Source organism: Vanellus vanellus (genome assembly GCF_965231255.1).
Source record: "Vanellus vanellus genome assembly, chromosome: 21".
Taxonomy (NCBI): domain Eukaryota; kingdom Metazoa; phylum Chordata; class Aves; order Charadriiformes; family Charadriidae; genus Vanellus; species Vanellus vanellus.
Window position 1 is genome coordinate 6246272 of NC_138926.1, and position 142364 is coordinate 6388635.

At 50.4% G+C, this 142364-nt stretch overlaps 1 protein-coding gene across 2 annotated transcripts; it reads left to right on the plus strand.

The window, feature by feature from the left end:
• Positions 1-16652: 16652 nt before the first annotated feature.
• NECTIN1 (nectin cell adhesion molecule 1) lies at positions 16653-119542 on the plus strand (the record flags this gene model as incomplete). 2 transcript variants are annotated; one of them, XM_082493938.1, is made up of 9 exons in its annotated part: positions 16653-16734; positions 63631-63981; positions 64688-64990; positions 65411-65528; positions 69643-69794; positions 103272-103419; positions 105464-105551; positions 106050-106160; positions 119324-119542. In XM_082493938.1, the coding sequence occupies 9 exons, from the start codon at positions 16653-16655 to the stop codon at positions 119540-119542; spliced, it is 1572 nt and encodes a 523-aa protein (XP_082350064.1). The 2 variants fall into 2 exon arrangements, 1 of the variants encoding a protein (XP_082350064.1); XR_014269927.1 differs by lacking the exons at positions 16653-16734; positions 63631-63981; positions 64688-64990; ... (3 more) ...; positions 106050-106160; positions 119324-119542 and adding an exon at positions 79619-79644 and having other exon boundaries at positions 69677-69794.
• Between the last annotated feature and the right edge of the window lie 22822 nt (positions 119543-142364).

Consider the following 142364-nt stretch of genomic DNA (forward strand, 5'->3'; position numbering starts at 1 on the left):
GCTCCTTGCAACCACTAGAAAGAGCTTGGTACTTTCAGAGATTCTTTTTTTTTGGGAGGGAGTTGTGCAACCCCAGATGCTTGCAGTGACACAGCCGAGCTTTCTCCGAAGAACCAGTTATTCAAAAGATTGCAGCATTTAATGTTAGCTTGGTAAGGGAAGGTCTATCAGCAAGGTTAAGTTCCCAGACCCACGTCCTTGCACTGATGCAAAAGCAAGTGGGATATGTCCATCAGAAAAGAAAAAATAGAGCCGTGTTTAAGGACATTGGAGATATCCGGATTTTATTTCTCCCATTTTACCACCATACACGCTAGCTCCACTGTCCCTTGGAAAGCAGAGCAGGGCCAGGCACAGGAATGCAAGAGCCACCAGCTGATGCCAGCACCCATGAGAGGCTTGCCCTCCCCGGCCTCCAGGAAAACCCTGCTTCAGTGTGCCATGCTGCCAGGGCTCCAGAGGAGAATCAATATTTGCAGAGCAAAGTCATCTTACTGCCTGCTGGCCCTCACCACATCCCACTCTGCAGCATTGTCCCTGTGTCTCTGGTGCTGGAGCATCAGCGTAATGTGATGTGACACCTTCCCCCACACTTTGTTATAAATATCATGTTTCACTGTAACTGTGTCTGACACCCCCTTCGAGGCATTTTCTCATGCTCCCAGCCAAGATGTGGGCACGTGCAGATCCCCCCAGTGTGCACTGCCTCTAATGGGGCTGCCCTCCATACCCTCTCCTTCCCCACCACCAGCGGAAGAGATATTAGTGGCAGTGGGATGGGGTTGTGTAGGGTGAGCTGCCTGCAGCAATTCCTTTGCGTTCAGTCTGACTCTCCAAGAAATGATGCTGTTAGATCACAGATCTCTCCCTTTCTTCTTCCGTAAGTTGGATGCCAGTGCAAGGGACAGGGGCTTACCTCTCCCCATGGCCAAAGTCTGTTATTTATTTGGAGAGCAGAACCACCTCCTTACCACCGTGCCCCACCACTTCCCCGGGGCACCCTCGTCTTGGGCATATGTGCTTGTAATTATAGTAAAATGCCACTAGATGTCTGTCAGGGTCCTACACGTTGCCTGCTAGGAATATCCCTGGTAAACAAGGGAGACAAGGCTGGGGTGCAAGCTGTGCAGAACGCTGTGTCTGTTTCTCACTTCATTACCCCAGTCGGGATTTCTGATATTTTTGGACCTGTGCAAAAATCTACATTTTCCATTTATTTCCTTCTAAGAAATGTAGGGAAGCTGAATGTTATCTCTGTGTACCATAAGCTCTTCTCTGGTTTCATTGCAGCTGTTTTTAGATAAGTTTTGAAGTTTTCCCCTCAAGACATGACCTCTAGGTAGGTACCTCTGTTGGAGCTGCTTAGAAAGTTCTTTGCCTGTACCCTACCAAGAAGATGCTGTTCCTGTATCAGCCAAGAGCAAAATAAGCTGTGCGACCATTGAATAAGCCCTTCCTTGTAGCAGGACTGGTCACCCAAAATCGATCCTACAATGACAAAACATTTATGCAGCTCAAGTTCTTTGAAGAGCTGAGGATACCTTGCATAGGTGACATCACTTTTTTGTCATCCTCATCTCAAATTAATGTGTCCTGTCCTGAACCCATCAGAGCTGAGCTGACCTCCTGAAGACATCCCTGAGCTCATCCCTCTCTCACCCCTCCAGTCTCCTTTTAACACTGCACTTCTCACCTTCCTCTTTCCCTGGCCTGTGCAGGCCTGGGGGACGTGTTCTGGTCCTGCTGGGACCACGTCCCTCCATATCAACAGGAGAGATGAATCTGGCCTCCCTCTGTTAATGCTCCAGAACATGAACCACAGTGAGAGGAGCCCTCAGTGGTCCCTCTGCCATTTACCATAAAGCCTGTTGCTTCGAGGCCTGGATGCCGCTGGGAGGGACAGCAGGCTTGGGAAGGTGGCAGCCTTTCTGGAAAGAGGGGACAGACACCTTCACACAAACACATGGGCCTATTTATTTCCCAGTCAGGTTCTCTTTCCTGCCTGTGGGGACCGCCGAGGCAGTGCCAGCCTGGGAGCGGGAGCTGCACGGTGCCGCCGTCCCAGAGGGATGGGGCAGTGATGCAGCCGCCTCTGCTCCTGGAGTCGCCCTGGGTGCTGGGAGCAGAGGGCAAGTCGTGGAGCCGCTGCCCAAGAGCCATCGCTGAGGCCTCTTCCAGCAAAAGACCAGCTGCAGCTTCATGATTTCACCTCTTGGGTAACTCTGCAGCAGATGCAATGCAATTACCGTCACTGATGTAAGCGCAATTACTGCTCGAGCTGCTTGAGAAATGCCAGTTATTTTTCAGAGGAAATTTGGGAAGGAAATCATCTCTTATTGTGTTTTGGGGAATTTTAAATTTCCACTAGCTTCTTTTTCTCTCAAAAGAAAAGTATGAGAAACATGCTTTTTTAAATACTGTTGATGTAAAAACATATTAAGGAAACAAGAAAAAAAAAAGAGACATTTGTAAGGGGGAAGCTATTGTTGAGTGGAAAAGAGAGCATTTTACATATTTTACTTTCTTTTTGAAATCGGTAACCAAAAATTTTTATTTTTCTATTCCACGGGTACTTCTATTTTATGTTCGCTTGAAAAAAATATTAGCCATCTTTACATCCATGTCTACCCTGTAGAGGTCAGGGTAGCATAGGAGCCTCTGCATTCAGAGCTGTCCCTCCCCATGACTGCTCCGCTGAGCTCCAGGCCAAGGAGATTGTGACAGTCATGGAGAAGAAAAACAAATTTCCTCCCCTTTTGCTTTCCAGCTGACAGCCCAGTATGGGACCAAAGGGGACACTGTTAAAATCTCCCAGAAAGGCAGCCGGCTGAGCGCTGGCTGGGAGAAAAAGGCAAAAGGCAGTTAAAAAATAATGAAGAGGCCAAAAGAGAGAGATGGAGATAGGTACTTGGCTCCCAAGATCTGGGGATGAAACGAGCACAAAGCATTCGGAAATGCTCAGAAGTTGTGTCTGAAAGGCTCCCCTGGCTGATGTGTCAAGGAGCTTCCAATCGCCTTTCAAAAGCTTCCCTGCTCTATGCTGCCGCTTGCTCCCTTTGTAATGGGTGGCTGTTTCTAATTATCTGTAAATGTTAAATGTTCCCTAATTCAATCAGAACAACTTGTTCACAGATGGCAAACCCTTCATCTGCTCAGCTTTCAGCAGTCTCTGACTCAAGAGCCATTGATCCCTTTTTTCCCAGAAAGGCTGGCCTGAGACGTGCAAGGGGTGCGGGGAAGAAAGGCGCGTGTAGTGTACAGGAACAATTCCGGGTCTTTCCCTGTTCTCTTGACAGCGCTCGCACCATCCTCGGCTCCTGTGTAACCCAGTACTCTCTCCTGAGCAGGACTCTGGCAGATGCATGGCTTGGGCTCAGTCCCTCCTCCTCTCCTCACTGCCGTATTACTGCTCCTTGTCTCCTCCGAGCGAGCAGTCCTGTTCAGTGCCACCTCATCCCACCTTGCAATAGGTACGCAGTGTGGTGTCTTGGATCCTGATGCAGTTATGGCACGGGCCTGTGGTTTATCCCACCCTGCATCCCAGCTCCTGTCACCGCTGCGCTAGCTCATGTCAAGCTCAAGCCCGGCTGATGCTGATCCCATCGGACTCTGCATCTCTTGTCTCATTGCCTGCTGGTGAATGGCACATGCCGACACTCTGTGTCCTTTCTCATTCCCTGCACATGCACTCACTCACATCTATCCCCCTCAGCTATAGCACTTTTTCCCTTGCTGCTGTCCAGACTTGTTGATTAGGGCAGAAAACTACTGCCCAGTGCCCAGGAATAGCTGTAACAGGGATCCTAAATCAGGTATCCCCATTCATGTCAATTAAATCTGCAATTTCCACTACGCAAGCCAGGGGGCATGGGGGACAAAGGAGGGCGGTGGTGAGGTTTCCTCATTAAACCTAAGGGAAACTCTCTTTACTGCCGATTCCTAATGATTTATTGAAGCATCTAGTCTTCCCCTCAGACCTAGAAAGGGTCTTGCCTTTGATCAACCAGTGACTCACCATCTGCAGCCGAGGTGATTTACGACAAGCGCGAGCTATTTCTGCACATGGAAGGGGAGAAAAATAGGCCTCATCATCACTGAGAGGGTGGGAAGGATGAAAAAACAAGCCGCCCACAGGGTAATGCTGGCTGGGCTGCTCCTCGCAGCTTTGCTGCTCCCCCAGCACCTCAGCGGAGCGCCTGGCTCCCCACGGCAAAAACACTGCTGCGAGGGGTTGTGTGGGGGAGACTCTTACGTCTCGAACAAATGGCTCCACGCCAGGATAGGAATAGAACAGCTTAAATTATGCTCTTCACGTTGCATGGTGGGGCTGGGCGTGGGGCTCCGTCAGCCGTGCCGACAGAGCGGGGCTGCAGGCACAGCCCACGGGGCGGTGAGCATCGACGGCCGCTGCTGAGCACATATCTTGATCATGCTTCCAGGTCTGACCCTGCTCTGCCCATCCTTCCCTTCCTCATGGTGTTGCCAAAATCTAATTGTTTCCAGATCAGGAAACTGCATTTCCTGGAAGCTTTTTTGGTTTGGTTTGGTTTGGTTTGGTTTGGTTTGGTTTGGTTTGGTTTGGTTTGGTTTGGTTTGGTTTGGGTTGGGTTGGGTTGGGTTGGGTTGGGTTGGGTTTTTTTGTTTGCCAAAATCCTCCAGCCAAATCCTGGCACAAAAATGAAATCCCTAAAGACCCTAAACTCTTCCTATGACATGCCTAAACCCTGAAGTATCCCCTTCCCCTTCCCTCTAGCCTTCCCTTTCTGACTGCAAAAATGCCTTTAGCTAAAGACTGTCCCCTCTTTAGAGAAGGAAAACATTTCATCGTTCAGGACGTGAGCAGATTCACAGCTAACATCCAGCCACCCATGAGAGACTCCCGGCACAGCGAGCTTTGCAGAATCACTGCTCCATATCCTCCAACAACTGGCTAAGGAGAAGCGAAATCATTAAAGTGTGCGTGATACTCGCTGGAGCAATCCTTGGGCAGAAGCTTCATGCAGAACCCCACTGGGCAAAGTGCTCCGCTGCTCAGGAGCGGTGATTAGGGAGAGTTTGTTAATGAAGCAGATTTTAGTGACTAAAGGCAAGCAGAGAGAGAAGAGAGCGAGCAGACTCTTCATCAAATGGTATAATGTGGGCTTGCTGCGGCTGATCTTTGGTGGATATAAATCAGTTCAGTTCTCCCAGCTTTTATCAGCTGAGGATCTGACCCACGGGATGTGCGAATCATTGAAGGGCATAGCACCAATCACGTCATAATAAAACTGCTCGTCTTTGGCAACTGGCTGCTGCAGATCTCAAAGCATTTTGCAGACGGCCAAAGCTGCTTCAGAGCCATAAAGGTTTTGCTCGTATTTCCAAACTTGCCTTTTTCATACACTGCCCGAAGGTTCAGCTGCTTTAAATCAGGGCGATCCCCTCGAAGCAGAGCAGGGGGGTGTAAAGGGAACCTGAGTAAAAGCATAGTCAGCCCTGCTGTTCTGATCTCGCTGGGCCATCCGCCTCTGTAATGAAAATCAGCATCACCCTGTGGATACCAGCCGAACATGACCAATTTACTCTGTCTGGGGCTCTGTTCCCAGCTCTACGGTACGTGTTTTGCCCTGTGTGAGAGATGAAAGGGTGGATCAGAACTCTTAAAAGACCCAACACAGTTTTACCAGTGCACAGATGGTGTGTACAGGAGGATTGCACGCACAACATCCCCAAATGCAGAAAAATATGCTTCCTGTTCCCTTCTTCCCTCTTCTAATTTGTCATCCTTCTCCCCATCTTCATACCTTTCCCCTCAAGCAGAAGCAGTGGGTCTCCACAGCCACAGAGATAATTCCCTTTTCCTGCAGCAGATTGCCAAATAGCCAAGTATGATCTTCCGCCCTTTATGTCTTTTCCTCAACCACTCCAAGTACCCTTGGAATTGCGAGCCCCTGCTCATATAATGGTTCAGCACGAGGCAGGGGAACCTGTGCCCCTGTTGCAGTGCAGAAAGGCCATAGAGGAATGGAATGAGCTGGAGGTGAAGAGGCTTAGCAACGGGCAGAGAGGCAAGTGTCCCAAAGTCACTGAAAATGGAGTTCATGGAAGTTTCTTAGCCCAAGTGAAGGCAAGATCGGGACAAGCCCTTCTCCAAAATAAGTCCTTTAGATGCAGGACAGATGTTCCAAACTGCTCCAGAGCACTTCCCAGAGGACCCAGGCACCTGGTGCATGGCTTTCCAATGGCTTTCTGTTAGTGCCAGCCTTTACCCTCTGTTATTATCCATAGCGTGAGCGCTTCCAGGAGCTCTAGTCTCCCTCCCCATGCTGACTCATTTGTGACAGCAGGAAATTAGGTTTGATGGGAGCAGAGATGGGTGGGTTTGGAGAGAGATCTCTCCTTTCCCAGAGGGAAACTGGGAAGGAAGGGAAAGAAGACCCCCTATGGTGCTAGCTGGTGTACAAGCACGGAAAAGAGAAACAGAGAGATTGCAATCAGTTCTTACACAGGCTTTCCACATATCCTTCAGGCAGAAGTACCTCAGTTTGGCAAGCCCTTCTAAATCTCTGCAGTTAGTGGTAAAAATGAGGCATTTTCCCAGCCACCATCTGATCCTCTTCATCAGTCACTGTTCTGCACTGCCCACCCACCCACCCATCCCTTCTCATCCTGAGGATAAAACCCACTTAGCCAAGCCCCTTCCCATACAGCCCTTCATCACTAGGGATCGATTTCCTATATTGACTGAGCAGGGTCCAGCCATTAACGAGTTCATTTTCCATCACTTAGATGCAGATGGATTCCTTCAGGAGCCCCAGGGTCACCCAAGTTTCATTAACAGACACTGTAAAAGTATTTAAATACATTAAAAAAATCACTTGACAAATGGAGTGAGCCCATAGTCGTACTCCTCTCAGGTTATCTTAAAAGATAAAAGAAACCTTTGCTGCCTGCAGAAGAACAGAAAACCCTTAACAGCTTGTCCCTGCTATTATCCATCACACGTCACCTTTAAAGAGGTCCAATTTCCCATAATGCTCCAGAAGGGAACCATCTATTCATTTTTCCATACTCTGGCTGAGTATGTTCCAGCCACTAAGGACTTTTGGCCTCCAAGCTTTCCTGTTAGCTGTGACACATCGTCTGGTGGTAAACTGAGGCATGAAATGATGACGACTCAGACCCAGATCTGGATGCTCACATACAGTAGCAGAATAGATACGACAGACAGGCATTGGTAGCTCTGCTGCAAAGTGAATTCTCATCCCAATTGTTTCTATCAGGGCAGAAAAACCCATAACTGAACCCTATCTGGCCTTGAACACCACACAGAAGATTACATGGGAAAATATGTGGCAGAAATACAGGCTGAACTCAGGAGTCTATTTCTGCTGCTAAAAGATTTCTGTCTTCTTGCCACAAATCTCTAGAAGACATGCTAAATTTTAATACCATGAAACTCCATGTAGATGCTGGCTTAACTGTCACTCCATGAGAGGGGGTTTGGAACCTAGAAACACCACCGAATCTCCACCAAAAACATGTCTATGGAAAATTCAGCCCTGCAGACAGTTTCCATTGTAAGCTTATTTATGTCAAGAACTCAAGCTACACATTCAAAAAATTTGCAAACGAAAATTTAATGTGACATTTTTCTCCCAGCTTGGAAAGAGATGACTCATTATGCCAGTCTACAACTCTTATTGGGTGCCCAGGACAGCAGGGTCTCACAGCACTTTGAAGTATAGTCACATTATCCCCAAACACTAGGATACAAGGTAAATATATCTCACTCCCCCAAGTGAATCCTGCGTGAATCTTTCTCCTCATGGGAAGGCTGTGAAGTACCACAGATCTACAGAATTCTTCCTAGTATCTTTTTCCATCACAAAAAAAAACCCTAACCAAAGAGCTAGTAGTAATTAGCAGGCTGAGCCTGGCTCTTTGGCTGGTTGAGTGAAAGTTTGGGTTGACTTGCCATGGGGATGAATGCTCGTCCTCAGTGCCAGGCCAGCAGCTCTCCCCGGGAGATGGGCGAAGCCTCCCTATCCAGTGTCTTTGGAAAGGTCTCATGACCTCCTGGGAGCTCAGCATAAGGAAGGTGACCTCCTCCTTCCAGCATCTGCAGAAGAAAGCAGAAGCTCATGGATGGAGAACAATTGCTGCCACAATTAGACAGGAGGAGGGAACTGGCCCATAAGGAGAGGTTTGTCCTCTGAGAGAGAACAGTAACGTCATTTCACCGGCCCCTCTGCAGTTACTCCAGCCTGACAGAAACATTTCCCTTGGAGTCCCTCCAAATTCACATCGCTAACTCCTCAGACTGCAGCAAAATTCCTCTGAATAGACATCAGCCAGGCCCGGTTGGCATTTACAAAACAGGCTGCAAGGGAGGTTACTCTAGGTTCACGAAAGCACTGTTTGGAGTAAAACCCCTCGCCTTCCCTGGGATGGTGGAGCATGCACAAGAGACCTCCACTGCATACACAGCCTCGTAATAGTCTCCCCCTGCTCACCAACAGGAGATTCATTAATGCCGACAAGGTAAACTCAGGCTGTATTATTCATATCTGTATTTATCAAGTATTTATGCTGACAACCTAGAGGGCGATAAATCAGCATCACCGGGATGTGTTGATTCCTGTGGCCGATTCTGATGCTGACAAGGCTGATGCCTGCCTCGCCTGGCGGAGGGGGGCAGAGGGCCCTGCGCGCAGAGAAACAGCTCGTTTGTGACAGACGGAAATTAACGGCCTGGCTGGAAGAGGAGGAGAGAGAGAGGACAGTCTTTGCTGGATGCGCCTCAGAAGCAAATGCCAAGGATTGAATGGCGAAGCTGCTTGTGCAGCAGAAACCTTTCCCCACCTGGATGCGGATTTTAACAAAGCTCGCACCTGCGTAGCTGTGCCAGCCAGGAACGGGTCTGGGGCTGCCTTCTGTGTCCAGCCACGCCAGCACGGACAGGGAGGGGGCTGACGCACTGCACCACACGTGGAGCTGCTCCATGTTCATGGCAAAAATTGTGCTCAATACACTCCAGATTTACACCACAAAGTCCCATGCCCGGGCTGGATTTACTGCAGATCTGCTAAAACTAATGCGTTGGAGCTGCTCCAGAGGAACACCTTGACAGGAGGCAGTTGACCTGGTCCAACTCCAGGAATTCCAGCGGGGTGACAGTGGAGTTGCCCTGCTGATGACAGCGTGCCCCTCCGGAGTGACTGTGGTGGCTCCAGGGGCATTGCTCCCTGTTCACAGCAGCAGCTCTGCTGCCATAGAGTTAAATTTACACTCTCGTGCTGTTGACTTGACAGCCTGCAAATGAGACAGGCCTGCAAACCTCTTGACTTCTCACCCTGTGATCCAGAGCTCAGGTCCCAGAAGAGCTTATGCAAGAAAAGAAGCCTATTTGTCCAACTACTAAAAGCAAAGGGCTTATTTCCACTTGTAAATTTACAGCAAGCTCTGATCCTGATTCAAATCCGAAGCAGAGCGTGTCAGTGAATTTCCAGTTCAGAAGAAATCCTCTCTGTGGCTTTTGCCTCATGGATGACTGCACAGCAGCTTCTAAAGCCCTCAGTCAGAAGGCTATTCTGGGTATAGGTCTGGGACTCTGTGTCCTGCCTTCCTTGCCATGCATGGGCACTGCCAAGGCACTCAGCGAGGCAGGGCTACAGCGCTGTTCAATAATGCATGCTATTTTCTAATACAATAACCGTTGAGGCTTGTGCGCGCTCTGAATGAGCTGTGCCGGCGCTGGAGAGCGTATCGGTTCAGATGGTGGAGCTGAGAGACAAGTCTTGAAGAGAAGAGACAGAGCGTTCCCCTTGCCGGACCTCATTAGCAGTGCTGGGAACGCATGCCCTTTGAAATATTTCTGTTGGTTTCATTTTATATTTCTCCTCTATATTTTCTTTCTCTATGCCGCCGTTTCTCTGTGGATGCTGTGTTTAATCTTCTGCCTGGCACTGGCCCTTTCTGCGTGTGTGCGCGCACACGCAGTCCCCAGTGCAAGCCCGCATGTTTGTGTGCATGTAAGGCAGACCTTTTAATTCCTTCTTAGACGCCGGCTCCGCCAAGACACACGATAGCTCCTTCTACGAAGCGCCTAAGCCGCTTTGCCGAAGCCATTGCTCCGTGCTGACGCGGAACACGCTCACGTACCCCTCGACGCCTCCGGGGAGTAGACACCCTCTGCCCGGCAGCGCCTGGGCCGGGCAGAGGGACGGCTCCACGGGGCTCAAGCCGTGCCCTCCCCCGGCGCTCGCAGCCGTGCCCTCCCCGGCCCCGGCAGCCGTGCCCTCCCCCGGGCAGGGAGCCGTGCCCTCCCCGGCCCCGGCAGCCGTGCCCTCCCCCGGGCAGGGAGCCGTGCCCTCCCCGGCCCCGGCAGCCGTGCCCTCCCCCGGGCAGGGAGCCGTGCCCTCCCCGGCCCCGGCAGCCGTGCCCTCCCCCGGGCAGGGAGCCGTGCCCTCCCCGGCCCCGGCAGCCGTGCCCTCCCCCGGGCAGGGAGCCGTGCCCTCCCCGGCCCCGGCAGCCGTGCCCCCGCGGGCGGGCGCTGCGCGGCGGGGCAGGGCGGCGGAGGCGGCCCCGCTGACACTAGGTGGTGCTCGGCGGTTGCGCTTGGTGCGGCGGCGCCGGGGGCCGCCTCTCGGGCTCCCCCGGGGGGAACCGCACCGAGGCACCGGCCGGTATCGCCCGGCCTTTTGCCTTTTCCCGTGCGAGGTGGTCGGCCCGTCGGCTCCACCAGAAATGCTCCCGGGGTGCCCGTCCCGGGAAGGGGGGGATCAGCGGCACCCCCCCTCCTGCTCCGGCGCTGCCTGCACGGGGAGAGCGGACCTCTCTTCCCACAACTGTCGGCCAGGAGACACCTCAAGAGCACCCAAAAGCCTTGGCGCCCCGTTCCCAGCCTATCCTTTTGGGATCGGACAGGATTTTGGCTCCTTTTTGGAGCCTCCATCCCTTCCTCTGTTGAGCTCTGAGAGGACCCCAAATTAAAAACACCTACGGCCGATGGCTGGAGTGGAAGGTGTGTGTTGGCACAGAAAGCCAAGAAGAAAAGAGTGGAGCAAAGGGCTGCACGGTGCAGTGGTTTGAGCTAGACAGAGATGCTGCTTGCAGCAGTCTTACCCATGCGAGAGTACTCCAGCCCAAATTCACCCCCAGTTGTGGCTGGGTGGATTGAAAGGCACCAGCTGTTGTTGGGCATCTCCAAAACGTGGGTCCTCCCAAGCCCACCAGCCTTGTACTTCCAGCCACTTCGCACTGAAAGCCTGTAGCAGAACTCATACTGCATTTTGCAAGGCTGGGATTCCTAATCTCCCCGCGCTTCTTTTCTCCACGTATAATAAGGATTATGGTTTAATTCCTGCCTCACAAGGGGGTGCTGTGGGGATTGAGAGGGTTAAGGCACTCAGATAGCATTGCAGCGAGGCTATTACAAACCCTTCAACAGAGGGGGACAGAAAAAGACCACTGCTGTTTGCAGACTGCTTACAACTTGCATCAGCTTCCATTAACTGGGAGGCAATTTTCTCACCAGTTCAGATTTAATTTCTTCTCCAACTGCTGGCCCTATCCAGAGAACAGCAGGACAGGAGTGACTATCAGCACCGAATTGCCTTTTAAAAGGATGGTGCTTTCAGATCTGAAGGAGTGTCTGCTGTCTGTACAGTGTGTATGTGTGCGTATGTCTGTGTGTTCATGTAAGCATGTAGGAGGCTGTATCAGGAGAGCTCAGAAGTGAAGCCAAGCAGAGAATCGGCTCAGGAAGCCCTTTGCACCTCTGATCCCTCATTGTTGACTGCGCTGCAGACGCATTATGTGTGTTTACAGATGAAAAAGCAAAAAATAAAACTGATGCTGGCTTTAAAATTCTGTTCAGCACAGCCTTCTGCACTGATTCAAAATGTTTATAAACACAGAAGTTAATGTAATCAGCACTGCAGCAAATACACACCAGGTACACGGCGGAGACAGGAGTGTCAAATGCGCTCCCAGCTCAGAATGACAGGCCTCTGCTGTGGGCTCTTCATCAAACAAAAGCAGCTGAGAAAACCCACTGTGGAATGTTTTAAAGAGCAATTCCTCCCCCCACCCTCCTTCTTCCCTCCTTCCAGTCCCTTCTGGTAATCATAACTAAATAAGATGTCCGTGCCCACCGAGCCTGTGTGCAGGGAGCCACTGGAGAGCAGCCACTGCTCGGGAAGGGGAGCGGAGGCACAGCCCCGGACACCCATGGAGGAACTGGAGTTCACCAGTGTGGGGGAATTCCTGGGTGACATTTCTTCCTCCGTGACAGGCAGCAGCCCCGAGGATGGAAACGCAGTGGTCCCCTGAGCGCTATCCATCAGCCCAGCCCCATTGTTCCTGAGCATGTGCTGCGCTCATCCCAGAGCAGATGGGAGCTGCATTTACGAAGATTCGGCCGAGCCATTTTGCCCTAACTCCAGCCCAGCAGCCGTTCAGCCCCAGAAGGATGTGCATCAGCTTGCTAGGGAAGACCCTGTCCAAAGGAGTTGTGTCACTGCAGAACCCTTACCAAACCTATCCCGTGCCCTGCTGCACATTGCCAAAAGACCAAGCTCAACCACATTAGCCAGTAGGAAGGATTTTGGGAGGTGCGCGTGAAACGTCCTATTACAGCAGGTTGCTGCAGAGACGTTACCTCACATGTCAGCATCAGCAGAAAACTCTTCTGCTGGCTGAACAGCCAAAATGCTGGGCGGACAAAACAGCGCTCGACTACAAGCAAGCCTTTATTTTTTTTTTTCAGCCAAATGTTGTTTCATGCTTTAATTGCAATTTTCAAGAACTATATTAGCATGACAACTTATGTAAGTGTCGGCCAAGTTACTACACCATTTCTAGCATCTCTGCCTAAAACAGATTTCACATGGGGGTAGAGGAAGGGGCTCGTATAACTTTTGGATCTCTGCTTTGATGGCTAGTTGCCATCTAAAATGAGAGTGCTACTATCCCTAAAAATCAGGAAGGGGTAAATATCACTTCTGTACAGTATTAGGAATGATTTTCCTTGGGGAAGGGGGATTCCTCTCAGCCCAGTCCTTTGGACTATCTGAAGCACCAGGTTGGTTTTTTTTCTCTGTTTCTAGCGGAATATCTTTATACATTTATGAAAGGGATATCTGAGCCTCAGAGTGGTTCGTGTGTTCCTGTACTAGGAGTGGAAAGGATGGGCAACCTTTGAAACCCCTGCCCTATTACTGCAGGCACCATGGCATATTAAGTAGTTCGGGCTCCCGCTCCCACGTCTCTGGCTGGGATGCGCTGTAGAAACCTGCTGCTGCGAGGGTTAGAAACATGGAAACAATGGGCTAAACCAGCTGATACAGCAAAGCAGAAGGCAGCCCTATCAGCCCCTCAGAGGACAGGCACACAGAGACCTCCTCAAATCAAAAAAACAAGTATGATGCAATTAAATATGTTACATATTATGATCTTCCTCCCCTAGAAATAACAAAAACTGCCAAACCGAAGAATTCTACTCCTGCCTTTCCTGCTCATGCAGAAGTCCCCTTGGGCTTCACGGAAATTTTGGACTCACAAAAAGCTGCAGAGCAGAGGCCCCATGGCACTATGTAATAAATCTTAGAAGTTAACAGCCAGAACTGTGCCAAATGTGATGGGTTTTGCTTTGCACAGGATCATGAAAATAATACATTCTGGCTCAATAAGTTAGGCCTGATGCACCAGGGCTAATGGTCTACTGCTGCTGCTGCTAATGGATTTCCATTTTTGTCTCAAATGTTTGAGGTCTGTGATTTGGGAGGCCAAGGCCAAAGCCTCTATCAAATCTCCCCATATTCTTGAAGGGAAATCTTAATCGCACCCCAGACGTAGCACTGAAATGTCACCTCGCTTAGATCAAGCTATGATCAATCCCAAGTTTGTCTTTCTGCGATTGATTTCAGATTTGAGTTTGCAACATACTGGGGAGGAATGTCTTGCATTTGCCATGTCTATTCTGTGTCACCTGCTAGCCCCCAGGAACAGCGTTCCCTTTCCGAGCCCTCACAGTGAATGACTCGGGCAATTTCAGCGGTTGCCAAACCGTCACTGCTCGCCGCGGCCAAGCAGTGCACCAAGGGGCTGCTGAGGGTGAGAACAGACCCGCCTGGTATACTGCATAACCACAGCTTTGGCTATTCTCCTTCCTTTCACAGAAGAAAACCTCTAGCTGCTGGACCTGTGAAGGAAACCCTGAACGTGTGAAACGAGGGTAACTGACCCAAAATGTCCTTGCCAGGGTTTGCAGAAAGCTTAAAACGCTGGTGCCGAGGTCTGGCTTGCCCCACGCATCTCAGCAGAGGCTAGCTCAGGGGGACAGGAGAGTATCCCACTGGGAAATATGTAAGTTGGAACGTTGTGTAATGTGGGAGACTATCGCAACTTAGAGTGACCTGCCCAGGGGAGTAATGTCTTATTAGAGTTGCCTCTTTAATGGAGACAGGAAAAAAAAATAATTTATGGATTAAAGGTTCACCTTTAATCAGGCTAGTTTCAACTAGCCTGATAAACCCTCCAAGGACAGGCAAACCAACCAATAAAACAACTGTTGCAAGGATGCTGGGAGCTCTCCGTAGCTCACCTGCCCACAAGGACAGGGGCTTGCGCTCCTAAACTCCAGCCCCCGGCTTCACAGAAGAGGCAGGAGGCAGAAATCATTGGGGCAAGTTCAGCAGCCTCCGCTCCACAAGCAGGATGTCCAGAGGAATCCCAGTGGTCTTAAAGTCTATGAATCTATTAACTAAACCTCATTACTACGTAATAACTTTTGTTATTTTGGAACAAACCTCGTATCTGGCTAATCCGCTTTGTTACAGAGCTGCCCATCCTTCCCTTGAACAGGAATTAACTTCTAAAGGAATTAAAAGGAGGAGGAGACTGCTGAAGGGGTCCTTAGAGGTATCTTTTTATAGCTGCCGGTTGGCCCCCCCTTCCCTTCTCCACTATGTGTGGTATCCTTCCCCACTGATTCTGTCCTTTTCTGCTTGCCAGGCATTGATTTGTTCCTGTGTTGTTCTAATGGAGCTTGAAATCAACATGACTTTGTTGTTGGTTGTTGTCATTGTTGTTCACATCTTTGTTTGGGGTTCAGCATCCTTGTTGAGGCCAGGGCAGCTCAGGAGCTGGCATTAGCGGGCTAAATACCTCCTTAGCAAAACATCCACAAAGGCTGTGTCTGTGTCCACATAATAAGGGCTGTTACAAAGCACAGCAAACCAGTGCCTCCCTCCTCCAGTGCATCAGCCCTTGTGCTGATTCTGAATCCCCTCGCTTATCAGCGCGCACAGAATGTGTCCAGAGCAAGCTCCTTCTTTCAGTAGGCCCCATGAGAACGCTGTATATTACTTAGGATCAACGTGCAAAAGCATTTAGGAGTGTAAATCTAGATTCCATGGATAGCTATGTCTGTTTCACACGTGGTTTACCCAAGGTGTTTTTACGCGAGGTATCACCGGCCGGACAGCCGGCCTGCTGCCCCTGCCTGCGGCCGTGGCCCGGGCGTTCCACCACCCGTAGGGGAATTCAGAAAACGCAGCCGCAGGTCCGCACAACCCGGCTGCCGGGGCGCAGCCCAAGAGCACCTCAGGAAACCAACGGAGGGGCGCCCCGGGCTGCCCGATGATGCCCCGCAAGCCCGCCGCACCCCGGCCGAACAAAAGCCAGCTGCCAACAGCAGCCGGCTGGCGGGGAGGGGAGGCGGGGGGCGAGGCCGGGGGCGCCCCGACGGCCCCGCAGGCGAGCGCGCCCCTGCGCCGAGGGGCAGCGCCGGGGAGCGGCGATCGCGGCGGCGGGGCGGCGGCGGCGTGGCGGGCCGCGGGGCGCGCAAAGAGTTAACGCTGCGCCCTCCTTCCGCCGTGCACTGACATCACGCAGGAGAGGGCGAGCGCCGCCGCCGCCGCCCCGCCCGGGACTGTGTGTGCGTGTGCCCGTGTGTACGGCGACCCGCCGGCCGTGCCTCCCAGCCCGGGCAGCCCGCGCCTCCCCCCGGCCCCTGCCCGCCCGCCCGCCCCGCGGCCGGCCCGGCCCCGCGCCCCCCGCCCGGCCATGGAGCTCCGCAGCCCGCCCTTCGCCGCCGCCGCCGCCGCCTGAGCGCCGCCGGGCTGCCGGCGCCCCGCGCCCCGGGAAGCGGAGGGCAGGCAGCGGGCGGGGGCTGCCGAGCCCCGCCGCCGGAGCCACGGGACCGCCGCGCTGCGAGCGGCGGCAGCAGCCCGCGGAGGGCTCTCCCTCGCTTTTCTTTATTTGTTCCCCCCTCCCCCCTTTTTTTTTTCTTTTTTTTTTTTTTTTTTTTTTTTAATTCTATTTTTCCCCTCCCCTCCTCGCCCGCCCGGCTCTGCGGCCGTGCTCGCTCCCGCAGCCCGGCCGGACCGCTCCGCGCCCGCGGAGAGGGGCCCCGCGCCCCGCCGAGCCCCAGGGCCCCTGCGGATGGGCGAAGCCCTCCTCCGGCCGCCCGCCCTCCCTCCCGCCGGCTTGCCTGCTGGGCGCACCGCCTCTTTGTCCTCCCGCACCTACAGCTTTTTTAATAAATTTTTTTTTTTTTTTTTTTTTTTAAAGAAAAAGCAGACCTGAACATCAGCGGGGGCGGGGAGGGTGGGGGGCCCAGCGACGCTGCCAGACCGACCCCGGCCCATTTCTCCTAAGGAACTCTCATGGCTTCACGGCTGCAGACAAGTTGCCGTGCATCTTGGTGGACTATCGGAGTTTGCATCCTGGCGGCCGCGCTCCTACCAGGTGAGCCGCTGCCGGCCGGGCCCCGCCGGGAGGCGGTGGGCTCTGCCGGGGCGCCGCGGGGGTCGGGGCAGCCCCGGGGGAGGGCTGCGGGGTGCCGGAGGGGCAGAGGGGTGCGGGGAGTGCCGCGGGGCGGCGGGGAAGGACGGGATCGGCGTTTTGGGGTGCGCGCCCGGGTCTGGAGCAGGTGTGGAAGCATCTGCCCGAGGGTGGGAGAGAGCCGGGGCCGATTTCATCTCTGGCTTTGGAGAGGAACAACACGATCGTTTGTTTTGGAAGCAGCTGCCGGCAGTGGGCTCCGGAGTCCTGGGAGCTGGGGCGGTTTGTTTGCTCTCTGGATCGAGCAGCGTCTAGCGAGGCACAGCAGCCAGGCTTCCCGGGAAAGGGAGCCACAAGGCTGGGTAACGAGCACAGATGTTTCGGAAGGAGAGGTGGGAGGTTTCAGCTGTCCAGCATCCCCGAAACCCCCGCTCCCCGCAGTGGACACCCTTCCCACGGAGGGGCTGGACTGCTCCCGCCTTTCAGACCTTCCTTTCGCTGCTTTTGCACTTGGGTGTCTGATGGCATCTGATCCGTCCCGTTGGTTCTGATCCATCCCTGGAAAGGAGGAGATGGGCAAAGATTTGGATAGACTTCTCCCCAGCTCATTGGACCGATCCTGGCGGCTGCAGAACAGCCCGTGTGTCCCCACCCCAGGGCTTGGTCCTGCCCTGGGCTCTAGCACAGCTCCTACGAGCCGGAGAGTGACCCACTTTGTGAAGTGCCCTGGGGGAGACTCTTTTCTTCTGCTCCGGTGCAGAATGGGTTAATGCCATCCTGGAGGGCTTTCCGGAGTCGGCTGTTGGAGATGTGGAAGGGGGACCAGCAGTGTGGGTTTACAGTGCTTGTGTATGAACAGGGAAATGCAAATAAAAGCGATTTTTGCCTTTTTGAGGCTAGGCTCCTGGTGGCTGGGTCTGGAGTGCGTGGCAGCGGGCGCATGTGCCACCCCTGGGCCAGTGTCCAGCCTTCTGCAGGGGTGAGAAGCAGCCTGTGCCCTCACAAGGAGCGGGGTCTGCAGCTGGAGAGGAGAAGTTGCAGTGAAGGCAGGGTGGAATTGCCTCCACTCCTCTCATTGGGCTGGGGCAGCGTCCTAGCAGAGCAGCCAGGCTGGCTGGGCTGTGACTCTCAGATGTGGCCACGCTTAGCAAGGTCTGGGCCAAAAAACAGGCCAGCTGGGCAAATGCCAGGGCCCAGAGTTCCCCAATGATAGCAAAGACAGAGATCATAACGTCCAGGGCATGGGAGAGCAACAGAGGACAGTGACCAGATGGTCCAGCTAAAATGGGTGAGGACAGAGGGGAGGGGGGGGTGGTCAAGAAACCAGGGAGACTGTGAGAGGGAAAAGGTTAACAGAGGGATGAGAAACCAGGTCTGGGTATACCTCTGTACTCCCAGGACAAAGGGATCTCTGCTGTGCATTGCAAAAAGAGGCGATGGAAGGGACAGCCTGGGGCTCCCTGCACTCCCCTGTGCTTCCAGGCAGGTGCCTGGCTGAGCTCTGGCTCCTCACAAGGAGTCTCAGGACTTTCTGTGCCATTCTTCACCTGGTCTTCCCTCCTTCTCACCCCTCCACCGGGCAGCCCCATGCAGGAAACCCTCCCCGCAACCCCTGGGAAAGGCACTGGAGGTGGAGTAATGCTGCGGTGACTGCGCTGGATAAACCAAAAGGGGTTTATGCTCCCCGAGTCCCTCTGGGAATTGCTTTCACCAAGGAGACACACAGATAGTGACCCTGAGGCAGCCTGGCATCTCACCTTGTCCTGCCAAGAGAGACTTTTTTTCCCCACTTACTCTATTTTTGGCTGTTCCCGAGGCTTTGCTGCCAGCAGTCAGGCAATCTCGTCTCCTGCCACTCTGCAGTAGTCCGATAGTTTGTCTTGCACTGTCCTGCTGACAGCTCTGCCAGGATAAGCCAGTGGTGCATCCAGTGGTGCCTTGCCAAGGCAAGGGTACAGCCAGCTCTGCAATGGTCCGCGAAGCTAATCCTTCCCGACCCCTGTCTGTGATCACCGCGTACCCTGAAGCCTGTGTGGGCGAGAGTCTCGGTGGTGGATGCACCACATTTGCAGGAATGACTGATCCTGTATTACATATTTATTCATTCATTCATTTCATTCATTTGTGCACTTATTTGTATTGTGGACTCATCCCAGAGCGGGGAAGGACCAGCACAATACTGTGCTGTGCTAGGTGCTGCACAGAGCCACAGCAGACTGCAGTCCTTACTAAACCACAGTATGAATGCCATACTGAGGCAGGTAGTTCCTCAAGTTCACGATGCATTTGCCAAAATCAGCTGAGGGTGTATGTATAACGAGCCGTATGTAAGCTTTGAATGCAGACAGGCGTGCTTATCAAGGAGAAGGGGAGGGGGGAACTTAGGATCCTCTATTATAAGTGAATTAGTAACTGTGGACTTTGTTGGAAAATGTGGTTTGGTACCTAGCACCCAAGAACAGTGGGAGGAAGGCAGGAGACACTACCTGCTCTCTGGAAAACCTTTCATGCTCATCTGATCAATGCCATTTCATTTTTGTTCCCATCCACGTATACTACCTCCCCCTTCTGACAATGTTAGCTTTTTTTCTGATAAGGAAATAAAAGTTCCCTGCTGTAAAAGCTGTAAGGGGTCCCTTATAAAAACCTGCTTTACAAATTGTCTTTAATGTGATCGGCTCAATCGTCCAGAACAGATTCAATTCAAGGTTCCTGCAGCCTTCCATGCAAATCTGCCTGCCTGTCCGCTTGGAACCATTAACCAGGTATCAACTCAGGCTATGGCATTAGGGCTTCACGTTAGTCATATGGACAGGGCTTATTGAAGAGCCGTGGGGTACTGGCGAGAAGAGATCCTAGGCGGCTGATCTTCAGAGGTTAGGAACACTTGCGGTTAAATTTATGCTTTACAAGTCTTAACAATCTGTCTGTTTATCCCCGCCATGAAACTCAGTACAGCTTGAAATGCAACCACGCAGAGCAGAGGCATTCGTCTTGTGCTTGGTCCTGCATCTGCAGATCTGGGGCTCTGTTTCCAAATGCTCTCCTCTGTCTGGGGACAGATTCTTGTCTGCTATCACTGGGCTACCTCTTGGGCTCCAAGAGGGGCCTGTGAGTCTTTCTTTGCAAAGTGCTTTGAGATCCGCAGCAGGGGAGAGCTGGAGAGGTGTTTGAAGCTTTGACACAGGGTTTTTCCATCACAGCGCTTGAAAGCAGCATTGACTGAGCCGTAGTGACCTGGAGGCCTTAGGTCAAACTTGGCTGCAGCTGGAGGGAGGGTTCCTTTTTGGGGAGGTACGACAGCTCTCTGAAGCGCTGGGAATAGTCAGTGTGTCACTGCAGGATCTGGTCCATCTTGTACTCTGCAGAGCTGCTTTAATATCCCAAAGCAGCTTCCAAAAGGCAAAAAGTTGCCAGAGTTGTTTTCAGCCTTTGGTTTGAGTTCTTAGTTGTTATTTTTTCTTTCCCCCACCTATCTCCTCCCAAAACTGAGAAACAACAACATCAGACTATTTCAGGAAGCAAAAGTGTGTCTTTTGCTGATATTTTCTCATTAAGCCTCGCTTGTTGCGGTGGAACCGACCCATCGAGTTTTAACCTGGCGTGAATTGATGAGCTCATGTTTGTGTCAGTGTGGGTGAGGCGAGAGGCTGTACTGAGAGCCAGCTCAGCCCATCAGCAGGAGGGTGTCTGCCCCATGGCCAGAGCCAGGGGAGGACCGTGGTTAATGCTATTTGCTCTCTGAACCGGCAGCGTTAATCAAGCGAGAGCTCCCAGCCCAGTGCACATGGATCCGTTTGCAAAGAGATGTACAGAAGCCGGGGCATTACCACATCCAGCAACACATCTAGCACCAGGCCAATGCGCACAGTTAACTGGTGGCTGACGAGATGCCGATGCTGGCGGAGCCTGGCACATCATCGCCCCTCCTCTGGGCTGCAACTGTACCAGCCACAAAGCCAAGTTTACAGGGAGGCACCAGAAGGATCCTTTGGGCACCGCTCACACCTCAGCTGAATCACGAAGGGAACCAGAAGAGCCGGTTGCCGTGACCTGCTTCCCAGGCCTGCGTTCCCACTGGCACCCCTTGCCCTCTGCTAGTGCCGCTGAGGCTGGGGACAGCGGGGACGGCCTGCCATAAGGCAGGGGAGAGCAGCGAGAGGCCACCTCTAGCCAGAGGAAGGCTCTTGCCCACCTCTTGCGCCCTGGGGAGTGACACAGCACCACCAGCAGACAGGCATGGGGGGGGGACGGTGGGGCAGTGCCAGGGGAAAAAAGATTTTTTGGAAGAGCAGAAGTCACGCGGCTGTGAATGCTGCAGGGATGAGTTGGTAAGTCCTCAGATGGATGGCCATAACCCTCCGGGCCTCTGAGAAAAGGTTTGCGTCTTGCAACATCATTGCTCGAGGTCGTGATGGCTCTTGCTCAGTCCTTTTCACAGGCCAGCCAGGCATATTGGTGCAAAAAGCAGAAACAAATGAGAGAGGGACAAAGGTACTCCAATCTGAGCAGCCCCTAGAGATCTTCTTGCTTTTTCAAATACGTCAGATTAAATCAGGGCAGCTGTGATGCGGGGCGAGTTGGTGCCGCCAGCCACTGGAGCTGGGACCCAGTTTGCATTTGAGACACCTATTGTGTTAATTACCAGAGCACAGCCATCCCAGCACAGAGAATTCAGAACCCTGCAGTGAGGGTTCCCTAACCCAGATTATTGTTTCAGGTGAAAATTTGTTTAACTAAGGAATGAAACCTCTCATGATACATCCTCTTGCTTTCCTTCTTGCTGCTGTTGAGCTGCACATATTTTCCTGGCCTTACAGTTTTTTCACTTCTCCCGGTGACCGTTTAGACGAGGCTAGACTGATGCATGGCCCTCCCAGCGCATATGCACGTACCCTCCCAGCACACATGCACGTACCCTCCCAGCTGGGTTTTCAAGGGGTAATCCCCTGACTCCATAGCAGAAGAGAAACTCCTGCCTAAGCTGCTCAAATGCAGAAGTATTGTCCATGGGAGGAAGGACAGTTTCCTCTCGGTCTGCGAGGGAGAGCCCGTGGCAGCCAGACAGGGACCTCCCTGTCCTTCCACTGTGCAACCATGCTACGTTAAGGTCCTGCATTTCCAGTCTTGTCTCTGTCACACACAGAAGTGGGAAGTGAAATTTGCAGGCGCAAGGGATACCCTTCCCAGCACTGTGTTATTTTATATGCCCCGTGCTGTTATTTCTGTGTGTGCCTGCCTCCATGGGCACCCGAGGAAGCATGGGGAGTTTAACGCCATGCTGTCCATTCGCTGTTTCTCCCTGTCTCTGGGGCTGATGCAGCCGTTCACGCAGGCTGGCATCATAAAAGCTGCGGCAGCTCGGCTCTGCAGCAATCCCAAGGCAGACGAACAGCAGCTACTGGGCATGAGACGGGGAGGGAGAGCTTCAGTCCCTTGCTCTCCGCCTGGCCCAGGAGGACAGGGGGTCCCAGGCTAGGAAGGCTACTTGTGCCCAGCATGGCACAGGTCTGCAGTAGCCAGGGCCAGGGGAGTCTGGCCAGCGGTCTCTTGTCCCTTTGGCATCTCTGTGGGGTGCTGGGGATGGATAGGAGGAACTAACCCAACTTGATGAACCATCTCTTCTCTGTTCCCCCACAATAAAGCTGTCCCTGTAGGAGGTTTATAATCTTCCTTTGACATTATTTGGTGTGGTGCAGGAGGAAAGCCTTTCTAAGCACTATCCACCCAGCTCTGCCTCTTCCTCGCTCTGCTCCAGGCCTGCCCTCCCTGGCTTTGAGCCAGTCCAGTTGCACACTGGTGTATGGCACTGCTTTCCATCTTCATTCAACCTACAGGTGGGCAGGAGGGAAGAGCTTAAGGAGAGGCAGGAGCCATGTGACTCTCCTTCCTGAATGAGGAAACATGAGGATGGAGTTTTCTGTTCCCCATCGCAGCCTGTTTGCCTTTCTAACTGCAGGAAATAGCCAAGGGCCTCCGTCTGCTCCCAACCATTCAGGGATGCAACAGAAGCACCTGCAAATCACATCACTGCCTTGAAGCAGCGGCAGGTACCAGATGGACCACCTGGCTATGAGACAGCAGGTGCTCCAAGCCTGGTTAGTCAAGAGGACTTTGCCTCCATCTCTCTTCTCAGCAGTTCTCTCGATACCTGGGAAAACCCCGTAATCAGACTGATCTTGAGTTTCTTTTTTCTTTCCCTTGGAAGATCCATTCCTCCCCCCTGTGCTAGAGTGAGGCATCTGGAGGCACGGCCAGGAGTGACAGAGGGTTCATGCAGCTCACAGCCAGTGGCTAACATCCAGCGTTTCTGCTTTGGTGGCAGGCGAGAGCGGTTCCTGGCACAAAGGCCCATCTGTGTGGGAGCTGAGGGGGCTGGAGCGGAGTGCCGTGTGGTCACCTGAGACCAAAACCAGCCTCGTTCTCTGTGTGAGGCTAAAGACACGATCAGAACAGGCCGCTGCAGAGGAGGGTCTGTAGCCACATTGTGGTGATCCAGGGGGACACTGGATTTCAGCTGGCCTTATAGGTATCGACTTTTTGCACTGAGGATCCTGCACTTGGCAAAATCAGGTTTCATTTCTGGCGAGATGTCCTCTGGACCGAGCGGGATACTGCTTGAGAAGGTTTTCACTGACCATTTTCACTGTCCATAGGAAAGACAGCCCAAGGCAGTAGTCTGGGGCCAGAGATCTGGCTATGGACTCAGGCTCTAATGCTAATGGGTAGAAGAGGCTGGTGGGACTCAAGAGCTCAATCAGAAGCCTATAATTAGAGGCTGTTGTGCTGAGTGTCCTAGCAAGGCCAGGGGTTACAAACTGTCCGTGATGGGCAGAAGTCATAGACCTAGGGGAAGGTTTAATGTGACGAACAGGGTTTACTCAGAGGCACATACAGAGAGCTGGATAGTTCAGGAGAAAGGTCAGGGTTTCCATCACTGTCTTGTCCGGGTTTCTGCGTAGAGCAGCTTGATACACGATGGCTATGCTGGCCTGTGCGAGGTCCTGTGGCACTCAGGACAGGGGAGAGCAGCAAGGGAAGAACGAACCCTGCCGCGTCCTTGAACAGCCCAAACACATGAGCTAGCTGAGCTCAGAGTTCGGGGCCGGCTGAATTATCAGCACACTGTGAAGTCACAACTCACCTCTCACCCAAACCCATGGCCGTGACGGAGGCTTCCCCTGCCTGGAAACACCTCCTCGCTTTCCCAATGGGCCGGGACTAGAAATAAAGAGGCTGTCCCGGTGTGCTACAGCCCCAGCTTTCCAACTGCCGGAACTGCAGCCACTGCCCCAGAGACTGCTGAGTGCCCTACGCTGAGCAAAGGGAATGCTGGGGTGGGCAGGAGAAGGGCGCACATTGCTGTCAGCACATTAAACTGCAGTCAGTCAGGAGTACACTGGTTTCACTGGAGAATTAAGCTGCACCAAGCTAGGGCTCCTTTTTTTTTCTTAGGGAAAGGCATCTAATGGGCTTTACTCTTTGACTTTTCCTGGGCTAGATAATCATCACCGAGACCCCTTGTAGCCCTGAGTCACGTTCCCACAGGAGTAGTTGTGCCGATGGCCTTCCTAGCCTGGGGGTGCCAAAACTAGAGGAAAAGTTAAGGATGGATAATCAAAGACGGTTTAGGGGCTGTAAGTACACACAAGAAAAAGATCACCCCTGTTCGGAAGAGGTCGCAGCGCACAGTATTGCTTTGCTGCTCTTGCCTGTGTCACCTTACTCGCTTAGCCAAGGCCTGTGTCATTGGAGAAGCAATGTTGTTTTAAGGGCTGGAACAGAAGGCAGCAGCTAGCGGTTTGGTGGTGTGCAGCGGAGACAACTGCACGAGCTGTTCATTACTGGGCCTGTTCACGCTCTTCCCCTTGTCAGCTGCACCGGCAGGGTGGCTGGGGACCGAGCTGCAGGAAGGGGTATCTTCTGGGTGCGGGGGAGAGCCAAGGCTGTGCCCATTTATGGTCATTAAGGATCAGGGATGTGTTGCATAGCAGCATCCTTGCCATGCTGTAATTTATATCAGCTGCCACAGTTTCCATTGGATACAGGACCCCTCTTGGCTCTGTAGGCAGTGCTGCTGGGTGCTGTTGGTCTGTGCACTGCACCGCACAGCTGGACACACTAGAGCTCTGTGTATTTTGCTTGGGAAGGATGAGTTCATTTTTGTGTACCAAGGGGCTGCGACCTAGGTGGTAGATGCTGAAGAAAGGGCAGTCTCAGACCAGCCCAGGAACCAAATCTACAGGACACCTGTTGTCATGACTTCAAAGCCAAGTGCTGTGCTTGTTGTGTCATATTGGTAAAGCACACCGTGTCTTACGAAAGGCTTTGGAAAAGGCTTCTTGCTTTTCTCTTCGAGGCCATTGTTATGAAAGACATTCGTGTGCACCAACACGTGAATCAACATGCATGTACCGGAGTGCCACTTCTGTCCTGGTGTTGGCCCCCGTGCAGGCATGTCCACCTGCTGCCAGCGCTCCCCTCTCCCCGAGCTTGCACTGGTTTTCTGCTGTCTCCTGCGGGGAAGCAGGGAGGGGAGGGGACCTGCTGCAATTGCTTGTGACATCTGGGGCAGCCCCTCTTGCTGCCCAGCCCGGGTGGTGCGCTCCGGCGGCAGGCAGGGACGCGAGACCCAGACCTTCAGGGCAGCAGCAGCGGCAATGCCCTCCTTGCGGCAGGGCACGAGGGCTGGGGCAGCCTCTGAGCATCTGTGCGCCGAAACGGAGGAGCGGGCTCGCGGGGGAACAGGGAGGGGCTGGGAGCTCTGCGTGTGCAAGTTTTATGAAGAGACTTTTACTAGTGTTGGGGCTGAGCTTGCCAAATGTATCTCGTGCTTGGGTTCAGCAAGAACCCAGAGAAAGTGGGGGAGGGCTTATTGGGATCTCCTTGCAGAAGGAGTGATTACAGTGTGCTGTGATATTTAGAGGCGGCTTGTTTGGGGATTTGCTTGATGCTCTGATGCCTAATGGGTGTGCTCGTGTATCCCTTTGATACAAGCTGAATAGGATCCTTTTGGGAGGATGACAGCAGTCCTGGTAAGAGGTGGGAGGGATGGGAGGGAGAGAGGCTTGCACAGAGCACAGCTTGGAAAAGGGGGAATGTTCTCGGTGCCTGAGGACCTGTGAGGGAATTAGGAGGAGGACTGAGTTTGGCAGGAGGAAAGCTGCAGCGGAAGGCAGTGCTCGGGCAGTTTATCTTTGGGTCCTCTAGGAACCCCCTGAGAGCGAGGTTGAGAACTCTCACGTGACACATACTGTTGCCACGCAGTGTGGTTCAATCTGAAATCAGTTGACCTGTGATCAGTCAGCCGTTGACAAGATTTCCTAGATGACTGCCAAAAAAGGAGCCCACCCAACTCCCCACCCTGCCCAGGGAAGGAAACGCTAACCAACTGGAGGAACAATAAAGCATCAGAAAGGAAAACTAGCCTGGCGATCCTACAGAAGCCGATGCATGGATTTCCTTGCCGCAAAGCTCAGGTGGCATTGCCACACGGACCAGCTGGGACACGCTGCTCCAGCAGGCAAAGCACCACGTGGAGCTCTGCCCTGGCTCTAACTCCAGGGCCACATCCTGCAGTTGACATCCACGAGCAGGTCCCTGTGCCCCGGCGTCCCATCCCCGCTGTGCGTGGTTACATGCTCGGGCTCCTGGGCCAGCAAACCAGACTGCTGTTCCCGTGAGAGTGCTGCTGCGTAAAGCCGTGTCGTCTCATCTCCTATGGGACATTATCCCAGACACCAAGTAAGCAGGGACAGTGCAGAAGTCACCCCTCAGGATTCAGGGGAGCTGATTTGCATTTGCTACTGATTCAGTTGGGAACTGAACTAGCAATTTGCCAGTGAAAGAACCTCTACGCCCTGGCTCCCCCCAGCCCCCAGTCCTTCTGGGGTTTTGATTTCCCAGCTTACAACAGAAGGATGGTGGTAGGAATGAATTCTCTGGGGCTAATATTTCCAGCTATCACACTATAGAAAAAAATCATTTCTTTCTTTCTTGGCATGGCAGGAACAGACTTTCAAAAATGTACCCTGATTTTTAAATACCCTTTTCGCCTGTGGTGTAAATACTAAAATGTGTTTTTTCTCTCCCCTCTCTCCCGGAGTTTAAAAATATCGCTAGCCTGGGGAGGTGCATCTTTCAGTGAGATTTATAACGGCTGCTCTCAAGTGATGTGGAAAATGAGCCTCCCTCTGCCCCATCCAGCCTGGCACCTTCCAAGAATTTATTTCCTTTATTTGCGTGAGCCTAAGAATACTTAGAGGCTGCGTCTCTGCCCAAGCACTCTAATTATTTAAGTTTTGTTTATGGCCAGTCTCTGGGGAGCTGAGTAGGTCCGGGCTACCGATCCTTCCGTCGTCTGGGTAATTCAGCCCTGCATTACTGCCGTTTGATAATGATCAACAAATCACGGATGCTGTATCTATTGCCCGCTATGTATCACCCTGGCTCCGTAAATTGGCCGAGCCTTCGGAGCCGGTGTGAGCAAGATGCGCATGGCCTCCTGCTGGCAGGGCTGCTGCACATAGGCGGGGAGCAGCGAGCAAGACGTGGGCAGGGGGTTGTGAGTCAGCATCGTGGGGAGCTCGCGGGGGCAGGGACTTTTGCACGGCACCTAGCGTGGCAGGGATCCTGACCTAGCTAAAGCCTTTATCTGCTATCTCAGCTTCGCTTGTACTAGGGCTAAGCAAGAAGCAGGCAGCTTCCTACGTGAGCGCAAAGCTTTGGCTCATTCCTGTCCAGCCACCTGAGTCCTGGTCAGTGCCCCGTGCCGTGCCCATGCCAAGCTGCCGCATTGCTGGTCCCGTGGTGCCCTGCTCACTTTTGTCTCTGGCAGCTGGTGGGAACCCCCTGCCGTGGGGGTGGCTGAGCACTGCCGAGGAGGCAGGAGCCAGGGAAGGCAGGAGGCAGCAAGGAGGAGGCACCCTCCCTGTGCCCCCACGCTTGGTCAGCACGGGCACAGCTTGGCTGAGGAGGGAGGCTCCTTCCTCAGCATGGTCAGCTCAGGGCTTGGGCTCAGCTGCTGGCCAATGTCCAGCTCCGCAAGCAAGCTGTCGCTGCCTCTGGTCTTAGCCGACGCTGCACCTCCTTCCCGAAGCACGTGCTCCGCCAGCACCCCTCACTCCCCACCTCCGTCTCCCTGCTCTGCCCCACCAGGTCCCTTCCCAGCTGGGGGGCTGAGGCTGGCTCTCCCATTTACCTGCCTGGCCAAAGGCAGGCTGGAGAGTTTTGGCAGTGAGGGGCTCCTTTCCCACCCCTGTGCCAAAGCTTCCCAGCCCCAGTCTGATCCACATGAATCTGTAGTCTCTGGAGGCCGCGTGGTTGCCAGCGCCTCTGCTCCCGTCACGCTCCATGATAAAGAGAGAGCAAGAAAGATTTTGATTACGTTATGACAAGCAACCGAGAGATGGAGTGAAAGCTGCAGTCTGCCTATTGTAATTCCAATTAGCAGGGGTAATGTGGCCAAAGCCTGACAGCTGTATTGATCCAAACTTTGTATGGGGAGAACCTATAATGCAGTTTTCGAAGGTCCCTGGGGCATGGGGCTGAGCGCATGTACAGCTGTGGGGCAGGAGGGAAGAAAGGCCTGTTTATAATGGAGCACGTGAACAGGCAACTGCATCTCACCACCTGAAATTCCAGAGCCAGCCTGGTAGCTAAGCTCTCTCTAGGGCTGGATTTGCCTCAAAATCTGTGCTGCAAAATCCCCTTGAACCCCTTAGGATTTCTTTTTACCCACATGATGAAGCAGGTCTTCTTGGTGTGCGTGTGAAATGAGTTTGTCAAGACTCAGTCTCTTCTCTAGACAGAATGTACCCAAGTAAAATAAACCAGCAGTGATCTCCCTGCTGGGGAACAAAAGCCCAGGGCTGCATGGGAAGGGGGAGGAAGGAGGAAGGGGAGTTTCCCTCTTGCACTTCAAGGCAACTCCTCAAGGTCAGAGCTGAGGCACGCTGGCAGAGACTGTGGGCAGGCTGTTCGTGCAGATGCTGTCTCAGCTGTACCCTTTCTGTGTCTAAGGGGAGGACTCCAATTTGCAGTTTTGCTGGTATTGATCTGGGACCTTTCACTGGCTCTGAACTCACTTCGGATATAAAAGGCTACAATCATTCTTTTTAGGTATATATATATATTTATTCTTGACGTCCCAATTGCTGCCATGCCTGCAGAGTGCCTTACGGTCTCTCGCTGGAAATGGGAATATCTGCTGCCTCACACTGATTTCTAGCAGGTGTGAATCAGCTTTTACTTAAAGGGAAGGAATGGCCTGGAGGTGATGGCAAAGGCAGGCTGAGCTCAGAAGGGCTGGCATCATTTCTTGGCTTTGCCACAAGCTCCCTGGAATATCCTTGGCTAGCTCACTTCACCTCTGTGTGCCTTTCCGTGTCAAAAGCTGCCGGTAGCAGTCCCTCTGTTCTCTGCTCATATTGCCCTGTGTCTGCCGGGCGCCTCGCACAACTGATCTTCCCGACGTTACTCTATACAAGCAGGAGACCATTTGCAAAGCACAAGGAAAGGTGACTCCCCTTTATTTTGTCATTTTTCATAGCAGCCAAGAGCCGGCAGTTCCTTGCCCCATGATTTTAGAAGGCAAGAAATTGTTTTGCAGAGATCGATGTGCAAATATTCTGTTAGTGCAAACACTGGGCCCAGTTTCTTACTGCTCTGAGTGTGGGTTGAAATCACAATGTGTGGGTTGAAATCATGGAAGTGGGCGAACATGGTCCATTGGCTTCCCTGCCTTGTTTAATTCAAAGGCCTCTTGGTTTCTCGCTCAACTAGTTTTGCATTTGGGTCACTTCTGGTTTCCAGTCCCTGTCTGGGGATGTTGCAGATAGTTGAGAGGTGTGGGCTGGACAGCCCTCCGTAGCCCTGCTGCCCTGCCAGCCCAGGGCAGCTCCCACCCACACCCTGGCTCTTTGCTGGACAATGTGCTGGGCAGGACAGGTGACAGTGGTTCATATTGTGCCCTGTCCTGGGTGGATTTGCTGTGAATGCTGAGGCAGGAAGGCTGGCTGCATGCTGGGGACGGTAATGGAAGTCTGCAGATATCTGCAACATGTTTTGCTTTTGCCACTAGTGTCCTGGGTGGCTGCGAGCAAGTTTCATAACACCCGAGTTGCCCCATTGTAGGATGCAGATAACAGAAATACCCTGCTTGTTGCATGAACGAGCACTTCAAAAACTCTGTGGTCCTTCCATAAGAGGGGGCAGGTAGCACTGCAAACCCAGGCCCCGTAAGCCATCCAACTTGTTTCACGTGTAAGCCATCACATGGTACTGATTATAGTCGCCTCAGACAGCAGATGGATTCAAACAAGTGTCTTTACGCTATAAAAGCTATCTCCTGGATAGATCATGATTTTAGCCATATGCAGGAGTCTATGGTATTCCCAGGCTGGGGTAAACTTCCCAACAAACCATTGCTTTTTGTGGCCAAAGGAGCTGCAAGATGCATTGAAGGAGGGAAAGGAGGTTCATACCCAAGCTCCCTGGAAGCTTGGAGCTGGGACACTGCAGCTCGGTGTAAAAACAAGGAAGCAGCAGGCTCGGCAGCTGCCTCCTGCCTGCCCCAGAATCTGTCTGCATCCTCCTGCCCCGGTGTGCCCCGGCAAACCAGGCTGGGAGTGTTTCAGACTGGATGAGTTATTACAAAATCCTGGTCAGGACAGAGAGAGAGATGGAGGGTTTAAAGTTCGATAATTGTTAATTATTACCCAAGGTTCCCAAGAGATTTTGTGGGAAAAAGACATGCCTCTTTTTGCAAAGGTGTTTCGTGGAACATTAGTCTCTGTCCTGGCCACGCTGAGTCCTTTCTCTCTGCCTTCTTTCTGCCTCCAGTGGGATTAATAAAGAGCTGCTGGAGAGCTTCTTATCTAGCAGCTGAATAATGTTTGTAATACAGGGAGGGGAGGCAGCTTTGATCCGGGAAAGAGAGCAGAGGGGAAAAACAAAAGATGGGCTATTGGGGCAGGGGGAGGGTGTGGGCCAGGCTGGGCTGTGCTGGCGTGTGGGAAGCGGGCACGGCTGCTCCTGCACCCAACCTGTTCTGCAGAGAAAAGATGTGGGTTTCCAGGGCTTGTCGGGCTGGGGAAGAAAGGGCTGAACCCAGACGCCAGCAGGGAAAAAAACTGGGAACCCCCTCCGAAGGAGAGGAAGCACAGAAAAGGGGTGTTGCGGACAACCCCGTCCACACCAGGAGCCTTTGCGGCCTCCCGCGAGCACAGACCGCCCTGGCAGGGTGTCGCTGCCCGGCAGCTCCCGCTCCCCTTCTCTCGCCGGCAAAAGTGGCCACATCCAAGCTGGCACCGGCGCTCTCGCCGGGCAGGAGCCCGGAGGCGGAGGGCCACACCTGAGCGGCAGGACGGGCTCTCGCTCTTCTCACGGGTGTGGGCTGGGAGCCGGTTGGGCCGGGCTGGGCCCCCGAGGCCAGAACCTCCGCGAGCGTGCCAGGGCCACGGGAAAGGGAGCAGCTTGGCGCAGGAACGGTTGGCGCGGGGAGAAGCGGTTGCTATGAGGCAGGAGGGGGTTTAGCTCCCCACCTCCCCGCAGCATTCCGTGCAGCCTCCCAACATGCTCATCTCTCACCCTGGGACCGCCTGCTTTCCGTCCCCAGCTTCTTCTGGCCCTTGAGCCCTGAAGAACACTGCTTCCCGGCTGGGATGAAAGCTCCCCGGGACTCCGTGGGCAAGAAAAGCAGCTGTCTGGGCCCCGTGGATCTGGGGACAGGGCTGCAAAACTCAGCTGTGATCCACAGAGACTGAACTTGTCTGGAGCTGAGGAACTTGTGATAATCATGGCAACAGCTCCAAAACTGGCTCTGGAGAGCCAGCCGTTGCTTTGGGTATTTCAGGAGAAAATGGGCCTGAGCAGTTGAGACAGCCTGTGCTAGGAGCTAAGGTTCCTAAAGGAAAAGCCAATTCTTTTCCTTTCTTGCAACAATGTTCCTTGGCGTCTTTAGCATATGTTTCCCCATAGAGAGTCCTTCCCCTTTGCAGGTGCAGACAGCTCTGTAGGCTTTGAAGTGCAGTTTCATACTTGCTGCTTTCCCCCAAAATGCAACCAGTTATGGGGCTGACCACGCCAAGCTGTATCGGGCTTGCAGCTCACTCTACAAATACGATGAGAAGAGGTCTGCGCCCCTGAGAAACACCCTCTTCTCTCTGGATGCCTGGGGCATGCCCGGCTGCTTCTCTCAGATACTCCAGAGGAGTCCTGGGTATCTCCAGGAGGGCTTAGATGTTGTTTGTCTGCTCCAAAGCCCCACACCACGGCCCCACGTGGACAGGCTTGACAGTTAATCCACAGGGAGATTAGTGGCTGAGTTTTATCTTCACCCACCCGGGTCCTCATCCCCAGTCTGCTTGGATGAATCCCTCTGGGAGACCCAGCAAGGCTGTGCCAGCTGAGCCCTGTGGCCACTCACTTCACTGATGAAAAGGTCTGGTCCCTGCGCCTGCCCGCTCTGCGATCCCCATCTTAGGGGGTGAGGTTTGCTAAAGGCAGACAGACAGATGCATGCTCCAGATGTCTGAGAAAACACGGCTCTTCTCGCAGCCGGAGAAGACTAGGTCACGGGATGGTGGGTCTCAGAGGGTACATGCCCCTCGGGAAGGGAGCATACATGTCCCTCCCTCCTGCAAGGCCACCCTGACATGGCACCGAGCCCATGAATGTCTCGCCACGGCCAGAAGACGAGGGCGAGGGGAATGGCCACCATGTCCCCCCAGCGCATGGCCCTGCCGCGCGCCCCGCTCTGCTCCCCTTGCATCGGGATTTGGCTGGCCAGGGCCATCTGTTCCTCTCGGCCCGTCGCCATGGCGACGGGGTGGCTTGAGATGGGGTTTCACCAGCGGCGACCAGGGACGCTGGGAAAAAAATGCAGGCACGGAAAAATCTTCCTTTTTTGTTTTGTTTCCTGGGCGGAAATGAAGGGGAGAGGGAGGGATCCTGCTGGCGGAGCCTGCGTCCCTTCCTTCCTCCCCGTGCACAGCTGTCCTGTCCCCAGGCTCCTCCTGCTCGCCCTCCTTTCCCTTCCCCTCTCTCCCTTTCCCTCCGATTTGGGTCTCCGTGCATGTAACGCAGCAGCAGCGAGCTGGGCTGCGGCCGTGCAGGTGTGTGCTGGGAGGTGTCCTGCCTCCCCCGGCATGGCGGCAGGCAGGGAGCCCCCAGGGTGCTGCGAGGAGGGGCCGCGGTGCCTCCTGCGCAGCCTCTCCCCCAGCCCTGGTGCTGTTCCCGTCCAGCGCCCTGCGCCGGCACATGTGCAGCTGGAACACGCTTGCTGGCCCAGGGGAGACGCTCTTGTGGTCTATGTCCCACCGCTTCCCCGTTTTCCGTCTGGGCTGGTGGCGTTCAGTCTGGTGGCAGCTGAGGCTGAAGTCACCCGTGCGGTGCTGAGCACAAGGACGTTCAGGACGTCCGCTGGTGGGTGGCTTGGTTTGGGCTCATGCTTAGCCCAAACGGTGGGAGCAAGATTTTGGGTTCCTGCTTGCCGGGCCGTGGTCGGGCCCCTCCTCTCCCGATGCAAAACTTGTGGTTGCATGGGAACACGTTGGCTGGTGGGCAAGTGTGGACTGGCAAACGGGCTGAGATGTGCTGCTGGCGGTGTAGACGTGACCTGGCCTCCCGCTCCGCCTCTGCACCAGCTGAGTCCCGGCTGCGCAAGGAAGCCGGGCAGATCCCCTCGCCCGGCCCGGCTGCGCGGCCGAGGGGAGGCTGGGGCAGGTTGGCTGTCCATTTTATGCAGAGAGTCACCTGTCAGACCAAGTCACTCCCAGACTTTCTCACTAAATAAGCCTGGAATAGAGAATAAGCCTGGTGAAAGTGGTGCCCTGCTATTTGTGTACGTATGCCTGTGTGCCGGTATATTTCAGGTGGAAATGGCTTTAAAAAAGGAAACAAAAGAGGAAACAATAAATAACTGTCTGCTTGTAGAGAGTAAGATCTGGGCTAATGTGTGACAAATGAAAACGAAACGAACGCAAAGTGACAGATTGAAAGAAAGACATGGTTTTGTGCTAGTTTAGCATCCTGATAGAAACAGAAGATAATTCAGGTTGTGAAGGACCTCAGGAGGTCATCTACCTACCTGCTGAAGCAGATGGGTGTGCTAAACGCCCTCTGACAAGAACTCAACACCCCTTCACCTTGCGGCGGCCACGAGAAGGCCGCGCTCGGGGCAGGGCTCTGCAGGGCCATGGCAGACAGGAGCTGTGGGGCCGAGCCCGGGGGGGTTCCCGCACGCCACTTGCAAACTGACGGCAACGGGGCTGTGAGCGGCATGGGCCCTGAGAGAGGCAGGGGGTCAGCAGGCAGCGAGTAAAACTGCTGGGGGGAAGCCTAAACACGGGGCTCCTTTTGGGTGCGATACTTGCTGGAAAGGCAGTCTGGGGTTTTCGATGACGAGGCTTTTTGTTTGTTTCTACTAAATGGAGGGAAATGGGATTGATGAAGCGAGTTATCACTGTATACCGTTGCGTTGGAGTCCCGCTGTGCTGGATGCAGTCCCAGCGGGAGATTTTCTGATCTCTGGCTTTACCCCTGCACCGGACATGTCTCTGGACCTGGCTGCTCCCAGGGCAGTGAGGCAATAGGAGGCATTTGGGGCCAGGGCCAAGCCAAGTCTTGGTTTCCCAGTGAAAGCTGTGGGAAATGCAGTATCAGACCCGAGGCTTCACTGACCTGTTCTGGGAGCCGTGAGGAGAAACCAGGGGCTCGTGTGGCCCTTGTGAGTGCCGAATTGGCTTAAAGTCACCTTTCTCTTCCCCTTATATCCCAGATCTGAGTGCAGCAGGACTGAATGTCACCTGTTCCCTTGTGACTAGCGATTTACAAGCACTCATCCTGCTTCTTGTTTGCAGAGCAAATGCCCTTTTCCTGTTGGCTCTGCCCTCCCTGCAGTGGGGAATCAGCATATTTTGGTCTTGAAGCTTCTCCCAGATTTATGAGCTTGCTCTTCACCTTGAGAGTAAGACGCCCGTGCTCTGAGAAAGTTTTGAAACCCAAAACACCAATTGCTGACTCCAGCAAACGCCATTGATCCTCCCGCAAGTAAAATTTCTTTCTTTTTCCTTTTTAGGACACGGGTTGTTGGGATTTTGTTGTTGTCTTCTCCATAATTTTCTTTTTCTCTGGAGACTTGAGCCCCAAAGGGTGATTTGAAAAGAACTCATTAATAACACTTATGAGGGATATTGCCTCCTTGCCAGAGACCAACAAAAACCCCACAAAAAACTCCTCTCCGTTTCCTCTCCCCTTGAAAAGCAAGGTTCTTTAATTGGCTTTTAATCTGGGGAAGACTAGAGCTGTTTGCATTGAATTGGTAATAGGGGATAATATCTTACCCTGAGTGATGGGTTATTTGATCTCTGTGCGTCAGAAACCTGAGCATATGTCTGTGAAATCAGGCGGAGGGGGGGAGAACCAGGGCTGGCTCAGGGCCCAAACAGGAGCACAGCTGCTTTTTTATTTCCAGTAATAACTAGAAATAAGATGGGGAACAATCCCCTTTTGTCCTGTTGCTCCAGGGCATCAAATGATACTAGGAAGCCCGGGGGGAAGCCTTCAAAGACACGCATGGGTCATAGGAGGGGTGTTAACACTACCTAGCCACTTGATGTGCCAAAGCCCAGCCAGGGCTGCAGGCTGCCCCACCTCCGCCTGGCTTTAGCCAGCCCTCGAGTCACCCAAGGCTGCAAATACCTGCCTGAGCAGATGCACAGGAGGAGGGCAGCTCTGCTCCCTGCAGCCCTTCAGCACTCGCTTAACTCTAAGCACGTGAGGAGCCCTAAGGAGAGGCAGCTGCGTGAGTGCTTCATGTCATGGCACAGCACTGGGCAGCTGCCTGGGGTACAGCCGTGAGCAGACCTGAACACCCACTGCCCACCATCACACTGGTGGTGGGTACATGCCGGACAGTTGGAAACAACTCTCATGCCCATGCTATGGCCCTTCTGCCTAGGAGGAGGAGGAGAAGAGGTGAAGGCTGTACCATCCAGAGAAATATCCGATACATTTTTTTAAAACAGACAAATCTCTGTCACGGTGTGCTCAGGTGTTTAATAGGGCTGCAAGAAATGGGCAGTTTTGGCATGGGGACATTGTTTTGACCTTGGTTCCCACCGGTGTCCTACACTTGTGCCCTAGCTGTCACTGCACAGGGCCAGACATTGCAACAGCAGCCTCACCGACCTCTGCGGCTGCAGGCTGACGGTGCTGGCTGAGCACTACTCAGAGCAGCAGTCCCACCACGGGGGCTGCGCCTCTTGAACACGCTTACCATCTTCTGTGTCTCTAAATGTCACTGCCGGGCCGCTGCTGGTCCCAAAGTGGGCTTTGAAAAGGGAATGAAAGGGGGATAAATCAGGCAGTCGCCGGTTTACCCTCCCAAAGTGATATTAGCTCTGCAGGCATCACAGAGGTTTTGTAGTGAGATCCAAAGGGAAGATCATTGACGTCATTGGCCTATGGATTGGGCCTGCAGTGGGTTCACTCATGCGGTGCAGGGAGGAGCGGTAGGTGCTGGGAGGCATGTGGGCCAGGGAGAACAATGCACCGACAGCGCCGGGTCCCTCAGCGCTGAGCCCAGTGAAACGTGCTCTTAAATGCCTCCTGGCTTCAAGCTGACTCAAGCACACATGGGAAACTTGTTGATGTGGATGACACCGTTCATTCCTGGCTGGTTTTGTTTGTTTTGTTTTGTTTCTTGCTGCAGCTGCCTTTGGAGCAATAAATAGCTGTGGATCTTGCTTGTGGTCTGTGCAAAGTAGTTAATATTTAATCAGAAGTCTGAAGCTGGATTTGTTGGGTTGCCAAAACATAAAAATTGCTTTTTCTGTTTTTAGAGCTAGGCAGATAGGGCCAGGCTTTCAAAAAAGCTCAGGGTCAGCTTTTAATTAATCAATTATTTTAAGATTGCAGCACACTGGTCAGCGACAGGTTTTCTAAACAAAGCAGCTCCCAGCAAACCACCCTAATAAATGCCAAAGCATTTGAAATGACTGGCACCCAGCATGCCCCTGGTGTGAAATATTATTTATGGAAAAGTCCTGCTGATACATGCTAGTGAAGTGTTATCTGCATCCACCCCCCTTTCTCATCTTCCCTCTTGGGGTTTTCCTTCAGGTCTGTTCCCATGGTTGGATTCTGCTCCCCAGGATACAGGCAGGAGGTGAGAGGGATATCCTTCCTGCGGCAGGATTTAGAGTTCTTAGGAAGTCTTCCCTCTGGCTTTGTTGGTATTAGGGATCCAGGGCCTTTATGACTGTTAGCGTAGCAACCCTGCTGCAAACTCTTAAGGCAGAAAGGTTGAGCTTCGATTCCCCTATTAGCAATCCTTGCTGCCTACAGAAACACTGCCAGTGGGTATCTACGGTTGGACTCCATGGCCAGGCTATCTGGGTCATTGCTCCACTTTTCTTCTTCTGACTCCTTCAGGCCAAGGTCAGAGAACAGAAGAGGCGCGCAGGCTTCTGAGGGGGCTATTGCCAGCTGGAAGGTGGCAGCTGTAACATTGAGAGTGATGCATCCAGGAATGCTCCTTGTCCCAAGCCCTGAACCTACCGGAGTACCAGAGGCAGGATAATGCTCACCAGCTGGTCTGCAGCATCCTGCCTCTCCTGGGCCCTGTGGAGGTCTTATTGCCCCTTTTGTCTTTTCATTTGGGAAGGGCGCTGGCACACCAGCCTTAGAAACTTCTTGTTCCCCCTCTTCACCTCAAAGTACACGGTCTCTTCCCAGGGAGATACGAGTGAACCCTGCCCATAATTGGAGCCAGCTGGACCCCACAGCTCTGTGTTAGCTCAATCCCTGCTCAATGGGTCCTGTTCTGCAGAGCACAGCTCCCAGGTTGGATCCCAGTTGCTCTCGTTTGCAACATTTCCATGTTGACTTTGGATTGCTGGAGAAATTTGGCAATCCATGGGGTTCTCCAGTGTATTTTGCAGTTCCAGGTCTCTGGATTATTATCCCTTGAGACTAAGCAGTGGGATGGCCAAGACTTAGCCAGCTGGTGTTTTTGTTGCGTAGGAGGGCATGGTTTATTTGTGAGAAGGACCAAGCACCAGCATGTCGGCTCTGTTGCCTGATGACCAGAACATTGTGCCTGCTAAAAAACAGTGATTGCATTAGGTCATGGCGTCCAGCAGTCCACCTCCAGGGGCCAGTGCCTTGTCAGGTCTTGTTTCTGAGGGTGCAGGGTTTTGTGCGCTTGCCTGTCAGTGGACAGTTATGCAAAGGACAGAGACCTTGGTTCTGACCCTGTTGATCAAAGCACTCCCTGCTGGGGCTGTAGCACAGGGCTGACCGAGGTGTAACTGCCTTTGTGAGCTGCCTGGGGAGTGACTGGCAAAATGGGGAGCAGGGCAATTCCCAGGGACAGGGCGTTGCTCAGAGGTGCGTAAGGTTGGGGTTTTCACAGTTGGCAAAGCGTGTTGAGTACCCACTTCCTACTGCCTTTGGAAAGGAAGCGGGCTGGGACAGGCAGACCCCCTCTACCATGTATTGGCCTGTAATCTCCTTGACCTGTCATTCAGGCCATATGCAATGGCCCATTTGAAGCCAATAAAAGACTTGGCACCCTTTATAGACCTAGCAAGTTGGTTTAATGTCCTCTTAGCTGGACAAAGCGTGGGCATTCTGCACAGTTTGGGACTGATTCTGTGGTCTTTCCTATAAATATTTCTATTGCTGGTATCCTGAGTCTCAGGTTCTATAGTGATGTAAAAGGAGGAGCGGGTAAGATCCCTTACAGGTTACGAAGGTCACGTGAGATAGATCTTTTCCGTTCTGTCACCTTGCACTGCTGCATTGGGCAGCGTACAGGTGGTGCTCAGTGCAGGATCCAGCCCGCAGCCCTTTCTGCACAAGCGCGAGGGGATGTGAGGGTTGCAGCATGGGGTTAATTCTCTGCCAAGGCATCCTTTGTTCTGGGCGGGCTGCTGAGGTTTGGAAATGGAGTGCGAAGAAGCGAACACCACGAAATATATACGTCCGCACTTTATGATGCCGATTTTCAGTTTCAACAGCTGTTCCATTTGGAACGGATGAACGTGTGCTCTGGCTTAGTAGGAGTCAATTAAAAATAAACCGAGGGAGAAGGATCGGCATCGGAGCCCGGCGACGCTCACCGGACATAAAAGTTGCATCCTTTCAAGCCCGGGTTTTCACTCCAATTTGCCACAGGCGGCAGGGTCTAACTCGCAGCTCTCATTAGCATAGAAACGCCGTCGGTCGCTCGGCATTCCCGGCCCCGTGGCTTTGTTCCCGCTGGCGGCGGCAGCGGCGCTAAAACCGCCCCCCGCGCCCTCCCCCTGCGCTCCCCCTCCCCTCCGCTCCGCTCCGCTCCGCTCCGCTCCGCTGCCCTCCCGCGGGGTGACGCCGGCGACCCGCGCGGAGCGGGGCGGGCGGCTTTGGTGCCGGGCTGCCCGGGCGGATTAGACGGCAGCCATCTGCGGGGGGCGGGGAGGGGGCAGGGGAGGGCTCGCTGCCTTTTGTTGCTGCTTTCTGCCTTATGGGGCCGGAGTACGGCCATGGGTTGCGGGCAGCCTTGGGGGTTTTTCCCTTCTGCTTCCCCAAATGGAAGAAAACTCCGGCTTAGCCCGGCATCTGCGCAGGCGAACACCCTGCTGTCTGGGGTGCGCGGGAGAGGAACGCTTTGAGCAGGAGAGTTTGGTTATACATAGGACTCCCTCCTGTAATGTCCCTGCTCTTATTGCCGGTCAGACCATGTATTTTTTGGCAAGAAACCTCACACCTTTCTGTCTGTGTTTCTGCCAGCAAGAAGTGGCAAGCAAGGTAGGGAAGTAGAGGGTCGTTCAGGGGATGTGGGATGCGGTGCGTGCCTTCCTCGTGGAAAAGACGTGATGGCCCATAGTAAGATCCTAAGTTTCCTCCCCATCCTATTACTCCCCATGGATGCTCCCCTTGAGCTCCTCTCTTTGCTGAGATGGGAAACATCCTATTACTCCTGCAGGTCCTTGCAGCATCAGACTGTCAGTGCCTCCTTCCCTGCAACAAATACATCATCTGGGTTACCACTGCCTCTGTCTCATGGGCTGGCTGTTCAGGAGGGCAGGAGGGGGTGGGAGAGAGAAGAGGCCAAGCATCGTTTTACACAGGCTGGATTAAGCGTTGACCTGTTAAGGAGTCCAGCACTTCATTTCTGAAAGGAACAGGCCCTGATGACATGGGGTCTGCAGCCAGGCAGCCCCTTTAGAAAAGGTAGGCTAAGGGCTCCTGAACAAGTATTTTGAGCTGTTGTTGGATAAGTCGCTGAATGAGCAGAGCCATCTCTCTAGTCCAGGTCAGTGAGAAAGGCTTGATTTCACTGGGACGGGTTCCCGCAAGATCCTGCTTTGACATCCAGTGGGAATATGGACCTAATCATCCAGACGCCTTCATATCCAAGGAAATAAATAGGCACTTTCAGGCTAAGATTCATCCAGTCCAAGGTAGGTTTCTTATTCACCCACCCAAGCTGGGTGAATTACGTGGTAGAAATTTCTCTTCATTGACTCCGCAGTTAGTGCAGACAGACAGCTAAGATGAAGATGTCTGCACTGTGCAGTGTGAGCTGTATTTTTTCCATGAGGAGGGCTGCTTGTTGTGCAGGCAGAGTTTCTACTCTCACCTTTCTGCCACTGCAACTTTAGGAGCCATTTCAGTAGCTTGACATCATTTTCTGGAGATGCTAAACAGCTTTACAGGGTAGAAGATGGCCCCTTTATTGGAGCCTCCTTCTCCCCTTCCCTGCTTCTCTCAATAACTCCTTGTGCCTACCAACGGTCTTTAGTTGTGTGTTTGTGTGACAGGAAGAGAGAACACATGGATGGGAAATTAAATCTGGAGAATAAATGAGAGATTTATTAATTTATTAATATGACAGAACTCATTACTGTCTATAAGATTCATCTCCTTGCCTGGGTTCCCACACGCCAGTGACTTGGTCCCAAGAGTCACATTACTGCGACAGCAAGGCTGAGAAGAGCCTCCTAAGCAGAATGAACAGCAAAACACACAGCTTGGGCAGGCAGGGCATGGTGCCATCCTGGCACTCTGGATGGGTGTGCGCAGAAAGCTGAGGATAAGACAGAGCAGGAATGACTGGACAGAAGCTAAGCCATCGCCTCCCTTTCAGCTGCTTGTGCCCACTGGGGGTAATTCCCAGTACAGTGCTTCCTCTGGGACAGAAGCAGTAGTGTTGCAGGGGACAACCCAAGCCAAGTGACCTGGCTGCAGACTGGTGTCCGCACTGCAGGAGTTACCATTCATCTAAAGGATGGATTGCCTCTGAAAGGTGAGGCGTCCTGACTGCGTCTGGGAACAGCTTATGTGGTACTTCCAGCTGCTGGGAGGCCTTGCGCTCCTGCTTGCACTTCTGCTCCTGTTAATGCGTTATTTAACACTAGTATGGGCAGAATCCTGCAGTCCCGCAGGATGCCAAAACATGCTGATGAATCCCCTGGCTTCAGCCCCTGGCATTATCAGTGAAAAAGCCATTTGTCCTCTATGTGGGCACTGAAAAATTCTTGGTTCATTTTATTCTCCATCACTTTCAGCGTATCAAGGCCTAGGACTCTATTTAAAATCTATTTGAACAATGGTTCAAAGGTTTCATGTCTTGGTGAGGTTTCGTGGGCTGTGTATTCAGTCAGCGACTTCTCTGCATCCTCCTTTGCTCTATTTCTACCTCTTTGTAAAAAACAAAGGCAGCGGATCGAGATCAGTTTTCAAACAAGCTGTCTGCATACTGCAAGGACCCTTGGGCCTGATCCTTCCTGGGCAAGCAGTAACAAACAAGGACAGCGTGGGCTCTTTGCTGACTTGTGGCTAGAAACTACTGTCATGGTGCTTCCAGTTGCTGCATGTCTTTGCATTCGTGTTTATGAAGTGCAGATGTTTCAAGGCAGGGCGGCAGGGAGAAGTTTCTGCAGTGAGATAGGGTTAAGTGAGCTGCCTCGGCTCTCCCCTTCCCACACACCTGGCTCCCTGTACGCTGTTGCTGGATTTTGCTGCTTTAAATATGTCAGGTTGCTCTTTCCCACAGAGGACAATGCTGTTGTGTGCAGAGGTGCCAGAAGGGCAGAGCAAAAGACAGTATGGAGGGTGGGAGAAAAGGAAAAGGAGATAGAAAGTGTAAGTCAGGTGCATTTGTGCATGTTTCTGAGCCTGCCGCTCTGCTTCCCCATCCTCCCGGGAAGGCAGAGCTGAGAGACGGAGGGGGAGCTTCGCAGCCAGCTCTTTGTCGGCTGCCCTTGACACGCGAGTGGGAAATCACCGTGCTGGCAGGGACCCCAAGGCAAGCAGTTCCAGCACAGCTTGCCTCCCCCGCACGCCATCGCCCAGGAGAAGGCAGGGATGCTGCCAGCAGGCCCTGGCACCACAGCTATGCCAAGCGGCTCCAAAGAGAGCCCCGGGCTTTCCTTGGTGCAGTACAGCCCTGGTTGAGTGTGCGCTGAAGCTCGGGACCCTGCCGCTGGAAACAGCTGGAGGGGAGCTGGAGCTCTGCTTCTAGGTACATCAGAGCTAAGCTGCAACACAGGTTGAAGTTGGCAAACAGAGGAGCGCAGCACCTCCTCCTTGTGCGTCAGGATCTCCCGGCCCTGTGGATGCTCACATTACCCAGCATCTCCTTCATTGCAGACATCCGTTGGCAGGAGGCAGCGGTCTGGTGACAATGGGACAATTTTAAATGCTTGTGTGTGATCACAGCTATGGTTGTCAGTGGGGGTTTCTCACCAAATCACCCTGAACAGCAGTCTGCATCCCAACAGGATGGTGTGAGCTGTAGGAGCTTTTTGAAGTCTGTCCTTCATGGGGTATAAAATAGCCCAGTTGCTCGCAGGCAGCAGGATTTGATCCCCACTTCTGCAGGTATGGGCTTTGGACCTAGGTCCTGCCTTTCAACCAAGAGAAAGTGGTTGGTATTAGCAGTAGGAAAGAATGGACAGTAAGTAACGTGCCTTGAAGGGGCCGTTCCTCCCTGGTGTGGCAAGCCATGATCAGCTCCTGCCCTGAAGCACAAGGGCTGAAATGCTGTCTGTGTTCTCCTCCTGAGCTATGGCTAAGGGCCCTGCAGGTGGCCTGCCTTGAGGGACAGGAGGAGAGGGAGGGCACTGGTGGGAGGGCACCCTAGAAAGAGGCAGAGGCGCAGTTGTCGTGGCAGAAGCCACTTCCAGCCTCACTCTTCCCTGTTTCTCCAGGCTGGGAAGCAGAAGGGCAGAGCAGGCCGTGGGAGCAGGACCCTAGGATCTGCCAGAGAAGCATCCCTAGGTGTCATGGTTTGGCCTCAGCCAAAGGCAGCTCTTGGGTTTGGGGGTGCAGGGGACGAGCTGGACGGTGCCAGTGGAAGCAATGCACTATTTGCATTCTGCCCAGATCCAAAGGGGAAGCCTGACTGTCCCTGTAACATGCCTGTGATCATAACAGTGTTGGCCAGCTCCCCCCACATCCACCAAATCACCCCATTGCTTGGTTGAGGGGTGTCTCCTCTGTAGAGGGTCCTCTCCGCAGGTGGTCTGCACCAGGGCATGGGTCCTGTGGGGCAAGACAGGCCCACCAGGCACCCCGGGGGCTTTGCCAGCAGGGCAGCTGGTACAGAGGAAGGTGCTGTGCCGCCCACCGTGCTCCAGCCCAAGGCAGCTCCTTCACAAATGAGGTCAGGCCAGCAAGCACTGGCCCTGCTCTCCTCCTGCTCTCCCAGCTGCTCCGTGCTGAGCTGTGTCTCTAGGAAGGTTTCTCATTTATGGGCTGGGTTTCTCTTTTGGCTGCTTTGTTTACAGGGGAATAAATGACACAATCAGGCAGCCTGATCTTATGTGTTGGGAGGGACGACAGGATTGATCCAGATCTTCATTGCTGCTGCAATCAGCTTAGCTGTTCCCAGGATCAGGGTCTGTAGAGATCAGCCTTGGTAGGGAGACCGAGACCCTGCTCTGTCTGCAGGGAGGGGAGTTTTTGTGCAAGCACGACCGACCCTAGTGTCATGCTGCCGCTGTAGCCAGATCGGTTTCCCAGTTGTCCGGCCCCCTCCTTTTCCCCACTGCAGTGCCATGCTTTTCAAGGCCCATCGCTGTGCACGGACGTGAGCCAGCCTGTAACTTCCTCCCCTCCTGTTCTGTGTGCATTTGTGCTGGCTTGCTCCTTGTCCCCTGTTTCTGGGTGACACCCCTTCCTATGCAGCTCCTGGCACTCTGCCTCTCCCTATATCTCACATCCAGTGTTCCTATTTGCTCAGTTGTGCTATGGTTGGAGGGGTAAAGCAGAGGGAACAGGCACACTACCTGCCCACCTGCGCCTGCCGGCACCTGAACACGCACGCCTGACAAGCTGCCGTGGTCGCCGTAGCCGAACGTGGGATGGAGAAGGCAGGTAGGGAGCGAGCGTGGGAGAAAAGGGCCTGTGTATGAAATATTCCAAGTGGGGAAAATTGGCATGTTTGCTAATGCTATAAAGAAGGAGGCAGCCTTTTCTCAAGCCCCGGGGCAAATAGGTAGGCAATAAAGGAGAAAAAACCACTAGAAATGAGAGCCGCCAAGCTGACGGCCCAAGCAAGCTGAAACCTGCCTGGTGAGGAGGCTTGTTCCAGAGTGGGAAGAGGCAGATTCCCAGTCAGGACTGGCTCTGCGCAGTCCCTTTCTCATGGTAATGGGGGCCAAGGTTTCCACGAAAAACTAGGCTTTCAATATCTGGAGGGGAACTCTGCCCCCAGCCCTTAACCTTGACTTCAGGCAGCTCCAAGCTTGAGGAAGCCTGTGAACCCAGTTTATGTTCAGTTTGAAATGCAAGCCCAACCCAACAGTTTCTCTCTGCAAGTCACAACTCACAGAGCTTATCTGGGTCCCATCTGAAGCCACGCTAGGGCTAATTTACAATGACAGTATAAAAGCAGGCTCATTCTAGCACCACACCAGGACCTTTCACTTGTGCTCAGCCGTGGAGAGCCCACCAGAATAGGAATGAGAGAGGAAACCTTTTTGGTGGATCCTGCTGTGACAGCTGGATTTTTCCTCTACAGTGGACTCATGCAGTCCCAAATATCACCCCACCCCCAGGCTCCACTGATCCTTCCCCTGGTTCGTATGCAATATTTGCATCTGTCCTCGATTCCCGCACCAGAGCAGCTGCATTTAGCCTGCCCACCCTTGCTGAGGCTGGAGAAGGGGAGGGCAATGGTGTTTCTGCACTAAATCCATCCCTTGTCGTTAGGGCTGAGAGCCAGAGTACATTCCTTAACAAGCCAGCACAGACCCCCCTCCCGACGCACACGTCTCCCTGCTTTGCACATCCCAGTGTTTGTGATGGCCCTTGTCTGATAGGTCCCAAGCGACGGGGACTGATTCCACGGCCCTTCTGCTTTCCCGCTGACGTTTCTAACTAAAGCTGCATTTCTGGGGCAAGTCGGAGCAGGCAGCCCAGTTTCTGGTTGGGCAGGCTTTGTTTGTGCTCTGGGAGAAATGGAGAGGTTGGCTGCAGGCCTCAGCTGGGATGGGAGTTGCATGGTTGTGGCCTGAGAGAGAGGGGACGTGTTGCAACTTGCTGCCCATTGCTCCCCCTCTCCCTGGTTCCCTCAGCATTTTGAACTTTGGAAATGTCTTCCTGCAAAAAGGGGTGTGAAATGGTGCCAGAGGGAAACAAAGAAGGAAAAAGGGGAACAGCAGAAGCAGGTGATTCTGTCTTACGGGAGTAAACTTGCTAGAGTCTGAGCACCTGTTGAGGCTGTACAGTTTGGAGGCGTAGGGAAGACCAGCCATCCCCCATGAGCTATTGCGCCAGGCTCTGGAATTAAATGGCTTGTAGTCTTCTGTCCCCTTGGGGAATGCCACCCCAGTGGCACACCACTCTGGTAGCTCAGGCAGGGACATGTGAATCCAGGAAGGTCCCCTGAGTTCCCAGGCCCCCCCCCCAGCTGGATCTCTGCCTCTGGGATCTGGGCTCCAGTGGTGGAAGCCAGCCTCCCCTTTGCTTTGTTGCTGTACTCGCTGAGAGCTCTGTGCAAACTTCAAACTGTTTCACAGATAGCTGGACATTTGATGGATGGCTTGCAGGAAAGGCAGAGGAGCATCATGGGGCACCTTGAACATGTGGCTGGGGCACCTGGTGTCCCTCCATCACATGAATGAGCCATGAGACAGGGCAGTGCCCACATAAGATGAGAAGAAATAGCATTGTTTCCCTTTCCCTACTTCCCTCTCTTGTATTCAGCTCCTTCTCCATTTTAAATGTTGTGGTTTTTTCCCAACCCTTTCTCTTTCCATCCTTCTCCACTCTCCGCTATCCTTTTGTCTTTCTCTGTTTCACCCCCCTTCCTGTGTGTCTGCAGAGTGCCTCTGCCCAGACACAACAGACGCTGAAGGGCAAGACTGGAACTACTCTAGATGCAATCTCCATTTTGCTCAAGGATCATTAATTACCTTGATGATTAAATACAATTAAAGATCCGTAAGACCTTTCTGATATCAGAGCCTTTAGCAAGGGCAGCTTTTAGGAACCTTCATCAACAGTAAAACAAAAGGAGGAGATAGACCAGTAAATCAGGGAATCCCAATTAAAATCCATGCTTAGCTCATTAACCTAATTACACATTGTGTCGCGCTAGCCTCAGCTCCACTGAGGGGGAAGAGAGGCAGCAGTGGGGGCAGGCTAGTTACCCGCGTGCTAACCGTACAAGGTTGTTTATGTTAGATCTCTATTGTCTCTTTGGCTGAGAAAATGGCCTTTGGGGGGGATTTCTAGCTGGGCTGCGGGAGTTGAGAAGCATTTGTGCCGAGCCCTGAGAGGCGGTGTGCATGCATGTAATACAGTGTGTATTTCCTCTTCCCCAAACTGTCCTTTCTACAGCACACCCTGTTCCGTACCCTGCTTGTCAGATGGCACCTCCAGTGCTGGGCAGGAGCCTTCCCACACCAAATTCACCCTCCTCCCCTTACCCTTGCAGAGGCACCGGCAGAGCTGGTGGGAGGAGGAGAGCGCCTGAATGGGAAGATAATGGAGATGAGGAGGAGAGGGGGTCTCTGAGAAAAGGGAAAAGAGAGGGGGGTCAGTGTCGAGCACGGAGAATCCTTTAGCTGAGGCAGACTCCTTTGCTGAGGAGTCGAGGCTGAAGCACACCAGGCCTCTGTGACTTGTGGCTTGCTCTGCAGGGAGCCACCCGCTCTAGTTCCCTGCTGTGGCACCAGCCATCCCTGTCCTTTCTTTCCCTCCCCTTTCTCACAGCAGGGACACCAGCTTGCACAAAGGTCTCCCCTTTGTCCGTTCTGAGGTCTGGGTCCGAGATCCCGCTCCCGAAGCCCGGTACAGCTTAGCAGGCAGAAGGCTGTCCTGTGTCCCCCCCAGGAGCTTATGCTGGTTATTGGGGCAGGAGGAGGGAGGCATGGTGTCTTGGGAGCACGTCTGTCCCACCAAGAAAGGGAAGAGAACAGGAACGTTTGCGGGCTGAATCCAGGTGACTCATGGTTTTGTGGTTTTTCCACACGAAAGTCTGAGGGTTGGATCCTGCGGTGTGCAGCTGCGTTCAGCGTGCTTCGCTGCCTACGTGTCTGTGTTCAAAGGGACGGGGAGGAGGTGGCAGGCCCCGGCATGTCCTACCCATAACCAGTCAAATTTGGAAAAGCAAGTCAGAGCTCGAAGGGGTCAGGGTGCGGCTTCCCACACGGCAGGGCAAGGGAAGCAGGACCATACTGGAGACCCCAAGTCCCATGGGACCAAGCTGTGACTTTCCCAGTACCTGCAAACACGGAGAGAGAAGGGAAGGAGGCAGGGAGCCAAGAAGGCGCGGCAGAGCAGCTCCATGTGGGGTCTACGGAGCAGAGCCATTGCCACCTAGGAGGGGACAGGTTTACCCTGGGGAACGTCACTGAATTCCCTGGGGATCGACAGGGCTTGAACTGCCCTGCAGGGTGCTTGGGAAGGAGGCAGGGGAAGAGCAGAGAGGGGAGTTAGGCATGTGCCGGAGTTTCAGTAGAGGCACAGCACAGCTTGCCAAGCAGTATGCCCCATACGGGTTATTTGAGCTTCTGATGGGAAACGCTGGCATAGCCTCAGCTGACTTCACACAGGGCCAGGGTGACCCAGCTGGCAGGCAAATGGCCATCCCTGCATTGGCTCCCATCTTAGTCTCTTGGGAAAGATCTGTTCCTTCCCTCTGCCTACATGTAAACACACCCAAACACCATTTTCTTTCACATGGGTATGCTGCGGGCATGTGAGGAAGCTGGCAGGGATATGAGGGGACCAGGAGCCATGGGGAACTCTTGGGAGTTGGGTAGGGCTAGGTAGGGTGGGGACAAATGGACTCAGATAGGCAGATGGAGCCCAGAGGTGCAGGCAACCGGCTGAGTGGGTGAGATAAGATCATGACAGAGCGAGTGCCCTTGCACAGCTCAGTCCCACGTTCCCGTTTAGTCCTAGGCTGAGCCACGGTGAGGGTGTTCGGCCTGGCACCAGTTTACTTGAGGACAGTGCGTATGAGAACAGCTGTTCTGGAAAAACTTCCACAGCGGGTGCCAACCTGAACTGAGACTGCAGAGGCAGCTAGGAGGCATAAAGGTGATCAGAATCCTTTGAACTGCAAGAAAACAAAAAATAGAAAACAGGTTGGGAAGTTCAGGATACAGCTTCCTACACACACACACACACACACACACACACCCTTGATTAATTTGTCCTTACTTTGGAAAGAAAAAAAACTCACTCTCTTAACGAGCTGTGTATCAGTTTTCTGGGGTTACTGTGCTAAACCATAAGTCCACGGCCTCTCACCCAGCAATGGCTGTTTCTGGGGATGACACATCCTGGAAGACAAACTGATCTCTTGAAGCTCTACGGGTCTGAGAAAGTGGGATCTGCCTTTTTGCAATGATAGGAATGGAAAAGCAAGAACTTCAAACCCTGCTGAAGTCATGGTTCCTGGGATTTTGCAGGGCGTGTTGTAATCCAGATGGGAGGTTTTCAGTTGCACTGCTGTGGGATCACAGGCATTGCCCCAAACCAAACAAGGGACTCTAGGGCGCAGGAAAGAAGTTATCCCTATTGCCATAAAACTGTAGGCCAGCTCTCACAGAAGAATTTAATCTAGCAGAAGATCAGCAGGCAGCCTTCCTGAGACATCCCAGCCCCGCTGGGACAGCAGGGCTTGCTTTACACATTGACCATTCTTTGGCTGCTGCTCTGCTTCCAGGTAATTAAAATGGCTTAACCCTGCAGCCCAAACAGCTGCCTGCAGATAACTTGTCTCTATGCCCAAGGGACCCTTACCTCATTGTCTGCTCCAGAGAACCCCTTAACTGCAAGGCATGTTTGGAGGATACAAGGATTTCATTATACAGTGAGAGAGTGAAGGCAGAAACTCAAATACCTTTTTCTGGGATCAAGGCAACAGAAAGAGCATGAGAGAAGAGAAAAAGCAGATCCTAGAGATGTGAAAGAGCAGAGGATTTGTAGATCCTACAATGGGAGAATTTGGAGTCTATTTCTCAGTTATGCCAAGTGTATCTGGAGTATTCCCAGAGCAAACAATGCAATTACTTCAGATTTACACTATGCCAGGGAGTTGTCAGGCCTGAGGTTCAGACTCCCAAAGGGTCCTGTGCAGACTTGCATATAAGCTGGTATGCTTTCCTAAGGGATATAGAAGCTCTGAGAGAAAAGGCCACATTCACTTTTCTGAGGACAACTGTAAACTTCCTCTTCCTCTTGGGCTTCCTGTTGCTTCCCTGTCTGAGTCCTTTGCTTGAGGAGATCCACCGCAAAAAAATCCCAGTCCTTTTCTTAGTGCTTGTTGAGCTTGTATAGCCCGCAGGGTTGAAAATAGCCTTGGGGATAAGATTGGGCTGTCCTTTTAGGTTGCCTTCAGCCCTGCAAAGAGGCAGTTATTTTCCATTTCAGGGGTGTTATTTCTTTCTGATGGGATCTGTCCTGAGGAAGGTGTGTCTCTTCCCTAAATGAAGTCTTTTCATTTCCCTTTGGGGCACATCATTCTTATCCTCTTGTGCTCTGTTTCCTCCATCTCACTGCCTGTGTGTTTTGCTGGGTCTGGGCACAGGGTGACTTCAGATGCAGAACCCGTCACTTTTGCATTCTTGCACGGGTGATTCCAGTGTGGACTGATCTGCTCGACATACTGTTGAGCTGTTGAGAGTTCAAGTCCAAAAACCTGTTCCCCATGACTATCATAGATTTGGTTCTGTGACAGCATCAGAAACAGGAGATTCTCAAGTCTGGTGCCTTTCCAGAACTGGGAAGAAACTTAGCTTTTGGTGTAATGAATGATTGTTTTGTTTCATCCAACTTGTGGATATACTGGCAAGGCACCAGGCTGTGTCTTGCAGCAGCATTCCCCTTGCTTAGATCAACCAGGCTGTTTAGCACGAGTCCTCTACCAGAATGGCTATACCATTTTCCAGTGCCTGAGCTTACTTTTAATGAGCAAGTTAATCTATTTCTGCATGGCACTGTGCTGTGCCACGAGGACGTGTCTTGCTTTGCTCTGTGTTCACCCAAGGTGACAACATGCCTTAAAACTGGTGTTTCTTTCTGCCCACTTTTGCCTTCTGTCAGAGTTTCTACAGACAAGCCTCTGTTGCCAGACATGGCCCCTGAAACCTCTACCCTTAACTGAAGATTGACCCTTTGAACTCTCTAACCCCCACACTAATAGGAGTTAATGACATTTATCTACATACTTATCTTTCTTTTCCACTGCCTACTCCATTAATCCCCACACTGAAGTATCTGGGTACCTTACTGCCAGTAATGTTTTGTGGCATCCAGGTGACATTAACTCTTTTTCCACGATGGGAGAATTACTGTTCAAACAAGTTAAGAAGCTCTCTTTAGTCTCTTTTCCCTGATTTCTTTTTTCTTTCTTTCTTTTTCTTCTTTTTTTTTTTTTTTTCCCATTCATTTAATACCCATGTGGTTATTTCTGGAAGTCTTCCTCTACTACTATTCTGGTCACTTTTTACAAAATTTGACATGGGACATTTTGTCCTCTTTTCTCTTGCAGTTAGCTATTTATATCCTTCTATCCATCTTCTTAGGTAGTCAAGCATCCAGCTGTGCTATATCTGTCACCTTGGTACCTAAGCAACAAGTAACGATGTTTCTTAACAGCTGTTAGCTCTGGAGGAGGGGTGGCAAACAAGGGACACTTGAGCTGCTGTGCAGCTTGTGAGCACTTCATGCCCAGCTGCCATGCCCAGAGGTGGTGAAGCACCAAGGGAAGCCCTGGCCAGGCTTGTCCCCTCCTTCTGCGGAGCATCGGGACCCCAGGGGAGGTGTTCCTGTCTCCTAGGGATTCCTTCTTCACAGCTCCTCCTTCCCTTGCTCCCTCACTTGTCTGATGGTCCTTGGCTGTTCTGGGCCTGGCTCCCGGCTGTGCAGCCAGGTGCTGAGAGATCTTGCCCAGTTGTTTCCAGCTTTCCAAGGGGAAAATATAAAGGTTCTGCTGGAAACCTGAAGGACCCTTTATTTTCTTCATTATTCCTCCCACCAGGGGAGCTGGCTGACGTTTTTGGGTAAGGTTTGTCTTTAAAAATGTACAACGTTCTGCAGGAACTGTGTCCATATTGTCCTGTCTGTTAAAACGTGTAATAGTCTGGTTTGTGTTCTCTCTCCTTCTTTTTTTCCCCCAATCTGAAAAGAACATGAGTTCTCTTAAATAGCCTCCCCTGTAGTTGTTAGCAAGTGGGAAGACACAAACAGCAGACGGAGGAGGCGGTGGGCACACTAGGCAGGTGGAGGGTGGGAGCAAATCCGTCTGTCAGGAGGGAGGAAGAGACACAGAGTCCAAAGGGACAGGAGCTGGAGTGGTCCCGTCCCGGGCTGCATCACACGGCTGTGCGAGTTGGCCTGAGGCCCCAGAGAGCTCCTAACCCGGGCACGGGGTGGGATGAGACTCTTGCAGAATGGATCCAGATGGACTGGAGCTCAGAGTGGGCTGTGGAACATGGAGGTGGGGAGATTGACAGGTAGGCGGGAGGTGCTTTCTCCTTGGGTGTGAGAGCTGTTGGAAAGGTCAGCTGTGGAGATGACTAAAACGCAGAATGGGTTTGCAAGCGGGGATGCTGGGCGTTTCAGAATGAGTTTTCCTTCTGCTTTGAAACAAACTGGCATTTGAAAATTTCCACGGAAATGAAATTTCAAAAGAAAACTTTGGTCTGGCTTAATCCAAAATGTCCCATTGCATTACAACCAAAGTATTTCATTCTGGTTGCGGTTCTGGTCAGTGTTTTACCATGTACCATTTAAAAGAAATGAGAGTCCAAGAGAAGAAGTTGTTCTACAATAAATTTAATAAGTCTTAATATGAGAAAACCCTTTTGTTAAAATGGGAAAAACTAAAACCACAAAAAAGGAAACATTCTGTTCTGAGGCTAGCACAGACCATTTCAACCTTATCAAAGGGCTTTTTATTATTTTAATTTAATTTTGTCAAAATCAGCACGTTCCAGTGGATAGTTTTGGCTTGGACTAAATGGCACTTTCCATCAGAAAAACATGCCGTCTTGGAAAATTTTCCACTAGCTCTAGTTTTTTTTTTTCGCATGCTTTCCATTTTTGTGGAAACTTCGTCAGTCCCTGGTTTCAGCCAGGACGAAGCAGACAGAAGTCCCAAAAGAGCAGTTGACCTCCTGGTCTTTGAAGACCAGGATGACTCACTGGAGCTTTCCCCAGTGGCACAGAGGAAAATACGCCTGCCCGGCTGAGCAGCCTGCTGTTCCCGTCCACATGGCCAGCCTTTTGAACACGGCTTATTGCTACATAGAAAGAAAACAGGGAGCCTAGTGCTGATGTAGTTTCAACAAAGGTCAATGAAATAGCTATGAAAGTCAATGAAATGTGCCAATTAAGGCCAGCTAAGCTATTTAACCCTCGGTCTCTGGGCCTAGTTTCTCCAGCATGAGGCTGGAAATGGGATGTTGGCTCTGGGCTTGCTCCATCCTGTCAACTGTTAATAGATCTTTATGGGGAACTGATTGCTTTTTGGGTCTGGCTTGTCCCTCATGAATCTAGACTTCGGGAACAGTTAGGTTTAGAGCAATTAAGCGATTCAAGCCCACCATAGGGTTTCAGGCCTTATAGCTACCCACAGCTCCTGTCACAGTTGTTGGTATCCCAGCCTTCCTGCTTAGGCATCTCCGGATTGAGGAAAAAAGTGAAACATGCTGAGAGAGGCCCCAAAAGCCAGCCCAAACAGCAGCAATCCAGTGTAGATGCTTGCTGATGCATCCATCAGACTCTGGGTGATGCATAGCTGAAATGCCTCCCAGGAGGTGTATGAAGGGACATCTTTGTACCTGGACATAAGAAGCCCAATGAGTCACTTGGTACAGTGTGTCATTCCACCTCCTGAGTGACATTTGTCATCCAGTTCCCCTGAGTGTTGTATCACAACTCAGCTCCTCCCTGGGGCTACCTGGAAGCACAAAGCCACCTTGTTTGAGGAGGAGATAATAAGGCATGGAGACCTTAGTTTCTCTTCCTGGAAGTTTGCTTGCCTCCCCCATTGCGCTGCGATCATTGAGTATACACAACTCAAAATTCTAAGTCCCCAGTTACCCCTGTTTGCCCCACCAGAAAGAGCAAGCCTTGCTCCCGTTGAGGGTTGTCCAAAGGGAAATGTAACGTGGTCCCTGTTTTGTAAATTCTCCTCTGCAGAAGTCCCTTTGAACTCCTGCTCCTCCTGACTTGCCCTCTGCTCTGGGCTAAACGCTATCTGGCTTTACAGCACAGTGAGCCCTCACTGACTGCCCTCACCTTTCTGGGCAGGGAGGAGTGCGTTTAACTGCGTTGGGCTCCCTTACCATCCCCAGAAAAGCAAAGCCACCGCCAGGCGAGGCAGGGAGCGTGACCCCCTGTGGGAGGCCTCCCCGCAGGGCTCTGACCCTCACCCCTTGCCTTCATCCCCCCGCCAGTGCTCGGATGGGGCCAGCACAGGCTGCCTTTAATGGGTGGTCTTGTCACTTGTTTACAGTCCTGCGTCTTACAAGCTCAGCAGGCTCCTCTAAGCCCCCACCTGTGCAGCCGTTTTGAAGCTCAGCAATCATGCCTCAGACAGCCTGGATGAAGGCTGTGAACTTAATAGGTATGAAAGCTGCATCTCCATCCAGCGTTGAGTTGATCTCTCTGCCAGCTGTGCTCCGCTCAACCCCACCAGCTGTGGGGTCTGGAGTCAAAGGGACTCCCATGCACCCAAATCTGCCCTGTACAGACAGCTCTCCCCGCTGAGGTGGCATTCCTGCTGAGCTGCAGCGGATCACGCCAGCTCTAAACCCGGGCTAGGAGGATCACGGCAGCCACTGATCTGGCAAGGGAGGGAGATGAGGCAAACCTGGAGCGCGTGTCAGCTCCTTGGTGCAGTGGGGACTGGGACTGTGGAGCTGGCTTTGCTCAGATGTTGAATGGGACACCATCAGCCTCAATATTTCTCACAATTCCTGGCATGTTCTTAGCACAAAATGTCATAGATTTGGTTGCAGCCAGTTTGCTCATTGTTGAGAAAAATGCGAGACGCATTTTGGGAACCTTCAGTCTAGCTGTTGACGTAAGTAATACTTAGGTCTGCTTCCAGGCTCTGTCGATAGACAAGGTTTTCCACTTCATCTCCCTGTGTGTGCCTCTGTTTCCTCAGCCATAAAAATGAGGGTGACCTTTTTCTATTTGCATGAGTGGTGGGTGGGGCTGTGAGGCCTTACCACAAATGCCTCCATACCTGCCTCCTTAGGTGAGAATTGTCACCATAGTGTGCAGATACCCACATCTGAACCAAGCCATTGAGGTGAGATTGCCAGTGATTGCCTGGGTGGCCTTGGGCACATCTCTTTGTCATTCAGCACCTCTGATTTCCCCATCCCTGAAAGCAGGGGTAATAATACTTTCCTGCCTCTCAGGGTGTTGGAGGATTAATTAGTTACTGTTTGAAAAGCGTTTTGAAGATGCAAAGCTTTCCATAAATATGCAGACTTATTCCTACAGATGGGACCCGGGTAGGACTGAAGCGTGGTGTCCGCACTGTGGAGATCATAAGTCTGGGAAGAGGTGAAATTTGTAAAATTAGTTCCCTGCACGAGGACTTGATGATAAGAAAGCTGAGCGGCAGCAGGCTAGAAATCAGGCAGGGCACTGAGTTTTGGTTTATATGTACACACCGTTCTTTATGGCCTCTTGTTCATGGGCAGGAATCCTTAAACAACCCAGAAAAAGTTGGGAGGTCTGAGTCTCTTCCACTTTCCTGTAGAAATATCTCTAGGGCAAGATAAAACACATTACGAGAGAAATCACAGGCAGTCAGCTGGCAAAGGCTGTCTGTCTGTTGCATCTGTTGGGTGCCATGTTTGCATTCATGGTTTTTTGCTAAGTTTTTCCTAGTTGTCAGCTCTGATGGGTCATGAGCCGCTAGAACCTATTTCACATTTTTCTGGTCACAAGTAAAATTGTTGTTTCTATCTTCGAACAAATTATAGTAGAACGGAGCATGGCATTCCTTCTTGCAATAGTAGAAAACATTTCTCTTAACTTAAGGAGATGGTAAAATATCAGCAACGCTTTGTATACCAAAAGGATAATGAGAGGAAAGACAAGAGGAAAGCAAGACCACAATCACAAAGCTGTGACTGGTTAGCATGCATTTAAACTATAGGAAAGTAGGAGTTTTGATCTCCACAAAAATTGCAGGCTTGGCCAATACCAGCGTGGTCTGGCAGGGGTGCATTTTTCACCATGTCTTGGGCAGAAGACCAGAGAGTTTGTATCCTTTGGTAATTTCCTGTGACCTGGCATCTACCCCTCTGATAAAAGAGGCTTGATTTGAGGGAGGACAGAGAGAATCAGGGGGTGGCGAGGCTGGTGGGGGTAGTCAAATTAGGGCTGCCAGCTATTAACCCTGGCGCTGAAGTCACGCCTGAGTCAGCAGAGTTTCGGCTTTGTCGCGTTCCCATTGTGGAGGCGAGTGAGTCATCACCCTGCCGAGCCCTGAGAGCTCCCCGGTTTCCTGCTCCTGCTCTGAGCCCAGGGAAGGAAGGAAGGATCTGATGTTCCCTCTTTCTGTGCCATCAAGTTTATTTTTGTTTTTATTGAATCTCTTCAGTCTCAAGTTCCTTCATTTCGGAAATGAGACTCTTTATGGGTTACTATCTTGATCCCCTCTTCACAGCTCTTCATTAAATCCCTCCTCCTTAGCACCTGGAGAGCTCTAACAGTGAGAATATTTAGCCCTGGACCAGGGCTCCTTGAACAACATCCAAGGCAACACGGAAGTCCAAGAAAGAGGCAGGGCAGAGAAAATACTCATGTACGTTTTGGGACTCAGCCCATCAAGATAAGGTCTCAGGACAGTCTGAGCTTAATTAGCTTCCCCTGCTCAATGCTTCAGCTTCTTTCCCCTCCTCCACACTTGATTTTCCAGCTGTACTGCTCTTTCTGCCCTCGCTTCCCCACCCAACCACCAAATAAGCATTGACTCTGAATATGGTCCCCTTGTTCACTCTTCCCTTGTGTTTGCAGGTCAGGGTTGGTAAGCAAGAAGACCCTGGCTTTTTCCTTGCTGGCAGGCAATGAGATGGCTCTTGAGAGAAGTGTCTTAGATTTTTTGTTCTTTGTCCACCCTTGTCTTTGCCTGCCCAGCTGCCTTCTTTTTCTAGTGCAGAATTATGATCCTGGATATGTTCGCTGGTACCTCTCCAGAGGAACTAGTGACTAGGGATGGGAAGAGGAAAGTGAGTGGCCTGGGGTGTGGTGACGATGTTGGAGAGGCACAAGAGGGGTGGGAAGATTTGTAAGGCTAAAATGGAGGGAGGCCAAGTTAAAAAAACAAGTGTTGAAGATGAGGTTGAGAGGCAATCCTCTCCCCGCTTATGGAGACAGGTAGCAGGGGCAGAAGGGAGATGTGACTTAGCTGTAATAAGTTGCACAAGGCCACAGGGGAAAGGAGATGAGAGCCTTCTGAAGCCAGGCACTGGACAGGTATGAGTAAGAGGGCACAGTGGGAAAAGAGCTGAGAAAAGAGCTGGTGTAAAGTCCAGTCCAAAAGACCTGGAGGGATAGGCTGCATGGACAGGAAAGTGGGCCAAGTACTGAGCACTGGTGCACGTCAGGTAGAGGCAAGGGGCAGTCTGGTTCGCTGCTCAGGTGTGTGGGAACTGGCAACTCTTGCCGAAGGATTAGCTGACATGCTTGTGGGGCAGGGCGGGCAACGGGAGCTGGCTGCTCCGCGGTGACTGAGGTGCCTTTGTGCTTTGTTGCTGAGCATGGCGTTTCATAGCTTCATTGCAGGAAGGATCCCAATGCTGTGTCAGCTCTTTCAGCAGAAGCCCTGCTCTGCCTGCCTTCCTGCTTTTGCCATGGGGCATGTTCCCCTCCCCTTGACTTGGGGGGGGAAGCAAAACAGCTGTGTGAAAGCCAGGAAGGGTACAGCAAAGAGGGAAAGCCAGGAGCAAAGGCAGGCATGGTCGTTCCCTTCCCACTCCTCTGGTTTGCAGCCCTTTTCCTAGAGAACTAGAAGGTTGGCTGCAACTGAGGCTGTTTGCAAGGCTGAGGCACAGACAGCAGGAACGAGTGATCTAGTCTGGTGTTCATCTGTGCTTTTCACTGCCTGTTTGATCTACGTCCAGTCGCACGCTGGCATCTGCTTTTCTTTCATCTATTTCTGTGAAGAACACCTAGGACAAACATGGCCTTGGTCTCATTTAGGGCCTTTGTGTGAATCCCAGTGGTGGCTCAATGAATAGACTTCCCAAACCTTAACAGAGAACAAGCGGAGCGGAGCATCAATGGATCCCTTTGGGAAAGATCTTTCATTCAAGTGGATCCCGAGGCTGCTTTGTGCTCTATTTATCCAAAGAGGAAATACTACATAGGCAGGAGAAGGCAACCCTGCTTTGTCCCAAAGGCGTCTCCACCGTCCTGTCCCAGCGGACAGCCAATGAAGGGCTGGCAAGAGACCTCACTCAATACAAGCCATTGACTGGTCCTCAGATAATAACATCTCTGCTGCTGCTACTACATGCCGGTTCTGGATATGAACCAGTGACCTAGAGTAAAAGGCCCTGTGTTTCCCATTTGCAAGCCAAAGCAAAGCCCGTTCTTTCTTTTTTGAGAGGGTTTTGGATGAGAGCCAGATAGGCCATTGTACACGCTGCCATTTCCAGTCAGCTCCCATGAAGCTCCCAGCTCTCAGCTGGGGGAAGGGATGCTTGGGCTTGCAGTTTCTCTTGGTGAGCCCCCACCAGATCACAATGTTATCTCAGGCCTTTCACTCTCAAAGCCGTGTCACCTAGAACTATAATCTTGCCACATCTCTTCCTCTCTCACGTTCTTTCTAAGGCCCTCTCCCCTTGTGTTGGAAGTTCAGTCTTCGTCTTCTAATCCCTTTGGTGTTCAAGCTCTACACTTAAGTGGGGCAGAACTGAATCAGTGCATGACAGAGACCTCCAGTGAAAGTCTGCTGCTGCAGGAAGTTGTTGGTGGTGAGTCACTGGAGACCACTCCTTCGTTGCTGCAAGCCATTGACTAAGCGGGGTGAGGCAGGCACTGTGCTCTTTTGGAGGAGCAGCAGAGTACTGATTTGAATGCCTGGCAATCAATACAAAAAGTCTCTCTGGCAAGAGAAAAGGTATTAACCCCAACATCTTGGCCAAGTGCCAGCTCAAACCTTTGGTTCTTGCCACCTGAAATTCCCCTGCTGGGATTTATCATCTTCTTTCCCATTTCCCACCCTGCCTAACGCACCTGTGGTGTTCCTTTGGGCTGTTGGAGGCTGGTTGTGTTCTGCCCCACAAGGGTTGCATTTCAGACCTTGATTTCCACTTAAAAATAGGGAAGACTTTGAAAGACAAATCCAGAAACAGCAGGAGAAAAATGTATAAGTGTCACCAGCTGAAAAGTTTTGAGCTCCCGTTCCATCCCAGTTTTCCCCTCATGGAAAGTTCTTGGAGATATTTTTGAAGTGACTGTGAGGCATACGGGACCATGTACAGGACATCGTTGCCCATACTCAAGGAGCAGTGCAAGAAGCTGTCTCAAAAGCAGGTGCTTTGTGTAGGGTCTTTTGTAGGTTGAAGTGTGATTGTTTTGTCCTTTTATAAGGTCTGGCTACTGTGACCCTTCAGTTTAGTTTGAGGTGATGCAAAGACTATTAGGACTGATTCCTCTAACATTTGCATCAGCCATGATATTGCCACACCAAAGGGTGGCTCATCACACTTCTGCCAAGGGCTGTTTCAGTGCCCTTGGGGTGAGATGAGTATCGGGGAACAGGAGGGAGAGAAATTGGTGAGAGGCTCAGAGAGGCACGGTTGTGCAAAGCAGTGTGGAGTTCACATGGTTCTTAACAAAGAGGCATTGATTGGAGGCTCGCTGTTGTGACAGAGCTCACTGGTGCCTGGAGATCATTTCCAGAGCTTTCTATATGGGGGAGCAAGAACTAGATTTGCAAGTGTGGACCCTTAATGTAACAGCACCTACTGGGCTTTTAGGAGAGAGGGTTTTCAGGTTCAAGAGCCACCAGCTGCCACTTAATCTTCTCCCTCCCCAGCACCCCTCACGCCCAGGGAGTCCAGACCTTCCTTCCCAGCCCACAGCCTGTGCCGCAGGGCACCGTGAGTTCTGCGCAGTGCCCCCAAGGCCTTGCATGACCTAGTAAATATCTGGGTTTGGGATCGTGGGGAAAGGCATCAACACAAACCACTTCAGAGGCCAAGGTGGAGGAGTAGGATCTCAGAGGTTTCCACTAATGAGGTCTTGGCACCAACATGTCTTTGGCACTCAGCTGGGCCTTTTTTACTGCTTTTGGTCCTCAACAAAAAATAACACCAAAATACTAATGAGTAAAATGCAGCTCGGCAAGCTTCAACTTATACAGCTAATCCTTCCTCGTGTGCTGACACCCCTGGGAGGTGTCAGAGCGGATTGGTGGGCACTGGGAGATCTGGCATAGGAACTGCAAATGGCAGGATGTATCCCAAGCCTTTTCTCTGCCGTACCGACCACACACATCGGTCAGCAAAGAAAAAGCAAGGCGAACCCCAGCACTGCACATGCACACACACATCCTGCTTAATACGTTCAAGCATCTCTAGAGGATGATTAGTGATTTTATTTTCTCCTCCTCTCCCAGCCTTGCACGCTCATTGCCATCAATTATCTATGCATGTGCCCTGATGAATTATTGAGTGTGTAACGGGGTGAGGGAAGACCCGCCATCCCAGCTCAGTCACCTTGCAAACAAACGCTCCCCAGAGCATGACAGTAGCTAGTTTGCCCTCTGGCTTCTGATTTAGGATGGGGAGCATGGGAGGCTGATCCAGCAACTTGCAAAACCCCTTTACTCCATCTGTTCCCCTTCCTCATCATTGCTGTTGAGGTGTGGGTGTTATTGCCGTAGTACAGAGCAGAGCAACGGGTGCGTTATTTCCCTGATGAGAGGCCTGGAGGAGTGGAACATAAAGAGTTTACCCTGTGTTGCAAAAGAGCCATGAGTTATTCAGTCACTTGGAAAGGAAACATGATTTCCGCACGGTGTTTGGGGTTTTTTAGGGTATTTTTTGTTTGGTTTGTTTTGTTATTTCTTCTGCTGTTTTTTTTTTTTTTCTCCCTTTTCCCCTGAAGCCTCTAGAAAGTTTGGAATGTGTTTTTGTTAAAGCTGCTACATGTAGGGGCCTGAATCCCAGTGTTGGCAGCATTTTGATGTTGGCAAGCAGTCATCAACTGGCACCAGCTTTTTCCCTAGCCAAAAGTCTGACTCTTACACCTGGGCAGAGGAGGGTTCTGCAGGACCATTCTGGGGTCTGGTTCGGGGTCAGGTTCCTCAGCACCGAAGTCTGCTTTTTCTCCGGTCTGTGTCCAAGTGCATGAACTGATGTGTAGATTCCATGGCAGAGGCAGTGTAGAAGGGGCAGGGTAGAACTGGGAATTGTTACTACCACTCAAGGTCAAGAAAAATCACTTGATTTTTAAAGGGGTCATTCATTAATTTGCAGAGAAATCATAGCATAAAGAAAGGGCATAGTAATGTTGAAGTGAGGGATTGGATCGATCTCTCTCTTGTGATATGTACCACGTTCTCTGCCAGGTTGGCTGACAATATATTTATTTAAGTGGCATGTCCTAGGTGCCCATCCTCGGGCAGTGATGGCCTTCAGCCTGTCATAGCCTTCTGCGTGCCGTGCTGCTCATCCGCACGCCTCGTGAGGGAGAGACCAGGCTGTCCTCCTGGCTGCCCTGCAACGGCAACTCGGAGGAGCAGCTGGCGGCTTTCCATCTTCTCCTCGCTGGGGTTCAGCTCATCTCTCTTTTCTTTGGCACTGCGGGGAGGCGCTGGGCCATGACTTTCTGCTGTCGCAGATGGGACCTCTTCTACTGGGATGTGGAGAGCCTGGTTCAAAGGGAACCGCTGAGGCCTGTGGGAGGTCAGGGAGCTTGTGTGGGAGCGGAGCCAGCTGTGCCATCGCCCCAGCCCCGGGCAGGCTCTGCCTGCGGGCATGGGCCCTTCATGAAAGAGGTGGGGACCGGTGCTGATGAATCCGCTCTCCTCCAGCCTTGGGAGAAAGAGGGAGTGCTGAGCACACCTACAGCCGGGCAGCCGTGAGATGGGCGGCAGGTTGTTCCCAGGGCCTTTGCTACGTGATTGCTTTTGCTCCCCGGCAAGCTCCCACACGCTTTGCGAGGCTCTAAAGACTTCAGAGCCAGACTGCTTGGCAAAGCTGTTGCTCACCTCCCCAGGTGTGGGCGATTCTGCAAGAGGCTCGCTCACCTCCGGGGCAGAAGAAGCAGCATATACTGCAAAGCATGTTGGAGACATCTCCCCCCTCCCCATCCACCCATTCTTTCCTCAAATCCCATCATGGCATTATCTAGACCCAGGCCTGCTCGGCACCCAGTGCCCTCATTTCATCAGGAAGGCCGTTGTGGGCCATGGGGTGCCACAGGGCACAGGCCGGTCTGGTGTCAGGGAAGTGTTTCACTGTGTCTTACTGCCTGGACATCCTTCTCCAGCTGGCCAGTGCCTCTGGTTGGCATGGAGAAACATTTCCCAGCTGTGACTGTATCAGGGCAGTTAACATCCCTTCCCTCTGGTTTCTGGAGGGATGTGCATGGCAAAAAATGGCCCTGGCTACTCTGCCACCTCAGCTGACAGCCTCTAAGGACTTGATGGCTTCATGCATGCAGGGAAATGAGGGCACCAGTGCTTTGCTGTGGCTGTAAACAGCGCTGAAAAACATTCCTCAGCACCCAGCCGCAATGCTAGGGTGTGGGGCAAACCAGCGCTTGACTCAGGGAAGGGGGCAAGTTCACACAAAGCTCTCGAGACTCAGTTTCGGTCTTAATTGCTGATGACTGTGGTCAGCTGATGGCGTCTCATGGCTGGGCTGGATTGTTGAGGCTTGTCCTCGGGGTCACAGGCTTGGTGTGGAGGGAAGTAGGAAGGGAGAAAGAAAAACTTTAGATGAAATGTGGGGACCGAGATCAGGCTGAGTACAGCAGCCGTGGAGCGAGGGGGCAACATGGGAGCATGCCTAGAGGATGGTAAAGGTGGTGTTTATGGATGGACTTTTGTATGCCTGCGCGAAGGAGACCACTCTTGCTCAGGTTCATGTGCAGAAGTCGCAGGGCATGTCTGCCAGAGGTCTGGGGGCGCTAAGACTGAGGAGTTCATTTTGACCTTGCACGGGAAGCCTGTTTGTCCCCTGGAGGAACAGGGTAGGGGACGCATTTCCGAAATGCTTTGTCCCCTCAGTTATAAGATGCTGTCCTGCTTCTCGTGCTATGTATTTTTTTTCTTTCCCCAGCCTCTCTCTCTTTCATTATCCTTTCATGTTCCTCACCCTTTGTACCTCTTTCTTTTTTTATTACCCCTTTCTTTCCTTTACTCTCAGTCTCCCAGAATACATCCAATTTCAGATTCTGCCAGAAGCAGTGAGCAGAACCCGCTTTTCTTGTTCTCACCACCTTGCTTCTCTATTGTATTTATCATATAAATACTGGCTGTATAATTACCAGAGCATTATCTCTAAACATACAGATTAGGGAAAGACACAGTGGCAGCCAAAGATGAATTTCAGGGTCAGTCTGGTGGGAGACATTTTTCTCCAGCTGTCAGGGGAGGAATCAATGGAGACAGAATAGCAGTCATGAACACCAGCCACCACTTTTCCCAAGCACCTTTCATCTTTGCTCCGCAGAATCAAGATGGAAGGTTCCTAAATGCAGCCACTTCTGGGGTTAAAAAAAGGGCACAGAAATGATCTAGCTCATGCAGGTGGATCATGCAAGGTGTATGGGCACTGCCGTAAATCTGTTCTTATATGGGAACTATTGCTACTCTGAAATCGAGGCTGAGTCTTTGCAGCTCATTTAATTACCGGTGCATTTCCAATAGGATTAAATGGATGTCTGAGTGTGTGTTAGCATACGTTAGGATATGCTATGCTGATAGATATCTGTGCTTTCTTATGCCTCCAGATACGCATGCTCTGTACATTCACAATTACTGATTTAGTGTCATCCAAAGTTGAAGACAAAAGGAAGGAAAGTATTACTGATCCAACCTTGTGCCTTTTGGTGATCATGAGCCCTAGGTTGGCGGCAGAAAATCAGGGCTGGTCATAGGGAAGTGTGAACACCGATTGTGGGAGGGGAGGTGTTTATGAACAGGAATGAAGCTGCAGGAGCTGCAGGTGGATGCAGGTAGTTGCAGAAGGCACTGAGGGCCTGTAGCTGTAGGCTGTTCTTGTGTCAGCCATGCCAAGAAGAAGCAAAGGGAATAAATAAAGGAGTTCATGGGCCTGATGTCGAAGAACTGTTCTTTTTCTATCTTCCTCTGTCTGAGAAGTACCCGTATATTCATGTCTTTCCATTCTATTGCAGGGCTGCAAGCTCAGACTGTCTTAGTGAATGACACAGTCTCGGGGTTTATCGGGACAGACGTGGTCCTGCACTGCAGCTTCACCAATCCGCTCCCCAATGTGAAGATCACGCAGGTCACGTGGCAGAAAGCCACCAACGGTACCAAGCAGAATGTGGCCATCTACAACCCTGCCATGGGGGTCTCCATCCTCTCTCCCTACAAAGAGCGGGTGACTTTCCGGAATCCTTCCTTCAAAGATGGCACCATTCAGCTCTCTCGGCTAGAGCTGGAGGATGAGGGAGTTTACATCTGTGAGTTTGCTACCTTCCCAACTGGCAACCGGGAAAGCCAACTGAACCTCACTGTGCTGGGTAAGATACTGGGCAAGCTTTGTAGTGTGAACCATTGCCTCCTGTTGAACAGACCTGGAGGAACCTGAGACGCATGTCCTGGGAACTCAGGGTGAAGGTCAATCTTGGGTGTAAATTTTACCTGTGATGATCTTTCAACTTGACTGTAAAGAGGTGAAGAGCAGGGAACCCAGAGTAGGTGGTTCACTGAGCTATCTCAGGAACACCTCTTCCTCTTTCCAGGCCTTAGTTCCCCTATCTCTTAATGCAGGTGCAATAAGAGTGACCTGTTCCCTAAGGGAGTGGTGAGTTTTAATGAGCTGGTGGCTGTCATGTGAATGGAGAGAAAAGACAACAGAGAAATCCTAAGCACAAGTAGAGCCTGTCCATGGAGCTTAGGGTTGAGAGTGAATAAACCCCACCCAAGGTCTACATGACTCGTTTGCTCTCCAATTTCAGTTTCTCATTCTAATATAGGGCTAAAAACCTATGGCAGGAAAGGATTGACTGTCCATTGAATATCTGTGCATCTAAGGCACCTCCACCATTCTTTCCCCAGAGTAAATTGCTGGCAGTTTGCAGCAGCTCTGGATTCACCACAAGGTCTGTCACAGGCTCAGTGGTGCTAGATGTCTCTTGAGTTGCAGTAGGAAGGGTAGCATTGCTTTTCTAACCACCATTTTGTATCCTTTTCTTCTCCTCCTCCCCTTTTTGCAATTCCTTGCAGCCAAGCCCACAAACCGGATGGAGGGCACCAAGCGGCCGCTTATTGCTAAGTCTGGCAGGACAGAAAAGATCTTGGTAGCTACCTGCACCTCCTCTAATGGGAAGCCCCCCAGCACTGTCACCTGGGACACCAAGCTCAAAGGGGAAGCGGAGTTTCAGGAGATCCGGAATAGCAATGGCACCATCACAGTGATCAGCCGGTACCGGCTGGTGCCGAGCCGGGAGGCCCACCGGCAGCAGCTCATGTGCGTGGTCAATTACCAGCTGGACCGCTTCACTGACAGCATGACCCTCAACGTGCAGTGTAAGTGATTGTGGGCAGGCCTGGAGAGCAATGCTCCGTGGTCAGTCTCTAGGGTGGGCGATAAGGTTTGGGAAAAGAGGATTTTTATGAAGGGAAGGTGTTGGTCTCCTGGCGGGGTTGAAGTGGGGAACTGCTCTCTTTTTATGGAGAGTGATCCCTTGGAATAATCATATGCTTTCTCTTTTTCACACCTTCTTTCTCTCTCTGCCTCTGACGTGTCCCTTTGTTCCTCCCCTTCTCTCTCTCCTTCATTCACCCTCTCTCACTTTCTTTGTCCCATCATCTTTCCCACCTTGAAATCTCTCTCCTTCTCCCACCTTGCCCCTATTTCATCTCTTCCTATTTCATTTTCTCCCCTTTCTTTACCATAACTCTTTCCTCTCCTTTTCCATCCCCCTTTTCTTTTTTATCCCTCTGCAGATGAGCCAGAAGTCACTATTGAGGGCTTTGATGGCAACTGGTTTCTCAACCGGAAGGATGTGAAGCTGATATGCAAATCTGATGCCAACCCCCCAGCTCACACCTATGAATGGAAGCTGTAAGTGCCTACAGTGCTGCTGCTCTCAGGGGGCCAAGGAGTCTCTGTAGAAACCTCAGTCACCCTCTGGTCAGTCAGGGCCCAGTCCCGTTCCTGTCAGTGGTGTCACTCCAAGGCAAACCCCGTGCATGTGAGGGGAGAGTTGGACACTTGCAGCTGCTCGGAGCCAATTCTGAGTTCCCTGGCACAGCTCTGCCAGGAGGCCTTCATTGCATGGGGGCTGGAACTAATTTCTTTATTCGCAAACCAGAGAAGCTGCTGTCTTCAGCCTTGGCCTTTCTGGCTCACCCCATCCTGTGCTGGCCATCCTCTGAAGCTGAGCTTGTCAGATCCAAACCAAGGCTTGCTGCCCTGCCAGCCCTGTCTAGAGGGCAGACTCTGTTTCTGAGGCAGGCAGGGCAGTGTTTGAAGCGACTGGGGCAAGGGACTTTTTTTGGGTGGATGGGCTTTATCAGAAGTTTCATATGGCCTCTGGCCCCAGCTGACACGGCTGGAACCAGCTTTTTAGTTGAGCCACACACAGCCACCTCACCTTGCGATGGACGGGGGTTTTCCCTGTCTTTCAGCTGGGTCTTGCCCCAGCATCCTTCAGTTGAGACTAGGGAGAGAAGGGCAGTGGGTCAGGACCATACTCACCCCCTTTCCACTGGCCTGGGATGGAGCTTGCTACCCTGCAGTGCAGCCTTAAAACCCAGGATAACTTCCTATTTTCATGCACTGCAATAATATTCTGCCCTGGTGATGTGTGAAGCAGCTGAGATATTACAAGGTGAATAACTTCCCCAGCACCACTAAGTGCTTCCATGGCAGAGCTGGAAAAGAACCCAGAATTTCCCTTCCTTAAAGGGGCACAAATAGCACAAAATTCATCCGTGTGTGAAAAAACCTTTCCCTGGAATCAGCCCGAGCTGCAAGCAGGAGCTCCCCTTTGGAGCACTCATCCCCACACAACTGACATTAAGCAGAAGCAATTCCTTGTCCTCCAGGGTTTCAGCTTTTGGCTGAACACACTAAAGGGACTGAAGAGTGAGCAAGGGTTGTCTGGGGAGTCAGATGGGAATTGATGCAACCTGAGGTGGTTCTCTTTTTCTTTTCTATAAGCACTCATATAGCTTTAAAAAAGAAAGATCAAATGGATCCTATCTTCTTTTCAGCTGGCATTTGTCATCAGGAAAAAGGCTCTCAAAATGGCTTTGCAAGGAGCTAGGCATATTCTGTCTCATTTCGCTTCCCAGATCAAACTGTTCACAGTGAAAGTCTGAAGAGGATTGTTTTTCTTGCCTTTTTTCTAGTTCTCATCCCCAGCTCTCTCCCTCTGTTGATTCTGCCAGTTCGACTTAAACTCCGAGGGGGCTCTCTGGTTTCCTCACAACATTGCCAGGGAAGTGTTGTAGGCAAAGATGCCCCCTGTGGCACCCAAGGCAGAAGAGAAGCCAGTTTGGGCTATCTGCGTGTAGCAGGGCTGGCGAATTGAGCTGAAGAGAGCCTTGTGAGGTGGAGCTGGGGACAGGAGACAGGTTTTCTCTCTGCTTTTGGGCAAGTCATTTCATCCCTTTGTTCCGCTATTGCTCACATGCGGGGCTGGAGGCTGAGCGCTTGCTGAGCTCCTGGGCATCAGGCTCTCCGTGGCAGGAGCTCTGTCGCTGTGCACAGACACAGCCAGCAGCACAAGCGGCCCCTGATCTCTGTTGGGGCAGTCTGCTTCTGCTGTGATAGTGATGCTGAAGGCAGGCTGAGAGCTGAAGCACGGGGTAACTAGGTGCTGTCTCAGCCAGGTGATGTTTCTGTAGCCCAGGGCAGGAAAGCAGGTTAGTTACCAACTAGACTCAAACACAACAGGGGATGCAGGTGCCAGGGCTGAGCGTGGCACTGCATGACTGAGTCTGAATATGACGTGTCATTTGCACACCTGGTTTACACATGGCACTGGTAATAAATTCATCTCTGGCAGAAACGATTCTTGGGAACAGAACATCTTTGAGCCAGGCATTGAGTTGGTCCCTGTGTCCTTGTGTGATTGTTGATTTTATGTTTTTTTAAACACGTGACAGAGAAGTTTTCCTATGGATTCTCTGTGAGCTGTGTGTACGTCCATTCGTCTGTCTTTAGCCTGCAAGAGTTTCTTGACTTACAACTAAGAGGCTGGGAGAATCAATACTTTGCTTTGTGGGGAGAAAAAGGGAGAAAGAACAGAATTAACAAGTACAGGATTCTAAGCCCAATAGTGCTTCAGTCTGATTCCCCAGCCTCTCCCTTTTTTGCACACTTCATGGGTCAGTTAGGACTGAGTATAGGATTATTGACCTGAGAGAGGACAGAAAGGAAAGATGGAATGCAGGTGAAGGTAAGGAGAATGGAGACGGAAGAAGAGGAAAGTAGACCGTGAGAGAGAGCAAGTGAGACTGGGGGAAATAGAGGTGGAAATGGAGGAGGAAGAAAAAGTTGGGGCACAAAGTTGCCCCTAGCTCTTTCAGCCCAGACTCCTGCTCTCCCATTCTTGGCCCCAGGCTGCCTGTGAGTGGGGCCCTGCGAGGAAGACGCAGACCAAGCAGATGCAATAAAAGCCTGATAAATAATTGTACTGCAGCCAGCCACCTAGGCATGCAGAGCGTGTGTGTGTGTAGGGAGGTAAGGAATGGGAATAAGATCCGTGGCCATCCCCTTCCTTCCCACAGTGCCACTTTGGTAATATCAAAATGATTCCTCATTTCTTTGGCTGGGCAGCCAGAGAAATAGCCACCAGCATCTTTGGTTTATCCATGTGCTCATATGTACCTCTGCTCCTTCCTGGGGTCAGGAAGCAATTACTGCTGGTGATGTTTTGCTCCTTCCTGGAATGTAAAAACCAGCCATGCTTTCCTCTCCTCTCATTTGGATGGTCATGAGCAACAGTCAGGGGAGCTGTTAGAGGAAGCAATAGCCTGCTTTAGCATCCCACTGCACAATTTTTAGGTGTCTCCTTGTCTTTGTAGATGCAGAGCCCTAATTCACCCATAGGCAGAGGACCAATGTTACACTGTTCTGTTTTTCCATAGTCTTTGGGATCATTGGCTTGATGTAGCTGGGAAAGACTAAAAGCGTGGGCTATTCATATGTGCCTGTGTGTATATGTAGACATGCAAAATATGTGCGTGTGCATTTAGGCACTTCTTTACAAACCTAATTATACCCCCATTATTCCCTTTTGTTTCTTACAAATTGCTGACAATATGTGCACATTTTTATTGGGAGGAGGGGAAAGAACTACTTGAGTAATTTTTAATTGCCTAAGAGAAGTAATTACTTTACTTTGCTTCAGTAATTAAGAATAACCAGGCCATGTGTGTCTTTCCCTAACACAAAGGATTTTTAAAATTTTTTATCTGCCTTGTTCATTTATTCTGTGTATCTCTAGACTTAGTTTTGCATTACTCCAGTTTCACACTTATCTGACTATTCTGACACGGGCAGGTCACAGATGGCAGGCCTCTAAATCAGCACTGCTTTCCTCGAGCTTGAGTAGCAATTAACACTGGCTGATCAGCTGCCCAGGAGAGATACATGGGCAGGAAATTGGATTAAAGCAGGGTCAGGCTGGTACCCTGTTCCTGTATTTTCCATCAAATGGAAAGTCAGGGATGGAGGAACACTCTGAAGATGAGCCTGCTAGAGGTGGGGCACCCAAAAGAAAAGAGTGACCTGGCCATGTTACCTAGCTTGTACCAACTCAGGGATTATGCTGGAAAATGAAGGCTCTGAGTCTGTTTTCTGGATAGTGGAGAATATAGACTATAAGTGCTCCACATCTCATTAACTGAAGGGGCTGTATCTAACCCAAATATGTCCAATCTCCCTTGTAATCACAGAGAAGGGAGAAAAATTCCATCCATGCAAAGAACCCGATTCTCATCATGCAATGGATTTACCCTGGAGACACGCTACTGACTCTTTCCTGTAATGCTGCAGTCTCCAGGTTTGGTTTCAAGGCTGACTAATGGGGATTTTCCATCCAGCACCCAGGTTCTGGACCTGCAAAGGCAAGCACAGAGCCAGCATGTTAGTGTCACCTCTGCAATACTGCTAGGTCCTATTGAGTATCGTCTCTGGGGTCAACCATGATCTTTGTTTCCCCTAGGCCAAACGGGACTCTGCCAGGGAGCGTGGAAATCCAGAACAACACCATCTACTTTAAAGGGCCTGTCTCCTACAGCGTGGCTGGCACCTACGTCTGTGAGGCCTCCAACGCCATCGGTACACGGTCGGGCTTGGTGGAAGTCAATGTCACAGGTAGGAAAACACTTGGTGTGTTTTGAAAGACGGAAGAGGAGGAGGAGGTGACAACTACCAGTCAGTTACATCTCCTTAACATCTCTCTTAATCACCAGTGTTTCCTTCTAGGGGTGGTGAGTTTCATGATGCAAAGGGAGCCGTGAAGTTCTTTGCTTTGCACTGTTTTTGTACTGGTTTGGCTTGGATTTTTTCTCCTTTCCTCTTGTTGTCTTTTCCTTTCTTACACCAAGATACATTCAGTTTGTTTCCCCCTTGTCTTCTGCTTTGGATTCAGAAAGATCATTGGACATGTTAAAAGCGAAGACATGTCAGGGAGATATTTGTTAGAAGGCAGAAGAAGGAGTAGGATGAGTATATAGACTGCCATCGAGGCAGTAAAGCATGAGATGGATGAGTCATTTGTTCAGGATGATGTTTGGTGTTTCTGATGTTAGGCAGTTCTCATGATTTTTCATTTTTGCTCCTTCCAAAGCTATGTTGGTCTGTGCGCTTGCTCGCCTGGCTGCCACAGATTACCAAGAGGCTGTGAGCACTTGAGAAGCTTTGTCTGGGCTCCAGGAAGGAATAACATCACTGGATGCAGACAATGGGAAGTTATGCTATATGATGTCATATGGGACAGAAGGAATTTGATGACTTGCAAATCAGGGTAGCCACTGGAGTGAGGAAAAGACGTGGATATGCTTAGGTAACATCAGGGAGAGAAAGCGTTGTCAAGAAATAGGTTAAACAGAAAAAATAACATATGGCAATAGCATGATTTTAGAGATACAAAGTGATACTGCAAGGTGTCACCAAAGGGGAAAAGTGGCTGTTGGTGCTTTGAGAGCAGGGAAGGTGTAAAAGGAGTGATTTGTTTTCCCAGTGGGGTAACGACAGGCAGTGACCAGCAGTTGTGGGTCTCACAAGAGGGATGGAAGTATCTCTTGCAGTAGTGAGTTGGAGCACTGCCACACTGCAATGAGCTCCGGGTTCTCGGGGGACAGAGGAAGGAGTGAGCATCCGATGAAGCAGTACTGCCTGCCTGGGAGACGTGCTTGGCAGCTGGGACGACTTGCTGAGGTTCCCCTCGGGGGGGCTCAGTGCTGGTCTCCTTCGGGTGCTCCCCCAACACCCCAGCTTGGGACCGTTGCCAAGTGGGCAGGCAGCACAAAGCACGGCACACAGCCACTTCTCCAGCTGGGCTCCCAGCAGGGACCAGGGGCATTGTAGCTGCAGACCTGCTCTCCTTGGGGAGAGCAGCGGGGCTGTGAGCGCAGCCGGGTGAGCTGGAGAGCAGACGGCTGCCTGTGTCCTGCAAATGCCACAGAGAGCACAGGTGCCTCTGAGCTGGATGGACAGTGAGGTGCGCTGGGGGCTCCCCAAGGCATGGGAAATACAGGACCGGTTTCCAAGGTTGTTAGCCCTTCCTGCTGTCCAGCCCACGGCAAAGCAGAGAACCTGCTGTTCTGATAGCAGGCCACCGCTCTGAGCCGCCCCAGTCCTTGGAAGAGTTGTCTAAGCTAACAGTGATGAAATGGGCTTCTGAGAGGGGCTGAGCTCCAGCCCCCTGTACCCACTCTCTACAGTGGTAAGTGCTGAGCAAGCGTAAAGAAGAGGCCCAAGCAGCTGACCTCCTGAAATTAGCAATAACACTTTGTTTGGCACCCTCACCACCTCAGTTCCCCTCTTCTGTAACATGGGTAAACCAAGCTAATCTTCCTCTATCCAAATGCTTGGAGGTCAATGGATGGGATGTGCTAATTAGATGCTAATTGCCAAGTATTTATTTATGATCATTATCACTGTAGCAGGCCTTTAATTCACACCTCCTGTCCTGGATCCTTGCCTGCTGCGTTGTTCCTGGTATATGCTTTTCTCTGGGGGATTTTTCACTTGCCAATGAAAGGCACCAGAATAACAAAGCTCTTTGTTCAGGACAGAGCAGCACCCGCCCTGCCTAACCCTGCCCAACCACCCGAAGCCAGGGGAAGGTTGTGGCCAAAATCCATTCAGCTGCTGGCCATTTCATGGGACTTGCCACCAAAGGCGCTGTGCTTCTGGGACAGTGCGGGCAACTGCCTGGTACAAACTGAGCAGACTCACTTCCCATTGGCAACAGAAAACCATCCCACGCAGTAACCAGCACCTTGGGTCACGTTTGAAATGATCAGAGGGAAAAAGCCTCCAGCTCAGTCCCCAGTCACAGTGAAGAAGATGGGATGGGTATTGCAGAGGACTTAGAGAGGAACAGGATCTCTTCACCATGTCTCATTTACCATTTCTGCATAGCCTGTACATCCATTTCTTGCTGTCGTTCTGTCTATCCAGCCACCCCGTATCTCTTGCACAGCTCAGGACACATGTTCCCAAACACCAGATAACAGCTCTCTCTTCATATTTCCTGCTGCCACCTGCCAGCATTTTATCTGTCTCAGCGCCACAATAGCATTGCAGCCTGGGCGGGCTGCACCGACTCACCTGCACGGGCACGGGCTCCTCTCGGGACCAGGATCTGTGGGTTCCCCCTCCGGGCTTCAGTAAATGTCTCCCTTCCTTGCGGTTTTTCAGGGGAATGGTGGAGCATCATTCTCATGCTCAACCAGCGCAATGTTGGGAAGTGGGGACTAGCAGGATTTCTGGGGAATGACTTTGGGTTGATGTCTGCCTGCCTGTAATCTCAATTTATTCCCAAAGGTGCGAATTGCGGGGTTGAGGTTAAATGAGAGGGAAGGAGGGGCACACCCGCTCGGAGGGATCAGCAGCCAACCCGTTAGGCCAGGCCTCCACCACATAAAAAAAACGCTTTCAATAATTCATGGGATCTGAATATGTTTATCCAGCTCTCCCTGAGGACCGATTAGGCCAGTGCTGGGGAGGGCTCAGCCGTCCTTGCTCAGCTATTACAGGTACATTTGTTTGGGTCTTGCAGGCAATTTAGGGATTGTCAGTGGACCACGAAACCTCTTTCAAGAGCTGCATGCAATAAATGGAGTTCAATCTAGTGAGCAGCCAGCCTTGGGAGAGGAAAACCCAGAAGGCTGATGCAGAGAAAACCCTGCAGCGGCTTTTCCCCCTCCTTTGTCCCTGGGTACAGACCTCCCCCCTCCTGCCACCCACCATCCTTCCGCCCAGCCCCAGCCCCAGAGAGGGGTGCAGGGCTAGTTCAGCCCCTTCATGGGGCGGTTTGTTCAGGGAGAGAAGGCTGAACGCTTCTATTAGAGTTATAGCACATTAAAGAGATTGATAACTGGAAATTTAATATTTTATTCCTGCAATCTGTTCCTATAATAGCTTCTCCTGCCTTGCAGGACCTTTGTCAGTCGCAGCCAAGCCATGTAGTGTGACATGTAACTATTTATTACGGGCGGTTGGGTGACATAATAAAAGGCTGTGGTTATAGACTGCATGCGTGTCCCTGCGTGCACACGGGTGCGGTGGTTCTGCACAGAGAGCTGGTCACATACACACATATGCGTGACCCAGATCTGCATCCTGGCATGCAAATGGGCCTCCCAAAGCTGCATGCCTGCATGGGGATGCTCTGCTGCACAGTCCCATGTGCATGCAGGACGCAAGAGCATCAGTGCATTGGCATGTGTGAATACGCATGTATTTATGATCATGTGCTTGGCTGTATGGGCTTGTGTGCAGCAGTGCATGCGCATGTGTGTAGACATTTGTGTTTGTTTGTATGTGGGGGGACGTTCACAGAATCACAGAATGGTCAGGGCTGGAAGAGACTTCTGGAGCTCATCTAGTCCAGCCCCCCATTCATGCACTTGTGTACTGGCTTCAGCCACACAAAGCACAAGGAGAAAGATGTTAAAACATCTCTTCTCCCTGAGAGGCTTCAAGCACCAGCCAAACATCAAACCTGAAGGAGAATCACAGCTGGGGGAGCAGGGAGAGCAGGGCCTGTGCTGAGGCAGTGACCGCTGTCAGCCTCCCTGCAGGGCTCCCGCCTATTCCCTAAAGCCAGGAGAGGGTCCTTTCCTCCAGGATACCGCAGGCTCCCCCAGTTGCTTGCTTGGTGTAGCCCCACCACCGCAACCCTGGGATTTCCAGGAGACAGGACAACGATGTGCAGGTGCCCCGGGAAGGGGCTGTGGGGATGGGGGGCTCTGTGCCGTTCCCTGCCCAGGGCTGTGGCACCTGTGGGCAGGCAGCTTTGCAGCCCTGGCCTTGGATGTGCTACAGGCTTTGGGGGGGAGGAAAGGCTGGCAGGGGCTGACGGACCCCCGTTTGCTTGGCTTGCAGCAGGGAGTTATTTACACACCACCGATGATCTCATCCCAGCAAGGTCACTGCAACCAGCCCATGGGGCTCACTGGAGCCCTGTGCCGTGTGGCAGCAGGCGTTTGCTACGGGCTCAGAGCACAAGAGAAAGCCCTTTCCGGGAAGCGTTAAATCCCGAGCCCGGAGCAGGTGCACCCAAAGCCCAGCCGCCGGCCAGGGCCGTGCCGCGCTGCACCAGCAAGCGCTTTAGGTGGGAGGAAGTAGGGCCAGGGGCTACAGAGGAGCAAGCCTGGGGGGTCCGTCTGATGCTAATCTTGCGGATGGCGGGTAGGAGTGTCTGCTGCATCCTGTCTGATGGCATCTGTGCCAGCGGCCCCTGCGGGAGCAGCGCTTGATTGACAAGCGATAGGTGACCTGACAGAGAGATTAAAACCTAAGACACGTTTGGCATCTGGCCTAAAAAGCCGTCACACTCTGAAATGCCAGTGGCAGCTGCTAAACTTCTGGATTAGTTGCCAGTGGTTTTTCCACCCCCACTGCCTCCTCTCCCCCCAGCCTTGCTCTGCATGAGGAGAGCAGAAATCCCTGATAGGCAGAGGAAAGGCAGGATCCCTTGAAGCCGGAGATGGGCATGCATAAATGCAAGGGCTGTTGTGAAGGAAAAAGGACAGCAGTGCTACGGGCTTCTCAAATTGCAGCCCTGTCTGGGCTAAGGCAGGTCCAGAGCTATCTCTCTATCTTGACTCATGTACACGTCTGCAACACAGCGGGTCAAAGTCCTGGGATAATTTGGCGTGGACTGTACTGCCCGGAAAGTTTGCCATCAGCAATCGGTTTCGTCAAAAAACTCACATGATCACCACTGTTTGCTGAGGCCATCTGGAAACTGAGAAGCTCCATGAGCCCATTGGAATTAAGGTTCCTGCTCCTCCCCAGAGCTGCTGCTCACCCTGGCTGGAACCAGCCAAAGGCCCCCGTGCTTCCCATTGCAGCAGGTGTTTGATTTTGCAAGGCAGAAGGAAATCCAGGGCCTTCCTCTGGAAGAGCTTCGTGCAAGGAGCAGCTTGGGCTGACACGTGTCCAAAAGGTAATTTCTCATGGAGTCTGACATTCTCCTCAATGCCCATGGCTACAGTGAGAATTTCGGCTGGTGCTGGGTTTTAACTTGGCACTTATGATTGAAGGGAAAAGGATGGAAATGTGACTTCAAGCAAAAACGTGTCCACAACAAGTAGTATCTTTCAAAATATCTAAGCAGTGTGATGAGCAGAAGGGCTTTAGAAAGCTGGTTTCCCATGGATCTGCATATCACAGAAGAATTACTTGGTGTCTAAAAATACACTTTTTCTGATCTGGGCCCTTCCTGCCCTTGGGAGCAGCCTCTTGTTCTTGTGGGTTCTCTGATGTCTAATGAGGGTTAGCTCCCACCTCTGCCAGGGATCCCACTCCAGCTCTCTCCAAGAGCTTTATGATAGGGATAATTTTGGCTCGTTCTTTTTCTGTCAGATACCACTGAAATTGGCCAGCAGGTTCAAAAAGCATTAGATAAGGGACTGATGGGCAGGCTGCATGATTTGCACATGTCTCATTTTTATTGGAAACCGGCCATTAAAAGAAAGATACGATTTTAAAAACGTGCATTTCTGAAGCCACTCTTGTGACGGGGAAGGCCTGGTATGTCTCTGCGGTGGCAGCACTGCGATTGCAGGGAGAAGGCAGGAGCTGGGGCAGGGAGATGCTTGGAGCCCGCCGCTGTGCATGGGGAGATCAAAGGGAACCTGCGGGCTCGGCCGGGTGCTAGAGCGAAGCCCTGGGTGCCCCCCTGTCTCCCTGGGCTCCCAGCTGCCGCCCCAGAGGTCCGGCTCCTGGCACGGGGACAGGCAGCTGGGCTGAATGCAACAGCTGGCAGAGCCGGGCAGCGGGCAGATAGTGTTGCTGCTTTAGTTCCTATTCATACAGCACTCCCTCTTTTTATGAGGGCTGGGGGGTAGCAGGAGGGGGGGAGGCTTTTTATGCTGGCATTAAAGCCTAGCTTGTTCCCCCTCCCTCCACTCTGCTGTCTCCTGTTTCTCCAGTCCGCTTTTCACAGCGGCTTTAATTCTCTCCAGACTCTTCCTAATGGATTTTTCACATGGGGCCCGCAGCACGCTTGGGCATCGCACCAGTTTCCAGAAATTTCACGCACCCCTCCAACGCAGAAAGGGGATCCTTTTCCCACACTTTCCCCTCCCCCCCCGGCTGCAGTTCTGCTCAGCTTTGCACCCCAGACACGAAATCGGTGGGCAGAGGGGCAAAGCCGCGCTTTGTGGGGCGGGCGGAGGCGGGCGCGTGCGGAGCGACGCCGCTGAGAACCCGACCTGCCCCGAGCCCTTCATTCACCCGGCCGTTCGAGGCCGGGGCAGGAGGCGGCTCCCCGCTCCCCAGCTGGCCTTGCCGGGGGCACCGTGTGGCCTGGCGGGGAGAGCGCGGGCCGGGGACCGCCCTCCCTGCCCGCCTCAGCCCGGGCCGGCGGCGCGCTGCACCCCGCGGCCGCGGAGAGGGGCTCCGGCAGCCGGCGGCGGTCTGCACCGCCATCCAGCGGCGGTGTCGGGCGAGTGCCCTCCCCGCTCCCCGCAGCCTGTCCCCCTCCTCTCGGGGCCGCTCACCCCTCCTTTGTACCCGTGCTCCCCCCCCCTCCCCTCCCCGGGGCTTAGCCGCCTTCCCCCGCCGCGTCCCCGGAGCCACTCGCTTTTCCAGGCCCCGGGGGAGTGCGGTGGGTGGACGAGGGGGGGGAGGAAACTTATGTGGGTAGGGAGGGGATGATTTCGGCTGCTGGCTTGCGATCATCCCATCTTTCTTCCCCCCTCTCTTCCCAGTTTGGTTGTGTTTTCTCTGGCATGGGAACTGGGCCACTGGGAGGAGGATCGCAGAAAATAGTTCCTTCTCCGAACAACGTGTGAAATCCAACACAGCAGCGTGTTAGTTTTCATGTCCACCCTGCATTGGCAGTGGCAGGGGGGTGGCACGTAGGCAACTGCTATCTCAGGGGCGGGCAGCGCAAAGGGCAGGAAAAACATATATATATGAGAAAGGTAGAAAAACAGTCCCCCTTTCATTTCGTGCGTCCAACCTGGGCTGTTAATGAGGCTTTTAATAGAAAAGTGGGCCAAGTTCCTTTTGAAATTGTGCAGACATCCCCTCTCAGGTCTGTCTGTTTTCCAGAGCCGGGAGGCAGAGGGGATCGGTATGGCTTTAGGGACCCTGCGCCCAACATGCACACCATATCTGGGTCTTCTCAGGGAGGGGTGTTGGGACCCATGGCCCCATGCACAAAATCAGCCTTGCTGCGGGGAAAAGCGCAGTCGGAAGAGGCTTCAGATCGGAGCTGTGGGGTGGGGGAAAATCAAAGATACGGCTCCTGGGGTCTGAGCCAGCTTGCTGCTCTTTCCCTTCACCCACCTAATCTCCAGGTGGACCCCTGCTTTGTGCACAGTTTTGGGAATTGGGCACCACATGGTTGCAGAGACTGCGATGGCAAGGAGCCGGCCTAGGGAGGTGGCGTGGGCACGGGTGGCAATAGCTGTGTGGATGCTTGTGTGGTTGAAGCTGAGCCCTCAGCAGCCAGGACTACCAGGGGATGGACGTGACATTTCTGTCTCTGCAGAGAGGTTTTGCATTAACCAGCTGGCTATGACAAGCCTTCTGTTCATGCAACATGTGGTTTTGGCTTTCCAGAACCCAACCCCGGCTCCCTATGCTGAAATACATGCCCTTGCTGCTGCTCTGAAGGCTGTCTTTGGAAAGAGATGCTGGGTCCTGCCTGTGCAACGTCTTGCTCCTCATTCTGGCTGCAGCAGGGAGCCCCTCCATCTGCCTGTCCCCCAGCCCGTTCTGCCCACTGTGCTGCTCTGTGTGTGGCTTCAGACTCGTGAGGCTTTGCTCAAGGCAAGTCAGCACTGCAGAAACCAAGATGCTGTTGTTAGGATGATGTCTCAGGAAAAGCAGGAAACAGTTCTTAGGCACAAGCAAAATGCTCATGCTGGGAGGATCAGGCCAGCAATTGCTCAAATTCAGTACCCTTGTCCAAAACCTGCAGCTCTTTCAGGAACTGCCTCTGCTCAGGGGAAGTTCTTTTCTCCCCTCTTCCTTTGCAGCTGGGCTAAGCTGTGCTGCAGGGAAACCCGCTCCCTGCCCAGCTCCTCCTTCTTCAGCCCTTCCTGCCCTAATGCAGAAACGTGGCTGCCAGCAGCAGGTAGTCCTGCAGGCGCGTGAAGGGGGCAGGAATCAGTCTGCCTCATATCCCTCTTGAATTTGCTGCCTTTGAGCCAGCCCCTCCTTCCCCATCGCTCCATCCTGGTTGTTCTTCTGGGAGGGCATGCTGAGCTTGCTAGTCAGCCTGCACCTCTCCTTGGCTGCTGGGGTAAAAAGTGTGGGCCAGGAGGCTCCAGAGCAGCAATAATGGCTTGCAGCTATGAGCAGGGCTGGCAGACAGGCCTTGGGGGTGGCAAAAGCAGTGCGAGGGGTCTGAGCATGGTGTGCGAGGGCAAGGCTGCCAGGGGGAATTAACCAGGAGCCTGCTGTCTAAATTCAGAGGCAGGTGAAGGACTGAGATGGCCATGTGGTGCTTAATGCCTCCTGGACATGGATGCTCAACAGGCAGCTTGTGAAAGCTGAGTTTGGCCAGGGGCTATAACTGTGCCCAGGGAGTGCTGGGAAGGTTGATTTAAGTCCAGGATCAAACTTTATCTGTGCTGGAGTGTAGGTGTTGAACTGCATGAAAGAGAAGAGTTTCTTTCTCGTCTCTTTTCTTTTTCTCTTTTGAGTTATTTATTTTTTTTTAAATAGGTCAGGGTAACTGTAGGAACAAGATTAACATGAGTAGTGGCACTATGCTGGCCACAGTAACAGCAGAAGAAAAAGAAACAACAGGACGTCTGTGCCCCTGTGCTGCAGAGCACAGCCTGGTCAGCACACGCGTTCAGGAGCCAGCCGTGACCCTGAGCAGCGCCGTGTGGCTGCAGATCATTTGTGGGGTGGTGGGTGGGAGATCACAAGGTGCCACTGCCTTCTGGCCCGATCAAGACTGGTTAGGGTCAGGCTGGGATGGGATGCCAAGGAGGGGGATGCAAAGCTGGTGGGTCTAGTGTGGCATCCACGAGAGCAGTCGTGGCAGCTCGGTGCCGCCGTTGGATGGGGTTTGGGTCTTGGTCCCTGGCAGGAGCATCCTGGGACTGTCCGTATGCTCTGGTAAACTGGATCTGAAATGTCACCCAGTAAAAGAAAACGTCTGGACTCAAGGCACTGGGCTTGTGGGATCTGAGCACATCTGGAGAAACCAGGTGGGGTGGGGAGGGGAACACTGCTTCCAGCCTGCTGGGCTCCTGCATGAGGCTTGGCGAGCTTGGCACGGCACGCTGCGTTCCCCTGGCTAAGGCAGAGCTCCTATGCGCTGACCCTTGTGAGGACGCACCCTTTTCCCCTTTCCCTAGTTTTTCCCTTCCCTGTTCCTTACCCTCATCTTCCCACCCCTCACCCCCCAAAAATGGCAATGAAAGCATGGAGGGAGGGCGCGTTTCCGCATGGTTTGACACTGTTCCCCCTTCCATCTGTCTTTTCCTACCCAGAATTTCCCTACACCCCGTCTCCAATTGATGATCGCAAATCCATGGTGCAGCCGAACATCCCCACACCGGTGATTGGGGGCATAGTGGGAGGAGTCTCGCTGGTCCTGGTGGTGGCTGTGGTGCTCTTTGTGGTACTCCGGCGCCGGCGTCACACCTTCAAGGGTGACTACAGCACAAAGAAGCACGTTTATGGCAATGGCTACAGCAAGGCCGGCATTCCACAACATCACCCCCCCATGGCCCAGAACCTCCAGTATCCCGATGACTCGGATGACGAGAAGAAGCCAGGCCCGCTGGGCGGCAGCACCTATGAAGACGAGGATGAGGATGCGGGAGGCGAGCGCAAGCTGGGCGGCCCCAACAAATACGAGGAGGATGCTAAGCGGCCTTACTTCACGGTAGACGAGGGGGAGGCGCACCCTGAACCTTACGACGAAAGGACACTCGGCTTCCAGTATGACCCCGAGCAGCTTGACATAGCGGAGAACATGGTCTCACAGAACGACGGATCTTTTATTTCCAAAAAGGAGTGGTACGTGTAGCTCGGCACCCCATTGCTACACACACACACACACACACAAACACATACACACGAGCGATGCCCTCCCACTCCCCCTGCATCCCTGCCGAGCGGAGCCGAGCGGAACCAAGCGTGCCGTGGCCGCTTGCACACACACTGCACGCACACTCACCCCCGCAGCCGCATGCACACCCCTGGCCAGCCCTGGGCGCTCGGCAGAGACTTTGGACGCTTCCAGCACTGGCAGGAGGGCGGGCTGGGGTGAGCGGGGAGGGAGGGCGGCTTTGCTTACAGATCATTTTTGGGGCGTACGGGAGGTGGGAGGTTGGGTAATTATTTTCTCGGTTTTGGTTTTGCTTTTTAATTTCTCTTGACGACTTTCGTCCCCTTCTGTGGTGTTTGTATTGGTCGGTGGCTTAGGTGTTACTATTTGCTTTAACGACTGTTGCCCAGCCTGTATATTACACTCTGTTTGTGTCTTCATGTCTCAGAGTGCCCTTTGGCCCCACTTCTCTCCCCGAGGTTCCTCCTCCCACTTCCACACCCCTGAAACACTGGAATTTGTTTGTATGTTGTCTTCTTTGTTTTTTTTTAACCTTGGGAGAGGGTCAAGTGGGCTGTCCATAGAAGGACAGAGGCCAGGAAAGCTTATGGCAATGGAAACATAGGTGCCATTATCAGGTGAACTGATTTTTATTTCCTAATCACTTTCTTTCCAGTGGGGTCTGGGTAGCATTCCCATTGCCCACTGCATGCCTGGGGAGATCCACTCCAGTTTTTAATGACTCAATAAATGGGAAAAGGGGAGAGGGGGAGAAAAAGCCCTAGAACAAACCCCAGGTGCATGGGCTGATAGCAGGGCAGGGAAACAGAGCTGCCATTTTCCTCCCACAATTTATTATTTCCTGGCTTTTCATTTTCTGTCTTTGTTTGAGTGTTCTTTTAAAAGAAAGAAAAGGAGTATTTATTGTTGACATTTTTTCCCCTGTGATGGCTCAGAGAAGTGCTGGCTCTTTTTGTTCTCGTTGCTGTTGCTAGTACCAGCCACAGAGCAGTTAACTGGCACAACGGTTGTGCGCCACGTATCGTGCACGCACCTTGCTGCCATTGCCTGGGGAAGGGGACCAACCGATACTGCTTCACTTCTCCCACAAACTCACTGCCTTCAGCTCTGGTCTGCAGAGCCTGGCAGGGCAGACCTCCCATCCAGTGTCTTTGAGGGCTGCTGTACAGGATCGGGTCCCTAAATGTTATCATACCACTAAGACTTAATTGTCACGTGTTTACACTTTTTGCGGGGGTCAGAGCATGAGGGCACTTCTTTCTGACTCTCCTAGCAACAACCCCAGCCCTTAGATATGTTGCTTAGTCTGCATTGATTGCCACTTTTTCAATATCACATCCCTCTACTAAGCAAAGGCTTGGTAGACAGGGCAGGAGGGAGCGAGCCTAGGGTATTGATCTCATCCTCCTTCCCTTGAGCCACTGCGTTGTGATGGGGAGGCTTGGATCGCTGCTATCTCTGCTCTGCGGATAAATGGGATTCCAGATTCCAGGGCCCCCTGTCTGACACTGACCATATCCAAATTAGATTCACTGGGTTGGGGATTATTTTTCTTCTTGTGGGTTGGTTTTGTTTAGTTGTGTGGTTTTTTGTTTTTGTTTTGTTTTTTTTTTAATTTGATGTATAAATAAATCTTTTGTTTGAAAAGAAATCCCCAGTTTTCTGAGCTGTATTATCATGCACATCTAAAAATAGCTGGACTAATTCTCCTCCTGCCTTACCCGCTGGGTTTTGTTCCATAGCATCCAGCGGTTATCCTGCTACAAAAGGCAAGGTGGAGAGTCAGACCCACGCAGATGAGTCAAGGTCAGATCTCTGATCGAGGCAGCCTCCAATGCTTTCCTTTAGCATGTGGTGCTTGGTCCAGGCAACGTGAAGCTCAGCCTGAGCCATCCACAGTTTGTAGCTTGCTCTTATTGCGTTAGTGGTGTAGGGGAGTGGGAAATCCGATTGTTACGCTATAATCTTTCTGCTGTTCCTGCCAGCCCTCCCTGCTTCCTGGCTTCTGGCAGAACAGCCAAGTGCACAGGAAGGCTGCTTTGTGTCCACTCAAAACAGGGCAGATAGAAATTCCCTTGGGATCTCTTGGACTGAACCTTAAAAAATAAGACTAAACCTTACCATGTCTGTCCACTGCCACCAGGAGCACCCGGCTACCAAGCAACCCCCCAGTAAAGAAAATGAAATCTCTAACATTCCTCCATATCTCTGATTACTAGTAGGACCTGATTATTAGGTGTTTTGTAAACCTGCAGAGGGAATGACTTCCTTCCAGTGCCTTGGCATAACAGCATACGCAGGGCTTTAATTCCCCAAAGTCTGAACCCTGTAATCTGGATCAGGACAGAGCAGCATTGCTGAGCACTCTACCTTAGCCACAGCTTACTTTAATGTAACATGGGGTGTGCTGCAGATCCTGCGTAGTTTGTGGTTCAGAGGTAAAGCTCAGCAAAGTCCATCTTACAAGTGAATAATCCTTCAGATCTGAATTTCACAACTAGGCTCTAAAGAGGGTTGTGACAACGTCTGCAACACCAAACTCTGGGTGGTCCATGACCAAGCACAGAGTGGAAATCGGTGGCAAGACCCTTCTCTGCAAATTTCCCCCAGCACAGATACATGCTGCAAGGAGATGAATTTGCAAGAAAATAATCTGTTATAAAATCTGTAGGGTCCAGCAGCGATTCTTTCACGTTCTGCATTAGCCACAGGCAGGGGTCACTGATCCGATCCAGCAAATTCACATTGCGCTGACTCCACAGCACTGCAGGGCCCTGGCCCACAGTGAAGTTGTGTCCTAAAGATCAAAGGTACAAAGCCTTGCAAATGGAGCAGACAGGCCTGGGAGAGAATGGGACAGTGTAACTGTTCCTGAGTTAAGGTATGGCTTGCAGGAAATATGAACAAGGAGTCCTAAGAAATAAGCTTTAGTAGTTATTAGCCTTGCACTTAGAAATGTCATTTTTTGAGATGTAGCCTCCTTGGCTTATTCATTGCCCATTCACACTGTGTCCACATAGTTGGCTGAATAAGGGCTCAAAAACACCAGTGGGACTCAGAGAAAGAAAAGGAGATAGCAGAACAATATGGTATTTCCAAGCTAGAGCCTATATACAGTTCCCTTTCTGCTACATCACAATTTTTGCTCCCCAGTACTGCACGAGCACAAGCCTAGGAAAGAGCTCAGCCACTTAGCTCATCAGCCTGGTTCAGAAGAGGGGTCAAAAGACTATTTTTCATCCAGAACCTCGGCAAGTCTGGAGTGGAAGATTTAGACAGTATTGCCTGGCACAGCAGTCAGATACCCTGCAAGTTCAAGGTTCAGTAGTGCATTCCTGTCATCCTTGGGCTCTTCAGCGTTACTCCATTGGTGCAATTATCCCCACAGCCATAGAGAAATGCCACCTCGGTGCAGCAATTTGCTTCTTGCTGTCCCTTGCAAGGTCAGCTAATTGGCCAAGAGGCTCTTGGCGTGGTAATTAGCCAAGTGATTAGCCATTAATCCATAGCAAGGTAGAAGAAAAAAGAAGTGGTGGTGGTGGCAAAAATCAGATTGGTGTTTCATCTGAGAGCCGTTTTGATCCAGTAATAGCATCACTCCCTTCTCTGAGTTAAATTGCTGTGATGGGACCCTTGAAGATAATTAGATCAGCTTTTCCACCAGCATCGAGAAGAAAGTGGTACCTGTCTCTACCTGAATGTGAGGGTGGGCTCAGTAGAGATGGCAAATTGAAGACCATGTGCATCCTGCTTCCTGGGAGGTGCTGCAGGGGAATGAAGGTGCTGGAGACCGTGCAGTAGTCACCCTGGAGGGGCAATCTGCCTGGTGGCCCCAAGGGCCTCCCGGTGCCAGCGCTGTGGGGGGAGGCAGAGTGGCAATCAATCTGTTCTCTCCTCGGGGGACAGTTCCACTTGTCCTTTTGTGCCTCAGTTTTTCTCAGCGGGGCAGATTCTGGCAGGCTGGAGTCGAGCTGCCAATTTTAATAGGTGACAAACTTTTCACAGCTGCGCAGAGCTCCCAGGCTGGGCTGGCTGGGCCACCTCTCCGAGGGACCCTCAGGCTGTCTCAAGTGAAAAATCTCCGGTTTCTCTGCCCCCCTTTCATCAGAGGTGCTAAGGAGGTATAAAATCTGTGGGACCTTGCAAAGAGCAAGCAGAAGCTTCCAGTTGGAAGATGGCAGCTGTTTGTTGTGATCTCCCTTCTTCACAGCCAGCAGCAGAGGATGGGCTGGGGACCCCCAGGCTACTCCCCCAGTCAGGGGGGAGCATGTCCCGATCCTCTATTAATTCCCAGCACCTGCTGTGGGCACAGCGTTGGCCACCGAGGTGCTGGGGAGCTGCTGCTCTCCAGGAAATGCCCTGTTTTACACTGGACCTGAACTGGTGTGTTATACCCGAGTTGGCTTTCTGCCTGAGAAACACCAGCGCAGTGCTTGGGGACTGCGTGCCGGCAAAGTGCCTCGGAGACACTGCTGGTTGCCAGACCTCCACCTGAAGGGATCATTGTCCAGATCCCTTTGCTGGATTCTTCCCAGCGAAGAGACATACCAGCGTGGTGCTTTTGCCTTCCCAAACCCTGATCCTAGATGGCAACTTGAGTTAAAACTTGTGGTACCTCAAGATTAAGAAGGGTGGTTTGGAAAGCTGAACAGGTATATGAGAGGGAGGTCAATCTGAGCCCTGTGGTACATCGGTCTGGGTCTTACCACCATCACAGCAAATAAAATGCAGGTGAATTTGGGACGAGCCCCCAGTTCCCTCCCTCTGTGTGTTCAGAGAGCGGTACTGATACAGACACATCTGTGTCACAACCCAAAATGAGCCTGTAGTTTATGTACAAAGACACCCCAGCTGTTTTCCTGCTGGGCCTTATCGCTAGGATTATTCATTGCAATTCACCCTAGTGATGTTATTTTCCTTTATTTAATTACCAGCTTTTTTCCCCCCATTGTTAAATCATTTTCATTCAGCCAGGGGAAAAAAAAATTAAAAAAACCCTGAAGATTTCTTAGTAAAAAAAAAAATCAAACAAACTGAAATGGTAGCACCAAATTGATTGCAAAGACATAAGGGACAAAGGGAGCCATTTTCCTGATGTTGAGTCAAAAAAGAAACACAACAACTGTTCAGCAGAAATCACTGAGGGTTAGAAAGAGAGAGCGATTCAAAAGATTGATCTTCAAGCAATTAGAGAAGGGAATGCAATTAGAACAGGAGATGCTGCTCTCCTTTGATATTTTTCTTTCCCATACACAAGTGCGCACGCACACGCACACAGAGCTTTTGGGAGTTTCAGGCACCGGTCATTACGCTCTTTGCGTAGAGGAAACCCCACTGCCCAGGTCAGTGTGGGAGCCAGGCGAATGTGTCACACCTGCAAGGCTGCACAGAGCTCAGAGCTTTCGTACCGTGGAAATCGTAGAATCACAGAATTGTCTAGGTTGGAAGAGACCCTTGGGATCATCGAGTCCAACCATCTACCCTACTCTACAAAGTTCTCCCCTACACCATATCCCCCAACACCACATCTAAACGTCTCTTAAACACATCCAGGGACGGTGACTCAACCACCCCCCTGGGCAGTCTATTCCAATGCCCGACCACTCTTTCTGTGAAAAATTCTTTCCTAATGTTCAGTCTAAATCTGCCCTGTTGGAGCTTGAAGCCATTCCCTCTTGTTCTGTCATTAATTACCTGTGAGAAGAGACCAGCACCAACCTCTCCACAGTGTCCTTTCAAATAGTTGTAGAGAGTGATGAGGTCTCCCCTCAGCCTCCTCCTCCTCAAGCTAAATGGGGGGGGGTCTCAGCCATATTTTGTTCTAAGAGGAGAAGCAGTGGGGCAGGTTGTAGCCTTTTGCCAGCAGGTTAAAATTCACCGTAAGGTTCCCACATTCACAACCACTCCTGCCTCGGGCACTGAAGTTTTGGGTCTGCGTTTGCTGTGCCGGGCTGTGCGGGCAGCGAGCCCCGGCGGGGAGAGGAGATGCTGCCGGCATCCTGTGCACTGATGCCTGTTCTTGATTCTGCGGGGCTTACCACAGCACTTTACCCTCCCCTAGCCTGCAGTTTCACCCCCCTCTTTCCCTCCTCTCCGTAATTGATGCAATTTGCTGACAATTTGAGCAACTCCTTGAGAGAGGCAGGAGAAGCCTTGGGGCAGGGGAGGGTGTGAGGACCGGGGGTCCAGCCGCTGCCTCACCATTGCTCCTCAAACTCCGGCCTCTCCCCAGGTGCTGCGGAGCTGCAGCACGGGCCGGGGGGGGGCACAGGCTGACCCTGGCCGAGGGGCCGGGGCAGAGCACGGCCAGGGCCGGGGGGCCAGAGCCAGGGGTGCTGCCTTCTGCAGTGGGGCGAAGGGGAGGATTCAGTCCACCAGCAAGGCAAGGAAACCCAAGCCTTAGAGAGGGGGCTGGGTTTGTACTTTGGACCAGTGTGACTTTCCATATGTTATTTACCTGGGGGTGAATGTAACAAGCATATGGAGTCAGATCCTCTGCTAGCATAAACTGGTATTGGTGGAGGTACTCTCACTGAGGATCTGGTTTTTCTTTTCTTTTGCCTTTTTTTTTTTTTTAACGTGATTCCTTAACTCCAGTGATTTTATCTCTCTTTTTCTTCTTCCTCTTGCTGTAATAATCATTGTGGAATAAAGACTACAAACAGATGAACAACCCCAACCCCACTTTTTTTTTGTAATCTGTGTTGTAAGTGCTTTTGTAAAAAATAAAAAATAAAAATAATAATAATGTAATTGACTTTTATGATTTTTGTTTGTTTTTTTTTTTGTTTTCCATCCTTTGTAATTTGTTTGTTTGGGGTCCAGGGGGGGCATTTTCATGGTTATAATTTGTGTGGGTGGGGTGTTGCATCACCCTTCCTTTTACTTGTATAAAAACCAATAGTGGCTCAGCTGTGGAAAAAAATGTACTTTTTTATAAATAAAGAATTTTAAAAAAAGAGACATTCTCTTTTTTTTGGTGTATCTGTGATTGCGTCGTTCTCCAACCTGTGACTAGTAGCTGTAAGGAGAGTCACAGTAGCAGAAATGGCATCTGCTTTCCACTGACCGAGGTCTGTTCCCATGATATGCAGTATTTTGTAATGGGAGTTGCTTGCAGATGTAGGGTGAAGGCTAAGGGTTAAGAGATCTGCAAAACAGCAAGTGGCCTGAAGAAGGTGGACAGGGAACGACTGGTCTTGCCACTGACGTAGGTGGTATTGTATGAAATTCTTGGACAGTGGATTCAAGGTAGACAAAAGGAGGTGGGAGCGTTTCCCCTTATCGATGTAAACAGTGAAATTCCTTGCCAAAGGCTGCTGCTGATGCCAAAAGTTAACCTGAGCTAAAAAAGTGGCTAGGAAAACCTAAGGAGAAAAATCCATCAAAAGCTATTAAAAATTATGACACTGTATCTAGCGTAGGAAGTTCTTCAGTTGCTGTTAGCAGATGGGACAGGCTGTTGGGAAAAAGTCAATACACACTTGCTCTCTTCTTACATTTTCTCTAGGCATGTGTAATTAGCTGCGGTCGGGGCCAGGATACTGAGCTAGGCCAACCTTTGATTTGACACAGTAGGATGTTCCTATAGTGCAAGGCTTGGCTACCATGACGATTGTGCATCAAAAACATCTAAGTGTGACAGGGATGCTAAGGGTCCATTGGGAGGCACGATCAGTGAAACTGCATCCCTGCATCTCCGTTACTGATCTCTGCATTGGGAAGAACAGTTTGCCTTTCCCCTTTCCTCCGGCTTCCTGACTGTGAATACACGCTACAAAGAAAGCCTTGTTCCCAAAGATCAAGGCAGACAACTCTGCAAGACCCAGACTTTTGCAAAGGAGGAAGAGACAAAGCAAGCAAGAGATCAGAGAAAATGTGCGTGCTCTTCCTTGCACTGATATCAATGGGCACTTTGCCATGGCTCTGTCCTAGAGACCGGAATACTCCCTGGAAAGGGATTTTTGCACCCAATCTTAGCACATGGATGATCTGCTGGAGATCAGAACCAAAAGCCGGCACTCCCCATCACAGAGAGAGAGGGAGAGGGGTCCTAACCTAAATCTGAACTGGAACTGTTCTCCATTGTGAAGAGGTGGACTAGTGGAGGGGGCAGTGCTCCGGATTAGGCTGGAAAGGAGTAGTTTGGTGCAGCCTGTCCATTCCCTGTCAGCAGCAAAGCAGGTGTTGAGCATGCACCAGAGCAGCAGGAGGCTCTTTGATACCAGGCTCGATGATCGATGCATTGTGCACTGCTCAGCAGACAGGCTCCCTCCAAACCACATGCCACTAATGGAGCTGGTTCTCAGTCATTCTGCTGGAAAAGGAGTGTGCGTGCTGGGCACTGCACTTTGGAAGGGGTTAAAGATAGCCTTGGGGAGGCTTTCCTCAGACGCAAAAGGAGGAAAAGGCACGAACACTCTTGTTGTCTGGCTTCAACATGGTAAAGGGAATTGTGACTACTATCCAGGCTGTATCTATATGCCCGCATATTTCAGTCTTCTCATTTTCCCCTCTCTGCCAGCTCCTCTTAGTAATGACGGATGTTGTAGTGTAGCTCTGCTTCAGCTGCAGCCGCTCAGGCCGGTAGCCCTAGGAGTGACCAGGACAGCAATGCACAGGGGCAGCATCCTACAGAACTGGGTCCCCGGCAGCTGGCTCAGCCACATCAGCCAAGATTGGGGGTGGGGAGAAAGGGGGGAAAGAAAAGGAGTACCGGGGAGCTGGGATGGGGGTCTAAGATGGAAAGAAGGAAGGAGGGGGCATCTTTGCCCATGGTCCTGCTGGGATGAGCCCCTGGGAAACGCTGCGCTGATTTCCCAGGCCATGTCTTAAAGTTAAGTGATGATGGATAAAACCCATTGCATGGGGCCTCTTTCTCAGCAGCTCAGGTTGCAGAGAGCTGAACGCAGCGGGAACTGACTCCCATGCGGTGCCCCTAAGTATTGTGTTTCTCTGGAACAAAACAGAAACACGTTGGGGGTGGGAATGCCAGCAATGCATGTAGCCCATGGAAAAATGGCAGCGTGGCTTGGATCTCTTCTCAAAGCCACATCTCTGCAGGCGAGCACTGCTGGCCCCAAAAGCAACTTCAGAGCCCTGACAATCAGCAGAGGTGCCGGCAGAGAGCCAGGGGAGGAGCTGGACCAGGGCAGGAGGAGATGAACAAGGGGCTCGTGTTTGCCCTTAGGCTGTATGTCCACTGCTGAGCATGGTCCAGCAACAGAAAGCCAGTCTTGACCAGAGACAACACCATGAGATTTACCTCCCTGGAACCAGGAGAAGGTTTCTGAACAGAGTTCAGGGCTGAAATGTCCATGATGAAGATACAGAGCCAGGTTCCCAGTAGGTGTGAGCGCATCCAACTTTCCTGACTATAACGGAGTTACACTTATTTCCACCCACACAAAAGAACATGGCCTAAGCAGGATTTGTAGTGAGTGAGAGATACTCCAGTGGAATCAGGGAATTACCAGGCAACCTGCCTGATATCCCTGGGCACAGGCACCTGGGAAGGAGATGTCCCTCCCATGCTGGGATTAATGCCTTGCACAACACTCAAAACCAGGTGGATCTCCCAGGGATCCACATTCATGGCAGACTCAGAACTGGAAGTGTGAGAGCCAAAGGCCTCCAACAGACAGAGGAATAAGGCAGTGCAACTGGGAGATGGTAAACCCGGCTGGCTATGAAGGGCTGGGAGCTCAAGGCGCGCTGGAGACAGGTCAGGTCACAGAGCACCAGTCCAGAAGTACGTGACTCTCAATCCAAAATTCATTGTGAGGTAAGAGGTAATCTGTGCTCCAGTTCAAGTCAGAGCACTCATGGTCACACATACCACTAAGACTCCTAGAGCCAGTGCTGGAAAAATTAAACTGAAACTTGCCGGTTTAGAACAGTGCTGGGTGAACTACTTGTAGTGGCAAATATGTTTGATTAATTTTTTTTTTCATGGCTTCAGATTATTTGCAAACTTGAGTTTCATTTGTGTGAACATATTTGTTAGAGGAAATTGCTTTATGCAAATGTATTCCAGCTGGGGGACCTGTGACACCGAGAAGTGCTGTTGAGCCTCAAATGCCCTCAGTGGTGCCTGCCAGAAGGCGAGGGAGGCTGGTTCACTCCTCCTCCACACAAGGCATTTCACAGCCTTCCCAGACGTGTTTAGATGCAGACTCTCTCTTACAGAGAATTTACAGAACAAGGATCGGCCTGTTAAAAAAAACCTGGATGCGTGTTGCACTCCTAAAATTTGACATACTAGCTAGCAGAAATCAGAGAGTCGGTGATGGCCGTGCAAGCAAAGCAGGGCCACAGCAAGATAAATGTGTACATGATTAAAATGTAGGTTAAAAATGTTGCATCACCCTCCAGGGGCTGAGTTATTGAAAGGTAGTAATTTATGGATACCAGCCACTGGAGTTGCTCCCTTAGCCTCGGCAGCTGAGGTGGACGTTGAGGCCTGATCTGCCTAAGCCCAGCGCAAGGTGAGTTAGGGACACTCCCTCAGCCGCAAATTTCACAACTGCTGAACCAAATCCAGAGCCTCGTAGGAAACAGGCAGAGGTTTTTGTCTGAACTGCGTAGAATTTGGGGAAGAAAATGGTTTGCGTGCAGAGAGGCACTAAACGCCCTTTCTGTCCCTTTGCAGAAAACACTGTCCCGTAGCTTTCCGATGAGCTCAGGAAGAGCAGTTCAGTGTTGGCTAAAGCCCAGGAGATGAATATGAATCAAATATTAAGCGATCAAAGGATCCCCTTTGAGGAGCTGTGAGGGGAAGGGGGTTCTCTTTGTCATTAGTGCCTGGTTGTCAAGCCTTTTTCTAGCTGAGCACCTGAGTCCCTGGTGTATCTGGGGCTTTGCAAAGCCAAGTCTTTCCTCCATCCCTCTGCCGGTGAGCCACCGCTAGCCCCATGGAGAGAGGGTACCTGAATGTTTCCATTTCTCCCTTATCTCTCCATTCCTCTCAAACTCCTGCCAGCCTGTTTATCTCACAGTTTTGAAAAGAAAATTGCCATCTTCACACCTGTCAGGTTTAACTGATTGCCTGTCGCTTGGAGGGAGGGAGTCCATCCGTATGGCCCTGGCTGCACAGGCTCTGCTCGCCAGGGGAAACGTCTCCATCTCTTGAGGAACAAAACGCTTCATTTCCCATCTCCCGGCCTCCTCTCATTGCCCTGCTGTAGCTTCCAGCCCTTTCAATTACCGCTTTACAATAATAATGAACAGAGCTTCCTGCTGGCACACAGTTTTGTCCCCCCAAGGAGCTGATCCCATCACAAAACACTCATTCCCCGAGGTCCATCATTCCCCCACTGTGCAAAAGAGTGCCTTTAACCGGGGGGGTGATACAGAGAAGTGAACTGACTTCAGCATAGGTGTGCGGGGAAGCAGGGGGAAGGCTCAGGGGTGGACTTGGGAGATCTAAATCCTTATCTTGCTTACCAGAGCACACTTCTGCCTATGGGATACATGCAAACACGCTTGCTGTCGCCATCCCCAGCAGGTGCCTTGCCATGGGTCTAGTGCATACCCCTTTCTCCGCCCACCCAGAACCTGCAGAAGCTGGAGGCAGCGGCTTAATTCTGGCTGTGCCCTTCCTAGCACCTTAGCCAAGGAGCAGGTAGGAGAAGGAGCAACAAGTAGGAGGGGCACCCAGTCCAGCTGCTGCCAGCTGTGCAAGGTCCATGGCTGTTGAGATGAATGCTGCAGCTGTCTGGGATTATGAATAGATACCGGAGTGGGAATGCCGAGCCTGAATGGCTCCAGTAAACACTGCAGAGCAGTCCAGAAATAATGGCATGGGGGCTTTATAATAAGAAGGAATCATAATTAAATAGAAATTAGTTACTTAAATGGTCACTTCCTGGGGTTTCATTGATGTCCGATTAACTTAACTTTTAATTTGCATAAGCAATAAATGTTTAATTATGTTATTAATATATTTGAGTTGAGGAGCTTATGGGGTTTTGTAATTGGCATTTAACTAGATAGTTCCAGCATATTAACTGATGTTTTATAGCTTCATGCGAGCTTTCCCAATTATAACTGACCTAAAATTTTGCTTGGAGGACCTGCCTTGAAAGTGTTACCTGAGCAACAGGATAGGGGAAGCTGAAGAGGAGGATGTGTGGAGCCCATCCCCGCACACAGTAATGTGCACAGGCAGCTCTGCACCCTCCAGAGAGGCTCTGAGACCCCTCTCCCCTCCCTAGGATGCTCTTTCCTTAATACCCACAACCTTCCATGCATCAGAAGGGGGTCACCTCCCCTCTGTCAGAATTCAACTGACTGCTGAGCCAAAATGGTTGACACACAGCAGGGGATTAGGGTGGGGAAAAAGAGATGGGGAAGGCTTGTCCATGGGTTACAGCAGGACCCTGTGACTGATCAGCTCTGGCAGCCTCTGGGACCCTGTGTTCAACTCCCAGCCCTTGATTGTTCCCCCATTCCTCTGCTGCAGGTTGGCACCAGTTTCTTTCTAGCCAGGGAGGTGTTAAGGAACATCCTTTGAGGTCCAGTTTCAGCAGACTCATTGAAAAGCTATACTCAGGCATCTTCTGCATTTTTGCCTTCTGGGTCCTCTGCCTTTTAAAAGTACGGGTGCTTCAGGAAGGGTACAGAATATTGCAATGGCTGAATTACAATGTCCTAAGTCTCTTAATGGGGTGCTTTACAAATCCACCGACCTCTGGCTCATCCAGGGATTGCTAAGGCACTGAGGTTCCACACGCCCTATGAAAGCACTGAGCAGCATCAGGCCCACCACCCGTCTTTGCAGACTCTGTAGAAATGTGCGCGCTGGCAGTGATTCCCTCTTGACAACTCCTTCTGAGACCTGTCAGTTAGCCGTTCTTAATCTATTTTCTATTCCATCTCTACACTTACTTTGATGAGATGACTGGTTTAGTAGGCAAAAAATGACATTGTGTTTGACTGACAAGACCCATTTCCCACAAACCATGTAGACTGCCATCGATTATATTCCTGCTTTTTAATTCTTTATTAACTGGAACCTGTGTTACCTTTTTCTTTGGTGCCAGCAAATCATCCTATAGAATTCAAGTAATTCTCTGTGTCCTCTTCCAGTCTGCTAGAATTTAACCTTCTAGAATTTAACTATTTCAACAAACAGTAAAAACTAACAGCAGTGAGTTAAGGATCTCATCAGCTAAGTCCTTCAACTTATCTGTTTGCTTATAATAAGTAGAGTATCCAAGGAGATGGTGTCCAGCAAGCTCCTCAGTCTCATAACCCTCAAACACACAGAAATTGTTTTGTCATCTCAGAAGCCACAAACGTCTGTTGGTCTCCAGAGGCAGATCATGAATAGTTATTCAAATCTTTTGCCTTTTCTGAATCATTACTGCACTCTTGACCATATCCATCTGCTAAAGTGCCTATAGAGCACTGCAGAGATTTTGTTTATTCCTGTTGTATTCCCCAGAGTAACCTTAGCTTTTGTATCAATCGCCTGTCCTTCACAGCTTCTCTTTCATACTGACTGATCCTTCTCTTTCCAGCTTTTCTGTTTGATCTATATGGGGGATGGGGGAAGCTCCCCATGTGCAAGCTAACAAATACCCAGCTGAATAAGTTTACATGGCTAAACGTTGCTGGTTACATGCTAAGGCAGAGACTGTCCCGCAGAGCCTGCAAGGCATTTCAGAAGTTAGGAAGGAAAGTGTGTTAGGAGTTCTTCATTGCCATTAACAGGAGAGAGAAATCAGGAAAAGGGTTGGGGGTATAAAGCCTTGCTTTCTGCGCCATTGTCCCTCTCCTGGAGCAGGACTGAGTAAGGGCAGCCGGGGATGTGCTGCAGCTGCTTTCACTAAGTCAGTGCAGGCACAGTGATTGCCCTGGCTTGGGAGAAGCAGATCTCACCCTCGGCACTGTCGGCCGGGAAGACGCATGTGACGAGCAGGAGAGGCGGCAGCGGCACCAGACTCCAGGGCAGAGCCACATGAGCATCTAACAGCTTCATTCTCACACATCTCTCCAGAATGGCTGGCAGCTCCCTCCCTGCTCCAGGGGGCTGAAGCGTCATTCTTTTGTCTGGACTGCAGCAGGTCTCAAGGGTATTTGGGAAGCTTGAGAGAAGGGAATGGGGGTAGTGAAGAGGCACAGCAGCCTCGAGCCCCTTTGCTGCTGCAGCTGTCTGCCAGGCACGTGCGGCCCTGAGCAGGTCAGTCCATGGGGTCGCCAGGGGAGGTAAAAGAACTGTAGCCCTGCTCACCTCTTTGCACAACTGTTCAAGCACTTTTGGCCAGATAACAGAGAAACAGAGCAGTTCCTCCTCACCCTGCTGCACATACCCTGTGTCTGCACCTAACCCCCAGCAGCCTCTCAGCACAGGTGCAAACAGAGAGCCGATCTCATGCTTTGGGGATATCCAAGATACAGCTGCCCTGTGCCGATGCACCCTGGAGGCAACAGGAGACAAATATGGCCCAGGGCACATGGCCAAGCAGAGTGAGACATTCCCAGGAGTACTGCTGAAGATTGTTGAGCAAATTAACTCTATTAACACAAATGATAAGAGTCTGAGCTGCAATCCCTGTACCTTCTATCTGACAGAATTCATCTGGTGGCTGCTTGTAATAGCATGACCTTAATGGACTCATCAAGGGAGCAGGGCTGTATCTCTGGCTAAACATGGATTTGGGACCACACTGTGCTCTGGGCAGCTAGAGCAGGCTGCTAAGATTGAGACACACACTCGGGTGTAATGGGGCTCAGAATCTGGCCCCTTCATCCCTCCAGGAGAGGCAATTTCAAGTGTCATCACCTCCTCGAAACTGTACAGCAGAAGAAATAAATTACCAAAGGGATTTGATTGTTCATTACTCTGCTGAGCTGCAAGGAAATGAAGCAGAACTAAAATTAAGGGCTGGGAGGCAGAGGAAACGTCAGATAACATTTCCCATCTTCTCCAGGGCCCATCTTCTCCCCCAAAACAGACTTGGGCACCTCCATACTGCTGCGCTGAACTGTGAAGCCCCTGGCTCTGGGAAGGAGGGGGTGGGGCTCTGCAGAGTTGGCCAAGTGGGGTGGAGAGAGGACAGGGTGAGGTTTGTGGTGAATTTGGGTAGATGGGTTACAGTCAAGAAGGCCATGTCTGGCCCCTCTTTGCTAGAGCCACAGAGTGGCACAGAGAGACAGGGACATCCCAGAATCTGGAGTTCATGCAAATGTTTCTTGGCTGAGCAGAAAGCGTGGGGATGTAGCACACGTGTGCGCGTACAGAGGGGCTCAGTTTCTATGGGTGGACACTCCTGCAAATAATTGCTTGCTGTTGCACCCTCTGAACAACGGGCTCTTTCTATTGCGCAGTAATGACTGCTAAGCTCTGTCCCCTCACACAGAGAAAAGGCTTCCTTCCTAAGCTGTCAAACCATGTTTCCAGGTGCTGTTTTACAACTGCTACACTATGCTCCAGGAGCGGAAGAAAAACCAGCCCAGTCAGAGGTATCTCCAGGGAAGTTCCCGCTACAGCAGCTACTCTGCAGAACTCAGTCCTCATCTTTGCCAGTTCCCATGGGGTTAACACACTGTTCCTGTTGCTGTTATCCAAACCCCATTCCTGTTAGTGGCCACTGGGAAGCATTGCAAGGGAAGGTCACCAGGGGTTAAAGCTGCATTCCAGACATGCTTTTGCAGCCAGCAGCTACTTAACCAGATGCTGCTTAACCAAGGATGACTCTCTGCTGCTTCCCATTCGAGAGAGGAAAGGGAGAAAGCTGGTCATTACTGGAGAGAGCCGTGGTGCCTCCGCCCTTGCTGAATGGCAAAGCAACTGCCTTTGCTGGAACGTGCGTGAAATCTCCACTAATATCAAGCACAGCCATGTGTCCACTTGCAGTTGGGCATCCTCTTCAAAGCAGGCACCCCAGGGAGGGTTGGATCAGCACACCACACTGCCAAGCTCTCCCAAAACCTCATCAGAGACAGGCAAGTAGTTTGCAAAGTCTTTAAGTGCCACTTGGGCTGGTAAAAATTACAGGGGAAAGCAAAGCGGGCAGGGATCATAAAGGGATGTTGTGATTAGCACCTAGACAGTGGGATACCCACACTCTGAATGTACTGAGGACCCAGGGGATACCCAGTCATCTGGTCTTCAGTGGAGAGGAAGTAGAGAGGGGATATATCAGGTCACTCACAGAGGGGCTTGGCAGTCCTGAGCTTTGGTGGGAGGGAGAGGAAGGACAAGGCAGAAACCAGTCAGGAGCGTTTGCTTGTTTAACCACGCTTGCCGACACTAGCTTTTGGCTGCACTCAAAATATGAAATATAACTGAGACCCTCCCAGCGCCCATTTGCTCGGACCAGCTGCAGGGAGGTGCAGCAGCAAGCGGAGCAGCCCCGTCTGGGAGGCGAGCTGCCCACCTCGCCAGGTCCCTGCGGACCCAGCCTACGCGGCGGGGGATTTCCAGGGGAAAGAGGCTGAAGCCCCGTGCGGTGGCAGTGCCAGGCTCGCAGCCGTGGCTTGGCACTCGCATGTGTGGCAGCTAATTGTGTAAATGAGAGTCACATCAACAAACACCCCGGCGGGAGAGGTTGTGACGGCTTTTAAAATTCCTTCTGACTTATATTAGGGCATAGAGGCAGAAAAGCAGTTCTGCCTTCACTTCGGTGTTTAACCTTTGTTTGGCTGGCTGCATCTCCAGCTCCTGAGGTGACACAAAACCAGAAGCAAGAGAGGTCCCGAGTTCCTTCGGTAGCTAGAGGAATCTCTGGGAGGCAGGGATGGGGAGGGCTGCTGGATCAGCTCTGCTCTTGCTATGCTTTTTTCACCAAGCGACACCCAGACACTCCTCCTCCTCAGAAATCCCCGCCAGGCACCTTTGCTAACCAAATTGCTCCTCTTCGCCATGCTGAAGTCTAACACTCCCTCTGTCTCTCACCATATGTCACCAGATGAACAGCACTGGATAACAGAGCTGGTTCTGGATACTGCAGGGGTTAAGGGGTGCTGCAAACCGCAAACTGACCATCAACCGTGGATTTGTGCTTGCACAGGGACAGATTCTCCCCACTGTGAAGTGCTTTCACAAGTGTTTCTTGCAGCCTGGTCACCTCCACCTGCAGTTAGGAGAGGATCTGAGCTTGAGCAAAGTCTGTCTGAGCTGGGCTTAGGCGGGAGGAGACGGAGATGATGTGTTCTGTTTCTCCTCACCTCTCCAGGCCAGGACAAAAGGAAGGGGCTGAAGATTTTGGACCCAGCTCCGACAGATAAAGGAAATTCTGCTGCTGAGGGGGCAGGATGGCACTTGAGCCTCACACACTAACGGTCCGGTGCCACTGGCTCAGCTTTCCAAGCAGTGTCTTTCCCTTCTTAATCCCTTTTATCCTCTGGATGCTTAGCTGTCCCTGCAAGGGATTCACTTACACACAGTGAAGGGAACTGCCTCCAGAGAAACCCACCCCACCTCTCCTGCCTCAGGCTTAAGATCCCTTTAAAATCACCAGTGACTTGCAAGCCCTGCCGTTTATCCTACCCTTTGGCCCATCAGCTCTGCCAGCTCACATCTCTGGGTCTCCTGGGAACAGCGCTTCATTAACCCTTTGCAAACACAAGGCCTCGTGAGGTTCTGACTAGCTTGTGCCTGGGGGTGCGTATGCTATTGGAGCGTGTCTCAAATTAGCCAATCCTGCTCTTGTCTTTAAAACCAAACTGGAGATGTATTTGTTCTGCCGAGCTTTTCAACTCTGTTTAATTTAGCTCTGTGAACTTGTGGTGTCTCAGGCTCCATGGAATGTGTCAGGTGGAGTGTATTATAAATATGCATCATCTGATCTCATTGTGTTGCTCAAAGGTTCAGCAGGCAGAAAGAGTCCAGCAAGTGCTAACTCTTTCCACTGGATCAGGGTGGCAACCCAGGTCACAGACAGGCGTACTTTGAGCTGGCACTGTACTGGGACAGGCTGCTTTAGACACGCAAGCTGTATATGCCTGTGAACAGGGATGCAATTGAGCATCAAGGTAAAATTAACTCTAGCAAGGCTGGCAGCTAGAAGAGCTTCAAAGCTCCCAACATCAGGAAAGGAGAAGAATCACAATTCCTTCCCATTGATTTGCAATGTGTCTGTGTGCAAGGCAGAACACTGCTGAGTGCCTTGGCTAGCCAGCCAGCCATGAAACAGACGGGGATTTGTTTTGTGTGGGGAGGGGATAAATGGAAAGGGAACCCTGCTTTGCAATTGGTTACAGATGCAGGCGGATCTTTGAGCAAATGGCTTATCAGAGGTGTTGTATGTTGATATTCTGGTTTTCTGCAAAGCACTGAGGGATCAAGTTGAAGTTAGGAGGCAAGGACAGGAGAAGAGTGTGCAGCTCTCTGAGCAAACTAGCTTCGCTCAGAGCTGCAGTGAACTGGGCCCAGAGACTGACTCAGCTTCCAGATTTACCTGGGGGATGCAGCTTAGTGCATCAGCAATTAGACAGGGCTCAGGCTCTCCCTGGGGCAGCTGAATACGTGGCAGACAGTCAGGATAGAAAGAAGACAGCGCTGGTGCAAGACCCAGCCCTCATCCAAATGAAGCCTTCCTGCCTGCCAGCACCTCTGTCGCACCCTACAGCTGTCTGTGCAATTCACGCAGGACCCCATGTGCTCCTCCCCACCTGCTCGGCCTGGATGGCACTATGCACATACTGCAGCAAGGGCAGAATCATCTGGCTGATCACAGCTTTACATAAAAAAAAATCAGTCCCAGACAGGCACGTACCCTTGTTGGGGATGTAACATATCCCGCTCTCAAGTCTTGATCCCAAGAACAGCCAGGCTGCTTCACAATGCAAATGTCCCAACCACACAAGTAACTTTCAGGGAAGAGACCTTACTTCCAAAAGCATGGCAGACCCTGTCTCTTCTTTCCTTTCGCAAAGCCCTTCACATCACTCCTCCTATACCAAGAGCAAGTGAATCATTTCCTCTGCTCTGGCATACCCGCCTCTGGAAGCTTTCCAGCTTATCCGTCTTTGCCTCACTTCAAGTTCCCTTTGGGAACATCTCTCCTGCTCTCCTGCAAGCTGGTTCTCCAAAGCCTTCATTGTTCCTCTATTATTATTTACTATTGCGCTCGGCAGCTGCACTATTTCAGCCCGTGGGCACAGTGCGTGCGGACAGCTCCGTCTGTTTGTCTCTCTGCTTGGAATCGCTACCATGGCTGTTTGCAGTAAATCTGAACCACCGCTCTGTCTGTACAGACAGAGTCATCAGCCCCGCGGCTGTTTGGACAGGGTTTTGTTTCATAGCCGGTGCTATGAAACTATGCATCAGTTGGGCACTGTGATTGTGCCCGATGCATCTCTCTGGGATGGACATTCTTGTCTAGTGGACTCCAGTGGACATTCTTCAGTTGTTTGGGAGATGTGAACAACTGACAGCACTGGACTGCTGGATGTGATTTAACTGAGCATTGGGACTGGTGAATTACAGTATCAGCACCTCACAGAATGTTGCAATTGATCTAGTTGGTAAAAAGATCTTCATCTGTTACCGGTTACTTTTGGAAACCCAGAGACACATGCCATCAGGTGACCGGCAAGGATGCTGTACAGCTAGATAACCACTATTCTTCCTTTCCTATGTCTGCTTCCATCTCTAGAAGAACCATGGGACAACAAAGTAATGAATAAAACTGCTCTGAAAGAGACTGGGGGTGGGGTGTCCTTCTTTTCTCCTTAATTGTAATACTGTGAATTAATTCCATTTCCAGCAGGAACGAGGAGTTCCCAGCAGCCCTCAGACATCCAGATAAGGCTGAGCTGTTCGTTCAGCCCCTTTGGGTTCTCTGGTACCTGCCTCACTGCCAACTGCTTCACACAAACTTTTTGGAGAGTTTTAAATTATTCAAGCGTGACACAGAGCAAGGGGTTTTGCATTCTTAATTGGCAAAGCCTTTTCCCACTCTAGTCTGGAGGCCCCTGAGCTGTCCTGCCAATTTATTCTGATCCTGATTCACAAGCCTTGCAAACATCTTCTCAGGGCTGCCCAAAAGCCCTGTCAATGTAACTGAATCCTCATCTGCCAGTTCTTATCATCTTCTCCTGAGGCTTTCCCCGTGCCCTCCTGTTTGACTTACAACACCCCTTTTTGCAGCCACCCTGCCCTCCAGAAAAGCCCTGTTGTGCCTCTGACTTCACCTGTTATAGAGGCAACGCACACAGCGGAGGGAAGGAAATAGGCTCGGTAGCAGGTAAGCCCTCCAAACAGTACTAGCCACAGCTCTTCCCCAGGAAGGGGAGATTGAGGAGATAAACAGCTGAGGATGCAGATGAAAGGTTGGGGGGGAGGGAGAAGAGAGCAGAAAGGAAAGTCTCTCTCTACCTCTTCCCATTTTCATCTCTCTCCTTTGCACTCTCTTGCTCCCTCAGGACCTTCATCTCTCATTTATCTTCCTTGTCTCCTGGTATTTCCTCTTATTGTCAGCAATTATCCCTGTTGCCTCTCGCAGCTTCCTAGCTGGACTCCTGCAAAGATGTGACCAACGCTTTTGCAGGATGGCTCAGCCTGTCCTCAAGAAAGAGACCTGCACATGTAGGGGCAGCGCTTATTGCCGTAGGATTTTTTCATTGTTTGGTACTTCTGTTCTGTGGAAGAAGTGCATTGCCACACAGCCCCATCTTAGGCAGCTGGGATCGGTACCAACACTGGGATGTTCATACCACAGTCTTGAGAGCTTGGCAAGAAGGAAGTACTCTGATAGAGACCCCAAAACATCTGCATTTCTCCTTGTGCTCCTCCACTCTTTCCCTCTCCTCATCCTTTTACTGTCTTTACCCAGTGCCCTATATTTACAGCTCCTCTTCTGCAAACCGATGGCTGCATTTTCCCCTCTTTAAATTTTCCTGGCCCCTTTCCACTATTACGCAGCCCTGTTCAAGTTCCTGGAGATTCACTTTGGCTTTATTTATTTGTTTATTTATTTCCCTTTCCCTTTTCCTCCTTCCACCCCCTTCCCCCACACACACATGCACACGCCTACTTATTTACAGCGGTAGCAGAAGGCTGATGTTCTCTGCTCACTACCTGCCATCCAGAGAGCCATTAGGGGCCAATTCATCACGGAAATGCCCTAGCCAAAGTGACTGGAAGATTCTTTACAGTCACCGTCCCTGCCACAATCTCTAATGCTGTCTGGAGGTTTGGATTGCAACATGTCAGCTGTCTGCCTGAGTATGGCTGTAAGTGAGCTGTCTCAAGGCAGAAATATTATTTAAAAGATAATGTGGCTTGTGGAGAAGGGAAGAGAAAGAAAAGTGACTGCTACTGCTGAGGACAGTGCGGAGCAGAGCCTCCATTCTGATGACTACAGCATCCTGCCACTCGAAGCCACACAGCTGTGAGCTCTTAATTAAGGAACAGGGGAAGGCGGGGTGCGGGATGGTGACCGATGGAGACTCTGGGGTGTCCTAGCGAGGCAAGAGAAAAGCAGGTTTGCATAGGAGTCTTCAGGAGAAGGATGGGGGATCAGTATCAAGACAATTCCCAGGGCAAATTCTTCATTGGTAGCGGTGTCTCAGCATGGTGCTGGGAGTTCAAGTGTTTCATACTGATACAGTAAATGTGCCAGTTCTCTGCTGTGCAATTTGTTGCTATTGCCCAGAGAGGGGATTTCCCGGGGAAATGTTTATACACCTCAGTTCACTCCTGGATGACAGCAGCAAATCTGAAAGGTGAAGAAGGCAGGCTGGGAGGTGAGATCTGGGAATAGGCTGTTGGCAACGATTCAGGGCAGTCAGCTCTGCAATTACACCTGGTACACGGGATTTCAGGGAGCCTGGTCTTCAAGCTAAGCAAGTGCTGAATCCACGGATGTGAGGTGGAAGGAAGTGGCAGATTTTCACCCTGAAAAGTCCTGTATAAGTTGTCCCATGTGGTTTGGGAATGTGTGCATATATTTTATAACCATGCACACATGTAAAGTGGGTATAATTTTGAGGTCTTGGGAATGGGTAATTTAGTGAAGATGCTGGCTACCACTATGATACCCAAAGCCATGATTGTTGCGGAATAAGGTCCATATAGACCAGTATCTAGTCTCTAAGAGCAGCCAGTAGCCAGTGTATTAAGAAAAGTACAAAAATTAGGTGTGACAGACAAGTTCTACAAAGCACCTTATTCCCTCATCCCTGTCTCGCTCCCCTCCCCTGAATTTCTTTTCCTCCTCCCTCCTTCTTCCTCCATTCCAATTATCTCCTTCTTTTATCACTGCCGGAGCTGTAAGTACAAAGTACCAATTAGCTAGTTTTCAAGTTTAATTAGGTTGGAAGGTAGAGCAAATTAAATCCTTTTATCATATGTTTCAAAGTGCTTTCCCATCAGGCCCATGGGATAAGTTTCCTTTGAATGAGGTCCACGTTAGTCACCAAGGAGCTGGCCCAAGTCACAGAGCTCTCCAGCCATTGGGCAAACCAGAGATGAAATGCAAGATATGATATATCTCCCCCTCACCCCTAAATCCTACACTCAGGACAACTTTTCTGTAAGGTTTAAGGGTGCACATACCTCTGCTCCACCTCAGTAAATAGAGTATTGGTCCTTATCTCTTCTAAGGTCTACATTAATAGCAAAACTCTCAATTTCAATAGTACCAGGAATCTGGTGAAGACACTGTGACAAAGCCCTGCAGAAGGCTTTCAAGATCATTAAATAATATCCAGTAGAAGGTACTTGAGTCCACCTGCACCACATGGGGTGGCAGCTTGGAAGCACCTTTATTCCCTAAACTCTTCTTTATTTGAGGACAGAACAAGGGCACAAAACCAGATCGAGGAATAACCACCTGATTTAAGGGGAAATTGCAGAACAGAGTAAGGAAGCAGTTAGCTCTTGGAGACACAGTGGGCAGCGACTGCAGCCACAGATTTCTGTTCCCTTTGAGCTCACACTACTACATTTCAGTACGACCTGTCTCCTCCCATGAAGCTGCCCACACACAGCCACCTGAGACAGTTTCAGAGCACGTTGGCATCTTTGCTCCCGGAGTCCCTGGTTCTACTGCACCTTACTGTTTGTGTTGTCTGATGCTCTAACCATCTCTCCTGTGCTTCCCTGTGTGTTGCAGATAAGCCACTACCTCAGGGTGCCCCAGGAGGCATTATTGGGATCGTGGGAGGAGTCATCGCAGCAGTTCTCATCATCGGCGTGGCTGTCACTGTAATTATTGTCTACAGGCGGCAACAAAAGAACCGCACTGAAACAGACAGTGACCTGTAAGTAGCCCCATGCTCGCAGAAGTACAACACACTGATGGTACAGGTGCTATTGGATGGTGCAGCAGACCAAGACCACCACTGGCCCGTCTGCTACCCGCACACAAGGAAAGCCTGGTGGCAAACCGTTTTTCCTGCCATTTCTTCCTGCCTGCCTCCCTCTGGCTCACTCCTCTGACTCTCTTTTCTTCCTTGGAGCCCCTTACTGCTTTCCATCCTGCTTTCTGCTATTTTTGAACTCTTATCGCAAGGCTTAAGTGGAAACTGAAACACAACAATGTTCACCCAGATGCTGCTTTTGCTGTAGCATATCCTGGGACATGGTGCAGCTGCTTGGTGCCACTCTCACCTCCAGTGGTAGGAGAGGATCCTATTCTTCCTTTTTCAGAGAAATAGCATCATGCTTCTGAATTAGACTAAATCACATTCTGTCATCAGAGAAGGTCTCTGATAGACCCTGAGCACCTCTGAATGTATCCCAAAGAGTTCAGAAAGGATTCACAACCACTCAGCATTCCAGTTTTGTACATATGGTGCCATCCTGAAGACATGAATACTGGCAATAAGAAAGTAGGGAGAGGGGATGTCCCGGGGCTCCTCTTTGACAGGTGCTTGCTTTGCTCTGTCCTACACTGTGCAGCACAGACCCCAGGCAGGGAATTCAGTGGTGCGGAGTTCAGCCTATGCAGCATGAACAGAGCCCTCTTCAGAAACGTTTACCCTGGCTTCTTCCTGAAAAGCTCTATCTTGTCACTGCCTTTTCACAAGAGCACCCCCACCTTCCTTCCCTTCTCATAGGGGAGGCACGGAAAGCCCAAAGGCTAGAAGTTGCTTTTATCTTCCGCAACCCCCCACCTCAATTGTTGTTACGTCTTGGCCACATTTTGTGCTCCATTTAATCCCATTTGAGAGAGGGCATCGGAGGATAGCGGGAGAGGGAGGAAAGAGAGCTGGGGAAAGCAGGAGGAGAGACAGAAAGGCAGGCACACAAACAAAAAAATAGCACCACAAGGTGAAATTGCATCAACAGCATTGGCCCTGTGATAGAGATGCATTCAGACAATCCACTTCCCACAATGGCCCTCCACGAAGGCACAGGGAAGAGCCACTTTAGCCGAGAATAGAAACTCAATGGTGCCCTAGTCTGCAGAGGTGCTGCCTCTATTGTGGAGTATCCTCCAAAGCCTCCCAAAGCAAATAGCATTTCTTTTCTTTAGAGCCATAAAGTCAATGTTTTGCAGAGCCTTGGGGACCTATTTTACCCTCCCCCTCACCCATACACTCTAATCCCACACTGGAATCCATTGGCTTGCCAAGAAAAGCCACCCATCTCAGAAGGTCTGGTGAAGTTTGTACAGAGAGAAAGAGGGGGAGCCAGCTAATTAGTGGATCAGAGTTTTAATAAGTTTTGTAAAAGGATTAGATGCATCTGTGCATATGAACAGAATGTGCAGAGACAGTCTCTAGGCTGGGATTATAATGGCTGCCAATCCTTATGCTCTGGGGCAGAAGCGGATCCCCTGACTGGGGTCAGGGATAAATGTTCCTGTGTAGTAGCGCAGCATGTCTATGGGGAAGATTCAAACTCTACTGGGAAGCCTGTGGCAGGGGCTACTGTTCCAGATAAGCTCCTGAACTAGGGGAGACATCACCTTGTTGATTTGCGATGACCACTGCCAGACACTTTCTGGTACCCTACAGCCATAAAATGAGCCACCTCCCATAGGATGGAGTCGTTCCGAAAACAATGCTGGGAGACAGGTATCCCAGCTGCACCCTCAGGATCTGCAATCCAACATGGGGATTTGCTTGGAATTAGGAACAGAATGCTAGGAGGGAGTTTATTTCTGTTAACAATTCTAACTGGGGTGAGAAAGAAGGCATGGGGGGGTTACTGAGAATAGTCTATGTGATTATATCGACAGTTTAGTGACAAACACAATCAAATCTTTGGTGCATGCAGTATCCGGCTTGTTACGGCACATCAAAGCAAGCAGACCCCTTTCTCTTGCTCTCTAATCAGCAACCATTTCTTTGTCTGCAGAATCGACTTGCCTCCATCCCACAAACCTGCCCCTCCACCAAAGAGGAAACAGGAGACAAAAAGCCACCTGACTGCAGAAGACATCCAGGTATGCCTCCCCAGCCCAGCTGCAAGTACCTTTCACTAGCAAGGAAAACCGATTCCAAGCAGCGTCCGCAGTGCCTAAATTTTGGAAAAATGGGTTTGCAAGAGCAAAGAAGTCCATGGCCTAAGTTTGAGGGGGACCAAGTAAGGACTTGTCTGCCCCGAATTCCCAAAGATTGGCACTAATTGAAAGCTGTAATTTGCATCCTCCTTGCTCCCTTTAGTGGGGATTGAATTCTAAATGAAATGGTGGGGCTCTTAGGTGTGAGGACTTTTCAGCATCCCCATCATTTTGAATGTCATGAGTGGTGGTGAGGGGAGTGACAATGAAAGAAAGAGTAAAGCAGGAAAATAACACGGTAGGAGCAAGGGAGAAGGTAAGATGCACTGCCCTTCATGGTGATATCTTGCCTTGGTGTCACCTGAAGCAAATGTTGCCCCAAGCTGCGACAGAAGGATAATACTTGCTCTTCTCATCCCTATTCTCTTTCCTCTATTACAGGTTGTTCACTTAGACAACATGAAACACGAGGAGGAAATCCAGAAACTCCCTTTGCAGACTCCATACTATGACATGGCAGCCACCGAGCCCTCTCCCTACACTGACAAACCGGTAAGAAGATCAGGGTGCTAATAGTGCTGCCTGCCCTCATCCTCACCCCCAGCCTCACTGCCTTTCACACAGGATCTCTCACCCTAAGAAACAAAGACCCCCCACCATCCACATGAGGGTGAACAAGCAGCCTTCACAGTCCAGGAGCAACCTGTCCTGGAGGAAGGCAACCTCCCCACCCCGATCTCAGCGCACCTCTCAAATACCACTGACCCTAATTCAGCACTTGCCTCTTTTGCCCTTGGTTTCCATAGGTTCTAGGGCTGTGCCTTTATGGGTCATCCCTTAGTAAAACACCCTGATTATTCCAAATCTTCATCAGAGGACTATCACAACCTGTGGTAGTCTCATCTTTACCTACACATGACAGCTAAGCCTACAAGCCAGCTCTCACACCCTGGTCCCTCTTCACCTCCTGCAGTTGAGTCCCTGTTAGAGTTTGCAGCTGAACGAAGCAGTTCTCAAAAAGCAGCATGCGCTGCAGTGAGAGCTCCACAAAGCAATTATCTGCAGGGCTGAGCATGCCAGTGTTTGACTCTCAATTGACAAGTTCTTTAAACTTTTTTTTGCGTGGATTTGTTCAGCCTCAGATAGGGAGATGCTAATGTGAGGCAGCAGCAGAGAGATTAAGGGACAGGGAGAGATGCTAGCAACCATGCGGGAAAAGCTGGTTTTCAAGGACTCAGGCTGAAGGAGGAAATGTTAGATTCAAAGGGCAAAGGCATAGGAAACAGAAAACAAGTAAGATTAGAGTCCTCCCTCAATGAGAAAACAGAAAACCTTCCTCCTCCCAGGCCTTGGACAATATCCTTTCCCTCCCTCATCCCATGGCATAGGGCTGCTCCCCTGCATCCTCCATGGGAGACACAGGATCCCCATGTAAATGCTGCAGGTCTCTCTCAAACTCCTCCTCCAAGAGGGGTGGTGCAAAGCACAGCACACCATGCCTGGTGCCTCTAAATCTCAGCAATGTAAACACATTTGTTTGAGAAAGCAGTATAAATATCAGCCCATAGTAGAGTAATATTTTATGAACATAACTAATTATAACCCTCCCTCCAGTTCATCCTGGTATGACCCTTTAATGTGTATTCCTGTGCAGGTAATACAAGGACAGGGCCCAGTGACCTTTAGCTAGCAGAAGTCTGCAGCGAGGCAGATGCCGAGGGCAGTGGAAATAGAGAGACATAGTTCTGCGCTGAGCTGTGTTGATGTAGTCCTATCTACTTCATCCTAGCTGAAACGTGGCTGACGTCCCTAAAGAAAAACTTCCCTTTGGAGCCCTCCCTCAGTCCTGGAGCTTGTCTCCAGCACTTTCTAATCCTTGCTGAGTGGTAGCTGAGTTTTAAATGAAGCACAGGATGCTAGAGCCAGACGGGCTGCTCTGTGGAGAGCATCTGAGAGCCGAATTTCAGGCAGCAGGAGGATGGAGGAGCTCATTTTGGGAAATAACAAGCAGTCAGTTAATTAAGTGGCAGAGTTAGTGATGTGAGATGGGGCCTGATGGGTAGCTGCTCCGTAACCATGGGAACTGAGTTTGCTGCTCTCAATCCTGGTCTGAGAAGATGCATTTCTATGTCCCACGCCTGGCACTTGCTGCTCCTTGCCCATGGTTTCAGCCAAAAGGCGATGGACTGTGGAACCCTCATTTCATTTGGCCCACGAAGAAACTCTCTTTGCAGTAGGGATGCGGTGTCTGGGTGACTCAGCTGCTGCTGCCGCAGCTCTGCCCGTTCTTGGCACAAGTCTAGCACAGCTGTGAATTGGACCTGTCCTCTGGTCAGCTTGGCTGGCAGTCCCTGTAATCGGTATCGGGCTCCCCCATCACGCACACGCACCGTGCTTTGGCTTTTTGCCCCAGAAACGAGATGAGGCTTGCTCCCATTTCTTGCTCAATCGCTGTATTCTTTGGGCATGCAGCAGGCTATTCAAGTTTGTGACTGGCAAGGGGAAGGCAGGCGTCACTTCGCTGCCAAGGAGTGCTGGTTTTGCTGGATTCTTCCCAGATAACAGAGGCGGTACGTGCTGCCACAGCCAGGGCCAGGTGTGCATCACATTGCCCAGCCACACTGCAAAGGAGCCAGCTCTTGCCCTCCTCCCTACGGGACCACTCACAGGTGTCAATTTTTTCACCCCTAAAGTATCGCAGGGGCCTCCTGTTCATATCACACACACCACTTCCCTGCAGTGGAGATGCTGAGGAATGTCTGACTGGGATAGCCTCGCTATATGGAAACCTCCAGGGATGGCGGTGGTTACGCTCAGCTCAGGCCCAGTAACCCCACTCCAACAGCACGCTAAGGGACTGACCGAGGCAAGCTAGACCTGCGCAGTCCTTCACCTGAGAGATGGGTCAGTTGGAGGATGGGGAGGGAAGCATGTTTCCTTCAGCTTCACTGGGTCTCTGCCAACCTCACTGTGACACAGCCCCCCTCCCACTGTGGTCAGATGCAGATGTAGGCAGCGGCTCTGTTGTATATGGTGTACGATATGTGGTTCTATGATATATGGTTCTGGGATCCTTCGGAGGCGAAGGAACAAGAGAAAGGCAGGACATTCTTGTTCTGCTTGCACTTCACTTGGAGATTTGACTCGGGAGGGTAGTGAAGAAGATGAGAGTTGAAGGGAACGGATTCTACAGGAAAATGGAGCGGGTGCATTCAGCTTTAAATGAATTGTGCAAAACCTCGTAATTTGGGATAAACTAGATTCATCACAAAGTGGCATGAAAGCCACTGCCTGGGGTTGACAATTTCACAGCACTAGAATGGGAGTCAGAAAGTGATTAGTGATGGCAAAGAACAAGGGAGGGGGAAATGGGAGAGGTGCCAGGAGAAAATAAAAGAGGCAGTTGGAGGAGGAATCCACAAAGAGGGTGTGCGGGTACGTGTGCAGATGCGTGCTGGCAGGGGACCAGGCGAAGGGGAGAGGCTGGGGCACATCTGCAGGAACAGGGTACCTGCAGAAGGCAGCAGGGGTGGGCCCTGTGTCAGAGGCTGCAGATGAATATGTGTGTTTATGTGTTGCAAACTGTGGGAAAGATAACATGAAGCTGACAGCACAGAAATATGCAAGGCCACTGTAGTAGACAATTAAGGGTACAGAAGCGGTCATGGGTGCGATGGGGTTGCCTGCAGCATTTCTCTCTGAGCTCTCGTGAGGCAAAAGCTTTGGTTTATGTGAGGACATCTAAGCAGGAGTGAATGGGATGGAAAGGTGAGTGTGTGTTTCAGATAACACCTACACAGGCTATGCCTGTCTGAGAGTGCTGGTACCCATGCGTGTCAGTGTGCAGAGTAACATGCAGGTGGGTAAAAACCAAAGTGCGCACTGTGTGCACATGGCAGTGCCTACATGTCACGTAGATGCTGTGTGTTTGTGTGTGAGAGTATGAGCGAGAAAGGTGGAGGTATGAGTTCATGTAGGAGCAGAAGTATGATTAGTGTACGTGTCAGCAATACCCATTTGCACAGGTAGAAGGGAGAGTTTCATTGCTGCAGACAGCAAAATAATTCCTTTCAGTTTACAGGGCAATTACCAGGGTGCCAATGGTGATGATTTACACAGAGCGCTTGCATGTGGCAGTGCTTGACCTTGTATACAAGTCACATTATTGATATTGTAATAAATTTTGCTCCAAACAAGCAGCAGGGAGCAGAAGCAAGCCCAAGAGTAGCAGAAAGCAAGGGAACTCCATGGAGGAAACTCCACCAGTGGGAAGGTAGTACTATTTTGGAGAGGAGTGAGGGAAAGTAGACAGGATAGGAATGAGAGGAAAAGACTTAATCTTCCCTTCTCTGCAGCTAGAGAAGGTACTGAGACACAAAGTTCAGGGGGAAAGAGTTCTGCAGGGCATAGGTTTAGGTTTGAGACTGCAATTGGCATTACTAATTTTCTTAAATGTCCATAGACACTCAGTCTGGGTCCAGACACAAAGCAGAGAGGCCATAGGATACTCAGCTTTCACACCAACAACTTGCCACCGCCATCCGGTCACCTCTCCAGGGTGATCTCAACCCTCCTGGTCCACCAGCGTCCAGCTTCGCTGAGCGCCACAGGGGAGCCAGACCCTGGAAACGCCGCTGCAGCTGTGTTCCCCTTTCCCCTGGTCCCTGTGGCTGGGGGACACCAGCATGGAGCCAAACCCCACCACTGAACAGCACAGCAGTCAGAGATAATCACTCACTGAATAACCCCTTCCAGCAACAGGCACTAAACCAGCTCATTTCAGGGCTATAAACTTCTGAAAACGGCTCTGCCTCAGCTGGTACACGGCTAAGGACACTTCCAAACAAAGAGAAGAGAAACATTTTCAAATTAAACACCTTTTGCGTAATTGCCATGTGATGCAGCCATTTTGGGAAGGGGATAGAGAAATTGGAAAGCTATTTCATTTGGAAGAGACAACTCTCTCCTCTCAGAGAGGCTTAGCAGATGCTTGGCTAATGCTGGCACAGAAACCAGGCCCAAAAGCGAGTATTAAAAAAACTCCACAGGGCAAGTAGCCAGGGAACCTCCTCACACCTTGGCTAAGGATACCAGGGCTCCTCCTGGTGACTCCTTTTCCCCACTGAGCAATGAGGTTTCCAGGCCATCCTGCCTTCCAGGGTTCTCTGACCATTATTATTTGGAAAGCGTGAAAGATGTCGGGGTAGGAATGATCAGACAAATTGGGTAATATTCCATTCATGCAGTTCTTGCTGATAAGCCTGCCTAGTAAGGGAATACCCATAAATATTTTTGTGCCAAAGAAGGATGCTTTTAGCATCTATTAGACATTATTACAATGACAAAATCATGCCGCATAGTTAATCTGCAGTAGCATACTGTGCAGTCAAGCCTCATGTTAAAGTGTAGCATTTACGAGCTCCATGGCCCCCACGCTAGGGCAAAACAACAGTATCGGCTAAGCAGTGTCATTTCCCTATGGCAATGTGCCGGCTGCAAACCTGTCCTTGGAGCTATGGCTCTGAAGCCGCTCTGTCCAGTCACCTCCTTCCCAACACCCAAAATTCAAGCTTTCCCCCCAATTTTCACTCATGCCCCCAACCCTGCATTTGCCTTACAAATTCCTGGCTCAAAACTGACAGCTCAAGTTTCTGATAGGGTTTGAATTCACTGAACCACCCCCAACTAAGGAAAATGCTGATCCCAGAGGGGTTGATGGGAAGATCAGAGCAGCAAGATGCTGCTGGGAGCAGCCCCAGTAAAAGGGGCAGTTGCTGGGAGTGCTGCCAAGCTGGGCTAAGTCACTCAGCTCAGTGGTCGATTTGGGGAGCAGTGCCATTGGGACCTTTGCTTTGATTTGGGATTTTACCTGACTGTTCATTACCTCCCTACCTCCCTCTTTTTAACTGTTTTTTCTCCCCCCCACCCCCCTTTCTTCTTTCTCCCTCCACCCTTCACACACCGCCTTCCCCGTCTCATTCACTCATTCCCCACCTTCTGCACGGTTCCCGTGTTCTCACTCCCCCACCTCCCCACTTCAACCCCAATTCCTCCCTCCTGTGTCCCCACCGCCTTGCTGCTCTCTTCTCTCCAGAACTCTGGCAACAAGGACTGTGATGTCCACTATGCAGAGCTGGACACTTCCGCTCTGGCCTCGTCACCCAGTCCTCGGACCTCCATCCATGCTGGCGGAGACCTAGTCGAGTATGCAACCATCCAGCCCAACTTATGCTAGCGCATGTCACTCTAGGCCCTTTCCCCTCAGATTCTGGCCTCAAGGTACACTATCACACTCTGCCTTCCTCACTGCACCCCTCTGCAGTCAGTGCTCCCCCCCGCATCTCCTCCCCTTCCCGCGGAGCAGCCCCCGTGCATCCAGCCTGTCCTCCTCCCCACTCCCTCCACCTCCTGCACGCTGCCCCCGATGGCTGCTCTCTTCGCTACCCTTACTTCTGGGGGTGCCGACAGGAATGCCTTTGCCTTGTCTTGCCTTCTGTGCATGCTCTTTGCAGTGTTTTTCTCGGCTTTCTACAGCGAGGTGAGGCATGTGGGAGGGCGAGAGGGTTAATGGCTTTGTTTTGGAACAGGGGTCTGCCCCCGCTGCAGTCATTATGGCTGGAGACACAGGCAGAAACGAGGTGGGTTTGAAGGGTACAGCTCTTGGTGTGGGACTGGGTTTGGGGAAATTTTGTATGGCTCAGCAGCAATACTAGGATGTGCAGAAACTGTAGCCAAAAACCTTGTGGAGATGTTAAGGGGGCCTTTCCAAGCTAGTCAGCACAAGATGGGGAGGGAAAAAAAGGGGGACTGCCTGAAAGAAAAAAAAAAAAAAAACAAGTTTGTATGCATGGAAGCAACTATAGATAAGACGGAGCATATGTGCATGTGTGAAAGAACAAGGTGGGAGAGGATGTGAGAGAATATGGGAACACATAAAGGTTCCTGCATCTGAAAGAGTCAGTGAATAAGAGACAGTCAGAGAGGGACCACATATGCAAAAATAAAAGAGCTCGTGTTGCGCGAGATTGGTGCCGGCAGTATGTTTGAAGTTTTCTTTGGTTCTCGCTTCCTCAAAATTATAGAGCAGACCTGATCGTTTCCCTGTCCTCGTGTTTATCTGACCACCTTGTTTAAGTGCCACCAAGCTCAGGCCCTGTGGCAGGGACTGATTAGGACTCAGCTTGCATTTAAACCTACAAGTGGTTGTTTTGGACCATCTCTAACTACCAATGAACCTTTGAAACTGAATGGTGTTTGCAGCAGAAAGAGGTGTTTCCAGCTCTTCTTATATTCTCTTACCCTATAATCATACCCTTTTCTCAGGTATTAAAGCCACCGGGTCCCTATCTGAAAGGAAGGCAGCTCTTCTTTCCCATCCCATGGGAGATTTTCTGGGTGATGTCAAGAGTTGTTGGCCAAGGAAATGCCATTGGCAGCCCCCTCCTTGGCTAGGGCTGTCCCTTGCTCCTGTGTATTCCCCGAGTTGTGGTGTCTGCAGCTTCTGCCTTGCTCCTTCCGCTTTACTTTGCTGCCTTTTAAATGGGAGGAAGGGGCTGTGGGTTTAATGGGGCCACAGCCCCACAGGGGTACTCAATGGAGAGGTGCAGAAGGGTGGGCAGAGAAGGAAGAAAGCAAAGGGAGAGACGAGGTGCTTTGCAGCTCACCGAATCCCTCCCAGGTCACCCAGGGTAGATCAGAGGAGGCACATAGACAAGCAGTAGCTTGGGGACGGAGAGGGGTGGTTTACAGATGATGATAAAGGGCAAGGGAATTGGATCCTTGTGAAGGAGGGGAATAGCTCTGTGCAGAAGGATAGGCAGGAGAAAAAACCGTGTTTTTAAAGAGTCCCACTGGACAGTCCTGTTAATTAGTGCTTCCTTGCAGACTAGGAACATCCATGCTAACAGGTGGGTGAAAGTAGAGCAGAAACACCTGGTTGTGAGGTGTGCAATGGGTTAGTTCCGTATGCCTTTATCCCTGCGGTCCCCTGTTTTCCTGTGTTGGAAGCAGCCCTGTAGTTCCCTTGCTGTAGCAAAAGCCTTCCTAGGTAAGTGTCTGCAGCAGGCATGGCCTGGACCAGAACGGTAACCTCTCTCTCTTGCGGTGTCTCACCCACCCCTGCTCCCAGAATGAGGATCAAGGTCTTCGTAGACGTAACGAGCGAGAGTGGACAGTAAGTTTTGGATTGGTTTTTCTTTTCTCCATTTGGTGGTGGGGTCTGTTCGTCACCGGAGGGAGGTGCTCACCAGCTCCCAGGCACCTGCCTGCCTGTCACCAACAGCCAGCAGCCCTGCCAGACTGTTGCACACAGAGAGAGGATGAAAATGCCAGCCCAGAGGAAGATCTGGTTGAAAGCAGCCCCCTCCCTTATGCCTTTACCTCCAATTCCCAACAGTTTCTGGGGCTGGACTGGAGGACCACTCCCACTGTTACAAACAAGGCAAACGCTCCCTAATCCGTCTTGGGAGGTCTCGCCTTGTCCTCCCTGGGGTAGGGGATTTTATTGTCAGCAAAAGGACAGTAATCCTCCAAATCCAAATTTGGAAATTCTCCCAGTTTCTCTGAAGTAAAAATAAAGCCAGTCATATGGTGCTTTGAAGGTGTAATCTCACCGCCACAAAATCTCCCTGCTAAGACACACCACAGATCAGGGCATTTTGGTTTGTTTTTTTTTTTTTTTTTTAATGCTTTTTTTAATTATTTCCTCCCCCTTAACCACACCACACTCCTGTTCAGTTTTGTTTGGGAATTTCTCGTCCCTGTTACAGCACGAACAGCTCAAAACCATGAGACTTGCACCAAGTTCCCAGCAAATTATCACCCAGGGTTCAGATTCCCAGCTCTGCTTTCTGAATGTCACTATAAGAGTATTAAACTTGCACCAGTTACACATTTGGTGCAGAATGAGCTGGCGATATTGGAGAACCATCAAATGTAGCAGCCTTGACTGAGTTCCCAGTTGCCACATTTCCTTCCTGTCAAAACCAAGGTTGCCTGAATACCACCCCAGGCCAATTTTCAGGAGAAATAAAGCAAAGAACCCAGGTGGCTTCTTATTAGTTTCCCATTTATAAATGAGGATAACAGCCCTGCACTGACTCCAGAAGGGTAGAGAAGGACTCGGGGGAAAAACAGTAAGGAGGGAAAAGTTTAAGATTATTGATGGTCTAAGATGCTATGGGAACGCAGAACAGGTACGTACTATAGACAGCATGCTGCAAGAAGGAATGCAACTTTATGAGCAAGATTTCTGCATAAGTAATACTTGCATGTGTCTGTGGGTGCATCCTTCATTATAGGTACTTGCCCTGTATTTCGGGAATTTCAGCCTTCCTCATGCTCAGCCTTTTTTTCTGAACCCGGGGGCAAGCCCCTCTGTCCCACTTGCCCTCAGTTTTGTCCTCACAGAAGTCCACCACTCCTAAGAGCAAGCTCAGGCACACTGGTTCCCACTCATCCCCAATACATTAATGTTTGTGTACGTAATGTAATCCAATGTGATTATCCCAAGAGCTCCTACATAGATAAGGCATCAAACAGAGAGCAGGAGCATGCCAGGAGATACCTAAAATTGTGGCCATACTTGGAAGTTGAAAAGCAGCTCAAAAACACTGAGCAGGGAGTTTAGAAACAGGGAGGAGAGGATGTGAAGCTCCCAATACCATGATGAAGTGTTCTTATTTTTGGTTCCCATTATATTTTCTATCTTCCAACACCTACATCCTCTCCACTGACTGGTCCACAGTATGACAACAGTCCTCTGTTGCTGTCACTCAGCAAAACTGCTTCTTTCCATCCATCAGCCTGTGCTGCTTCCCCAAATTCAAAACCAACCAATGGAGAGGGTCAGAGTAGTAGCAGCCCAAAGTTTGAATAGTTTTGAACAGCAGGGACTTTTCCCAGCCAGGGAACAGGCTAACACATCCCATAAATGCATGAATGTACACTGTTTGCCTTGAGTTTGGCCGCGCAGAGAATACCAGCCTACTTCTGTTTGTGAGCCATCCTGCAAGACTAAAGACAAGTTCAAACTGCATGAGAGGTTATTAACGGGCTCTTGGGCTTTTAAGCAATAGCAGAAACCACAGTGCTCTGTAGCAGTATCTGCCCAAGTCCCACATGTAATAGAGTCTTCAGGTTTTCTGGAGGAAAATATAGCAGAGAAATCCTCAGAACCCTGAGAAGGAGTTTTTTAGACCAGTCAGAACTCATTAATTCAAGATGATTACAAGTACAGAATATGGTCAGATCGGAGGGAAAGCTGTCTGCAGCACACCCAGTTTTACCAAAGAGATGATCTGCAAATAGAAGAAAAGCTGGAGACAGGTGTATAGGGGATAGAGAAGGGTTGAGAGTAAGTCATGGCAGAAACGAAAGCTCTCTAATGCAATCAAATAAAGACTGTTTAAAGGTAATCTTCCAGGCTGTCTGAAATGGATAGATTGCTGACATCCCCTTTAATCAACATCTTGAAAATAAAACTGAGAGGGGAGGATGTAACCCAGATAATAAAGAATTGTATGGAGTCATGCTGGAAACAAAAGCAAGTGGGAGAAGTCAGGTGGGGGAAGGTGGCAGAATTGTGTGCCAGTTCAATTTAATTAGTTCATTATCCCTAATTTAATTTCAAACTTTGTTAAAGATAAATTAGATTTGGGAAGAGTCACAGTGGGACTGGGGAAGGAAGTCAAAGGGCACTGGCTGCTAAATATGTTAAAGAACATTAGGCTGATTTTGTTCTCTTCCCTTTCGCTACTTAGAAATGAGAGCGGGGAACAAAGCCAGAGCAAAGTGACTCCTGGCTTGACAGAGGTGAAAGGAGACAGGAAAGTCTCTTCCTTTGAGCCTGATGCTGGCATTCTCCAGCTGCACTGCTCTGGCCCCACTCCCACCTGTGAAGAGCGAGCACAAAACACTAGCCAGAAAGAAAAGAGGAGCTTGTTCACACTCACCTGGACAAATAAAAGTGCTGACAGCATTGCAATTAGTTTCTCTAGCCCTACTCCACACGTGTTTGTTTCATGCCCACATTACCCAATAGATAAACAGAAAGAAAAACGCTTTGCTGACTCAGTATATTGTCAATAGGCAGCCCATAAAATAGCAACTTATAGCCCCTTCTGCTTCTTTCAGTGCTAGAAACTAACAACCAGCTCAACTACACAAGATGGCTATTTATGTTAACTGAGAATCTCTTTCCTATTAGACCTTTCTATCTGTTAGACCTTTTGAGTGCACATATTGAAGGCCTACGCTTTTCTGTTGCATGCTCAAAAAGCATATAAACCTACCCTTCCATTTAATTGATAATAGATTGCTAGCCTTGCTAAGAGACCCTCTTGCCTGCTACGTCTTGCTAAATTTCAGTCATTGAGACAACTACCCTTTCAGGGTAGCTCTATCCAGAAAGTTAAGCTATCAGTGACTTACCTCTACAAAGCAGGAGGAGAGCACAGCACTTTTTTCCCGTTGCAGGTATAGAAAGGAGTTCTGTTGCGTTTGAGATTTCTTGAGAGCCGATTATACAAGGAAAGGCCCTTCACACACTCTGTGCTGACTAACCCTCTCCCTAGCTGTTGGCCCTTCTTTATCCCTTTTTATCAGCTGGTGCAATCAGAAGAATAGCAAACAGCTGTTCTTCATTCCCTCCTTCCCTTATGATATGGATCCCTGTTTATGCCATAGAATTTGTATGAAGATAACTGTCTCCAGGCCTGAAGTTTGCGATGCTACAGCCTGCCCAGTTTTCCAGCCACAGGGTTGTGTGTGGTACAGTGTAAATCTGAGCCTTGAATTCTGTAGAGGCCGAAACTTTCTGTGTAATTATAGCTCCCACCTGGGAATGGGAGAGCTGTGAGTCAGGGCTGCCTAAAGCAGGTAGGAAGAGATTGTAGGGGTTAAGGTACAGTTAGTGACGTTTCCTCATATTCCCTGGCTTGGGTTCCTCTGGTTAAAGACCTCCAGTGCTGCACAGCACCTCTCCACCTTTTCATTTTGCAATTAAACGCCAGAAGTGGACAAAAACCTCATGAGGTAGCTGTGGGAACAGCCCACCTGAGTTTCAGGTACCAATGCAGCAATTCTAAATAGAAGGTGCCTAGGCCTAGAGCCTATTATTCTTTGCTATCTGGCCAGGTCAAGATCACTGACTTCTAAAAGCTTAAGTGGTGTGCTATACAGTTTTGCCAAGGACAGGGAAATTAAAATCAGATTGACCTTAGCATTGCTGCCGTTTTCCTGGTGCTCAAACTTTCCATCCTCTAGTGGCCTTCATTGCTCTTAGCGAGGCTGTTCCTGAAATTGCCGTAAGACTGTGCAGCCCTCCAACTTGTTTGTTGCCTCTTCTAGCAGTCTGAGACATCAATAAAGTATCATCAACACTTTGTTTTCCATATGATTTTTTTAAGCGTCCTGGTGAAATATTTATCCAGGAACCGGCAGGAGATGAGCAGAGTAGATTGTTCTGTTCCTTCAGGCATTTTCTCCTGAGGGTCAAATCCTTGTCCTTTCCACTAAACCGACTGTGTCTGGCGTTTTGAAAGAGAATAAGGAAGGACTCATGGGCAAGTTACTTGCTTCAACCAGCCCCAGTTCAAACCACAGGCATAACAGGCGATTGCCAAAGCATTTGCTCTCTCTTAGAGAAGAGATCAGCCCTTGGTGAGCGCCCATGAATGTGGGTGGATTTTAAAGACCAAAAGCATTGTCCTCGCTAGATGTCCCTCCTGCGTGAGTCATCTTGCAGGGCTTCAAACCGGAGGAAAGGCTCTGTGAGCCGGGAGGAAGCCTTCCCATGTGCTGCCACCCTCTGGGGAGCCGAAGTCCTGGGCTGTGGGAAAGCTCTGCCCTCCTCGGAGCTTGCACGGAGGCAGGGGGGCCTCTGCCTTCCTCTCGCTGCTGTTGGCAGGGGGATTTCTGGGAGCAAAAGGGTCTCCGAGACTTTTGCACTCGGACAAGCAGCGTTTCTTCAGTAGCGCTTGCCACACCTCTGCAAAATTATCTCAGTAGAAATCAAAGCACTTCGGACTCCGAAGGGTTTTCATTTCATTTGGCACTTAAAGAGGAAGAATCAGATTTTGCAAAGAATCCATAAGAATACACTCCATCAGAGGGAAGATCGTGGGACCACAGAGCGGTCTCGATCTTGCAAGTGCTTTATAATCTCCGTAGTTGATTTGACTTACAAAACTGGCCCCGAGGCTTTCGGTGGCACTGCTCGCACAGGTAAAGCTAGGTACATGCACTCCTATCTACTGGGTAAACATTAGACACAATAACCTATTTTGCCTCCAGATTCCCTGGTCACATGTGCCCTTTAAATAAAAGAGCATGAGCCTGGATTAGATTAATGATGCATACAAGTGCTGCTTTCTCAAAACTCAGGTGTGGAAGAGTTAGGAAGTTGAAAATAAACTCTCCTTTCTCAGCTGACCGCTTATTTTAACCAGAGAGGCAAAGTATTTACAGACAAGGGGCAAAACATACAAAATCTATACATATTCATCAGCAATATGGATATTTCAGGAAGTGAGACAAAAATTTCCAAACGTGAGGAATTATCACCTGGCTTTCTATTTTTCTGAGGCATAAGCAGAACTATTTAATTTTCCATCCTAGTTGTTATATGTGTGTCTCAGCAAGGAACTGAAGAGTTATAAGTTTTATGGCCAATGATCCCAGAGTTTTCACCCATTGACTTTTGTCTCTACTTACAGAACTTTGGAAAGTGTCACTCAGAGATACCGAATGCGAGTGATTACCTGACCCGCTGTTACTCACATGAAGATCGATATCTGGAGAAGATCCCTCATGTCTATACCCCATTGTCAGATCTCCCACAAGATCTTTATCCTCATCATTCTGACATCTCCTTCTGCTGCCCACCTCCTGGTTCCCGGGCTCCTTACATCTGTCCTAAGGAACAGTATGTTTAAAGTGTCAACACAGAAAAATGAAGAAGCTAATGTTTTTCACTTCTCTTGACCCTGTTGCTCAACAACCAAGGCCTTTTAGATCCCTCCTTTGCCATTGCTTATTTTATTTATTGATTTTTTAATTTTGGTGCAATTGTAATTGACATGATTAGGTTAAGTATCTGCCTGTCTTGCAAATGCTCAAGGGAACACTGCTTTTCCCCACGTCTCATTCAGTACTTACATCTTTCTTTTCTCATCCTGGCCCTCCTGTATCAAGCTGGCTATGTGTGTGCATGTGTATGCAGGTGACCGCTGCCCTGTGTTGGATGGGATATGCCCAACCTGATTAAATGTCCACAGGTTCCCTTGTGTCAATCTCTACACTGTTTGCACCAGAGTAACCGGGTGTGGATTCTTCACAGCCCTTGTTCCAGCTTGTGTGAAGTTTTATAGCACAGCCAGTGCTCAAATCTGAGGCTGTAGCATTTTTGTTTTTTCCCTCCTTTGGAGAAATTTGTTTCCCCCTTGGCAGTGGGGATAGGAAATCCCTGTTGTGCAGAGCTAAACCACCAAGATTGCTGAACCAAATAGTAAGATGCTTATAATGAAAGATGCTCAAAACCAACCCGAGAATAGAGAAAAGGGCTTGGTTTAGGGGTTTTGTTTCTGTCCTTTTTCTCTCCTGCTCCCACTTCCAATCTCTTGGATTGACTCCTTTAAATCCAGACAGCATGGGGACATATTTTGAAACCAGCGCATTTGGAGAAAGCATCATTTAAATAACCATCTTATAACCTGAAACCCAAAGGGGAAAAAAATTAGAAAGGAAAATGTTCTCTCTAATTTTCCTTTTCAAAGCCTAACATGACCCCCCACTATCTTTTCCCCCTCTCTTCCTTGCATCTGTTGATTGGAATTTTAAAATGAACTCAGGCAGAATATAAAGGATACATCATGATTTCAGGTAATCTTCTTGCTCTTAATGAAGGATAAAAGCCAATAGAGGAATCTGGCCTTTTAACTTTTTTAAAAGCATCTTAGTTTTGGGACTACAATTTTTTTTTTTTTATATTGGAATGTGTGTAGGTGTGTAAATCCAAACATTTGTACATTCCTGTGACCACAAAGTGTTTTAGAGAAGGGAATTTATCTCCACATCACATTTGTGTTCACTTGTATTAGAGGAAAAATAAATATAGGTATACACTTAAATGTATATAAAAGCAAAGAAGAGGAAGAGTAGAAAAAGGAATGAACACCCTGTATAAGAGCTTGGTTTCAAGGACAACTTTAATCTGTTTCACCCAGGTATGGCATAGAAGAGATGATGGCTGGGACAGTTCTGAACAAGGGGATATGCCTTCTTGGCAGATGGGCATTTACTTTGTCTCAGGTTGGGTATTTGGCATTCTGCAGATATTGCACACTTAACATCACTCTGGAAACCTTGAGGATGTTTGAGCAAAGTGCATGTGGGAGGGAGAGGTGGGGACACCACCATTATCCTGCTGCCCAGACACCAAACAACATTTCAGTGCTACTTGTACAAGTAAGAAGTGAAACTACCATCAAGATGAAAGCCTCCCCATAAGAGGAGGTATGAATACCATGTTGGATGCTACCAGCCCAGCTTCTGCCATGCCACATGCACTGAGGCACCATTTTATTTTTGTATATCTGAATCTAAACAGCTATAGTTGACCTATGCACTTTCTGTGTTCCCATCACCTAGAGTAGCCTCAAGACTCATCCTGCTTGTTCCTCTTCCTCCACATAGAAGCACATCTGTGTTCACACTACCTTGTGGATTCCCTGAAGGCTAATAAATATATCTCTATACAAGAGAGAAGTTTATACTTCAGTTAGTTAGGCCACACAGCACTGTGTGAGGATGACACTACACGCATGGATCCCCCGGGAATGGAACCCTTTTTGGAGTCATTTGGATTCACGTTTCCTCTGACAGTCTCCAGAGAATTCAGCCAGTCATTTCCTTACACCAATGGACTCGAGTGCTATGTGTCTTGACTCAGATAATGTATTTCTCTCTCTTCTTTTCGTCGCAACATACCTTGGGGTATTTTCTGGTTACCACAGAGCTGGAAATTGGGTGTGCTCTAAACTGAAGCCACAGCCAACACAATCACCCCAGCAAGGGAACCATGCTTTGGTGTCTGTGAAATCTGCCTTTGGTCACTCTGTTTGGAAAGGTAACGAGGTTGCTGGAAAACCCAGGGGGCTCTGACATCCTGGAATCAAGCCAGCACCACTGACCATGGAGAAAAAGCAAGCAGAAGTCCATCACACGCTTCCCTATTTGCATGCCTGTAATAGCAGGATGCTGCCTGCACAGCAGCAATTAAAGTAGATTTGATTGGGAGACTTCACCTGATGCAGTTTCAGACAGATCTAAGAATGTAAATGAGAAGTGGAATACGGTCAGGTCTTCAGATACGTAAGGAAACAAGTTAGACAAAATGGTTGTTCGCCAGAGGAGGCAGAGAACGTGTTGCAGGTGGTTTTCTCTGCTGCCTGTGGCTGGAGGAACGATGCTTTGATGAGGAAGGGGAAGGCAGAGATACATACTGCAGCATTACAGAGAAACTCTGGTTGCCTTGTGCAGCTTTGAATTTGAGCTGCCCACAGAAGACTGCCACAAAGGGGTTTACTGTGCTTTTCAGCAAAGCAAAAGGATTTCAATCCTCCTTAGAAAGGGAAAAGGCAAGAAAATGCTGAATCCAAAGCAGTAGTTTGACTTATGCCAGCACATACATTAAGCTTAGGAATGTCTTGATTCTTTTTGCCTCTTAACATTCTCTCTCTCCTTAAGAACTGGGTTGGTCTCAAAATAAAGGCAAAAGAGAGTCTCCACACACCACCAAATTCCTTTGTACCCTAGGAGAAGGGGGAAAACCCCTGAAGAAAGAGATAGTGAGATTCAAGTCCATTGTTTTGGTTTTACAAAGCTGCATTTAGAAATTGTTCTGATTCAGGGCTCTCATTCCCCCCTCCCTTTCCATACAATCGCACAACGGTTGCCTAATGGCTGTTTCCAGACTTTGCTGCACCTGTTGCCACGGGCTTAACACTGGCTTTGCTCCATGATAAGGCTACCCATGTCTGCGGTGACCTCGCAGGTGCCGAAATCCTGCTGCAGCAATGCTAATGAGAGGTGTTCCTCTCCTGCCACGGTGCAAATTGATTTTAAAAGATCCCTTCTCTGGGAACAGAGCCATCCAGTAGCATTGTTGGGTGTAGATTGCTGAACAAGTTGAACACAAATCCACTGGAGTGTGATCATGCATCCAGTGGGCTAGCAGTATATGGGAGGAACTGGTGTTTTATTTCTCTGTCTTACTGGTGTGAGACATGAAGCCATTCTTCGTGTTACTGGGGTGAAATGTCATAATTTCTGTTCCATATGTTGGTGGCACTGACACAAGAGCTCTTGCAGATGAAGAAGACTGATCACAGAACTTAAATAAAAGTGAAGAGTTATAACAACTTTTCTCACAGCTGTGAAACTTGTGTGAGGTGCGTATTTTTCCCAGTGCTGACTTCTTCCTGAGTTGCTCACGACATCCGTCATCCCTTGCACGTTCACACCCCAAAGCATACACACATGCACACGCACTCCTGCCTTTGCAGTGGGGCCCAGGGGTTACTGGCTGAGTTCTGCCTCTTCGCGAAGGCTGTCCTCAGGACTAGATTAACCCGCCTTTCATGTTGCATCCTTCACTGTATGCAGCACTGGCGGGAACGTGGGACTCAAAGCTAAACAGAGGACCGGTGTTCAGGTGACCTGCAAGGCAATGCCTGGTGCACATTACGACTACAGCTCTGCCCTCAGAGCAATACAAACATAATTATGATGCCCAAGTGCTCTACGAGTGATGCTTCTTTCACTTCATTTAGGGAAGGTATAGGTGAAGTTATCCCCGGGGCCCCCTCCTCTCTAGCCCACTTCACTTGCAAGTGCCCTGACTTCCTTCTGCAGGCAAGTAGTGTTTCTGGTTCCGTATGCAGGTAGACATTGAAGGTTGTTTTAAGACAACAAATGCATTGCAGCTGCCTTTGCTGCAAGGGACTGCTAGACAGCCCCTGCTGCACTCTGGTGCACTGCGTGGGACCTGTCAGAGAGGAAAGGGGAGCCCCAAGTCCCCTCCTCTGCCCCATCCATAGCGCATGGGGAAGGAGACTACTCCATCTCTGCTCCTGCTTAATTGCACACTCCATTAGCACCCGTGAATCACGGTGCAGTGAGCGGGCAAGCGTGGTGTCCCGGATGTTTCCTCACCAGCAGCACATGGCGATCAAATGTACCTCGGGCAGGGGCAGGACCGGGCCCTGCACCAGCTGGCAGGAAGCGCTCCCTGGTTAATCTGGGATCGGCCATAGCTGGATTCACATGAGAAACAAGCAACAGAATAAACCCCCCTCTTTAAAGGGGGTCCTCTGGTTAAAAAAAGAGAGAAGCAAGCAGTCTGGTGAGAGGGCGAGGAGGGCAAAGCGCTCCTGTCTGGGGGGCATTCCCTCCACAGCCCCACAACTGCAGCCAGCGCCCCAGGGACAGGAGACCAGCCCCAGCCCAGCCGCACGCCTCCGCAGCCCCAGCAGCCCAGCCTGAACCAGCAGACCCCTGCCGTCATGCCTGCCCGCCCTGGCGAGCGTGTCACCATCCCGTGGGGCGCGGAGGAGCTATACACAGACAGACACACTGGCGTGTGCATGTGCGAGCATGCGTGTGCTCATGGGGGAACGGGGCATCAGTCCAGTCCAGCTGAACACGAAGTTCGCGCTTACTCAGGAGGTGCCCTATCAGATAGATTTGATCAATACACCATTAGAGAATTTTTAGCACAAGCCACTAACTCTGAGAATGAAAAATCCCCAGGATATTTTTTAATAAAAAAGCTCCACTGCACAAGGATAGATCCTCTGCATCTGGATAAAGACCTTTTGGAACAATTTAGCCACAGATCTGGGCTAGCAAATGGCAGAGGGCTGGGTGGGGGGTCATGAAGGGAGGGTAAAAGGATCTCTGTCTTGCAGTCAGTGGGTTGAGTACAGCCTGTTAGCAGCAGCCAAAGCTGGTCATTACCAGGTAGGAATTCATGGGATCGCATGAGATAAGCAACAGCACACATTGCTGAGAACTCCAGAGTTGCCCTTGGTGGTTTCTCAGAATGGTTCAAGGAGAGCCAGAACGTATCCTCAGGGACAGTGTGGCCCAGGATATCAGGCAGATCCAAGCACTAGCACAGGATGGTGAAAGCAGACTGCTGGCAATGCTATCCTCGCTTTGCACAAAGACAGACAAGTTTATCCTGTATTTCTGGAATATAGCATCTCCCCCAGGACTGTATTTACTTTCTGAACAGGGAAAAAGGATCTGGATTCACCTCCTGCATGGCAGTTTATATTATAACACAGGTGCCATTTGCACAGAGGCTCCCACCAATGCCCTGCTAGAGCTTTGCTCGTCTGAGTGAGTTGAAAAGGCACACAAACACGCAGGCTAGTATCACGGACGCTTTGCACAGATAAGGTGGAAAAGACGCCGGCTCAAACAGAGGTGCTGTGAAACGCATCCACTCCTTCTTTTTCTAATTGCCACACCGCTATCAGATGTGCAAGCAGGGTCAGCACTTAAGATGAGTTTTGAGGTCTCTTTCTCCAGTGCTGAATGTACTATGATCAGTGCCTCAGAGAACAGAGTACCTCCTGCTGGGTCACTTTATGTGTGTATAGAGAAATTTATGTACTAATCTGTATTTATAAAATGAAAATATTGGTATTACTGCCTCTTGGACTCCATTAAATATATAAAAAATATGAAAATACTTATATAGCTAATGAGCTATTGTTTTATCCTTGGAGCTAGTCACCTTTATAAAGAGCTTTTCATAGAAAAGCAAAAAATAGGCACTGCGGAGGGCAGACAATATACCACAAGCATGGAGTGGAGTGGGGGAGCTGCAAATTAAAGGACAGCACAGGAAAGAGCTGCATTAAAGATTCCACATCTCTGCTGCAAACAGGGATGGCTGATCTCTTTTTTGCTATACTGTCATGCTCTATTTTCTTTCCCTTTATGGCGGATGGGAGGTGAGGTTTTAAAGCCTGCCAAGAATGCATCCAGCCCTGTTCCTCTGGGTGAACAGCACCACAGACGGAACGAGCTTTCTCCAAGCATCCTCCCACCCCCAGATCCTCCCCTCCCCATTGTAATCCAGGCTCGAGTACCATCATTTTCATATCAGTACTAATTACATTAATTATTCTCCTCAGTATAAAACTCATTAAGCTGGAATTTATGGTTCATTAACTCAGAGCCAGAGTTCTTCCTCGGTGCAGTGGTGTGGGGCCAGGATTATTTCTGTCCTGGCTGGGGGCAGGCTCTAATCCATGTCCCTTGGCCACTCTTGGCATCGCCTCCTGAAGTGTGAACAAAGTCAGGTGTGCCCATACAGGGGTATCGCACCAGGCAGGGAAGGTGTCTCTGAACCACGGGAGGCCTGGAAAGGTCAACACCTCTGGTGCAGGCCCAGTGTGAAATGCGTTTCGTTACAGTTCAGGGAAGATCAGGTGCACCTAGCAGAGTGAGAGCAGCCAAGGGAATACTTGCAGGCAGGCTACATGCCAGGGTGGATCAGGACTGAAAAGAACGTGTTTGGTGGTGTGAGGAAAGGTTTGTACTCGTGCTCAGGAGATCTGGCTTCCAGTCTGCTACAGAGTTGCTGTGAGCCTGCGGAAGCCACTCATAGCACAGAGAGGATTTACACTGCCTGACCTAAGGCAACCTGGTTAGGTGGCTGGACACAGTCAGGAGTGAGACGCTTCTCCACAAAGACATCGCACCTACTTTGAGGGCAAGCTCTAATCACTCCCTTAACATGCCATGGACAGGAAAGGCCATCCTGGCTATGCGGTTGGGGTGAGAGTAACGGTATCCCAGTGGACTCTCCTCTGTGTCACTTCTCCATATACCTTTTCTCAGAGTGGAGGGCTAAGACAGCTGTAGAGTCCCACCTAATCTCTGCGTGGACTCCCTGTGATTCAATGGTAAAGCTATGATGAGCACTTCCATGCAGGGTGATGGTAAGAAACGAGCCCTTGCTGTCACCATCTCTCCCAGGGACAGCTCTCTAACGAGCACTGTCTTTGTCTTCTTCTAAAGAGTAGCCATGAGCGGTCTTTCACTGGGCCTGATCTTGGAGGGTAGAAGCAGTCCTGGGAATGGGAGAGAAGGAAGAAAGATGAGAAGCTGCACGTTCCCTACGTAGAACACGGGGTCCAGCCCAGCATGTTTCAGACACGCCTCCCGAGCTCCCAACCTTGAGCATAGGCTGCCAAGGGAGATGGAAGTGACAGGCAGGCTGACCTCCTAATGGACCCGAGTGACAGAGAATTCATCTCCTGAGTGCAGTGCCTCCTTCACACTGCTCACATTTCTACCGTGCTCTCTCATTACTGTAATTAAACAGTCATGCTGAGTGACGTTAGACAGAGGGTTCACAGTCATTACCAGCCCCGGCTTCAGTGTCTGAACTCTTCTTGGTGATGGTGATGATGAAGATTACAGAAGGAGATAGAGCTTTGTGACATGAGGTCATGTCATTTGTCATGGCTCTTGGGTCTGCCCTTGTCAAATTTGGCCAGTATAGGAGGGGACGCAGCACTGGTATCCACCTCTGCATCCCTCCGTCTCCAGAGATGGATGACCATCCTATACGGCAGTTTGGAAGCTCTGGAAAGGAAAGATCATTGTCACTGGCACAGAGACGACAGTGGTGCTCAATGCCTACATATCTATTTTGTCATTTGTCAAGCACAAGAATAAATACGCAGTTGGATTTGTGCAACTGAAAAGTCCTGTGGAGCAGAGGGGAGTCCAGTTTCACACTATTCACTTGGTTTCCACCACTTCTTCTCTCTTCTGGTCCCCTTTAGCTAGGAGGCTAGTCTGTAACCATGTACGTCAACACCATGGTGACCATGGAGTTTAAATCTGTTTCCCTATGGTTTTATACAGCAGCCTGATCTGTTGAGAAATAGCCTTCCCTAAGGCACTTACTGACAATAGCAGAGGACTAGACTGCAGACAACCTTTTTAATCCCACAGCTGTACTCCCTCCCTCCTCAATCGCTTTTTTCCCTTGAGGGCACCCAGTGTTTTGCAGACCTACTTCTATTCACACAGGTAGTGAGACACACTGTGTACAAGGGACAATGGCTCAGTTCATATACAATTGGCATCTAATTCATTTCTTTGTGAATGTGAAAATCAATACTGTTTATAGAATCCACAAAGGCTCTTCAATCGGTCAGTGTCCTTGTTAAGTTTATTTCTGGCTGCCAAAAGATCCTTTGAGGAGGTGATTCTATGAGCTGAAGAAGGAAAATAACGATCCCCATTTCTCTAATGAACCCTGAGAAGTCTGTAGGCTTCTCCCCCTGCCCCCAGTAGAGGGAAAGTGTTTCTTGGTAATCAACTTCGGGGGATAGACTGGTTTTCTTGGAATTTTGCCTGGCTAGTCAAATTCTGGTGCTTGGTTTTGCTCCAGTTAAGGTCAAAGTGTCTTCTTACACATGCAAGAACATGTATTTCTTCAGCAGATGTTAAATGATTTCAGCTCTTCTTCTGCTTGCAAATTTTGTGGATATAACAATAAAAGCCAAGTTTGGTCTGTCCCAGAGCATCAGAGCTCCACAGTTTTTTGCAGTTTCCTATGCCTCTAATTTTATCTCTACCAAGTATCGTCAAAACAGTGTTTGATCTCTGCGTTCTGCTCATTCTGTCTGTGCTAGAAGAATTCCAGCCCTGTGGTCAGCTGGTCCAGTGATCAGTGATAGCGTCTTTCCATCTGGGGATGTTCCAGGGTCTTGTACAGCTGTAGACTACTTTCCCATTTCCATCTGTTTATCTACTGAGCGAGTCATCAGTTCAGTCTGCAATTTCCAGTATGACTCTCATGATGTAGTTACACAGCAACACCACCTGGAGCTGTTGAATAAGAGACTTAGGCAGACCAGGAAATCCAGGCTGAGGTCTCCAATTTGCAACTGCTCTTTTTTCAGTGTTCACCTTCTAAAACCTACAAAATTGTTACTAATATTCCATCCCTGCTTATTGATGATAAACCAGCTGGAGTGCGATTGCTTGTTCCATCTCAGGGTCTACTGATAAATGTCGCTGGCCATTTTCCAGTTGTCAGGGCCTCAGTACCAGAGAGCCTTTATTTTCCTTTTCCTTAAAAAAGAAAAAAAGGAGCATAAGACTTTAAAGTTAAGATTAGTTTTACCTTTTCCTCTCTTTCCTCTACAGTCTAAATAGATGGGTGTTGGCTAGCCATACAAGCCATACTTTTTACAATTGTTTCTGTTGTTGTGTTTGTTTTCTACCCCATGGTTTAAAACTGATGTGTAGTGAATTCCTCTGGACTCACACCCATTCCAAATTGGGGCATTATGTTCTGGAAGGGCATTCAGCTACACAAAAGGAGCTCAACAGCACCTTTTTGGTTTTGTTTCAGGACTTCTCAGAATACTTTCAGCTCTTCCTCAGCTGTATGGAATAGAAATGCTTCCTGGGCCCAAAGTCACTCCATCCCTCCCTCAGAGGGTAACAGCCCCCCCTCCCCTGGTCAGGCATAGCCCTGGGGTGAGGAGCCCAAGCCCGCTTCACATTCCCTCTTAAGGAGCAGTAGGTGAAAAGAGGCAGGTGATCCTTCTGTGCTAGTTTGAAAGACCTGTTCTTGTCTTTTCATCACCAGCAATGACAGAGCCCCAGGACCCCTCACTTTTCACCTGCTGATCCCCAGGGAAAAGCAGGGCGGTCAGCATAAGGTGTAAGCATTGCTCCGAGTCAAGCCCAAGGGTAGGATAAACCAAAAGGAACAGGACTCTCTCTGTGGCATTTGCATTTGAGTATCTCGTGGGGAGGAATTTATTTCTCTGCAGGGCACAAAAGACAGCAAAGAAACTTCAGGGTAAATCCAGAGTCTAAATGAATTCTTTTTCTGTTTGGCTTTTTTTTTTTTCTCCCTCTTTGGAGAGCAGTTTCCTTTTTTCTTACAAAATGCTACGAATACAGTCACAGAACTCCACAGAATTTTTAGATATTTTTTGAGCACTGGATTCTTCTGTTCCTATTTGCTCTGCTAATTACCCTTTTAGCTTGCTTTTGCTCTATTTTCACAGATCTCTTGGTTTATTTATATCTACCTATCTATAATGATTTCAGAACCATTACTCACAGCAGCACCAGGAAACATTACATTTCCCAATTTACAATTGCAATTATGATATCCGTCAGAAACAAATGCAGCTGCCTTTAATTTTAAGCAATATTTTGATCATCATAATTAAAAAAAGAACTTATGGCATTGCACACATTAGAGAAATTAATATAGTTTCCTGGCTGCCTTAAAAGGCATGCAAAGTAGTGGTCGCTGGATAAGAGATTTAGGGGGAGAATTAACCCCTTTGGTTGCTGTTACCATTCTTCAGGGCACATTGAAAGCCTTAATTATATTGGGTTTAAGAGTTAACTGCACTGTAGAATTTAACATGTGAGTTCTTTGTCCTTCAACTTTTTTTTCTCCTACTTTTCTCTTTCTGAAATTGCTAGTTATTAAAGTATTTGTGTGCAAACAAGAACATTTTCCTGTCACTGTTCATTTCAGCTTGTATGTTTGAATATGTGGGGACAGATGAAATCCAGTTGGTGATATTATAATCATTCCCACAATTGCATATTACAAACTCAATAATAAATTGTGGCAGATCCTGGGCTTTGTGTGTCTCATTGTGCTTTACAAGAAAGAGTATATGCAGCACAAGTTTGGATTAATGACACATAAGCATCTTTCAGGGAAGCAAGGATTCGGTTGAACAGCCATAGAACATCTTTTTCATGAAAGCTGAGGCTCATTCAATTAATTGCTGTCTTAGGCATGGAAGGTGAAAGTTTGACTTCTTCTTATCTTATTGGCAGGGGATGCATCTATGCATGACTTTTCTTGCTGTATTATTTGCTTGCTACTTTGAACTCCCCGTTCAGGACTCATCTTGGGTAACTGCTCAGCCCAGTGCAGTGACATGCCATAGGCACCTGAACCTTTGCACAGTCCTGGTCAATTTGATTTTTTCCCTTGGAGAAGATGGGCAGGTTCGGGCAGCTTCCCTCCTTCCACAGCCCAAAGCTCAGCCTGTCCTACCGCTCACAGCCGCCTTGCCCTCTGCCAGGCAGTAAAGCTGCACAGTTTGACCTCGCCATTACACAGGCTGAGAAGTACCGAACTGGAGCACGCAGTCAAGCTGCAGCCCAGCACTCCATCTCAAAGCTGTTGGCACTGAATACACTGGCTCTAGCTCTCCGTTTGCTCTTGCTCATTGGCTTCAAGGGAATGACTCTAGATTTACATTTACACTGCAGGAAGATGCAGTCAGGCTTAGCTATCTCCGCAAGATGCAGGCTGACGCACATGACATATCACATAACATGCAAACTTCTAGACAAGGATGAAATCTGAGATCCCCTCTTCACTGGCTACTCCCGCTCTGGAGACCTTCTGGTACTTGTAATGTGCTCATGTCTCATTCTGCCGAGCTGTGCCCCCACAGTGCTCCTTTAACCACTGGATGCCTTTCTCAGCTGGGAGCTTGTTCTCCAGTAGTGAAATGTTAATAATAGCAACATAGTAATTGCCAAATTTGATCAAGTTTGGGGTTCATCCAACTTACTATGCTTTCTGAGACTATGACTATGTAAAAAAAAAAAAATGGTTGGTCTCAAGGTACAAAGTTGCAGTGAAAGCCTCCTATTAACTGCAAATCAACACTGAATAGATTGACCCATTGCATTGGGCTCAAGGGGTGGAGGAGAGGAGGAGAGGTATGCCCACAGCTCTGTTGTTAGTGGACAGAATTAAGTTGTCGCATTTGATCGTTGTTTGTACTGTGACAGTCTCTGCAGGTCCTGTCCGGCTGCGCGCTGTGCCAGGCAGGATGTGGCCCTGTTCTGAAACTCATATGGCCTAACTAGACAAAATGTTGGAGAAGGGAGGAGTTTTGAGCCTGGCCAAATGGGCTGATTGATGATCCTGTGTGACCACATTGTAGTGGCATGGAACAGGGCCTGCCTTTGCATCTCCCCGGTTCCAGCCTAAACCTCCAGTGCCAGAGCATTTGATCATGGTGTCTTTTGTGAGTCTGAAAAGCGTGAATGTGTTCATAAGCATCGGCAGTACAGTCAGAGCAAAACAAAGCAAAGAGCACAAAGTAGTACCCAGGGAAATGGAGCTAACGACCAAAGGGGTATAACAGAGCAGATGGCACTGAGCAGATGTCCACTGGTGTCTGCTGAGGTTTATATCCTCTCCGAAGGACCTATGAGGCTGAGCAAGACCGGGCAGAAGGATGAGCACTCCTTACACGTTCCTGGCCAGTGGACATAGTGCTAACAGGCCTTGTGCCTTGCCTGCAAATGCCTCCCCTGGCATGCCCCTCTGCTCCCAAATCACTCATAGCAGCCTGCCTTTTGTTCTGTGTGAATAACTCTTCTCCTGCATTGGCAAAACAAGCACACAGAAACTGCGATTGCATGGGCGATGACGGGTGCTCAAGTATCGCATCAGATTAGCTGGGGGAGAGCAGACTGATACTAAACTAAATGATCTCATCATAATTCCGTCCACTCTGCTTCCCATTTCTGCCAGGGTCTCAAATCTGATAACTCATCTGACCATAGATTTCCATCAGGTGCAAGATGATTTTGAAACAATTTGATACCTGTCAGTAACAGGTCAGGAAGACGAGAGCCATTTTTTTTTTTCTTGAAGCAGAAGAATGTATAGCTACAATGTGGAAACAGACAATACTATTTCAAACAGAAAATGTAAGCGTGAGAAAGGAAGGACTGACTTTATGAATTTTCCTTCAGGTTGGCACCTCATCTTACCGGCCAGTGTGATCACATTCTTAATTTCAACCTCAAAAGGTCAGTTCAGTTAAAGAAAATCCAGCTGAAGTCAGTTCTCTGCACATCAGTGCTTGGAGCAGAGAGTAATAATCACTCCCTGATCAGAACTTGTTTGCCATTATCTGCCTGGTGTTGGTCTATGATATATGAAGCAATTTTGGCTGCGACAGTTCTGTTCTGTGTGCATGCAGCTCTTTCCTGGTAAAAACTATACAGGATTGGTTTTTTTTTTCTCTGTGCTTTCTTTTTTCCTTACCAAGGAGCAATATTTTAAACTAAAAGGAGTTTTCAAACGGTAGTCACCATCATTCATCTTTACAGTCTCAGGGTACGAACAATCTCTTCATTAGACACTGAATTTTTCTCCATTACAGCACTATCTGAATGCATTTATTCAGTCATTTATTAGAAGTCACTTGATGGGGTGCAGGGAAGGAGAGAACTAAATTAAAGCAAAAGGGTCGTGTGTGTATGCACACTTGTATATTGTAAGTGGAGAAGTCTATAAAAATATCCAAACTTAATAACAACCATAACTCTGTAACTCAGACAAATACGCAGTGGAAACATTCCACTTGCTGCAATGATAGGGAGGGAGGTAAAGGGAAAACAGGGGGCTGTCATCGAACCTACTCTGCCAGTGGTGAGAGCCCGTGGACTGGAGCTAGGGCTGGGGAAGAGTGATTTCTTTTTAAATGTTGCAATCAGCATCAAATGCTTTGTTCGCAGATAGCACCGGCAGCTGCTTTGTCTGTCTAAGGGCATGATTGCCTTGTTGGCTGTACTTTGTTTTGAAAGATCTGCAAGAAGACAGGATTGAAGTGTAACAGGGACAGACGGGTTTGATCATGCCAAGTCTGTGCTTTTAGGATTCCCTAGGCCTGTCCTGTGCTTTATATTTTAGTAATGCCTCAGGGCCATCTGATCAGAGGCTGACTGTATAAATTCAACACCCATTCACGGCACACACCAAGATCATATGCATACGTAATGGGCAGACTAGACACCTCAGCTGGCCTTTCCCCAAGTAATCATGCATGTGCAGCTTAAATCCCCTCCTGAATTTAAGGGAGCAGAAGTGGCTCACTCATGTAAGAAAATAAAACACAGGAGATCCCGCATGGAAATGTGAGGCACCCCCAAGTTAATGTTGGGAATTTCAGACTGCTCCTTTATGGACGGGTCTTGTTTTTTCCTTTTTTTTTTCAGAAGCCAACAGTAGAGCAATCCTCTGGGCAGGATGAGCTCGCTTCAAAAATCAGACTGTGGCAAAGATGGAAAACAAAATCTTGTTCACTCACAGCACAGGCACATGCAATATACCAAATATGCATTTTCCCGTCTGCACCGTATTCACAGAATCATAGGACCATTCAGGGATATAGCTGTTTCTGTGTTTATTTTGTTTCCCCTTCTCGCTTTTATTAAAAAAGACAAGTCTTTCCTGCGTATTCCAGAAGGCTGCTGTGGTTCCTCAGAGGACATTTGTAAAAACTACACCAAAAAAGGGACTATTTTCATCCAAATACTCTTAAAAATTTAACAAAACAACACAACAGCTCACAGCTCAACAGGAGCATTTAGTCTTCTGTGCTTAATTTCCACTGCGAATCTTTCCCTCAGAAGTGTGCTCATGTAGCAATTGCATGGTGAAAATGCCAGACTGAAAAACAAATGCATGCAGGCATTTGGCCTATCCAAAAGATACCAGGACATAAAGCAGGATTATGATCCCAGAATGCAATAAAAAGAGATAAAAAATTCAGAAGAGATCAAAGTAATTTCAGAAGCAAATGAAACATTTACATGGGACTCATGCCTTAAAAATGGAAACACAGCAAATGGTATTAGCCTCTATTATTGACAAGTGGTCTAAGGCCAGATACGTCTCTGAAACTTACTTAGGTGTTAGGTGCATCCTGAGAGCTAAAGCAGGACCAGGTAGAATAGGAAAACTGAGCTGTGTAGGTCGCCTCAGGTCCCCAGTGCATTGTGAATGGGCTGTCAGTAAGTAACCGAATAGCTGGGAAGTGGCAGGTTGCAACCGATTCAGTATTTGTAGTCATTTGTTTAGTTGGTCTTTTGGTAAATAAGTCATGAGAAGGTCTTTTGTGGCCCAGAACTTGACAGATGCTGGGCCAGGGAGATTTTTAGCTCTTCCTGGCTTGAAATCCTTTGTGTGATAACCACCCCAACTGGGGAACTACCTAAGAGCTAAAGCAACACTTCTCTGCTATGGCTCACAGGTGCCACACTGGAGAGGAGGAGACACAGTCTGGACTAGGAGAAAACAACATGATTTCATGGTGTAAATTAAGGAAACAGCTGCTGAAATTACATGGGTGCACAAAGCGTAAGCAGTTGGAGATGAAAATATTAATAGAGCCGTCTTTCAGCCCTTTCCTCGGGACCTCCAAGCAAATGGAAGGGCAGGCATTCTCATTTCAGAGGTGGCAAATGAATGCACAAAGGGAAAGAAATAGCTTGGCCCTGAATCAATAGCCACGGGAAAGGAGGAATCTGGAGTCTTCCCTCTGTGTGGAAAGAGGAACGTAAAGTAAAACGAACACAGAGAAAAGAAACCAGACCACTCAAGTTAGGAGAAACGAAAGTCCTTGGAGGAACTTTACCAAGAGCAGCTCTGTGCTGAGGTCGTTGCTAGTCTAATGAGAGGAGAAGAGCTGAGGGCCAGTTGCCGGGATTTTAAGAGGTCCTCAGCATATTGCTCACTCTGGGCTGCAGTATCTATGCATAGAAAGGGCCTGCTTAAAATTGATGGATGGAGGGTCTGTTGGCAGTCGGAGCTGAGCCTCGGAAACAAAGCCCTTTGACAGAGTCTTTAATTAGGTTCAGGGCCTTATCGCCAGCACGGGCTCTCCAGATATTTCCCCACCTGAGTTAGAATCAGCCCCAGATGAGAGACTAAGGGGAAAAAAATCTCCACCCCAAACCAAGCTGCAATCAATTCTAATTTGCCTGGGACATGATACATTTTTTGTCTCACCTGACACAGGCTCAGAGAAGCAATTTTTTAATGTTACAGCTCATGACCTCCACCTCTCCTGTCTGCTTTCAGAATTCTTCCCTGCCCAGGCCGGGAAACGAGGCTGCCGATGAAGAAGGTGTAGCAGCCCTTGGGAGACGGTTTCAGTTTAATGCCCAGCATGTTCAGCTTTGGATATTCTATTGAAATAGAGGGAATTCGTTAAGCTGATGAGGGAAGGCTGCAGTAGCGAAACACAATAGCAGAGTGGGATTAGGCCTGGAGTAAGTGTCTGTATTTGGGAGGATTAATGAGAAAACTGCAATGGATTTTACATGGTGAAAAGGATTCACTGAATGCTTTAGGTGAAATGAAATTAGTCCCACTCACGCTTTCTGAGCCCTCAAGCAAGAGAAGAGGCTGGAACCTGCCCATCACGTGTAATAACCAGATCCCCACCAGCTGCTTTCCTTTATGGAAGATTCCAGCGCAACTCTGCTAGCCATTTATTTCCATTTACTATGGCAACCCATACGCCTTCTCTGGGCAGCGTCTCTCCTAATGGGCCATGGGACACTGCCAGGACATATCTCTGGTCCAGCCAGCTATTGATATCTCTGCTGACTGTGTCAGCTGGACTCCTCTTCTTTGCTCAGGCCAGCAGGACTGGTATAGGTAGTGCCCTGGTGCCAGTAAGACAACAAAGGCCTTCAGCAGTGCTGGCCTGATCTACACTAGGAGAATAATTCCAGGGGTGAAAGGCTCTTTTCCCCATCTCTATTGCCTGCTCGTGTACTATGCGGTCCCTTGAGTGGCTTGGCTTTCCTACCAGCATGGGGCAAGCCTAACAAAGCCAACTCTGCGTCCTCACAGGAGGCTAGGGACTCAGGTGTCCCCTGAGGTGGAGAGTGAGGATAAATGTTGGCCTCAGAAATTCCAGATGCTCAAAATACTTGCAGGAGAAAAGACTAGGAAGGAGAGACACTGAAATGAAGAGGGAAAGGGAAGAAGGAACAAGTGTTCTTTAACCCATCCGTTTGTCAAAGGAAAGGTAGATGGAGTAAATAAGCATGTGGACAGATGAAATCTTCCCAGGGTCACACTGACACATGAGAGTTACTAGAGAAGGGCTTCTCAGCTCCCTGAGTGAAGGGACAGACCAGAAAAAGGGGGCTCATTGCTGCTGGAGCATTTACGTTGCGTATAGCTGATGCTCCTGGATACACACAAGAGGCAGTTAAGAGCAGCTTAGGCTGGCTCGTGCCTCCAGTGTGTTGCCTTCCAGTCCATCATTCTTTCTAATTAGGCACCTCTGACACACAATTAATCCTATTTGCCTTCAGGCTTTTTTATCTTTCCTTCTGCTTTTATCAGACAGGGAATTAGACTCTGTTAGTATGTAAAGTGCATTGCATGGACCTGGCTTTTCATGGGGATTTGGAGACTTTTAAGAAGGCAGTGTCTAACCCATGATCTTAAAAGTTTCTTATGACTAATTAATTTCTTTCTCTTCTCTTCTCTTCTTTTTCTAATCACAGTGCTTATTTCGCCTATGCTCATACAAGCAAAAAGGTAAAGAAGTGAGAGTGGGACAGAACTCAATTCAATGCTGCAATATCCAGTTAATCCCAGCTTTCAGTCTGCTCTCCTCAGCTCTCATCAGCCACTACCAGCAGCTGTCTCAGTCCCACTGTCCCCATCCTGAGTCTGTGCCCCATCCCAGGCTTCACTTGCAAAGTCCACAGACCTGCTAGTGCAGCCCCAGCCTCTGGGACAATCCCACAGCAGGTCTGGCTTCTCCTCCCAACAAATACCCTCTTGCTTTAATCTTCCCCACTCGCTCCCCCAGCACTGATATCCCCTCCAACCTGCCTCTCCTGAGTCCCACTTGTGCTGTCCTGGGTGTGTGCCAATGAAGGCAGCCCAGAGGAGCCACCTTGTGAACCTTCAGCTGTGTCTCCAGCTTGTCTTGTGCTGTCTCTAGTCAAAATGCAACATGATGGCTGATGCCTCTCATCACTGGGAAGTTAATAAAATAATGTTAATGAAATACCCACTCCACTCAATGAGTTGCGAGTGCAGGCAGCAGTGGCCGCCACACTATTTATCACTGTCAAGGTCCCCTGCAGCCTAAAACCAATTCCAGACCCAAATGAAGAAGGTTTGGCTCTACCCAGAGTGTAATCTGCCTGTCATTTCTAATACATATTCCTTTGCGTTAAGTGATGAATTGCAGGGGCTGCCAAGGCTGAAGGGTTATGAACCACTGAGAAATGAAGTGCTCCATATCCTGCACAGCTCACTTCAGTCAGTGATGGTCCACGTAACACACTACTCCTCTCTTGACTCTTGCTCTGCTTAGAGACCACAGAGCTGCACTTTCAGGGCACAACTTCTCTACTGGGAAAGGAGGTGGGGACTGAGACTTTTGATTGCCTCAGGCTTTCTGCCCTTTTTCATGCCCTGAAAGCATTAGTCTGACCAACCTCCAAGCAAGAGAAGGAAAAAAGGAAAAAACAGTGCTGGTCTTGAACCCATGGCACGAGCTTGTTGGCAATGAGACAGGGTTAAATCTCACTCCTTCCTGGGATTTCTGCATGAGGTGCCTTCCTTATAACTAAGAAAGAAGGAAAGTCCTTCAGCACTAAGGCAAGGCAAAGATGAACTACAGGTAAGGTCTAGTGTCCGCTGAACTCAAACTTCTTCCCATGGGCTAGGTCAGAGGCAGAATAAAGTCTCAACACAGCTCAATGCCCTTATTTTCGGAACAGGGAATAGGGATATGTTCCCTTCTCTTAGACAGTAAGTTCCCTCCCAAGCAAATGCATCCTTCCTGGCCCTTCTCTCCAGCAGCCTAATACATCTTCAAATACATTTACAGCCACACCTTCAGCCATGTTTTTTGTTGTTGTTGGGAACGGGGATGAGAAACTGCACAGGGGATTGATGAGTGTTATCCCAGCAGGAAAAGGTCACACTGCTCACCCTCCCTGTTACCCCTTCAGCAAGAGCGGTCTTCCCCAGTCAGTCCTGTTCCCGGCCCTCCTCACAGCCGTCCTGGAGATCAGGCCTGTTAGTCCCTCTTTGTACTAATGTTTGTTTGATTCCTGTAAAACAATGATTAACAAGACACTTCTGACTTAGCAGGTACTGCAGAAAGCTGCACCTTCTTCACAAGCTTCCTATGCTGCCTTTTATATATCAAACTGAAATGTAATTATCTTCACGGTGCAGGGTGTAAATCAGGGTGTGTGTCAAGATAATTTCCTTCAGGGCTTTATTTTATTGCGTAATAATATTTGACACAGGGCTTAAAGGTGCTGTTACCTGCCTAATCGCGTGAAACAATTTCATGTGCAAACAGCTGGTAAGTGTGAAAACTACCATAAACCAGCTCCAGGGAACGCTCGGCTTCCCTTCACTAGAAATCCTTCTTGGAAAATACCCCCTGGCTCTGCAGTTTCCACATCAGAGAAACCAGGCTGGGAGAAATTGCTTTGCCCTCCCGGTACCGTGGTCACACACAGAGAAACCAGCACAGTGGGTGTGTGAGCGCTCCACACCTCCCCCCCTTCTCCCCTGACGTGCAAGGCGAAGCGGGAAATCGGGGTCTCCATCTGTGTTAAGCCCCTCAGGCCGGAAGGGATGAAGTTAATTTGGAAGGGGGGCTGACTGGGTGTATTATCTAAGAGAGGGAACCATCTGTAACCAGGGATGTTTCTTCAGCCTAATCTCTCACAGTCAAATAATCTGGGAGGGGGCGTTGAGGGTGAGTACACCAAATTCTCCCTCTGAGCTGGCTCTCAAGTCGGCTGTCTTCAAAGCGTGCCACGAACCAGGGTCTCCCCTTGGAGAAGGCAGCAAGGTCCTTTGAGCAGGAGGCTGCCGCCTGCCCATCGCTGGCTCCCTGGAGTCACAGCCAGTGCCCGCCAGCAGCCTGAGCAGGGCTGACGGCAGCAAGGATTTCAGGGCATGCTTTGGATGGCATTACATCAATACCTAACAACACTCTTGGCTGTCACCCTGCTCAGGGGCAGAGTTTTGCATTCAGGCTCCCTCAGTATTCAGCTTCTGAATTTGGCGTTTCGAGTCCTTGCACTACACACACTCACACACACACGCACACACATGTACTCTTTGTCCTGCAAAGGCACTGCACAGCCTAGCAAGGGGATGCAAATCTCCTGGGGGCTGCAGGGGCACATGCAGGCAGTCCATGGGGGCTCGTGTAAAACCTCTGGGTGCTGGGAGTCCAGTTGGGCTGAGCTGCTCCAGCCGCATCCAAAGTCCTGCGGAGATGAGGCTCTCGGTCCTTATTTACAAACCCCGCTTGGGCGCATGCTTCCCTGAATGGTAAAATACTTCTTCACTTAGGGATGTTCAGGAGCACGGAGATGAATCAAATCCAGATGTGAAACCAATACGCATAAATCAGAGCAGGCAGCTGTTCTTATGCAGGAGCGTAGCGGGCGAAGATATGCAAAGCTGAGCTCCCCCTCACCTTTTGCACAAGGTGCACTTTGGAAGCAGGGGGAGCACAGCTTTGTGTCTCCACTGCAGCAGAGCCATGTGTACCGGCAGAAAAGCAAATGGAGTGCGGAGCAGAAAGGGAAGATTTGAGCAGCCCTCCTCTGTGTCTCCTCAGCAAAAATGGAGGCCTCAAAATCTGCCTTAGGGAGAGGGCGAAGGAGCGAGAGGCAGAGATGGCAATCTTGGAACAATAGTGGTTATTTATAAGGCTATTTTTGTGCATTGTAGATCATAGCCAAGAGGCTTCTGCCTGAGGTCTGAATTAGTCAGAATGGGGTTGGGAGGGGAGGTGGGCAGCTGCCTGAAATCACCAGTCTCCAAGTCACTATTTTTTTCTCCTCAGGGTAGCTGGCATTGTCAATGATGGTTTAACCTACTTACGATAATAATCCCTGTAATAAAGGCATTTTTTTAAATCTCGTAGCCCGAATGGCTGTGTGGAGGGGTATGGGAGCTGCTGTGCGGGAAGGCGCTCTGTGTGGCTTGCCAGTGAGGAGTGGTGAGCCAGCTATGTGCTGTAATTTCTTTAACATGCTCCCAGACCACTACCCCCCACAAGGCAAGTGAATTCCTTTCCAGGAAGGGAGCTGGCAGGGACTGTCCCTTCCCCCCAGAAAAGATCTCCTCCCCGTGGATTAAGGCATTTCACATCTGGAGCGATATTAGACCATCTAGGTTTCTGATGCATTCTGAAAAATCAAATGCCTCTAATCCTGCCCACCATCTGGCCCAGACCCCTCGCCAGCCGGTAGGTTCCCTTTTGCACACCCAGCAATGTCTGTGCCAAGACGCGTGCCCCGGTGTTGCGGGGACTGTAGCTGTGCAGAACAATGTGTCTGAGGCAGGAGCTGTCGCTTCAGGTGCCAAGGCAGGCAGACGTGGTGGCAAAGGTGTTGCCCTGGAGCCAGCTGCTCTGCAGGCTCACCAGCCTGGCACTGAGGCAAGTCCCTGAGGTGGGCAGAGATTCCCGAGCAAGCAGAAACCATTCTGACACCAGGACCAGGAGCAGTAAGGTTGCATCAACACAGCAGCAGTACCAAGTCCTCTGGGACAGCTATGCTGCTTTGGGACCAAGCTGTACAAACATACAGCCTGAGGAACTCGAGCAGGTTTGTGCCGGTGCCATCCTGAGTAGAAAGAGCACAGCCTGCAAGTCTCCTAGCTGTCTGAATTGCACAGAGATCCTTTAGAGGCCAGGGACAGAGCTGGCCTTGCCATTTATCTGTGGTTTGTTTCTGCTCCTCAATAGAAAGCCCTTCTCATCCCCCCTTCCTTTGCTTTCAAGACTTTCAAGACTTGTCCCTCTGCAGAACATGAATGTCCAGCAGCCTGTAGCTCACCGTCACACTTCCTAACTCCACTTAATGAGGTGCGGACCTCGCTGTTTCTCTGACTCCAGCTTTGATAGGGTCTTGGCTAAATCCTTCCCTGCTCACCCACTTGAGAATATGTGGTTGCTGAACTCAGCTCGGTGCGGTGGCTGGCACGTTGGCTTGCCAGGCGAGGAGATATCGGAACAAGTGGGCTGGAACCTGCTTTCCCCAAGCTTTTCCCCAGGCGCTGGGTAATGGGGGGAGACAAGAGCTTTTTGTGTATTTACCAGATATCTGCTTACTGAGTCACTGAGAACAGCATGACACGAGTTGTACTGGATGTGCGCTGAACAGCGGGATAGAAAGACAGGGCTGGCAGTGGATGGCAATGGAAGATAATAAGATTGTACATGGCTGTAGGTAGGTAGTCAGGGGAAGGACTGCGGTCTGTATTATTTCCTCCATTTGCATGCTTACACGATCTCCCTGTGCCTCAGCACGCCATTAATAGGGGTGTTGACAGTGCTTCCTGGGTCTTACATATAGACTTCTCCCCGCGGTTGCCTCAGCTGGCAAGGAGACCCTAAAGCACTAAGGTGGAATTGCCATTTCCCATACGTGATGTTGTTGCTGGATGGATATACCCCTTATGTCTGGGTACACAGCACTGGGGACTTTGCACACAGTGAGTCAGGAAGAAGAACAGGGCTTGCACAGAAGCCAGGAGGCTGTGGGGAAAATCTCCTTTATCCCTGTGAAACTTTTACCTACAAAACCATCGTGAAGGTGACAGGCGTTAGTCTGGAACACCAGACAGATGAGGTCCCCTCAGCCAAGAGACAACAATGGCAGCCCAGGGGCTCTGCCTGGTCTCCTCCTCAGACAGATCATTTCCATACTGAGTAGTGTTATTCATGAGGGTGCCTGAGGGCCCCAGTGGTGCTTAGAGACATTTACAGAGCTGCAAATCCCAGCTGCTCCAACCAGGGAATAAACAGCTGTGAGCAAGAGAGATTTACCAGTGCTGGG